Consider the following 144,179-nt stretch of genomic DNA (forward strand, 5'->3'; position numbering starts at 1 on the left):
AAAGTGTAAATGCCTAATATTAAATGACACCACTATCTACCGGAAGTGGGCGTGGAAAGGGGGCTGTGAGATAGGCCTATAGGTCATACACAAACAGCAGGGTCAATAGGTCGTACACAAACAGCAGGCTCAATAGGTCGTACTCAAACAGCAGGGTCAATAGGTCGTACTATCTAAACAGCAGGGTCAATAGGTCGGACTCTCTAAACAGCAGGGTCAATAGGTCGGACTCTCTAAACAGCAGGGTCAATAGGTCGGACTCTCTAAACAGCAGGGTCAATAGGTCCTACTCTAAACACCCATACATAGGGACAGACAGACATAGGGACACACATAGTGGGAGTGTCTAAGTGGGAGATGCCAAGTCTTAGCTATATGTGAATTGCGGTCGGTTTGTTTGGACATATCTAGGCAGGCAGTCATGTAGGTAAATAAATGGTAAATGGTGCATTTTATATAGCGCCTTTATCCAAGGCGCTTTACATAGATTGTGCATTACATTCACCCATTCACACACACATTCATACACCGATTGCAGCGGAAGCCATGCAAGGTACCAACCAGCACATCGGGAGCAATTTGGGGTTCAGTGTCTTGCCCAAGGACACTTCGACATGTAGCCAGGAGGAGCCGGGATTCGAACCGCCGACCCATGGATCATTGGATGACCTGCTCTACCTCTTGAGCCACAGTCGCCAAGGTGCGACACAATTGAGAGGTTGAGCTTTATAAAGAATTAAAATAATTTTAGAGGCGAGACTAAAACCTATATCAAAGCCTCTGTTGCTGCTCTCTTATTAACTAGTCTGCCCTATAATTATAAACTCCTGAGCAGGATGCAAAGTAGAGCCCAGAGGAGCCTTGCCAAAGTATTATGACAAATGGCTGGGCTTTCTAATTGCTCTGCAAGGTCTGGCAGGATAAAGGAATGCTAAGACTAAAACCATGAGTCATTTGACATGATGGCAGGCATAAGTACATCATATGGGTCTAGGCGGCAGTGTCATTTTCTACTTTAAAGATTCATCCACTTTTCAGAGGCATAAATGGGCCAGCGGTTTGGAAACAGTCTGATGTTGTGATTCAGATGGCACAGTGGTGGAAAGCACAGTACACAGTACACAGTACATTTACTATGTACTGTAGGCCTTAAGTACAATTTTGAGGTATTTGTACTTTTACTTCTACTCCACTACATTTATTTGAAAACCTTAGTTACTAGTCACCTATACTTTTATATACTGCCATTTAAAAATAGCCGATCTACAACCTAACAATGCGTAGCATTGTGACACATTGTGAGCTTGTAGATCTGCTATTTTCAAAACATTTTTTATACATTTGAAATGGGACATTCTGCATAATGAGTACTTAATTTTGGTACTTGAAGTATATTTTCATAGCCAATACTTTTGCACGTTTACTAAAGTACATTTTGAAATCCGGAACTTCTACTTGTAACAGTATTTCTATATTGCAGTATCGATACTTTTACTTTAGTAAAACATGCAAGTACTTTTCCCCGCCACTGCAGAGGCAGCGATTGTATGTCATTTCCCCCATTAATTCCTAAAGGGTGTTGAAGGACAAACGTTCTGTCGCTAAGGGCAACGCTGGCATTATGATATAACGCTTTTCACCATCCAGAAAGTCTATAAAGCCAAAACGGAGTGCATTGCTAGTGGTAGATAATATAACGACAGGACTTGATAAGAGGGCTAAGAGGAAGATAACCTTGCTGATGCATGCATTGAGTTTGATGCCCACGAGCCTTTTGTGCCCATGCACAGCAGGAAACAGCCCAATTCACAGGACTTGGTTGAATTAGGCACAGAGAATGTGCTATTGATGGCCTGGGCCATGGCTCAGCGGTCCAGGCACCTTGGCCAGTAGCCCAAGTCTGGCAGTGTGCAGCGGGCTCGACTCCTGATCCCAACAGTCTTTGCTGCATGTCACCCCCCCCCCCCATCTCTCTCCCCATTTCCCGTCAGCCTACTGTCTGTCCCTCTATACAAAAATAAATAAAGGCAAAAGTCACAAAAAAACATTAAAAACTAGAAAAAGTGCCCTTCTGGGCACAGGTCTCCACCAGGAGGATAGGACTGTGTGAGATGTTTGGCAAAATGTTTAGTAGTAATATAAACATGTTTGCCTTGTATGGCAATTGGATGATTTGAGGTATTTTGTTCCAATCAACCTGTTGTGCAAAAATCAACCTGTTGGTGGCGCTATAACAGGCCAATGTGAAAAGGGTGGGATATATTCCTCAGCCTAGTAAGAAAATGTGTGAAAGATTTCACGTAAATTGCATGCTGTGTTCATGATTTGAGGCTTTTGTTCAAAACGGGGCAATCTTGCAAACTGTGAAAGGCAATTATAGCCAATTAGGGTGGAATATGAAATATCGGACAGATCCGACTTGAGCACATGACCATAGAGATACTGTGTAACGATTTGTGAGATTTTTGGACAGAATCTGGAGGAGTAATATCCAAAAATGTGTTTTACAAAAGTCGGCCTCCTGGTGGCGCTATAAAAGGCAGATGCGGAAAATGCAGGTCAAAGGTTTGTCCTTGGCCTCTAGGGAGTGTGCATGCAACGTTTCACGCAGATCGGTGCAGTTTTAGGTAACAAATGTGAAAAGCTGCCTCATGGTGGCGCTATAACAGGCCGTTCTGGAAAATGCGGGGCAGAGGTTCATCGTTGGCATCTAGGGAGTGTGTGTGCAAAGTTTGGCATCGACCGGGTTAACGGTGCCGGAGATTAGCTGGTAACGGACGGACGGAAGGACACACGGACACACGGACGGACACACACACACACGGACGGAGTGCAAAACATACTCTCTCACCATGCCTTCGGCCTGGTGGAGACAAAAAGAGAATGTGATATTCATATTATTAAAATACGAGAAAATTGTTTGAATAAAACAAACGTGTTTATTAAGTGGTCTCGGGGGCATACAGCCATCTAGGGAGGATATACACACGTTTTTTTTATGGATTCATTCACTCCTTCATGAAAAGTAATCTCTGATTTGACTGTCAACAGATTGGCCTTTTAGTCAAAGCTGGCTGAACCCGTCTCCGGGAATGGAAAGCACACCCACCTCCAGAGCGCTGGGAGCCAGGTACTCTGGATCTCCTGGCAATATAAATGACGCTTGGCATATAAAACCACAGGACCATAGACAAGCTTTATTGATCCAGAACCTTTTTTATTTGGAGGGGAACCTTTTTCATTTTGACTGGGGGTTTCATTTTGGCAAGGGGCTGACCCCCTAACTCCCCCCACACACACACACACTCTATGCTCCCAACGGCCCGAGCCTCATCTGAATGCAGCAAGCGTCTCTTCTGAATTCCTGTTGTTGGCAAGCTGCTCTCTTGCGTAGCACTGTCTTTGACCCTTGTCCAATCTTGTGAGTAGCAGACAGCCACTCACGCACAGACACGAATGGCAGAAGGGAAATGAACTGCGCGCCATATTTTATTCTTGATTAATTTATCTTCCCGTCAGGTCAGAGAATGATAAAATAATCAGGAACAAAATCATGTTCTGGGAATTTAAACCTGCAAAAAAAAATGTTTCACAAGATTCTGCAATACAAGATACAGCCTTAATGCAGTATATTAATGGATAGTGACTAGCAGAGCCAGAGGGTAAAGAGGCAAAAACCAAATATCCTTGAATAACCCAAATCAGTCATGTATTAGGCCAACATATGCATCTTAATATGTCCAGGGGCAACAATCAACAGACATGGTTTTAGGGCAGACATTGTTGAAGTGATGTAACTGAGCCCCCAAATATATATGGGATTACTAATCTAGTTCTCTATATTTCACTCTCTCTCTCTCTGAGTTGGCAGCAGCCAGTACACTGCCCAGTGCCTATAGTAGAATGGTGAAAGGCATTAGGCTACTGGCTGGCTGGATGGCAGACTGACTATCACGATAAAGCTGTTTTGGTTGTGCAGGATATTTCTCATCCATCCTGTTGTCAGAGCAGCTGAGACTGTAATTACATTGCAGCAGTTTGGTGTTCCAAAATACCAATGTTGTGGCTTGCAGCTGTTAAATTGCCGCTCCAATTAATGGTTGAAGTAGATAAGCGATATCACGTTTATTACAAGATTCAAACCCCATTGCAAATGGCAATTTAATGTGAATGCTTAATTTATACAAAAAAGGTAAATAAATAAAATCAATATATATTTACTGAGGCTACTTATTTTCTTGTTTATTTATAAAGAAGATAAGGTAAGTTTGTTTAACAATAATGACATGCCCAAAACAGGCACAATAATGCTATGAAATGAAAATTTCTCTCTTTGTCCATTTCCCCTCCTTTCCAATTTCCCCTCCTTGTCCCCCATTTTGAAAACATGTGCCCCAGATGAACTGCAGTTTACAGGATAAAAGTAAAGCTTTGCACTGTGTCGAATGAGAAATGCTTCTGGCACCTTGTGAGAGTGCGTAGAACTGACAAATAAAATACCTTGATGGGCAGAGAGAGGAAATTCAATGATAAGAACAAAAAGTTCCATAAAATATTAATTGTCCAAAAATGATATTTACATTTTATTCACGTTTTGTTAGCTAAATAGAACAGTGTATTACCTGGGAGATGAAGACTGGATTATCAGGCAAAAATTGATTATATGTTCTTTGTATGAAAACAAAACCAACCTAAAAGAGTCAGAGCAACACGATAATTATGACATTGATAATATGACAATATATCAATAAGAATACATTTTCTTTTTTATGTCACCTCTACATATTGGCTGTATTTGTGCTTTGATAAGACGTTTGCAACTAGAACACACAGATACGGAAAAGAAAAATAACAGCCCCCCCAAGATTAGAGCAATCGGTTGAGCTGGGAAATCTCACTTAAAGTAAAGATAAGAGTAAACAAAGTTGGAGGGGAAGCACACGCACGCACACACTCTCCACACATTCTGCCACTCATTAAGAGTACATAGAAATGGAGGGGGTGGGGGGGGGGGGGAGTCTAGCTGACATGAGTTTCAGCTCAACAACTTTAACTGTAAACAAATACGCATATCCATACATATGTTGTGCGCGCGCACACGCACGCACACACGCGCGCGCACACGCACACGCACACACACACACACACACACACACACACACACACACACACACACACACACACACACACACACACACAGACACACAGACACACACACAGAGAGGATATCTTCTTCATCTTCCTGTATATCAGAGGCAAACTTGGCATTATAGTATATCTCTGCTGTCGGGAAGGAACTCCCAAATTGTTAATTTTTCAGGAAATGAAGAAAACCTTGTATTTTGAAAACAAAGCAAAACTGCCTCATCAAAGTTGGTGTTGTGACTTTATATGTTGTCAATTACTTCCATGAGAAGGAGAGAGGTGGTGGAGTTGTTTTAGCAGACAGTTTGAGGGTCCAATGGAGTTAAGAGGTTTTGTCCAAAGCACTTTTTACTATACTTTTCATTGGTTCAATATTGTTTTAAACAACACACAGACGTGAAGGGTGTTCAATAGCCCTGATTTATGCAAAAAAGAAAGAAATCAAAAACCTAAAAATGGAGTTGGGTGGTTTCCTCCCGACAACAACGAATATATATATATATATATATATATATATATATATATATATACTTAGAAATGAAACGACGTACTGAAATGACGTACTGTACATGCAGTGGACAAATACAAGCATGCATTTACAAGATGTGGCCTGAAATGTTCACCGTACATTTTGACTATTAAATGGTATAGATAATGTATCTCTACCACCACCACCATGACCAGTAGGGTACAAGAACCACCACCAGTCATCACCCCCAACACTTCCACACCACCCGCTTCCAATGTTATCAACAGATAATCACCAGTATGTTCTCATCTGGACCATGCAATGCAGGCAATATGGACATTTCCACATAGGGTGGCTGTGGCTCAGGAGGTAGAGCAGGTTGTCCAATGATCCGTGGGTCGGCGGTTAAAATCCCAGCTCCTCATGTCCACATGTCGATGTGTCCTTGGGCAAGACACTGAACCCCACCTTGCCTCCAGTGGTTGCCAACTTGCCACCATTGGTGTGTGAATGTGGGAAGTGAGGACGCTGGCGTTGACTGTTTGTCGCTTCACCTCCCAATGTATGAATGAATGGACCATTGTAAAGCGCTTTGAGTAAGCACGTAGTGCATAGAAAAGCGCTATAAAAATGCAATCCATTATTATTATTATTACCTGCCTACCGTGAGTAGGAGACTAGGAAATGCATGAAAATTACTGCCGCCAAAGCGGAAACATTGTGAAACTGACTTACATGGCCGTTTAAGACTGACATGAGGTTAGGGGACTTACATGGCCTGTTAAGACTGAGGTTAGGGTTAGATTTAGGGTTACGGTTAGTAATAGTCGGGACAATGCGGCCAAAAGGTCGTCGGAAAGTGGCTGACAACAACGTCGGTATGTGGAAATGTCCACGCTGGCTGCATTGCATGGCGTTTTGATAATTAAGGGCTGATGACGGAGATGTAATCCTCTGTTAACATCCGGAGCCGCTATCCACACCCACTGTAGTCTGCTGATTGATCTGTATCCCCAAGACGATTACATACATTCTCAGATAAACTACACAGAGCCCAGCTGTTGTCTTATGGATCGCTGCAGCATTTACAGATGTCGCTACATGTACAATGGAGTAATAAGCACTATGATTCTCTAGATAGACGTCCATGGCTAGAGCAGAGGTCTGCTGAGAGCCACATGTTTTAGCGGCGGGGAAAGGCGTGGGGGGGGACTCTTTTTCAGCTGTTGTCTATTGTCCATTTCTGTCTTTTGAATAGACAGGTCCATGTTGGCAAGGCTTCTCCAAGAGCATCCTTTTGCGGCAGTATTCCAAAGAAATACACAGAAATACATGTTCTACTATGTTCTGTGAAATATTCTTAGAATGTTCTGAATTTCTTTTTCTTTTTTTTCTTCTTCTTTTTACAAGATATTTATATTTGGAATATATTCTCTTCTGGGCCTCGGGGGTTAAAGTTCTTGGTGGCCCCCACCCCACCTCCACCCCCATGTCTTCATCTTCTGTTTCTCCACTATAGCATTTGATTTGATTGCGTTACTCTTTTTTCCTTTAGTCAGATAGTCTTCTCGAATGGTTGGTTGCAAAATGCACGCTTTGACCCTTCGACCCTTGGAGGCCTCTGCTCAGCAGGTGAAATCCTCAAAGTTCCCTTGTTGTCCTGGATGGTGAGGTAGCATGTTGGCAGCGTACGTGGACGGAGTACGCAGGTTCTCGCAAGGAGTCTGCGAGAGAACAAAGACAGAGAGATTGACAAAGTGATACACAGAGAGAATGTAAAGGCTATCGTAAACAAGTGTAATGCTTTATGGTGTCGTCCACAGTTAACAGTTTTGTATTGAGTTGTGCTGTAATTCTCCAATCTGTTCAATCAATCAAAAAAAAGAGAGAACAAAAGAGAGGCATGCAGGTCCACAGGAAAACAAAAAACGGAGCTGTAACAAAAAAAATCACACCCGTGTGAACTGAGTGGTGTAAGGTCTTATATAGCCTGATCAGCTGACGTAATGCCTGACGTAATGAAATCACACCCGGGTGAACTGGGTGACCGTAGCAACCATGCTCATTTTTTGAGCACAGACAGACAGACACGTAAACTAACAAAGCCAGTCGTAGGAGTGGTTTACACCACTAAAAAATAAACGCTTTAGTAATGAGGAAAGGGAACTACAGAAATGGCAAGACAAATGAGCAGTGAGGGGTTTATCGCACCAAAGAACATAACAATATGTGTTTGGAAATGAGAAAACATAAAAAGCTGTAAAAAATGCTGACAGGGGAAAGCATGTTATAAAGAGCCAGGTGGGAGGATGGGTTGTGTTGCTGGACAATAAGCTCCTGTAGGAAATCTCTGTTTCTTCTTCTTCTTCCTTTAAAGGCAGGAATTTAAAAGATTACCACAAGTCACTCAGGATGGCAGAGCGAAGCAGAACCGAGAGGGGATTCTGTCCTGTCCTATGCCCGCATCCTGAAGTACGATTAAAGCGAACTGGCTTCATTTGTACTGGGAAATCGGTGAACTGTCACACCGACCACAGCTCTAATTCTGTGACCGTCCCTCCCTGCCGGCCCTTTCTACCGCCTGTGATTTCATTTGAACTGCTTCACACCGTACCCCCCCCCCCCCCCCCTCTCTCTCTCTCTCAATTTTCACTCCCTCTATCTTCACAATCTTACTTTTCAGTCCCTTCATGCCCTTTCTTCCCTTCCCTCTGAGTCTCCGTCATTGTTTCTCTGACCCCGCCCCCCTACGCACACACACGCGCACGCACGCACGCACGCACGCACGCACGCACGCACGCACGCACGCACGCACGCACGCACGCACGCACGCACGCACGCACGCACGCACGCACACACACACACACACACACACACACACACACAATCTCTTCCATCAGACTGCAGTAAAGCTTGCCCGTTTGCAGTCCTGTCCGTCCCATCGATTACTGATGGGAAAAGTTGTTCTTCTAAAATGGTAAAAAGGTAAAAAACCTATCCAAAATAAATCAGAGATATATCAGAGCATCAGTGTGCATGCCTGGCTCTAGCCTGCAGACCAGACTGGTCGGGAAGAGGGAAGAGGAGAAACTGTGCAGTGGTTGTTAGTAGAGATGTCCCGATACTGTATTGGTATTGGAAAAGTATCGGTATCGAGCTTGTAGGTCTGCTATTTTTGAAAAATCGTGAAAATATTTATTTCACAAAACTGGAGGATTTAGAAGGATTTTTTAAAATTTTGAGGTCAGGCCTAAATGGGTCAAATGATAAGGGACAATATCGGTGGCACCCAACTGTATATACTCACATGGCGCTTCACGTCGTCCAGGCTCAACGCTGGTCCCCGGTCGTTGTTGTTGCTGCGTTTATGTTTCTTCTTCGCACATCGACACAGCTTGTACTTGATCACCTGTAAACAGGCAAAAAGAAAACACACACACTCCTGAGATCTTGGCCATCTGTTAATCGCTGAACGGTGGTGTTCTGCTGTCCTGGAATGCATCCAGCATATACCGTATATACTGTATATTACTCCACTGAGAGGGAATGCGGGGAACTCATTATTAGATACACGGACACGTGGTAGGAGAAGAACACAAGCGCACACAAAGCACTGCAATCACAGAGCACTTAATCTTGAATCTAACATTTTCCCATTTCATGAAAAGTCTCCCCGACCAGAAGCAATTGAGTTTAAAAGAATATGTCCAACAGAGGGGGATGTTATTCTAATTAGAATGGATGGGACATTTCCTGGCTAATCTGAAATATAATACATTCAAAATGTTAATGTATTCAGGGGTGCAATAAGATGACGCTAGTAGTTTCCTACTACAGCAGTGGTTCTGTAACCACTGCACAATAAGTAAGTAAGTAAGTAAGTAAGTAAGTAAGTAAGTAAGTAAGTAAGTAAGTAAGTAAGTAAGTAACTAAGTAAATACAAGTAAATACATCCATTGCAACAGAGCTTGTAGATCGGCTATTTTCACAATGTTTGCCTCTTTCTAATATATATACTTACTTATACACAATTTGGCCAATGTTTCACCAGTTTTTATAGTTTGTTGATTACCTTTGTAGTCTAGGACCTGGCTAAGATATGTATGCCCTTCATTTAGGAGATAATATCTCAACTGTTCTTGGCTAATATCGTAATATGACCCCCGTGAACAACTTAGGAACTGTGAGAAATTCTCTATTCGGGACGATCCGGGAAAATGACCACACCCTTTTAAAAATAACCGTTTGGAAGCACTTGTTTTCAGTAAAGCAATGTCCTGCTGCCTCCTTCATTATGTGCTAATTCAAAACAAGTGGTATGCAGGACCATTGAGTGATTATCCCACAAACGCTTCCAAACACCAATCACCTGCAAGGAATTTCTTGGCATAAAGTAGCTCATAACATGTCTACGTTGGATTTTTATGAAACAAACACTTTGCAGATAGAAATAGGATAATTCAAGCGTTTCATACAGCTGCAATGTTGGTGAATTTGATGTAATTTGATACAATTAGATAGGACTTGATGTATGGGCCGTCAATGGCAAAATTGCGGCTAGTTGCCACGCACTGCCATTACCATAATTGCAATATGACCGCCATGTGCATATGGTCTATTCTATTGAGTATCAAACATGAGTATTCTGAACATTTTGAGCACCTCAGAAGATCTGTAGCTCCAACGGTTTAGAAGATAGAGCCATGTTTTAAAAAGGGTGTGATCATTTTGGGGAATTTTGTCCCGGATAGAGAATTTCTCACAGTTCTCAAGTTGTTCGCGGGGGTCATATTAGCCAAGAACAGTTGAGATATTCTCTCCTAAATAAATAATAATAATAATAATATCTCAAACTTATATAGCGCTTTTCTGAGTACCCAAAGACGCTTTACATGGGGGGGGGGGGGGGGGGGCTTTACAGAGGTAACAACAAAATAAAAACAACTTTATTAGAAAAAGGAAAAACACTAAAAGCTAAAAACATTAAAAAGAAAGACAGTGGGAAGGGTTAGCTAGGGAAGGCAATATTGAAGAGGTGGGTCTTGAGGGCGGTTTTGAATAAATGAAGTGCATATAAAACTTAGCCAGGTCCTATTGATGCAGTAATGGACTTTCTTTCTGACTGATTTGGGTCATGCATTGTGCAGGCATTGTGCAGGCATTGGAGGTAAATAGGCAGGAGAAGGGAGCACGCCAATATTAATGAGGTGACAGAGGCCTAAGGCGATGAATAATGAAAAAAGAAGAAAAAGGCCGCACACTCATAGCCACGATGCTGGAAGTTTATCAACAGAAACCAGGCAGTGGCGGTAGTCATACCGCCAATATGACACCATGGCGTGGACAGGAGTGTCACTACTGTTGTATCCTACTGACTCACCTGCCAGTGAGGGGAGCCTCCACTGTAAATACTAGTTACTAATGAATACAATTTGTGCAAGACTCTGATTCCCCAATGCTGTTATGCCATGTTAAAGATGGGGTGCCGTGATTTTTGTACTTTTTCTGTTTTGTATAGTGTCTATGGAGTTAACAATACTCTACTAGACCCCCAGGTGTTCTTAGAATATCGAAATATGTCTTCCCTGTGTATTTTTGTTTTTTTCCTGAAAGCTGAACACCGTTCAAAATGCACCAGATAGTGACATCACAATATCATCGCCTCCCCTAACCCCTCCCCTGTTATCATACAACAACAGGCTTCAGTTCAAGTGGATCACCACCTACCTAAAAACCAGGCAGACTTAATGAACTGGTGGGTGTGGCCACATAAAAACACAATTTTAATAATTTTTATTTTAGTATAATCATACTACCTGATGAGCATGTTTTTTTTTGGGAGAGGGGGGGGAATCACGGCATTCTCTCTTTATTTAATTTTTTATCCCACAATTTTGTAACCCATTTTTCACCCCTGTGTCAATTATCTAATGTGATCCTGGGCTCTACACACCCTCCGCCAACCTAGTCCCCATATATTGGGGACATGGGGAGAACCTGCAAACTCCACACAGAAAGGCCCTTTCGCCAACCCCGCCTCAGGTATGGGCACTGATGATGCAGAGGAGGAAACACGCCACCAGCGCCCACAGAGTCCCAAGCGGGAATCGAGCCCAGGACCTTCTAGTTGTGAGGCGACAGCACTACCAACTGTGCCACCGTGCCCCCGGCATTCTCTCTTTAAAGCACACGGAGGCGGTGCTGTTATGTTCTCCGTAAAACAGCCAAGCTAGCAATAATGACAGCTCTTCTTTATGCCGTTAGGGGTATCTATCTGTATTAAAGTGTCCAGTGTGTTACACCATGTGCTTGAACAGAATGACCATGCTCTTTGCACACAAGGCGAGGAGAATGTGGGAGATATTTTACCTCATACAGATAATCAAAGAGCTCGAGAATGGTGAGGATACTGGCTCCGATGAACAGGCCCATCTGACCCCCAATGTCACCTGGAAAGACAAGTCAAGACAAGTATGAAGGTCTTGAATAATACTGCGTGTGTGTGTGTGTCTAAAATGGTACAGGCCTATATGTATGTAGTGTGTGTGTGTGTGTGTGTGTGTGTGTGTGTGTGTGCGTGCGTGCGTGCGTGCGTGCGTGCGTGCGTGCGTGCGTGCGTGCGTGCGTGTACATGTGCGTGTGCGTGTACATGTGCGTGTGCGTGTACATGTGCGTGTGTACCGGTATACACCTTGTATCTCCATGTTTATGTTTTTTCTTTTCATAAATTAATGCTCTAATTCATTGAATGACTGTAGTGCATAATTATTTTAAAAAAAAAGCAGATCTACAAGTTCACAATGCAGCATGACGCTTTGTGAGCTTGGCTATTTTCACAATTTTTGAAATTTTGTGAAAGGTTTTGCTTCTGTAGACATGACCCAAAATAGGGATACCAGGTTAAAAGTCTACAAGCTCACAATGCGCCGCGATGTACATTTTGAACTTGTGAAATGGGACATTCTGCACAATGAGTACTTTTACTTTTGCGTTGCAAAAGAAAAAAAACGCTGCGTTGTGAGCTTGAAGATCTGCTGTTTTCGCGTTTGTGTGACACTCTTGTTTGATGAAGTAGGGCATTAATTCACTGAAGAACAAAAAAAAACATTAAAGTTGAAATATGGTTTCTGCCCAACAGCGACGATATACTAAAGAATGTCTGCATAAAATATATTGGTGGCAATATTCTGTTTCATGTGCCCATATTCATTGACCATGAAAGGTATGAAATGAAAGAAACATGCATTGAAAGGCAAAAGACTGATTAATACATCAACTCGACCTCCGTCGAGACGTGGCTGCCTATTACAAAAGCAGCAGCAGCTACAATACTGTCACTCTGGATAAAAAAGCATCTATCAAATTGCATTTTGCACATGAATTATTCTTAAGTACACACTTGCCAACCATTTCCTTACCGAGAAGGCCCGCCAGCTCATACGCTTTCTTCTGCTCAATGGTCTCGTAGTTCAGCGCTTCAAAGAAGATGTCCAACACCAGAATGTTATCACTGCGAACAGATGTCAAAAAAGAGCACAGACATTTCTCTCTCTCTCTGCTTTTTCATATTACTTTCACATCGCATGAGGTGGCCTTAGGCTAAAAAGCCTGTTGGCAGGTTTTCTTACTTGTGTGGGCATGTTTTTGTAATGTACAGTGGTGGAAAGTAACTAAGTACATTTACTTAAGTACTGTACTTGGGTACAATTTTTAGGTATTTGTACTTGACTTGAGTATTCCAATTTCCAATACTTTTACTTCGCCTACACTACATCTCAGAGGCAAATATTGTACTGTTACTCCACAACATTTATTTGACATTTTTAGTTACTAGTTACTTTGTAAATTTGAATTATTACAAAACATACATTAACCTCTTCAGCCCTATTTAAACTTTGGCTATTTGAAAATAGACCATCTACAAGCCTATAACGACACGTTGTGGATTGCAGATCTGCTTTTTTTTCCAGAAGACTTTTACACATTTTAGACTGGACATTATGCATAACTAGAACTTTTAATTTTGGAACTGTAAGTATATTTTGATGGCAATACTTTTGTACCTTTACTCAACTAAATTTTGATTGAGTATTTCCACATTGCAGTATTGAAACTTTTACTGCAACTTTTAATGTAAAACATTTGAGTACTTATGCCACCACTGGTAATGTGCAGATGTCAGAGCAGATGTCTCGCGTCAAACAACTAAACTGCTGCCACCAGGAAAGGCGCGTCAAAGTAGTTTAGAATCAAAAGCGAAAATATGACAGGTGCTTGTTTTGTTATTTCCACAACCTGTGACTTCAGTGAAGAGAACAGAGGATTTTAGAGACCCTTGGGCAAGGGAAAATATGTTTTTTATTTCTGAATATCCAATGTAGTCGGATGATGCAAGGACTGCTTATCATGGGGGAAAGTTTAGCTTTCATCTGTCAACAAAGCAATATCCGCTAGCAAGTAACCAGTATTATAATACACCAATATTACTAGTGAGCTATAGAAATATTTGACCCCAGCGCCTGCTGTTTAAATCTCCAAGATGAATCTGAATCTGAAACCATGTAAAACCATCCTGTTCACCCGGGATACCCAGCCTCTCCTTATGTAAGTGCAAAACGGTAACTACTAGAGTCACAGACTTCGGTACGTAACTGGCAACCAACATGAAACTGCAAAAATTAAACAGTGTGTTTGTAATACTCGTAACTCTTCGTGATTGTTCTTAGCCAGACTTCACAATCTATATGTGTGTCCCAGAGATATATATGATATGCAGTATAAGCCCATTTAATTTATTGTTGCTACCATGCTGCCAAAAACTAAAACAACGAAATGGCCTGCCGAGAAAATTAATTAGCCAATGTATTAACCTCGGGTCACCAGACGTTCCACCTCGGAGGAAAGCCCTGGTCTGTGTTTCTAAATCACCGTGTGATCCGGTCTAGACCGGATGGTAAAATCCGTAAAATCCCCCTGTTTGTTTTTAGTCTCACCAGTCGCTACGAGTTGGAATAAAAGATGGAAGAAATTATTATTATTATATGCTGCATCAAGGCTTTTAGTCCTAAAATTATGATGCCCTTGATCACGGGGAATTCTTGCCTGATTACAAACCAGTGACTACAACATGATGTAAGTAGTGTCCGGTCATGACCGGATCATGAACCCAAAAATGGTATGCCTCCCGAGTCCCGGGCTACCGATCTATTCACTGGCACGCAACTAAGAATAAATCAGGCCTCAGGAATCAGGATGCAACCCAGGATACTACTGTACAATACTTTTTTTAAGACCCAGAAAAATACAGGAGATGAGGACATGACCTCAAAGGCATACATAGGATAGTTCTTTATCTTTGGACTGGACTGGGACTGGGAACTGGTATTTATTGTCAGATGCCCAAAATAAGTTGCACACCTGTTCACCATCTTGCTTTTCCCATTCACATTTAAACAGCCTGAGTAATTATACATTTTTGACACATATGTAACGTTTACTTGAACAGAATTCTGTGTTCATTGATATAACTTTCTGTAGCTATGTCCTTATTTCATTTTCAACACAGTGTCAGAGTTTCATGATAGACCTATAATATATATCAATTATATGGTTGATTTTTAAATTATACAACAAAGTTCACTTTTTGTTTTACTGCTCTAAATATGATGACATAAGGGGTATTTTGGTTAATAAGATGTCTTCTATCTGTGGGGATTTCCTAGATTTAAATGACTATGTAAAAATGGAGATATGTTTTGCCAAAGGGACTTTTGTTGTGGCAGATTTTATTCGTTGAGCTTGGGAAAGAAGACAGAGTACTCTGTATACATCTGAGTTGTAAATTAGTGAATTATGTAATGTAAACATGCTGTAAATGCAATTGTCTTATAAACCCATGAGGGTTGGGCACATTGTGTGCAGGACACAAACATAAATAAACAATCAAACAAAACAATCATCAATATACATTTCTCTAGGTCGTCCTCAGACGAGCCCTCCATACATTTGATCAAATATTACTCCACAACAAGTTCACTTTCTGTCACATTTCCACATGACTTTAAGAGTATTGTTTTTTGAGTGGTGCAACCACTCCCTTACGGAGCTATGTGTGTGGGTGGCTGGGTGGCTGGGTGGGTGGGTGGGTGGGTGGATGGCTGGCTGGGTGCGTCTGAGCACGAAAACAGCATGGTTGTTTTTCACCACCTGTGCGCACACACACAAACACACACCCACATATTAACTGTATATATGGTGATTTCGGGTGTGCCAGTACAGTACAGTGAAAGTACAGTATACAGTACAGTAGAGGGTACAGTAGAGGGACCCCCACGCGGTAACTCTGTCATTTCTCAACCGTTTCGGACGCGGGGCGGCTCGCCGGAATTGGGCCGGCACCATGGGTGCGTTCCTGTGGGTCAGTACAGTGACAGTACAGTACAGTAGAGGGTACAGTAGAGGGACCACCACACACTAACTGTCATTTCTCAACCGTTTCGGACACGGGGCGGCTCGCCGGAATCGGGCCGGCACCCTGGGTGTGTTCCTGTGTGTCTGGAGCTTCCGCCCCCCACCCCCACACAGAGTTGCACCACTCACTTCACACAGGTGTGATCTTTTATACTTAAGTATTCAAAAGTAAAATGTCTTTTTAATATAAACACATTGCTGTATTGTTTGCACAATAATAACTTCTATGAAACCACCTAATGAATGCTCTGACTTGTGGAACCACTGTTCGCTACGTGAAACGCCTATGATAACGTCAGCATAGAAATGCAATCAAATCAGCAAAAACAGAAGATAGTCGGAGAGTGGAATTGCTGTAGATGCAGATTCTTCAGAAATACAAAACAAAACATAAAGCATCAGCCTCCTTTAAAATCCCTATAAGATTGCTTTCTGCGAGGCAAACTTAATAAAGACTGCATTAATTCAGAAGCAAGCAAAGCTTTTTGTAGCCTAATCATTTTTGGTACTACATTTTGAATACCAGACTTTTACTTGCCAGCTAGGGTGCAGTCACAACAAACTTTGATTCTGCCTATCTGCCAAGTTTTTTAGTGAATGGAGCGGTTTGTTGCTATTCGAGGATGGGAATGATCTTTTTAATGGGAACGATCTGTTCCCATTAAAAAGCATTGGCAGAATCCGTCCCGTATAGGCAGAATTGTGTGAACACACCCTAACAGTGTATTTCTACAGTACATTGTTTCTATACGTAAGTTTAAAGAAAAGTACTTCTTCTATCATTGGTTAACGTTCACTGACTCCCAGTTATTAGCGGTGAAGGTAGCAGTCATTGTAGTAAGCCATTTGGTGGGAATGACTTCTACGGTAATGTCCATCTCAAATGAGGTGAAACAGGTCTGTAGTCGTGACAGGTGAGAATTCTCTGCCTGGTCAAACTATTCAATCATGAAGAAGTTCTTATTGAATTCAACAGCTGACTTCCCCCATCCCCCTGCTGTTATTGTGAAAACACTTGGCTAGTCAGATCAATGTTCAGAACACACACGCGCACGCACGCACACACACACACACACACACACACACACACACACACACACACACACACACACACACACACACACACACACACACACACACACACACACACACACACACACACACACACACACACACACACACACACACACACACACACACACACACACACACACACACACACACACACACACACACACACACACAGGCAGCGGTGGCCGAACGGATAGCGGCGCGGTCTAGATACCGGAAGGTTCCCAGTTCGAACCAGCCGTCCGACACGTTAAAATTACCACCGCTGAAATGCCCTTGAACAAGGCATCAACCACTACGATGAAATGTGTTCTATGAGCAGGGCCTGGCTGGAAACAAGTTCTTGAGCTTAGCCCAGATACCCTGGGTAAATATAGATTTCATTTCATTTCACACACACACACACACACATGCGTGCATGCTAAAGTAAAGTGAACTGCAGCCTGACTAGCCAAGTCAAAATACCTCACCAAAACTCAGGGGCTCCAAAAAGACAAGCCAGGGTGAAGAGGTAGACAGAGGATATGAAAGCAATAATGAAAGGACCAGAGAGGCAATGGCCATGGAATGATCAATTATCTAGCCCAAAATAAGGCTGAAAAGGTACCAACCAGGTGAAGCTGAACATGGCAGAGGTAAGGAGCAGAATGGCAAATACAACAGGAAATTGAGAATACCCACCTCTGTATACCTTTTCCCCCTGTGTGCACCATCCCAAATCTCCCTATAAAATGAGGTTCACTATCACTGCCGACCTCTATGTGTACATGTAGTGCTTTGTATCAGTGTTTTGTGTTGATATGTATTATTTTTGATATGTATTATTTTTGCTTTGTTTTGTTTTGTTATGATGATGGATTGAATACATGATAGGACCACAATGGAAACAAGTCCCCAGTACCTTTTTGTGTACCTCGTTCTGTATGCAATCAATCAATCAATCAATCAATCAATCAATCAATCAATCAATCAATCAATCAATCAATCAATCAATTTGGTGAAAACAGCTGATCTACACCCTCACAACGCATTGGTGGTAGATCTGCTATTCTCACGAATGTTGGAGCTTGTGGATTTGCTATTTTCACAAAATGTTCAGCTATCATGACATGTTCAGAATAGGGATAGCATGTTCACTTATTATGCTTGCATTTAGTGAATTGTTAGGGCTAAAGTCAGCGAGAAAATAATTAGATTGATCATTTGCAGTAATTTCTTTAATACATTTTTGATTTAATGGTTCTCTTTGTTGTTCTCTTCTCTTTTGTTTTAAGGTAAAACGAGGAATATAATATAATATCATTGTCAGTTTTCAAAGGAAAGGTTTCTTTGTGTTTTTAAATCTATGACTCGACCTTTTCTTCTTTATAATCATGCGTATTGTGTATGCAAAACAGAGCAGGGCCTGGACTGTGTGGATTGTGGAAAGTGGTGTGCGCACATGTTTAGCATTTTGTGTTAGTAGTACTGTTGTAGGCTACACTATTCCCCCATGTGAATCATAATAAACTTTCCCCGGATAAAAAGAAAACAACACACACAATAAGGAGCCAGCCATAATAAATATACCAGGTATACTAACAAATTCAACTTTTTTGCCAGCCCCAGTGAGAGAAAATGAACAGGAGGCAGCTTTCTTTAATTATTTCTGACACTCATGGGCATTTCTCCTTATTTTCCAGACCAGTCACGCGTACAGTGTCAGCTGGTAATGTGAATCATTCTTTTCTCACTGTCAGATTTTCTCATTAGCTGGTGTTTAGGTTAATCTTCACTACATCGGAACAGCTGCTGTCGTAAAGACATGTGTGGATAAATGTCGCATCCATGAGCGAGTCTGCGCGTGTAAGTGTGTCCTCATTTACATGTACAGTATGCACGTGTGCGTGCGTGCGTGTGTTAATTGGTCTGTGTGAAAGTACCTTTCTTGTTTGTATTGTGCCTGTTGACGATGTGTGCAGGGACGTGCACACATAGACATCAAAGGGGGCTTCAGCCCCTGCCCATTTACCCGTCTGTAAAACAACTGCCCTCCCCAGACCACGAATGCAGCATTTACTAGTGAAAGAAATGTAAATGCCACTCCTTTCCATGCCATGCTGGAAGGCAGCATTCAGGAGAATAGCTTTTTTTTCCCGAAGTCTCCTGAACTTGGAACCCACCATTTTGTGTTGAACACATTTGTTTTGAAATCCATGTCATACACCACATCTCCAGTAGATAAAGAGTGCTGGGGTTGCGCCCCGAAAATAGCTGATCTACAAGCTCTCAACGCGTCGCAGCGCGACGCGTTGTGAGCTTGTAGATCAGCTATTTTCGCTATTTTTGTTAAAAAGTGCCCTCTTACGGGATTTCAGCCCCTGCCTCTCTAACACTCTCTGCACGTCCCTGGATGTGTGAGCAAATATGTGTCACTTCCTGTCCTAGGACGTACCACGCCTGGACCGCCGTCCCTACCTTTGCCCCTCTGTTGCCTCCCTTCCCCTGGCTGATTGTGAGACTGTGTCCACCTGCGCTTCTAAGCTGAAGAGACTTTGGTTAATGAGCATGGAGGTATATTAGTGACTCTGTGTTATTGGTTATGGTTGCTCGATTATAACACTGTGTTTCCCAAGAGTGGGAGTTTATGTTATATATGCCCTGGGAGGGTTTTCTGAGTTTAAATAAAAGTGCTTGAGTGCAAGTCGGGTTATTCTGCATACAGGTCCAAATACTGAGGTGTTCCTGACAATATGTGTGTACTGTATGTGTGCATGTCACTTGTGCATGGACTGTACTGTATGTGTTGGCTTATATAGGTGGGTTAGCTAGAGACAGCTGGCCCATCCATCGCTGTCTCTCTTCGTGGTTCCCGACAGACAACTCTGCACACTGTCACACACTTCAGTTTCACACCGCTAAATATCGCTCAGTCCAGAAACTCAAGTTCTTCCACAGTCTGCCAAAGCTCGGAGGATACATATGTGACCAGTCAGAACCAGACAGCGTATACGTATTCCCATCCATCCGCAGGGAATTTGAGAACATTCTTAGGGTGGGGGTTTGGGGGTTGGGGTTTGGGGGGGGAGGGGGGGGTGGAGGGCAGGTTATTCTCTCTGAGGACATAAATGTGACTAAATTTGACTGAGAGACTGCCATTGGATTTTTTGGAATTTTCGTTTTTTCATGTCCTATGAAAGCAGGGAATCATAGCTTCAAATGGACATATTGATTGTTCAGTTTGACCCGACCAGTTTTGGAGATATGGCTTATAGAGTAATGTCTTGCAGAAAACAACAAGTTGAGAAAACAGGCTTGAAAGGTTCACTTTTGTGGTCTCTAACATTACACCTAGCTACATGTTTGGGCATTTATTTCATATTTACATGCCGATTTCAGCTCTGACACTTATTTCAGACATGCTCTAGTATGTGAAGAGTCTGCCTGTGCTATTAACTCATTTTGAAAAAAAAAAAAAAAAAAAAAAAAAAAGTTTTTCTCCTCTGGTGAAAAGCTGTAATGTGCGCGATGGCAGTCTCTCAATCAAATCTGGTCATTATGGAGAGTTATCTTGTCCTGTGTGGCTCCTTGGGAAATGAGGGATAAAGGGATTCTGTATGCCCTTTACTCATTTTTGCTCTTTCCAGAATAGGCTTTATGCACCACAGGAAAAAAAAATCCTTACTTCCTTCACAGGTCTTATACCAATTACGACTCTGTTCCATTCTGGTCAAACAGAGTCAGGGTGCTGACTGCTGAATATCGTGCATGGTGGCTCACTGGAAGCAAGTGCTTAAACTACTCACTGGGCAGACAGGGCGGGGAGAAGCTATAGGGGCCGCTTCAGTTCTGAGCAGATCCACATGGGCACGCATGCAACTCGAGGACACCCGTATTTGGTGCCCCCTCGGCGTGTTGTCCTACGCACAGTGCGTACCGTGCGTATGCCTAGCGGCGGGACTGTTTGTACACTCTCAAAGTGAGGGGGGTGCTTGACATTAAAGTTTGAGAACCACTGTGCCGGGGCGCCCGCTGGCCAAGTGGTCAGGCTTTGGCCTGACAGCGCCTGACCCCATGTCTCTCCCCTTCTCTCTCCCTCTTTCCTGTACTTCTTCACTTGATACTATCAATAAAGGCAGAAAAGCCAAAAACAAATCTTTAAAGAGAACCACTGGGCTACACTAAGGCCTGGGCTACACGAATATGTGGATATATTATGGATCTTTTGCAAAAGACCTGAAGGGCCTTTCAGCCACACGCAAGCAGCGTTTTCGGCCACTCAAACGGAGGTTTTTGGAAACGGATAAATAAGTGAAGATTTTCCAAAATATCCGGATCAGTGGATCTGTGTAGGCATGTGAAACGGAGCTTTTGAGAAACGCATCTCATTTTTACATTAGGTGAGAAATGCAGCTTGCGCCTGCATGGAAAGTACACGGATATCGATCCGATTGTTCATGTTTTTATATCACTGTTAACAACTTTAAAACTTATGTTGCATCAACTTTACCACGTCACCAGCGAGCAAAGGCTCTGCTCTGCTGCATCGAATAATAAATAATATATCAGCCTACTAGTCCAGTGCGGACTGGTGATTTCATTTGTATTGGTGCCGAGTGCGAAGCTTGAACAATAGGTTAATTGCGGACCGCTACAGAGAAACTGTGGATATTAACCTACCAATAAGGACCCAGGCCAAATGCCATTGCGCAGTACACCAACAACAAGTCTATGCGTGGTGTGTGCATAGCATAGAGTAATAAAAGGATAGAGACTGAACCGGAGCGATAGCCCCGCCTCCCAGCTATTCATGTCAGTGGAAGTTGCTCAGTGTCGTTTTGAAGCACCCAGAAGAACCGTCTACTTCTGCCACGAAATTTTGGTGGTCAAATGCAGAAGTGCAACCAAGCACTCTGTCATGGTCTGTCACTCCACAGCCCATGTCTCCTCCCTGGCCACTCCCACATTCCTTTCCTTCACACTGCAGTCCCCTTCACTCACCTGTCTCCAACTCCCTCGTCAGCCCACCTGTGAATGTTTTGCCAATTTACCTTCCCCCTATAAAACTGGACTCATAGCAAGCATGCATTTGTCAGTTCATAGTTTGATGTTGTCCATGCAAGTTCCTGGATTCCTGTTGTTCCTGTTTTATGGCTATACTATTCATTGCTGTTTCCTGCGTTCCTGAGTTTTTCCCTGCATACTATTCCAGTGTAAGACTTGCCTTTTCTTTATTAAATTCTTTGAAATCCGCCCTTGTTTGCTGTGACTCTGCATATTGGGTTCAAATCACTCTGCATCCTAACACACTCAATGTTAAAGCCCATCTGCACGGGGTTTCCCGGTCATGAATCCACGGGTCCGCCTGCAGTTCACGCTCTAACCACTAGGGTCGAGTGCTTCAATGCTGGAGAGCCTCACTGGGGGCTTGGTGCATAGCCATGTGAAACTATTCTCGTGCGGTATTTTGCTCTCCATTTCATGCTCATGGTCATGGAGGGAGAGAGGGTGCAGAGAGAGAGAGAGAGGTGTGAATGCAATTGCATCAAATAGCGTGGCTGGTGAGAAGAAAGTATACAGTGGGTCGCTGTGCACATATATGGCACATCTCTCTCCTGTTTAGGTAATAAAGGGCGCACCCCGTTGTCACTGTGCCTGCTTGAACCTTTATTCGCCTACATAACGTGACATTTATTATAGCCTACAAACCTCGAACATAGCCTAAGCTCACAACTGGTTGCGGACGCGACACTTCTAAAGGTCTGACTCTGCTATTATTTTCTGTGCAGGACTTACCAGAGCAATGGTAAAGTGTCTATAATTTTTGAGTGGTGTAAACCACTCCTACGACTGGCTTTGTTAGTTTACGTGTCTGTCTGTCTGTCTGTTCGTAAAAAATGAGCATGGTTGCTATGGTCACCCAGTTCACCCGGGTGGGATTTCATTACGTCAGACATTACGTCAGACCACATTTGATCAGGCTATATAAGACCTTACACCACTCAGTTCACACGGGTGTGATTTTTAAATTATATGGAGAGAAAACTCGAGTTTGGAGATTTACGCACATACAGTAGTGTGACATGCTGACAGACAATGAAAGAAACATGTTCCACTTCCACTCACAATTTAGGTGGCTTTTAAAATGCTGTACTAATTCCTTCATTAAAAAATATGATAGATTTGTATTTGGCACCTCATAAGTGTACATATAAAATAAAATATAATATAGCCTACAATAATTGAAACCTGCTACTGACTGCAGTGATTTTTCTCCTGTGTTCAATGCGTTTCTGCGTTTGTGTGTGGACACAGATATCTCTGTCGTATGGGCAGGACCAGAGCCTTAATTAGTATTATTATTAAGGGGACACTTCACCTTTTTTGCAAAAAAAAAAGTATATGTTAATGACGTTTAGAAGATTTAGAACACTTTCCTGTGGTCTTCATGTGTGTAATATGTGGTTTTAGATATTTTAGATTTTAGCAGTGAGCCCAGTGTTTATGATGTCATGGACACTGGGCTCACTTCCTTCCTGAACTATAATTCCCATAATGCTTTGGTGCACTGCTCCTCCTCGTGGATAGGAGGTCTTACTGAGACAACATGCAGTGAGAACAGTGTCTGTGACATCATAGACACTGCTAGAATCTAAAATATCTAAAACCACCATATTACACACATAAAGACCCCAGGAAAGTGTTCTACATTTTCTAAACGTCATTAACATATATTATTTTGCAAAAAAGGGTGAAGTGTCCCTTTAAGACCTGTGAAGGTGAAGGTGAGTACACAGACACACTGAGCATTTCACTAATTCATCTGATATTAACCCATTTAGACTGAAATACCTATGTTTCTATGTCAATATTTTCATGCCAAGGACCCCCAAGATTATATGTAATTGGCCGCCGACCCCCCATCTGAAAATATGTAGTCCCAGGGACCTCCCCCAGAAGCAAAGATTTGAGTTAAAAACGCTCACTCTGAAAGAATATACAGTCAAAGATTTGCGCCACATTCTCAAAAATAGCAGATCTACAAGCTCATAGCGCGGCACCTTTTGCAATAGCTAAAGTATAACATAATGCTTTTAAAACACCAAAAGGGGTTCCCGCCCAGAATGGTTTAAGGTCAGACAAGCAGACTTGTGACCAGGAGGGTATTGATTCTGATCGTTGGGCGGGTGGGGGAAAGTGAAAGAGTAATGCTCTCTCTCGTCTCTCAGTGACAGGAATCATAATCAGGATGACTCCATTGCCATGAGGCTCATACTGGTGCTACAAGAGTGCTAATTATAACTCTGAAGGAGCTTAAATAGCTTTATGGCTTCCAAAGCCCAAATCTACAAGCTCACAATGCATTGCATAAGTATTAATCAGGCAGGCTTAAGTATTCAACCAGTAAGACACCTTAAGGTGACGGGCGACAAAGAAAAAACAAAAAAAACACACAATTAAATGTCAACCACAATTATTTGTGTTACAATTACTGTCACGTATTTCATAATCGTGACAGCCCATATATTACAGGGATATATGCTGCAGCGTACTGTCATAGAAGTTTCATTTGTCTCATATAAGCAGGGGTGCTTAATGTTTTGGGCTAGTTCTCAAAGGAGCACCTGGACATGTAAGTTGGTGCAGCGTGTCTGTGTGTGTGTGTGTGTGTGTGTGTGTGTGTGTGTGTGTGTGTGTGTGTGTGTGTGTGTGTGTGTGTGTGTGTGTGTGTGTGTGTGTGTGTGTGTGTGTGTGGCGTCACGTTTCGTTTCGCATTTCAGCGTCACTGCACGTTTGCATAGTAAGTGTGCGACCATCGGTCGCACTCTGCTGCCCAAGTGCGTGACACTTGGGCAACATTGAGCAACATTCACATGAGCAACATTCAGTTGCTCATGTGGTTCCACTGACCATCAGTTGAAGGCTTGTCTCCAACAGCAGATAAGCATGGGCTCAGAGAAAACATTTCCCTGTACATGATGAACAATGAACAGATTAAGAAAAAATATCTGACTCACGCTATGTACTGTTCTGTCTTGTTGAATTTCTTGGCCAGGTACTTGGCCGAGGCTTTGCTGGGGATTTTGACGAAGGACATCTCTTTGCCGTAACGTGTCAGGTTGCACGGCGTCTCACACACACAATAGTCATTGTCTTGCTCCACCAAAAAGTCTAAAAACGGATGGAGGAGGAGGAGGAGAGAAATAATGAGATTTTTTAAATTTAGATAGGGGGGGAAAGAGAGAGAGAGAGGGACAAAGGCAGAGTGAGAGAGGAGTGGAGAGTGAAAAGACAGATACACAGTCAAACCCAACATTTGAACCTTGAATTTTTTTTTTACATTTAAGCCATTTTCCCATGAATACACTAGCAAATAGGGTGCATTGTGATATCACTGAGAATGCGTGGGAGAGCTTTATGAATAGAAAACCCAGAGGAGTCTCGAGAGGCTTAGAACTACATCTGAGCCTCTCGGAAACGACACAGACTAAGACAGCAAGCACAACAACAGCTAGAGGCCGACACATCAGACGAATGTCTGTCAACAACACAGCAAATGGGGGATCGATCCACCGAACACAACTGTGGGTGAGAGGGACGCAGAGGAGGGCGACCAATGATCGCTGCCTTAAGGACGCTTACAGGTTGGTCGGGGCACCTGATCCGCGCCGGACTCCAGGGAGAGGAACGAAGAGGGACAGTTACACACTAGTCTGCACTCTCAGGTGAAAAGAAGTGAGTGGTGGTGACATAACGTATATTATCAGAGGAGAGTGGAGACACATGGGGCTCCACAGACATCCCCAAGACCAGCCAGTAGGGCTCAGTAGTGGCAGAGACCACTGTATATGGGAAGTGGAATAATTATAGGACTAAATTGTATGAACATTTTAAAATGTACAGTGGTTGAAAGTAAGTGCATTTACTTTTAAGTACTGTACTTAAGTACAATTTTGAAGTACTTATACTTCACTGGAGTATTTCCAATTTGCAGTGCTTTTACTTAGAGGAAAATATTATACGTTTACTCCACTACAATTATATGAAAACTTTAGTTGATTACTGTGTAGATTTAGGTTATTATTACAAAACACACTAACCCACTTCAGCCGTATAAATATATTTCTGCCATTTAAAAATAGCAGATCTACAAGCTAGAATTTTTATACATTTGGAAATGGGACATTCTGCACAATGAGTACTTTTACTTGTGGTACTTTATGCACATTTCGACTCCAATACTTTTGTACTTTAACTCAAGTACATTTTTAATTCCGGACTTATACTTGTAACAGAGTATTTCTACATTGCAGTATTGATGCTTAATTTACTTAAGTAATAAACGTGAGTACTTTTTCCACCACTGGCAGATGTGGGATGATGTTCAAGCTGAATATAGGTCATTGTGACCATGCAAATTATGAATGAAGTTCAGTGCATTTGGACCCACCCTGGGCAGGACCTACGCTGAAAAGACTATCAGCGGAAGTGGCGGAAGTGTTGCGTGTAAGATAACTACGTCACGCGGTGCGGCTGTGTTTACTAGTCCCCACCCAATGATCATTTCAGCGGGAATACATTTTCGGGAACACAACGCGGCGATTGGTCAAAAAACGTTAACTTCCGGGGAGGGGTTACACGGCGGAAGTCCTGCCTTAGATAGCTTATTTGTCCTAGGTTGTGACCAGGCTCTTCTTTTTCGCAGTTAAGTGAGCCTGGGACCGAGGCTAATTTGGACCTGGGTCTCAGAAGAACGGTGGGACAAACACACAGACAAACACACAAACATGCATCGAAATTACGCATGCATGGCTGCATGCGCTCCTCACGCACATAAATCCCCCTTACTTTTCCCACTCATGCAACCACAATGAATACCATCATGATCTTTCATTGCTTTACAGAGGCGTGCACAGATAGAAACCAAGTGGTGCTAAAGAACATGCCCTTTTGGACAGCAAAGTGCCCTTTTGAAAGTTTGTTTTTGGACAGTTTTGTTCATTTTATTTTTGTTTTGTACAGCGTACACTATACAGTATGTGGCCCATGGTGATATCAATCAATAAAATATATTATTTATGCCCCAAAATCTATAAATCTCACACACTGTTATTAAGGCAGCCGCACAAGGTGCCCCTTTTCACTTGAACACCTGCCCAATATGTCTGTGCACGCCACTGTTGCTTTATACGCACACGCAAGATAACACTTGGCATCCACACAGGGTGTTGTGTGGTTATTAGATCTACTTACCCAGAGCAGGGTCGGCGCATTCTTTGTATTGCTCCGGGGTGCAGTATGGAGCGTCTCCTGCAAACAAGAACAACAAACACAATGCTCTCAAACTCAATTTGAGGAGGGGGTTCGAAATGAAGGGGGTCGAGGGGTGGTATGGATCGGAGTGAGTGAGTGAGTGAGTGAGTGAGTGAGTGAGTGAGTGCGTGCGTGCGTGCGTGCGTGCGTGCGTGCGTGCGTGCGCGTGTGTATGCGTGCCTGGGCTTGTAAGTAATTTCTAAGCGTGTAATTAATTAATTTGTGTCAGCCTGTCATTATCCTTCTTATCGCAAATGGATTTTCTTCACACATTTTGATCTCATCTCCTAATTGATTTCATTAAAGTTTGTACTTCATCGGCTCCTCTCTCGGTCTAGTTTGCTCTCATCGTCCCCATCGCCCTCTCCATCTCTCTATGTCCCTCTCCCCTCTCTTTTCCCCCCCGAGCACTCACTCAAACGATTCCTCTCGCTCTATCAGGCAGACACAGGCAGAAGGCATGTCCGAGATGGAGAGCAAATGATCTCCCAGGTGATATTATTCATGGTGTTTTTGAGTCGTGCTCTTTGAAAACCGCCCCTAATGACGCGAAGCTAGGGGAGATGAATAGTAACCAAACACAATCTGGGGGGAGGGGGGGGTCTCTCTGGAGATGCCACATTAACGCGTTAAGACCTGAGGAACAGATTGTGTCTTCCTGACAGTTTTATGAAAAACCGAATGTTTCTATATCAGTGGTTCTCAAACCTTTTCATGTCAAGGACCCCCAGAATTATCTGTATTTGGCCACGGACCCCTATCTCAAAATATGTTGTTCCAGGGACCCTCAAAGCAAACGAAAAGGTATGAGCAGTAGTGGGGAGGTGCTGACCACGGGAGACAAACTTGAAAATAAGAAGGAGAGGTCGCACAGCTCGTAGTCACGATGCAAAAAACCTTTCCCATTGGGTTACCAACGTTTCGGCAACAAAATGCCTTCTTCAGGGTACCTCCAGGGACCCTCCCAGAAGCAAAGATTTGAGTTAAAACCGTTCGCTGTGAAAGAATATATATCCAAACATTTGGACACATTTTCACGATTTTTCTAAAATAGCAGATCTACAAGCTCATAGCTCGGCACTCGGTGCCGCGCTAGGAGCTTGTAGATCTGCTATTTTTCAATAGCTAAAATTTTAAATAATGATTTAAAAGACACAGATGCGTACCATGCAGGTCTTAATGGATTAATCAAGCTGCACAATCGCAATAATAGACTGGCCTAATCCCTGGTATACCATCTCTACCGCAGACAGCTACCGTGCGTCTGTCTGGCTGGCCAGGGCGACGGGCGCAGAATGCAAGGTTGATTGGGGAAACAAGACAGCCCGTGGCATAACAATTATTGTTTAGATGGGAGGGGGTTACGGAGGGCAATCAAACGTTTCCCGTCTGCCAATTGCATGCCAGATTCCCCCTTTGGGAGACGCGCAGTGGTCTGATTAGAGACAGGACAAGGAGATTGAAAGCAAATAAACGCCGGCTGTAATCACAGCGTGAACAACACAAGAGTGAAAATGCTTCCGCTGGAGCATGACTATTATCTCGGGTTTTAATGCACAGCACTCATGTACTTCACAATTGTTTTGTAGTCGTCGTCGAAACTGTAAAATGATTCCAAAAGGGCTTACGGCAGAGATACAGTATACACTAGCTATACTTCAGCGCTCCATGGGGGGATGCCAGAGTAATCTAGTAAGCGAGTGGCGACACGCTTTGATCTGGCCACAAAGCGGTGTGCTATGGGCTATAGTTCCAAAGAATGGAACTATCCCATTGAGATAGAATGAGCACTTCCGCATTCCATTGTTACAATGGGAGTCAACGCTAGTGTCGCCACTCTCTTACTAGGTTACTCTGCATCAAAGGCCAGTGGCTCAGGGGTAGAGTGGCTGGATGGTAACCGCAAGGTTGCCAGTTCGAACCCGGGCTCCCCCAGAGTTGGTGTCGAAGTGTCCTTGAGCAAGACACTGAACCCCTAATTGCTCCTGATGTGCTGGTTGGTGCCTTGCATGGTTTCCGCCGCCATCGGTGTGTGAATGGGTGAATGTAATGCACAATCTCTGTAAAGCGCCTTGGATAAAGGCGCTATATAAATGCACCATTTACCATTTAAAGGCCTGTGGTACGTCCCGACAGGGAGAATGAGGTGGGAGTGGCTTTCCCTGTGGCTTCAAACCAAGAGACAGTGTGTCTGCAATCCAAACAAAAAAATCTATAAATCTCATCAGTGAAATTGCATCGTTAGGAGTACAGCTTGGGTCCAAGTTTTAGGGACCAAGTTCAGTGGTTGGGACCGGCGGTGACTCATACAGGACGTAGAGTTGCCATTACGTCTGTGCACCTCTCGGTTCCCAGCTCCCCTCCATGGCCCTGTGTCGGAGTGTCCTTGAGCAACACACTGAACCCCTATAGGCCAATTCCAATAGCCCCAAATCTCGGCCACTCGCTCACTCAAAGCAAAGCAAAGTTCTTTGTTTACCCAGGGTAAGTGGACTAAGCTCGAGATGCTTGTTTAAAGCCACGCCCTGCTCATAGAACATTTCATGGTTGGGGTTCAATGCCTTGCTCAAGGGCACTTCAGCGGTGGTAATTTTAACGTGCCGGTCCGGGGATTCGAACTGGCGACCTTCCGGTATCAAGACCGCTCCACAAACCGTTCGGCCACCGCTGCCACACTTGGTCACTCCAGCATGGTGGTGTTATGATGAAATTGGTGACCTGCTGAAATATGTGACCATCTTGTGGACTTCACACAATTTATAAGGAGGTCTTTAAATACGTGGCCTAAATACAGCTAAGTTTGAACTCTGCTAATCAACAAACCACCATAATTCACGTCCGGAAACTGACGTTATGTGATGTCTACATGATTGTCACTTCACTCAAGTACATTTTGAATTCCGGACTTTTACTTGTAACTATGGGTGTAACGATACATTTTAACATGGTTAGGATATTGGTTCATTATGGCGATACGATGCAATACGTGAATACGATATTGAAATCGATACAGTAACTATTTAGCCAATACATTAAATATGCGTGAAACTTATGGATAGTGCAGGTGTTTTAAGGGAAAGATTTATTATTATGGATATAAATAAGTTAACAGAGTGATTCACCCGGGAGCAGTATGGGTTGGCACCCCGCACTTCCGTGAGGAAGAAGCCCAACGAACCCTTTTAGGAGGGCCATTCAAGCCGCATGTGGAGCCTGTGGCACCACCATGTGGTGGAGCCTGCAGAACCATTGCGGCTTGAGAATGCACCACTTCTGAATAAAGTGCCTGGTGCTGGGAGTCTGGTGCAACCAGGGTGCAACGCGCAGGGGCTGGACCTGGTGAGACGTAGGAGGGGCCTGGACAGGAGTCAACCCACAGAGCCTAGTCCTTCCACGCGCCAGATTGAGGCGATCCTCCCGCATACCCAGTCCCGGCAGAGTAGCTCCGGAGGAACGGATTGAGTGGCCCTGTTTTTTCCCTAATGGGACTGATCGAGGGTAGCTAGTGCTACTGGGAGGTAAGTCAGGACTTGATCACCCCGGCTGGGTCACCTGAGTGAGGGGTATGATGTTGGAAGACCCGAAACCCCGATGACCTTGGGATACATCACTGAGGACACGTCCCAGGTGCATCCATGCAATCTATTTTTGTTTTATTCACTGGCAAATAGATGGACATTGTATTTGAACATATATGGACAAACCCACACCTTGACATGAACACAGAGAATACACACATTTATCGATAGACCCAAGTGTAGCTATATGGAATGGAAAAGTAATTAAACCCCTCTTTTACTTTTTTCTCCTTAAAATTGCTAAATACAATGCACAAATACTTAGGATTGATAAAATTGATTATTTACATTGCAAAACGATTCGATACCGATTATTTCCGTTGCAAAACGATACGATGCAAAGTCAAGCGATACGATACGATATTTGCAGTTTACATGTCGATATACTTATACTTATACACCCCTACTTGTAACGGAGTATAGTTCTACATAGCAGTATTGATACTTTTACTTAAGCAAAGCAATTGGGTACTTAATTAGCCCTTCACTAAATCCCACCCCAAAAAGCGATTGTCCAATGCCAATCCAAATAGTTTAGCAACGGTTGCTATGCAGGTCAAGCTTTCTTCGCTGCTAACGTGCCTATTGGACAACAAGGATGGATTGGGGAGGGACTTAGTGAAGGGCTAATTATCCCCACCACTGAGAGTCTGGCTGAGAGCCCTTACCAGGCATGTGGACCATTCTGCAGTTGCAGTTCTCCACCAGGTAGCGCGTCTCGCAGTCGATACGGCAGGCCGTCAGGCTGTAGCTGCTGAAGAAGTCAGAGTCCATGGGCGTGGACTTGCAGTCGCCCCATGGCGGAGGAAGGTAGGTCAACTGACAGACAAACAGACACAGACAGACAGACAGACAGACAGACAGACAGACAGACAGACAGACAGACAGACAGACAGACAGACAGACAGACAGACAGACAGACAGACAGACAGACAGACAGAGTGTAAGCAGAACAGAACAGTGCAGCAGCATTCAGTAAAACATTAGCCTAGCTGCAGCCAGTGTGATAATTATATAATAATAAACTTTATTTATAGAGCACTTTTCCCAACAATCCTACAAAGTCAGTCAAAGCCACCCCCCAGCCCAGGCGGTGGCGTAACCGTCTGGGCACCCGACTGGTAATCCAGTCGCAGTGTGCCGCGGGTTCGACTCCCGAGCCCGACACGGCCTTTACTGCATGTCTTCCCCCGTCTCTCTCCCGTTTCCTGTCAGCCTACTGTCTGTCGCTTCAAAAAAAAAAAAAAAAAAGGCGTAAGCCGCAAAAAAAATATCTAAAAAAAAACAAAAAAAAGCCACCCCCCAAATGCAGGACATTTGGGGGGGGGGGGGATTGACGACGTCAATCTAGACATTTTCCAAATAGTCTAGGACCTGGATAAAATATGTATGCACTTCATTTAGGAGAGAATATCTCAATTGTTCTTGGCTAATATGACCCCCGCGAACAACTTGGGAACTGTGAAAAATTCTCTATCTGGGGCGAAATACCCGAAAATGACCACGCCCTTTTTAAAATGACCACTAGTTCAAACATGGCTCTATTTTCTAAACTGTTGGAGCTACAGATTTCTGAGGTGCTCAAAATGTTCAGAAAACTCATGTTTGTTGAATCCGTGCCCGAGCCAGCAACCCTCCAGGTCATCATAGTGGCCAAATCCAATATGGCCGCCAGTCCGCCACCTGAAAAAGGTTTTGTCTACAACTTTTGAACCAGATGAGCTATGAATGCAAACTTGGTGTCTAAATCATGTTTTTTGACAATTAGAAACATTTTGGAATGCTTATCATTATGGGTGTGGCTGAACCTCTATTTTACCAGAGGTGGACAGAGTACTCGACTCGACCCCAGTACTTGAGTACAAATACGACCTGTTCAGATTTACTCCACTACAAGTAAAAGTAGTTCAGTTAAAATTGAGTAAGAGTGAAAAAGTATGTGCTATTAAATGTACTTAAGTATTCAAGAGTAAAAGTAAATTCAGGCCTGGACTGGCCACTTGACGTACAGGGCATATGCCGGTGGGCCACCCAATGAATGGACCGCTCCATCCATTCCTTTTCTCCATTCCATTTTCTTTTTGACCCTTTCCAGCCTGCGCACGCACGCACGCACGCACGCACGCACGCACGCACGCACGCACGCACGCACGCACGCACGCACGCACGCACGCACGCACGCACGCACGCACGCACGCACGCACGCACGCACGCACGCACACACACACACACACACACACACACACACACACACACACACACACACACACACACACACACACACACACACACAGAGGTAGCTCACATCATATGTAGGCTACTTAAGAAAAGTGTTAAGATGTATTTAAGTATCAAAAGTAAAAGTATTAAAGACCTTTTCATGGTACAAAGAAAAAAAAGAGACAGACATCTACTTCTCTTTCCTTTCAGAATAATGCAGCTTTCAAGTACCGGTACTTCAGCTGTTTTTGTAGCTATTTCTGAGTTTTGAGTGGCTGCTGTCCATTACTCCAAAGAAAGAATTGTCCTTCTAGCTAGTTTTGTCTTCCAATTTCTCCATCTCCACTATGGTTTCATCTGTCCTTCAGTGTCCTGGGCTGAATGAAGGTCTAACTCTCCATTATTGATTATAATGAAGCACATCATAAGACCTTGTGCTCTTATAAGCCGGATGCTTAGGGGGAAGAAAGGGAAAAAATACCATTCCTTAATACGAACATGTAAGCACATGTAACACACACGCTCCATCCTTTAGATTCCAAACGGAGAAGACCTTTTTTTGTCCTGACCAACTTATATATATATCGAGGTGCAAAGGATTCCAGCTTTGAATTATTCCAATGTGTTTCTAATGCTCAAAAAGCACAAAATAGGCACCAAGTTTGCAAAAAAGGACAAAGTTAAAGTAAGTAAAACAAATTGTCAGATAGTCGCCATCTTTGATGCAAAATAGAGGTTCAGCCACACCCAGTCATAAAGATGATCATTCCAAAATGTTTCTAATTGTCAAAAAAACATGATTTAGAGTTTAGAGACCAAGTTTGCATTCATAGCTCATGTCCGCCACCTTTTTCAGGTGGCGGACTGGCGGCCATATTGGATTTGGCCACTATGATAACCTGGCTTGGGCATGGATTCAACAAACATTTTGAGCTCCTCAGAAAATCTGTAGCTCCAATGGTTTAGAAGATAGAGTCATGTTTGAAGTAGTGGTCATTTTTAAAAGGGCGTGGTCAGTTTCGGGTATTTCGCCCCGGATAGAGAGTTTTTCACAGTTCCCAAGTTGTTCACGGGGGTCATATTAGCCAAGAACAGTTGAGATATTCTCTCCTAAATGAAGTGCATACATCTCTTAGCCAGGTCCTCTACTAAAAGGAATTAAAAGATTTTCCAGAAATCTTCCAAAAATATCAATAGTGAAAATAGTGCAGCACACTACTCAAGATCTGGCTACTTTCCCTGTATTTGATTGAAAATAGAATAATGTAATAATTCTATTATAATAATAATATTCTATTTCTAGAAATGTAGTCAAAAGTACAATACTACTCGAAATGTAGAGGAGTGAAAGTCATGTATTCCAAGTTGTAACTGTCGCCACTATACAAGTAATCTCTAAGATTCTCTAAGACTAAGTTCATAAGAAGGCTAAAATAAGTTCATGATTGTTTATTATTTTCTAAAAGTACAAGTGCATAATTAAGTTACGTTCATGTTAAAACATTATTTCATGTCCTTTTGTGTCAAGTTGTTGTAATGCTTTTATTTTGAAGAGTCAAAGTCACATTCTGTGTCTCGTTTGGTCTGCTCAGAGCCATATTTCTAAGGCTCTGGGTCTGCTCATGTAAATTGGGTACACAGGAGTTTTGTGTAAGCAATCAAGCCTCAAGCAAAATGTTCAGAAAACTCATGTTTGTTGAATCCGTGCCCGAGCCAGCAACCCTCCAGGTCATCATAGTGGCCAAATCCAATATGGCCGCCAGTCCGCCACCTGAAAAAGGTTTTGTCTACAACTTTTGAACCAGATGAGCTATGAATGCAAACTTGGTGTCTAAATCATGTTTTTTGACAATTAGAAACATTTTGGAATGCTTATCATTATGGGTGTGGCTGAACCTCTATTTTACCAGAGGTGGACAGAGTACTCGACTCGACCCCAGTACTTGAGTACAAATACGACCTGTTCAGATTTACTCCACTACAAGTAAAAGTAGTTCAGTTAAAATTGAGTAAGAGTGAAAAAGTATGTGCTATTAAATGTACTTAAGTATTCAAGAGTAAAAGTAAATTCAGGCCTGGACTGGCCACTTGACGTACAGGGCATATGCCGGTGGGCCACCCAATGAATGGACCGCTCCATCCATTCCTTTTCTCCATTCCATTTTCTTTTTGACCCTTTCCAGCCTGCGCACGCACGCACGCACGCACGCACGCACGCACGCACGCACGCACGCACGCACGCACGCACGCACGCACGCACGCACGCACGCACGCACGCACGCACGCACGCACGCACGCACGCACACACACACACACACACACACACACACACACACACACACACACACACACACACACACACACACACACACACACACACACAGGTAGCTCACATCATATGTAGGCTACTTAAGAAAAGTGTTAAGATGTATTTAAGTATCAAAAGTAAAAGTATTAAAGACCTTTTCATGGTACAAAGAAAAAAAAGAGACAGACATCTACTTCTCTTTCCTTTCAGAATAATGCAGCTTTCAAGTACCGGTACTTCAGCTGTTTTTGTAGCTATTTCTGAGTTTTGAGTGGCTGCTGTCCATTACTCCAAAGAAAGAATTGTCCTTCTAGCTAGTTTTGTCTTCCAATTTCTCCATCTCCACTATGGTTTCATCTGTCCTTCAGTGTCCTGGGCTGAATGAAGGTCTAACTCTCCATTATTGATTATAATGAAGCACATCATAAGACCTTGTGCTCTTATAAGCCGGATGCTTAGGGGGAAGAAAGGGAAAAAAATACCATTCCTTAATACGAACATGTAAGCACATGTAACACACACGCTCCATCCTTTAGATTCCAAACGGAGAAGACCTTTTTTTGTCCTGACCAACTTATATATATATCGAGGTGCAAAGGATTCCAGCTTTGAATTATTCCAATGTGTTTCTAATGCTCAAAAAGCACAAAATAGGCACCAAGTTTGCAAAAAAGGACAAAGTTAAAGTAAGTAAAACAAATTGTCAGATAGTCGCCATCTTTGATGCAAAATAGAGGTTCAGCCACACCCAGTCATAAAGATGATCATTCCAAAATGTTTCTAATTGTCAAAAAAACATGATTTAGAGTTTAGAGACCAAGTTTGCATTCATAGCTCATGTCCGCCACCTTTTTCAGGTGGCGGACTGGCGGCCATATTGGATTTGGCCACTATGATAACCTGGCTTGGGCATGGATTCAACAAACATTTTGAGCTCCTCAGAAAATCTGTAGCTCCAATGGTTTAGAAGATAGAGTCATGTTTGAAGTAGTGGTCATTTTTAAAAGGGCGTGGTCAGTTTCGGGTATTTCGCCCCGGATAGAGAGTTTTTCACAGTTCCCAAGTTGTTCACGGGGGTCATATTAGCCAAGAACAGTTGAGATATTCTCTCCTAAATGAAGTGCATACATCTCTTAGCCAGGTCCTCTACTAAAAGGAATTAAAAGATTTTCCAGAAATCTTCCAAAAATATCAATAGTGAAAATAGTGCAGCACACTACTCAAGATCTGGCTACTTTCCCTGTATTTGATTGAAAATAGAATAATGTAATAATTCTATTATAATAATAATATTCTATTTCTAGAAATGTAGTCAAAAGTACAATACTACTCGAAATGTAGAGGAGTGAAAGTCATGTATTCCAAGTTGTAACTGTCGCCACTACAAGTAATATAATTTGTTTATTTCTCTAAGACTAAGTTCATAAGAAGGCTAAAATAAGTTCATGATTGTTTATTATTAAAAGTACAAGTGCATAATTAAGAAGTTCATAGTTAAGTTACGTTCATGTTAAAACATTATTTCATGTCCTTTTGTGTCAAGTTGTTGTAATGCTTTTATTTTGAAGAGTCAAAGTCACATTCTGTGTCTCGTTTGGTCTGCTCAGAGCCATATTTCTAAGGCTCTGGGTCTGCTCATGTAAATTGGGTACACAGGAGTTTTGTGTAAGCAATCAAGCCACAAGCAGCTAGAAGCAGCAAGGTGCAGCAGCTCCGGTTTACACTGGTCACACAAAGAGACTTTAAAGTTACAAGAAGGTCACAAGAGACTGTCTAAGGTTGATAAAAGTGGTTATAAGGACCTGATAAGAAAAGGTTATAAGGACCTGAAGACTGGAGCGTATTCCCTCTTTGTTTTGCACGCAGCCAACGAGGTATTTGTTGTTTGTTTTATGTCTGTATTTTACTTATGTGAAATGTTTGCATCTACATGCTGTGCATGTCATTTTGTGTTAATTGTAACATCCTTGTTTTATTGTTTGTTTAGTTTTCACGGTGGATTTGGAAGACAAGAAAAGGCACCTTCAAATAAATCAGTTTCAAGGAAACCACTTGTGTCTGTCTGTGCTCGGAGGGAGTTAAGGCTCATACATAGTCTGGATTTTCGGTGGTTAGGTGACCACCGAACTACAACATGACGTCACGAGCCGCGGTGAAGAGCAAACCACCGCCACCGCCCCAGCCCTTCTCTCTGTTTTTACTCACCACCGCTCAACGTTATTTCAGCTCCGGTGGTCACCTCACCACCGAAAATCCAGACTATGTATGAGCCTTTACACAAGTATTCCAAAATATAACTACAGTACTACAAGTAAAGTACATATACTCCACTGTCTCATGGTGTATCATAGTTAGTTCAAACCTTGTAATGTAAAATAGATAGCATGTTATGTAGACATTGCACTCTATAGGCCTACTCTTATATTCTACAGCTATTCTACTGTTACACGGATGTTAGGTTAAGATTCTTGATGACTATTTCTATGTATTTGACGTATTACCATGTGTTGTTCTTGCTTATACTGTAAATCGCTCTGGATTAAGAGCGTCTGCTAAATGCCTAAATTGTAAACTGTGATTGGCTGAGAAGCATTCTAATGAGTGCATATATCAGCCCTGATATAGCACTCTGAACGCCTTGACATGCGATTCTTATTTACCTCACGTGTGTAAGGTAGCAATGGCTGCCAACTGCTGTTAGTAACAAAGTGCTTTTCATTTTCTTTCCCTTCAAGTCGTGGTGTATATAATACCAATAATGCACTCAAGGGTACACCGTGAGATATTGGAACGGATGCTCTGATCTACGGCATACACGACTGTAATTTCTCACAGCAGAGCATCACCTCCGGTGCATTATTGCTTAACCGTATGTCTTGCAGCAACGCTTTCCAAGATCATTTCCTTAACACGGTGGATTAAGTTATTCTTTCTATCGACTGAACTCCCTACAACAGCTGTACTCAGCGTGTGCGAAGGTATCTGTTATACATTCGGGCCACTCCTACTGGCAGCACGTGTCTGCATAAATCCTGGAATAAATCCCGTTTAGTCAGTCCCACTCACTGCCTCACTGTCAAAATAATTCACAGAAAGACATCAAGAGGGATAGGTTGCACTCTCGTCTGTCGGGGCAATATAGCTATATTATGAGAACAGAGCTGCAATCTAAACTTTTCACCGCAGGAACATTTGTTTGCCTCTGCCTATCGACCCTACGGCAGACTGCGTTTTCTCTAATCCTTTAAGCACTGGGTGGAGAAACAAATTAAAACCAAAACAAAAGTACACTGAAGACAGTGTAGTGTGTGTGCAACAGTGCACACATTTTAAAAGAGGCAATAACCTAACATTTTTTAAACGCGTGTATTAAATTGAGCAAGTGAAGCGTTATTTATTGCCCATCGTCGAGCATGTGAGGATGGCGCACTAAATCAAGCAAGCCTCGCAGTGCGGTTACATCAGCTCAAAACCAAGCGTGCCATTGAGTATACTCAAACTAATTGAACACCACCATGGTAATTGAGGGTCCTTGATTACTCAACATTCAAACATGTCTGCTGTGGTGTAGTGCAGGGGTTCTCAACGTTTTTGGCCGGGGACCCCCGGAAATGCTTTGGCAATGTCTCGGGACCCCCGCCCCGCCCCCTCCCGACCCCCAATATAAATTGACTGCTACAATAACCTTAACCCATTTTGGGCGGGAACCCCTTTTGGTGTTTTAAGCATTATGTTATAATTTAGCTATTGAAAAATAGCAGATCTACAAGCTCGTAGCGCGCCACCGAGTGGCGCGCTACGAGCTTGTAGGTCTGCTATTTTTTTTAAATCGTGATTTTTTTTTTTTTTAATAATTTGGGGACCCCCTAAAATAATTTGGCGACCCCCCGAGGGGTCGCGACCCACGGGTTGAGAACCCCTGTGTACCCGTACCGTAGAGAGCAGGCCACGGCCTCGCTGCCCATTAAAGGCTTTGTTTGGTACACTAATAGCTGTGTGACCACTGTGCACGCACAAACTCACAGTGCGTTTGTGTGTCCTCTACAATGTCATCAGAGGAGTGGAATCATTTGTCTCTTTTGTTTCTACTACAGGACATCTCAGAAAGTCATGGCGAATATAAAACACCACGCCATGAGATGAGCTCCATTAAGTGCATTCCTTATTTATCCAAATCATCATCTGCAGCAACATACTCTGAAAGAGCCCATGAGTAATGGCTCTCTTATGCTTGGTTGCCTCCTATTTAAAAGTGCCGGCATCTTCACAGCTTCTATTCAGCCATCCTAAAAAACGTGTAACATCACTAGATTAATATCTATTTTTTTTTTCACCCTTTACAGCAGTGGTTCCCAAAGTGGGGTCCGGGGACCCCCAGGGGTCCTTGAGGGAGTTCCAGGGGGTCCCCAGCTAAATGATAGTTTGGAACCAAATGGAACCTTATCGGTCTGTAACTCTGAGAGTGTACAAATGGACCCTAACGTGTCCATTTGGTTCCATTTTGTACACTCTCAGAGTTAAATTAACATAAATTAAATATATAAATTATGGGTCCCAGAGATAGAAATGCCATTAAATGGGGGTCTGTAGACTAATGCATGTCAAACTGGGGGTCCTTGAAATTAAGTGGGTTGAGAATAACTGCTAGAGCCGTAAAAATCTCCTCTTATGGGGGTCCCTGGCATATATTTTTCAAATGAGGGTCCGTGGGCTAATTAGTGTTAATTTGTGGGTCCTTGGCATGAAATAGTTTGGGAGCCACTGCTTTAACAGAAGCAGGTATATGATGAGGTGGTGTGCAGACCAAAGTATATCAACCCAATGTTTCAGAATGTGTCTGACTCTGCTTTAAAATTACGCTGGCTGAAATTCTGAAGAAGACGACGAAGAAGAAGAAGAAGATAAGAAGAGGAAGTAAAGCATTCCATGTTAGTTTTTTGACCTAAATTCTCTGTTCCTTAATTATACGGGAAAGCGAGTGAGAGGGATGAGGGGTAGGAAAAAAAAGAATAAGCCCTGAAGTCAGCGAGAGAGCGAGATAAAAAGAGACACAGAGTAGAGATAGGGGAAGTGGAAATGGAATGAGAAAGTGGCAACATTTGAATGTTATTTTTGTTTTCCACGATAAGCGAGCGGGGGAAGAAATTGTTCATTCTTTTGTGTGCTTGAGCCTGAGCAATCAAGACTAGAGCCTGAGTGACAAGCAGCATAACTACAAAACCCCCAAGTACTGGTACAGCACGGGGCAGGGCAGGGCAGCTGTAGCAGGAAGCTGAATGGATCCACCAAGAGTAAACTGCATTAGATTAATGAACACTGGGTCGCATGCTGCCAGACACACGCACACACACACACACACACACACACACACACACACACACACACACACACACACACACAGAGAGAGAGAAGGAGGTGGAGACTAAAACTAAGACAAAAAATGTTCGTCAACTACCTTTTTTCCACTGACAAAAACTAAATGAAAACTAAAGCTATGATGACTATATATATGACTATAAATATACCGACAATTTCGTCAACAAATAAAAACTAGACTAAAATGCTAGGAAGGGCCTAGTGGACAAGAGATCCAGTATAAGTAATTTTACAATTAGTTGCATGCTGAAAATAGACGATCTACAAGCCCACAACGTGTCGCAGCGCTACGCGTTGTGAGCTTGTAGATCGTCTATTTTCAGCAAGTGGGAAAAAAAAAAACGGTCGACGGCATCAACATTTTGTTCGACTAAATCAACTGTAGATTTAGTCAAAATGTGCTGCCAAAAACAACACTGGTGTATAGACTAGAGAGAGTGGGAGGAGGGCGCGGGAGGGAGAGTTAGAGAAAGAGAGAAAAGGTTAGAGAGAGGAGTTGAAGGGACATTCAACGACGGGGAGAGGGGGGGGGGGGGGTAGTATTCCTGCAGAAGCGACGTTGGCAGCATGCATAATCTCACTGCAGCCCGGCGCTGACACAGGTGCACACTCACTGACAAGGGGGGCACGCGGTGGTGGTGTGACTGTGATCACGTTTAATTCCGAGCACCGATCCTCTCCCTTATTCCCTTATTCCTCCTGGCCGTTATGCATGTTTCCGTATCGCGCTGGCCCGGGGGGGCAACCCGGAATGAGCGATTGACACTTGCACTGCATCTCTCGATGCCTGCCTAGCCTGTGGAATTATACATGGCTGAACCGCAGAGAGCACGCGCGGGAAGGGAACATCATTCCGGGGAGGGTTGGCCTCCCACATACTGATTCGCAAAGGGCACGTTTCATGCTTCGTGCGGTGCAGGCTTAGTGTGGCGCACGTGTCCAGATCACAGGAAATCCATGGTCTGAGGCATCCGAGGTGAACGCAGACTTAGGTTTAAAACCACTTGTCACAGGACACCAGTTGCAGGGATGCTATTGATTGTTTTGTAACCTTGTTACGCCCTGCGCTGAGGGAGAAAGAAAAGAAATGCAAATAACTTTGCGCTGTGTAGACCAGGGGTTCTCAACCCGTGGGTCGCGACCCCTCGGGGGGGTCGCCAAATTATTTTAGGGGGTCCCCAAATTATTTTCAAAAAAAATAAAATAAAAATAATGTTTTTTTATTTTTTTTCACAATTTTTCAAAAATAGCAGACCTACAAGCTCGTAGCGCGCCACTCGGTGGCGCGCTATGAGCTTGTAGATCTGCTATTTTTAAATAGCTAAATTATAACAATGCTTAAAACACCAAAAGGGGTTCCCGCCCAAAATGGTTTAAGGTTATTGTAGCAGTCAATTTATATTGGGGGTCGGGAGGGGGCGGGGCGGGGGTCCCGAGACGTTGCCAAAGCATTTTCGGGGGTCCCCGGCCAAAAACGTTGAGAACCCCTGGTGTAGAAAAAATGTACTAATATAGACAGAACACTACTGTATATGTTTCTTTTCCCTTTTTACCTCCTTTATGATGAATTCCTGTTCTGTCCTTTGTCTATATAGAAGTGTCTATTTGTACGTCTCTAAATGTTTTTGATGAATTGAACATGGTGGACCCTATTGGAAACAAGTGTAATGCTTAATTGGGTCGTCCACTCACAGTTAACAGCCTTTGTATTGAGTTTGTGCTTGAAATGTACTGTAATTCTGCAAACTGTTAATACATTTTTCAATCAATCAATCAAGCAAATGTATTTTGTGGTTGTGATATGCTCCCCGATGCTTGGCAAAGCCACACCAATGTCTGAAAAAACCTGGTAACAAGGCTCACCAATACAATGTATTTTTTTTTTTTTAAACCGAGAGCAACCAAATCATCTATTAACATTTATGTATTTTACAAACTGCTATTTGAGGAAAATACCATTGTTGAACATGATATTGATGCGCTTGGAAGTTTGAATTCATGGTACGGTAGTTAAGTACATTCTTCTGTGTTTGCCTCCTTTTGACAGAGTGAGAGATTGGTCTACAATATAGATCTATCGATATCGATATAATGTGCTACATCTTATATGAACCACAATAGCAGAGTATACTGTACAATCACCACAATAGCAAACTAGCCAACCACCCTGGCAGAACCTGAAAACCCTGGCAGAAATCAATAGAGCTGACAGATCCCTTCACTCTGACTCTCTGCTGTATAGATTCTACACGCACGCACACACACACACACACACACACACACACACACACACACACACACAGTCTCACAAGTGGCGCGTGATCTGTTTAGGATGTCATTCATCGTGCCAATCCATCTCAAGACGTGCAGGGGGCCTTACCCGTTGCTCCTGACAGGAGACGAAGGTCTGGAACCCCGGGGCCACTCCGAAACCCAGCTGATCGATGAAGGGAGGCTCGTCTTGGCTGTGAATCTGGACCTTTATGCCTGCCTCGAACGACGTCTCATCTGTCAGTGGGGAAGGTGGGGGGGAATGGGGGGGTGTACACATGCATATTTTTATAGCATATTTCAATAACAAGTACATTTGTTAAAGGACCACGTCACCACTTTTCAACCTATCTTCATATAATTGGTCCTCACTAGCACAATTGTTTTCTACTCAGTCTGTGTCTCATAGGAGGGCTGTGGGCAGTTCAGAAACCCGTCCACCAGTGAACACCATCAATGGGGAATCCAAGCAGACTTTCTATTCCTGAAAAGCTGCAATGCGAAAATGGAAGCCGATATCGTTCTCACAATAATAAAAATCTATTTATGTATTTAATCAAGGGTAGTGTAAGGTTTGGTTAAAATAAGTGTTAAAAAGCTCTATAATGCGATAGTAATCATTGCTATATAGTGTTTGTTGCAGTAACAGGAGTCTCCATGTCCATCCAGCCTCCCACCAAACAGAAAATGTATTTTCAGAAACCGAAACTAAGTCTTTTTTTTCCTTTTTTTTCTTTTTTACCCATTTAGGACTGAGGCCAGATTCTACAAAATGTCTTCTAAAATCCTGACAGTTTTCTGAAAAACCTATGTTTCTATGTCAGTGGTTCTGAAACTATTTCCTGTCAAGGACTCCAAAAATGATCTGTATTTGGCCACGGACCCCCATCGGAAAATATGTCATTCCGGGGAACCCCCTAGATGCAAAGATATGAGTTAAAAACGTTTGTTGTGAAAGAATATATATTCAAAGATTTGCGGCACATTTTCATGATTTCCTCATAGCGCGGCACTCAGCTCTGCTATTTTTCAATAGCCAAAGTTTAAAATAATGGTTAATGTGGTTAAAAGCTATAAGGTGACACAGATGTGTTCCATCCATTGGCACATTTGCCAAACAAGGCTAAAATGTAATTTAGATAGGATGTTATTTGTAGATGTATTGATATTGTATTACTTTAGACTGATTATAGGTTATTGGTGTACCTATGATCCTATAGATTACCATTTATAATATGCATTTAATGTACAGTGTTTTTTTTTTCATGAAATTAAGAAAACCTTAGGCCTATATTTTGAAAACAAAGCAATACTGCCTCATTTAAGTTGGTGTTGTGACTTTATTGTCAATTGCTTGCATGAGAGGGGGAGAGGTGGTGGATTTCCTGAGGTAGCGAAGTGTTAACACCCCGAACGCCCAGGGTTATTTAATCCATGATTAAATCATAGCGCCCAGCGATTTATAGCAGCCGAGCACATTTAGCGACGGACCGCGGGACCGCATGTTATCCCGGATGTGGCTGTAGCAGCTAGATGTAGCGAAAACACTCTAGAGGCGATCGGCAACAACGGGAGGTATGATTAAATCTAACACGACGGCACCGCGATGGGCCATCTAACACATCATCTTTTCTAGGAATTGGACGGAATGATTTAGATCAAGAGTTATTCACGTTTTAAGATTTTTGATCTCGTCGGCTGAAATGGGGGGGGAACATTTTCGATGACATCCCACCGGAAAATAACATTGAATGTTGCGCAACAGACGCTCCCAGCCTGTGGTGATCGGTTTTGATATCAATAATTTCTGTCCTTTTGATCAATCTCGAAGCGCTGGGCGTTACTAATTGAAAGGGCGGAGGACTTCGTCCTGTGCGCTCAGGGTGTTAATGAACGCTGGGAAGGACAACGCATATATAAACTCCTTAACAAGCCCGCTTAGCGATATACCTCGCGCAGCACCGTTATTTACTGCCTTGGAGGAAAGGGAGAGTGAATAGAGAAATTAATAAATAAATGATGAGGAGAATAAAGGAGAAATCAATGGAGCTGACAGCTTCCTTCGCTCTGGCACTCTCTCGTATAGATTTTACATGAAACAGATGGGCCCCCGTGATACCGAGATCAGGGCTAAATACTGAGGCACGCAAGCAACCCCTGCTGAGTACATTGTTTACTGTTCTTTTCATATTCATATTTATATCACGTTTGTTGCCGGAGACTATACTTATCACAGAGATGGCACCGCTGCTTTGGAGTGATTTAGTCTCCCTGGAGATGCATCTGTGAGACTAAATAGGATGTCTGTTTCCATACTTCCTCTGCCCCCCTGGATGTCACCCACTATCTGTTCCTCTGATTGCCAGTTCTTCTGGCCTCGGTTCCTTTCTATTTTTCTTTAATTAAAGGCGCAGAGGGAAACACGGGTGGAATTCAGGGAGAAAGCTTTCGATAAAGAAGGGGCGACAGAACATTAACACTTAAACATTGGTCTTCTGAGTCTGGGATACAAAGCTATTTGTGCCACTGCCAAGGAGAGCTTTGCTTTGAAGGGGGCTTTGAAGCACCACATAAAATTACATAAAGTACATAACTAAAGGACTGAGGCTCTGATTGGAAAGGCTAATGCCATCTTTAAGTCAGGGCCATCTGTCATCTCCACGCCGTTTGAATAATGATATTCAGGAGACAAATGGAAAAAGTCAACGCCATAGGGAAATGACTCTATTGGCGTGTTTGCCTCACTAAATCACAACATAATCCCACTGCCTCTGGTTTAATGTGAAAGGAATGCGGGTATACTACACAGCTAATGTTTGTAGTGGGGGAAAAAAAGTTCCCCACCGCTCTAATACAGGTCCTTGAATGATTGATGTTGAGGTCCTAGAGCGGGATTCAAAAGTGTGTCATTACTTCACTTTTGTCCGCCCTGCAGGCAATCATCAAGCTGAAACTGTTTCAGCACACAAAGTAATAGTACTCTGTAATTTTTGTAGATTTTACTAGACCAATTATTTTTGACTGAGGCTCTCTCAGTAAAAGTAAAATAAATCTATATTTTACCATCAACCTTATTGTAGTTGCAAAAAAAATAAAAGCAATATTCTTTTGGCAGCAGTCAAATTCATCAAGGAGGACTATGTTAATGTTAATGAATAACACACCATCACCCCAAGGATATGGGATAGCCTACTTGTCCACGGAGTGGGACTAGCCAATGGGCACAAGCTGTCCATCTGGCATATGGGATCTACACCATGCCAATTTGCTCCTCCCTTCGGGTGAAGCTGCGCAACTGTGGGCTCTGTGCGTAATATAGTCCTGGGTTTCTAGAAGGCTCTGAGGTAACTATAGTCCTGGGTTTCTAGAAGGCTCTGAGGTAACTATAGTCCTGGGTTTCTAGAAGGCTCTGAGCTGAGGTAACTATAGTCCTGGGTTTCTAGAAGGCTCTGAGGTAACTATAGTCCTGGGTTTCTAGAAGGCTCTGAGGTAACTATAGTCCTGGGTTTCTAGAAGGCAGCCTTTTCCAGTGTGTATTGGATGGAGCCCGCACACCACAGGTACAAGAAAGACGTTCTTTATTGAAAGTTCTGACTTCAGAACTTTCAATAAAGAACGTCTTTCTTGTACCTGTGGTGTGCGGGCTCCATCCAATACCTACTGAAGTTTCTTTAGCCCAGCACCCAGCCTGTCGATGTGCGTATTCTACGTCCGCTCTAGCCTTTTCCAGTGTCCCATAACCTTGTTTGGTCCCAAAAACACTGTTTTCCGTTCTAATCTACTGCCGAGCCCAAAAAATTGTGACAGGCAACGGGATCACTTGTTTTTACCGCAACGGGGCGAGCCATAGCAAGCGAATCGCCGGCCTGTGCCGAACGTTACGAAGCCCCTTGAGCCGACTCAGCGCTGTCCAGTTATGTTTCGATAGGGACATAAGCGTAAATCCTCGGACCCCCCTAGTTTCTGTACCTCCGCCATGTCTACACCAAGTCAGCGTCAATATTCCGATGGCGCTTAATTCCCTCGTTGCGTTTGTCCGACACTCCCCGTTACTAACCCTGTAACTTCACGCGCCTACAGTACATTATAATGCGCACGCGTTCTTTGGGAAAGGCGCTGTTAATTTATAGCATATGTCTGAATAACACCAACCGACATACTACATGTGTCAACATATCTGGTGCACCTACTGTATGGCACACGTCTACCGGAGACAGACAGAGACAGAGAGAGACTGGAGAGACCTCACAACTATAGATTCAGCTTTACATTACTGCGTCAGACAGTGTAAGTATATTATTATTGGACCATGCCTCCTGGTGGAGATTAGTGTGTGTGTGAGCGTGCGTGCGTGCGTGCGTGCGTGCGTGCGTGCGTGCGTGCGTGCGTGCGTGCGTGCATGCGTGTGTTTGTGCATGGGTGTGTGTGTGTGTGTGTGTGCGTGCATGCGTGTGTGTGTGCCTGTGTGTTTCTCATAACATTGTTACTAGGACTGCATTAGGTCTAGGGCTCTAGGCTAAATTCCTGTCCTTGTGTTTTACTGTTGCAAACTGTGCCTTTAGCCTTTTAATATTATTACAGTAGTATATCAATATCATAATATCATTAGCCATCTCATTAAAAAAAAACATTTTTAAGAATCCCCAAGTTTCTTTTTAATTAAAATGTGTAAGTAATTATTTATTGGTTTGTGGGTAATTCCTAGTGGTTGGCATTAATATTCTTTGGCCTATACTGAAGGTAGTTTTACATACATTTCCCGATCCTCGTGAAATATTAATACAGACACAGCATTGTTTTAGCAAATTAAAGGAGCATTCAGTGATTTGGGTGATTTGAAAAAACCCCGGTCCGCCCCGGTAACAAGATGTGCACATGCACGCACTACAGTGGGGGGACACGCTCGATCATGATTGGCGGAAGGCCCCTCTCTATCCTGATTGGATGAAGGCTGGGCCACCTAGCCAAAAAAACCCAGGGGTTAACTGGGGACAGGGAGGAACTCCTTATAATGGTCATCACACTCTATAGGGAGGATTATCACAACAAAACAAAAAAAGAAGTGATATTTGAATTAAGTGAAATCACTTAACCTTTAAGGACCGAAACAAAAGTAAACTAAAATAACTTTCAATAAGACTTTTGTATGTGTTTAGAGACTAGAATGTGTCTGGTTTGTGCAGAGACAGGATGTGCCCCGAGTTAAAAAACCTCCATTGATTTTTATAAGGCAAAAGGTTCTGCTCCATCTCTGATTCATGAGAAAAGTAAACCCGGCCGACAAGTGATACAATTACATCACAATAAAGGACCATTTCTCCTCGTCCATATCCATCCATCTTTATACGGCACAGTCGATAACGCAGAGCGGTCAATGCAAGTGCGATTAAACTGGGCAATATGTGTGCCTTTTCTGGGCCATCACTCACACTCGAGAAGTGGGGACGGCCTGCATACCGTATTTCAATCTGTGAAGCACCCGTTGTGTTCGTTATTCTCAACATTATTAATGTATTTCTTTTTTTTTAAATATGTGTTTTGGGCTTTTCTGCCATTATCAGAGGTATACTCCCCTTCTTAACCACTCTGCCATTGGTGTCCCCGCAGCCTTATTCATTTCAAGGACCCCCAGTTTGGTATGCATTAATTAAGCCATGGACCCCCTTTTGATGATTATTTACATCTGGGACACTGATTGAAATCTTTATTTGAATAAGCAATTTAAAACAATATAAACAGAAACGACAGAATAAGTACAAAATAATAAAAAAAGCAAATTCAAAAGGAGTGAGAAGAAGCAAAGCTTATTGCTCCCACCCCCTTTCCATCATCACCAAGCATCATTAATCATATACATAATCATACACAAACACACAAACACCCCCGCCCCCCCCCCCCCCCCCCCCCCACACGCGCACACACACACACCTAGTGAAAACCTACACCTTCTTCATCCCTGTAGCTCATTAAAATCATGTCCTTGAGATTAAGTTTAAACATTTTCATGTTTGCACTTATATTACATCTGGGACACTAATCTACACTATAATATCCTAGGTGTTAATTCGACTCTGAGACATTTGTACACAGGTTTACAGACAAATAAGGGTCCATTTGGTTCACAACTTATCAATTATTTAGCTGGTTTCATTGTACAGATATTCTACTGATAGACAGATGTTCTTTCTTACTGTAAATGGCTCTGGATTAAGAGCGCCTGCTAAATGCCTGAATTAAACATTGTCATAAATACTTCATGCATTCAGTCACTAGTTGAAAGTCTTCTTTCAATTATTATGCGTTTTTGGTTCTACCGAGTAAAGACCTGCCCTTCCAGCCAATACCATTCGTTTCTGGTTACTTTTCAGGACCGCAAGTTCCAAGACGGTAGATTTGAATTCACCGAAAAAGTGGCTTCAAATATATATATATATATATATATATATATATATATATATATATATATATATATATTTGGTTACGACATGCTGCACGGAACTGACGAAATTACAAAGGCTTTTCCTCACATATTTTAAGAAGTGATTCAAAGAGAGACAGTGATTTATCAGGTCTGATGAGCTCCACTGGCAGGTCATTCCGGAGTCAAAGAGCGCTAACATCAAAGGCATGATGATCACCCTTTATTATCTTCAGCCTCGAGTCAGGAACAACCAGCGGGTTCCTCCCTGGGGAGTGGGGTCGACCTCCGGCTATGTACCTAATTACCATGTGATTAGGGACCAGGCTGTGAAGTGCCTTAAAAAACTCGGATTGTGACAATGAATGAATTGTCACGATCATAGTTGGCTTTGACCGAGGCTTACATGTCTTAAAATAAAAACGCTTACATGCTTTAGTTCCAACACCATTATTGGTCCGACAGTCATTAGACCGACAACCTACCTCAAACCCTAACCTAACCATAACCGCAAGCACGGGAGCAGCGCATGTTCGAGCGCTATAGTCCGACCGTTGTTCCCGCATGTCGGACTAATGCTCCGTCGGAATTACCATTCTGATCACTATGAAACGTCTATGGGGAAAATGTATAAGGTTTAAGGTTTTTTATGATCCTTAGGGTCTCGCGACGCATTGTGAGCTTCTAGATCTTCTCTTTTCAAATGGCCGAAATGTACATATAGGGTTGAAGTGGTTAATGTATGTTTTCTAATCAACATTTTAATCTAAAAGTACACATTTTGGTATTGAAAATGTGACATGCTCAAGTAAAGTATACAAATACCTCAAAATTGTACTTGAGTACCTACAGTACTTGAGTAAATGTACTTAGTTACTTTACACCACTGGTAGATTGAACCTATGCCAAACTCCTTTTATGTGATGCACAACACCGAGATCCCTCTAAGCTGCCTTGCCCTATTTGAAGGTGGCCCATGCCTTGCACAGCAGATATGGGAACTTTGATGTCCTCATGGTGAAACTTAAAAGTCACTTTCAGAATACCAAGGGGGCATAGGGTGGAGTGCCGGAGCTCTCCACCTCCAGAATACTTCCTAGTAAAGGTTGGCACTGTAATAATGAGCTCCAGCGTAAGGGGAATATGACAGTAGTGGTGGAATACTGTCCTTGTGTGGGTCCGGGTGACTGCTGGAACCTAATGAAAGAGCTCATGCAAAGCTTCCTTATTGGTTCACTCTGGTATATTAACCATTCCACATAAATATGTTTATTTGACAACTTCGCTGTGTGTCTGCTGCTCTGCCCCAGATTACACTGTAAACAACAATGGAGCTAGCTTGGAAGAGGTGTCACCAAAATGCAGTGTTGTACCCGAACGCGTTCAAAGAACGATAGTTCACGAACGCGTTCTCATTTGGGCTGAACGCGAACTGAACGTACTGTATTTCTGCCTGAAGAACGTCATTGTGAACGCGTTCATTTCTGGCGTGTGTGAACGTCACTTTTTCTCATTCAACTTCGTTCAAGAGTGAGTGGGGGGGTTACAGCTCATCCATCGTAGCTTGTTTACAAGTGAAACGGACTTCCTGTGCAGAAACTGCCTCATCAAAATAAGAGCCACTTGTATTGATTAGTCAACACTAGTTTTATTTCCACATCTACTTACAGGACGTTAACATCTCATTTGAGTGCCTGTCAGCATTCTCTAAATCCGCGCAAATGGCTATAGGCTGTGGCAATAAGAAAAATAAGAAAAATAACTAATTAAAAATGTTGAATTATGAACTATGAACTGAACTAGTTCCTTTTTAAATGTATGAACTGTGAACTGAGTTCATAAAATAAATGAACTTTCCCAACACTGCCAAAATGTATCGGACATGCAGGCTTTGGATATTTACACAGTTGCTCTTAAACTCTTAGCCTGCCGCCATTAATTAATCCCTCGATTGCGTATTGCCATGGTTTAATCACGCGTGACACTTACTTTGAAGAGCCAAATATCCGTAATCGCATTTTACTATGAAACCATTCCGTGTGTGTTGACGAAGCTGGTGCTCGTTCTCTCGGTCGGTGGTGGAAAAAGTGGACCGCGAGTATCACAGCGCCTGCTACAGGCCGTTGAAAACGCTTGTCTGGGACAAAGCGTCCTCTGCAATGTCGCTTCTGTGAGATAAAGCCGTCTGAAAACAGAGCCGACAATGTTAGTGGATGCGCGCGCATTTTCAAAATGGCCGCGCCCATTGTGTCAGAAGCATAACAAAGCTAACTGACGGTAGATTTCGATACGATCGTATTAAAACATGCATTAATGAATACATCGCTGTTAAAACGGCTTTTCCGTTTGTGGCAGGCTACAAGATTCTACGTTTTAAAATTCCTATGTTCCTGGCGGGTAAACGATTAAGTTCTGGAGTTAAAAGCGGAGAATAAAACCTAGCAATCAAGCACAATGATGCATGAGACAAATCAAATAATATAAATAAATATCACTATGTATTTTACTGCATGGAAGTGTAAAAGAAAGAGAAAAAGAAATATGTTTGTTAATTTAGACATGTGGGAACGTCATAACTAATCCAACCGACAGGTTGCTAGCACATTTTCATTGATATCAAACGAGAGAAAAATATTCAGATTTCTTTTTTTTCTTTTTTTTTTAGTTGGCCTCCAAGGCCAGTAGGCCACCATACTCCTTGCTCTTCGCGCATGCGCGTTGTCGTTCACTTCCCTGTATACGGATCAGAAAGAAAGGCTCGGCGCGCGTAATCTAGGGAGCTCTCCGTGGTTTTGACCAGATGGATATACTAAGCTCTTAATTCAACATGCGTCTCGTTCAAAATATGAAGCGAGCGATCATCAGCGACTTATATCGTAATCTTAGCGAGGTAAGCAAGCAAAAATATGTCTCACGGTTTTTGTCCGGAACGGAAGGGGGGCCATATCTTCCCGGCACCCCAAGCTTCTATTTTGAAAGAAATCCCGGCGCTGATTGGGTTAATGTTGCTCTCAAAAACAGGTTGCGATCAAATTAGGACACCAATTCTCCAAGGATCATTTCAAGTCTAATTGAGCCTTTAATATCTGTTCGACATGCAGTTAACTATGGGACAGCTTGTAGGGTTGTTTCACCAGAAAATATAATTGTGTACCGTTTGAAGGGGAAAAGAATGGTCACAAATTGGTCGATTTGTCAAATATGACGTAAACCATTGCAAAGCAGTCACAGATATGCTAGTAGTCTGTATATGTCTGTATGCAGGGACAGCTCCAGGGGCGGCAAGGGGGGCTTTAGTTCTTAGTTCTGTTTGTTAGGTTCAGTTGTAGTCTCGTATTTGTATGTTTGTCAGGGTTTTGAGTTAGTGTTGCGAAGGCTTTCACTTAGAGTTCCATATATGGGATAACCCATAGTCCCATATATGGAGACAACAGCGATATCCAGCGCTGACATCAGATTAATGTAGAAACTCCAAAGATGGATATACACAGTGGTGACATCATCGTTACACTAGACTTGCACAGCATAAAAGGCGGCTCCCATGGCTTCTAAACCGGATTCCAGGCAACGCACGCGGTATCTCCAACAGGTCAACATATACGAATCAAGGTATCTGGCTTTACAACCCATATACCTTGAATGGCTTGTATTACCTTGGGTCTTCTAGATGAGACAGAATAACTAGCTAATGGCTAAGCAACTCGTAGAGCATTGAAGTAGAGGTTTCCACATCCCGGTTAAGTTCGTATCGAACACCACTGTAGCGGGTCCTAACGAAATAATCAGCACTGGTTCGAGCTATTTTACAGTTAGTGTTGTTCGTCTTGCCACCATCACCTTTCTTTTGTTTATTCGTTCATTCATCACCCTGTAATGTAAGTCATTCAGTCATTCAGCCATGCAGTGTTCACAGAGCCAACTTGTAAATCTTTGTTCGTCATGCACTAAAGCCACTTTGTAAATTATTAGCTTTTGAGTATTAAAGAAATACTCTTTTATGAGGTGTTGTTCTTCCATCCATGTTGCGGGCAGTATGCCCATAGACTTCAGAACAGTCCGTAACAATGACATTGAAATTACTTTTACATTTTTATGGAACTGCAGGAAAGACGACAACATGCACACCTCCTTCTGCATAATCTTACCAGTCTCTCCCCATACGACAGCATGCACACCTCCCTCTGCATAACCTTACCAGTCTCTCCCCATACGACAACATGCACACCTCCCTCTGCATAACCTTACCAGTCTCTCCCCATACGACAACATGCACACCTCCCTCTGCATAATCTTACCAGTCTCTCCCCATACGACAACATGCACACCTCCCTCTGCATAATCTTACCAGTCTCTCCCCATACGACAACATGCACACCTCCCTCTGCATAACCTTACCAGTCTCTCCCCATACGACAACATGCACACCTCCCTCTGCATAACCTTACCAGTCTCTCCCCATACGACAACATGCATACCTCCCTCTGCATAACCTTACCAGTCTCTCCCCATACGACAACATGCACACCTCCCTCTGCATAACCTTACCAGTCTCTCCCCATACGACAACATGCACACCTCCCTCTGCATAACCTTACCAGTCTCTCCCCATACGACAACATGCACACCTCCCTCTGCATAATCTTACCAGTCTCTCCCCAGACGGGCAGATACTCATCTTGCTGGATGTCCAGCATCAGTTCCAAGCCGTTGCCCATTCCACCCTTCATTGTGATCATTAGGGGACGCCCGTCTTGGCCCGAGTTAAAGGTGTAGCATTTCCCATAGCGTGTGAAAATCTGAAAGATACAAAGAAACCAAAACCATATGGAGATAATTAACAATGGCAATACAAAAATATATATATATTGGACACATGTTATCAGCAGCACATGTGTTCAGCTGTAATGTATGTAAACATTTTAATCTTAAAGTCATACCCTGAAACTTTTCTATTAAACCATTTTTGTATTATAATCTTTGGTATTTCTTCCACAATTGACAACATCTCTGTGTGTCTGCTCTGCCCCAGAACCACGGAGCTATAGCCTGGGAGAGGTGTCACCAAAAAGACTACCAAAAAAAGAAGAAATGTATGACTTCAAAGTAACAGCATCTCAGATTTACAATATCAAAGGTTAATGCAATGCATTGCAGGGTATGTGTTCCCCCCGTAGCACCGCAACAAAGTAATAAATCCTAATGGAATTGTGCTACTGGCAGACCAAGCCGCAGGACCTGACACTGTTGTGTGGTAACTGTGTGGTACCTTCACAAAAACTAGTTGTGGTGAGGCATAGATATGTGCTCTGCTATAGAAACCTTTTAGATAAATCCTTTGAATGCTAAAAATGACGAGTGCCTTAACCCATTTAGACCTGAGCTCGATTCTACAAATGTCTTCTAAATCATGACAGTCTTCTGAAAACTTTCAATATCAGTGGTTCTCAAACTATTTCATGATGGGGGCCGCCGACCCCCATCTGAAAATATGTTGCTCCATGGGATTTGCGACACATTTTCAAGTTTTTTCAAAAATAGCAGATCTACAAGCTCGTAGCGCGGCACTCGGTGCCGCGCTATGAGCTTGTAGATCTGCTATTTTTCAATAGCTAAAGTATAACATAATCCTTAAAACCCCAAAGGGGGTTCCCGCCCAGAATGGGTTAAGGCTGCAGGCTACGCCTGTATGGTCTCATTAGCTGATCATTGAAGTGCTACAGTACAGATGAGGGCAGAGGTCCACTAGTGGGCCATGCATGGGCATGGAAATATATGATTGGCAGTTCTAATGGAGGTCTAACCAAATCACAAACATCAGGGAATGGAAAGTAATGCAGGAACCAAAATCCAACGTCCTTGCACTTAACGTCAAGCTGCCGTAATGGCTACCCATATGTCAAAACATATCTGGTCACTGTACTCACTATGAGGGAAGAGGGAAAAATAGGACAAGAGAACAAGAGGAGGAAAAGAGAAGAAGAAGAAAAAGAAGCGCAACATATACAACATTTAATATAAAAATCACACCCGTGTGAACTGAGTGGTGTAAGGTCTTATATACAGTAGACTGATCAACTGTGGTCTGACGTAATGTCTGACGTAATGAAATCACACCCGTGTGAACTGGGTGACCATAGCAACCATGCTCATTTTTTGGTACGAACAGACATGTAAACTAACAAAGCCACCCGTGTGAACTGGGTGACCATAGCAACCATGCTCATTTTTTGGTACGAACAGACATGTAAACTAACAAAGCCACCCGTGTGAACTGGGTGACCATAGCAACCATGCTCATTTTTTTGGTAGGAACAGACAGACACGTAAACTAACAAAGCCAGTTGTAGGAGTGGTTTACACCACTCAAAAATGGAGGGAGGTTTTGTTAATACAACAGTTAATATTAAAAGAAGTGCAATTCCATATGAGTCAGGTGAAACCCTGAACATAAGCCATCATTTTGGTATTCTTTCAAGGCATGGGTTCCAAATAACAGTGGGAATAAGAAATCTATTCAGGAATAAAACAAAAATCCACTTGTCTGTGTGTGTGTGTGTGTGTGTGTGTGTGTGTGTGTGTGTGTGTGTGTGTGTGTGTGTGTGTGTGTGTGTGTGTGTGTGTGTGTGTGTGTGTGTGTGTGTGTGTGTGTGTGTGTGTGTGTGTGTGAGTTGGGGGGAGAGCTCAATTTGATACAGACAATTAGGATGAAATGCTTTTTACTGTAGACAGCAGAGACTGTCTGTGAAAATGGGAAAATAATTCAGCTCATTTCTTCTGACTGCATCTTGAAAACCTTGGAACCTGCGAGGAGGCGTTTATTATTATGAGGGTGAGAGTGATGACTCAGACATTAAGCGGGTTCATGACAGATGACTCAGACATTAAGCGGGTTCATGCCAGATGACTCAGATGCCACCGGGTTCATGACAAATGACTCAGATGCCACAGATGCATGGAGGCAGAGAAATTTCATACAGTATGTGGCCCACAGTGGGAAATCCTTGCCATTGATTGAATACAGTGCGGCGTGTGGGATATAATAGAAATGACTCCTTAACTGGTTAACTGCGGACCATTTACGGCCGGCCAGAAAGTCGTTTTTTGCCACTCTGTATAGGCAGGCTTTCCCGCATAACTTCCGGGTATGATGATGATGATGTCACGCGCATACCCTCTATTAGTAGGGAGGTGAGAGTAAGCAGGACCAAAGACGGGTTTTTTCGATGACTCTATCATGACTGAAAATAATTGAAGTTACAATGGGTTTGTATAGGAAGGGGGCGTGTCCGTTACTGAATCAAGCAACTTAAAAACTGCCCGGGGTGCTCGCAAAAGCCTGAGTGGACGATACAATGACCCGAAATAGTGAAATATCCCTTTAATATACAAAACTGTATGAATGTAATGAACATGTATATTTTCAAGTCACAATATGAGATGTGACCTTTGCCATTGTATGTAAGTTGCGAAACATGGACACTGGACTACTGTGTACATGCACAGTGACTCTATACCAGGGGTGGGCAACTGGCGGCCTGGGGGCCACATGCGGCCCCCACCTTCACTTATTGTGGCCCTCAGGTTAATGTCAAAATACTGATATAATATTGGTTTCAGCTGTTACAATTCCACAACATGCAAACATGACCCGCTTAATTACTAGCTCATTGCTCAGCACAAGTATAATTAAAGGCATTTGAAATTACATAAAAATGTTAATTTTCAGGATTCCAATTCAAAAATATGAAAAAATAATTCAAGATTTCATTTCGTAGCAAAAATAGCCGATCTACAAGCTCAAACAAGCTCAAAACGCGTTGCGTTGCGAAGCGTTTTGAGCTTGTAGATCGGCTATTTTTGCTACAACAGTAATATATGGCCCTAGGGAGTGATTGTGGAAATATAGTGGCCCTCTCCATCGTCAAAGTTGCCCACCCCTGCTCTATACTGTGGCATGCAACCCTAATGATTCAATGTCCCTGATGTCGTAACCTATAGATAAATAATTGCATTGAAACTGTTGCAAGAGCTCACAATATGTTACATTGCAAGTTGCATCCCGTTTGTCGATTGGCTGTCTTTGAGTTTCAACTGAAGTATAATAAATCATGTTTTAAGTGCAAGACATGGGTCATATTTCATTCCTACTGTTGCATTCTTTCCTGTACACTTTAATAAAGCAGAAACCCATTAGATATATAGATCTTTACAAAGACCACTGTTTATCACTACTCCTTTGGAAATATGAGGCAGAAAATATCGCAGTGTCCAATTTTTCTTACTTACTGATAGAGTCGAGTTGTGCTGCTGAAACAATGATAATAATGAAGTGCAACATTTGCAGAAAAAAAAGGTCACTGCCTTTTAGCCTTTACACAAAAATGACAGGGAGGTTTTCTTTTCCCCTTTGGAACCCATTTAAACAGCTTAACCACCAGCCATCCATTGTCTAATCAACGGGGCGGCGGTGGCTCAGGGGTAGAGTGGCTGGATGGCAACCACAAGGTTGCCAGTTCGAACCCGGGCTCCCCCAGAGTTAGTGTCGAAGTGACCTTGAGCAAGACACTAAACCCCTAATTGCTCCTGATGTGCAGGTTGGTACCTTGCATGGTTTCCTCCAGCATCTGTGTGTGAATGGGTGAATGTAATGCACAATCTATGTAAAGCGCCTTGGATAAAGGCACTATATAAATGCACCATTTACCATTTTAATCAACCGTATTTCCAATTTCCAGTACTTTTACTTCTACTCCACTACATCTCAGAGCCAACATTTTTCCTTTTACTCCACTACAATTATTTGAAAACTTTAGTTACTAGTTACTTTGGCGATTACATTTTTGATTAGAAAACATACATTAACCACTTCAACCCTATACATTTTGGCCATTTGAAAATAGCCGATAGAACTAGATCTGCTATTTTCAGTAGACTTTGTACACATTTTGAACTTGTGAAGTGGGACATTCTGCAATATGAGTACTTTTACTTTTAGTACTTTAATTACATCATTAATTACATTTTGATGTCGATACTTTTGTACTTTTACTCAAGTACATTTTCAATTCCGTACTTTTACTTTCTAAATTGCAGTATTGGTACTTTTACTTAAGTAAATCAATTGAGTACTTTTTCCACCACTGAATGCTATACATACATTATCTAAATACACAGAGCCACTTTGCTCCGGCTGTCTAAAGATGAGTTTGAACGTTGGCAAGAGCAGGTGAGTTCCATGCAACTCTGCATCTGCGTCGGTGATCAAAGCAGCTGGGACACACATCGCCAAGACAAACGTGATATATGGGAGAACAGAGGAAATTGGATTGCCGGTGTGTGTGTGTGTGTGTGTGTGTGTGTGTGTGTGTGTGTGTGTGTGTGTGTGTGGCTGAGTGCACAAAGTGTGTACAACATTTGTACATTTATATGCGCATGTGTTTGTGTGTATGTGTGCACGCACAAAAGTGTTTGTGTCTGTCAATGCGTGTGTGTGTGTGTGTGTGTGTGTGTGTGTGTGTGTGTGTGCGCGTGCGTGTGTACGCCTGCATGTGCATGCGTATCATTCAAGACAGACAGATACGTCTGTCTTGACAGCGAGCTGATCGACCAAAGGGAGGTGTCAGAGTTGCTGTGGTAACCATGGAGCCTGCGCTGGGCACATTGAGCTGCGGAGCGAACACTCCGTGGGTGCTGGCGACCTTGGAGAGGCAGCAAGCTCCTCCATTGTGCTGTGGCTAAGAAGCTCTGAGCTTTTAAGGGCTAATTCATATACAGCACTTTGTCATTACGGAGTCATCTATCTAACTATGAATGCACCAAACTCTCTGTGCGTGCGTACTGTACGTACGTCTGGAATCCACGTAACTCGAGAACCGTTCGCCCCACCGACTTCAAATTCGACACACGTGTTCCGTTCCACACCCCCACAGGGAGTGCAGTGCCCGGTGGACCCACGGTTGTCCAGAACCGCCACAAAAGGCCTCTCTCTGCCCAGGCTCTGGACCTGATCTCCATTATGGAGCTGTCCTATGTTCTGACATCATTCTGACATCTGCATAGACTCCGTATTTGGGCATGCCTGACGATTTAAAGAACTCCATATATGGACATAAAAGGGACGCAGACATAATAACTGGGTGGGTCGGGGGGACCCACGGTCATGTAGAACCGCCACAAAAGGCCTCTGCCTGGGCTCCATATATGGAGCTGGCCTGTTCTGACATCTGCATAGACTCCATATTTGGGCATGCCTTACAAAGAACTCGGCATAAAAGGGAGACTGGGTGGGGCATTCATTTCCAACTTGCATCGTTCCAAGTAGACCAGTGCACAACGGGCACCAGTGGTGGAAAGTAACTAAATACATTTACTTAGGTACTTAAGTACAATTTTGAGGAATTTGTACTTTACTTGAGTATTTCAAATTTCCAATACGTTCACTTCTACTTCACTACATTTTGGATAAAAAAATATTGTACTTTTACTCCACTACATTTATTTGAAAACTTTAGTTACTATAGTTACTTTGGAAATTGTAATTTTGATTAGAAAACACCCATTAACCACTCCAGCCCTATATACATTTTGGCCATTTGAAAATAGCCGATCTACAAGCTCACAATGCGTCGCATTCACAAGATTTTGTACACATTTTGAACTTGTGATATATATATTCTGTACTTTTACTTTTAGTAATTTAAGTACAATTTGATGCCAATACCTTTGTACTTTTACTGAAGTACATTCCGAATACAGGACAGTGCTTGTAACGGAGTAGTTCTACATTGCAGTATTTATACTTTTACCTAAGTAAAACATTTGAGTACTTTTTCCACCACTGACGGGCACCGCTCTAGTTGTATAACACAGCATGATTCGCAGCTGAAAAGCATGACACAATCGTACAACAACAACATGGCAGCCGGAGAAACACCCACGAGCATAGATGTAAGGGATAATATCTGGCTAGGTGGTCATTGTCGGGAGATAATTCACCGACAGGGAGTTTAACCACCGAGGCGAAGCCGAGGTGGTTACACTCCCTGAAGGTGAATTATATCCCGACAATGACCACCTAGCCAGATATTATCCCGCTTATTACATGGCTAACTAACATAAATTAATCCATTGATCCAAAACACAACAAAAAAAGTATTCCATAACTTCGCGCTGGCTGCGTCTGCCCAGCTGCAGGGCTGAAGCACTGTCGGAAAACAAGGAAGTGAGTTGATCAAATAGAATCCATTTTCGGGTCCAGCTGCTTCGTCTATTTCTCGCTCAAATGTTTTCAAAAACATTTTTAAGAGCAATGTTTAGCTGTAAATTACATTGTGTGTCAGTAGTGTGTGTGTTTACATGGCTGTTATGTTGGAAACGGCAGTAAATCAAGCGGGCGCAGCCGCGCAGCTGGTGGTGCTCAGAGGGTTTGATTAGGCAGCGGTCATTATACAGCGGAGCGGTCATTATCATGAGATAACTCACCGCTGAATTAAGCGATTGACCAATCAGAATCAAGCATTCAACCAAGCCATGTAATAAATATATATAAACTCTAGATAGCTCACCCGCGCTGTTGGCCAATGGAGAGCGACGTCGTTACGTGGCGGCCATCTTACCTCGGGACACATAACATTGTGTCTATGGGGCATGTACTCTTAAATGACCATAACGTGCTCAATTTTCAACCGATTTTCAAACGGTTTGGTTTGTTATAAACGTCAGAGACGTCCGCATACTTATATGCTTTTATACGACGTTCATAGCCACGTTGACAACGTTTGTAATAAACCAACCCGTTTGTAAATCCGTCAAGATTTGAGCGAGTTATGACTGTTTCTGTTTGAGCTGCCATTGAACATACTGTACTGTATCCCCGAAGTAAGATGGCTGCCGGGTGAACGACGTCAGAAACTCCGCCTTGAGCCATCTAGAGTTTATATATATCTATGCCCACGAGCACCACGAGCCCCATCAACAACAACACCACTTGAAAGTAAACAGACCAAGAGAAAGCAAAATGAGCATTGAGTCATTTTTGGAAAGCAAACAACTTCTTTTACCATGAAATGCTCTTGGCTCCATACTTCCACCTCACATCAGCAAATCAGCAAAATGAGCCTCACTGAAACAAACAAGTTCCATTCCACCTCTTGCCCCAAATCCCATTTGTTGTTGTTGACAATGAATACATATTTATGATATTTAAATGGTGATATACTGTAGCCAGACATTTCTCTATGGATTGCTGCTTATTCCTTATTGCTGTGGTGATGAATTAAAGGTATATTCAGTGATTTGACTTAATTCAAATATCACTTATTTTTTCATTTTTTCTGGATAATCCTCCCTACTATAGAGTGTGCTGACCATATAAGGAGTTCATCCCTGTCCCCAGTTAACCCCTGGGGTCAAAAAACCCTAGTTTCAGTTTTGGTGGCGGGTGGCAAAGCCTTCATCCAATCAGGATGAGAGGGGCCTTCCTCCAATCATGATCGAGTGGGGGCGGGCCTTGGTGCACATGCTGTTGGCCTGTTGCACTTCCCCCCACTGTAGAGCGTGCATGTGCACATTTTGTTACTGGGGCGGACTGGGTGGTTTTCCAAATGACCCAAATCACTGAATGCTCCTTTAAGCTGAAGTAACTGTTGTAATCTAAGTACTACTGGACCCTCGTCTGGTTCTGACAGACAGGTAGTGTGTGCAGGCTGGGTGGTGTGTGACAATCCAGTTGAAGTATTCCTTTGGTACGGCGACTGTGGTGGCGGCGGGTACCCGGGAGAACAAATTAACGAGACACGAGACAGTATCACGCTAAGGTTCACAAAGTTTATTTCACAAACAGGAAACATATATAGTGCTGGATCATAATGACGTAACAATAAGATATGAGACAGAAGAACGTGCCTACTGCAGCAAGGCTGACCTTGCTGCCGCCTAGATGTCTCTCGTAGCCTATCTATAAAGTATGCTACAGTACCGGCAGTACACAATACATATCAAGTACACTGTATCTCAAGTTCAAGTACATAGACTAAGATGTACTGTGCATGGGCTAATATCATAACACTGTGGTGATGAATTAAGCTGAAGTAACACATCTATGATTGGGTGGGAGAGGGTCGTCACAGGGGGCTGACTCATGCATTCCAGTATGATTGGCTTTTGCTATAACCCAAAGTAAATATGATTGGCTTTTGCTATAACCCAAAGTAAATATGATTGGCTTTTGCTATAACCCAAAGTAAATATGATTGGCTTTTGCTATAACCCAAAGTAAATATGATTGGCTTTTGCTATAACCCAAAGTAAATATGATTGGCTTTTGCTATAACCCAAAGTAAATATTTTCCACATCTTGAGGAAAGAACAGAGAGGCTAACTTGTGAACATGAAGATGAATTTAAATGTTAATATCAACCCCGCAAATTAAAGAAGTAAAACCCAACCAACCGAGACAGACTGATTTATGCTTCAGTGACTAAGTGCTGTGTGACATGTCACACTAAAGAAAATAACATTTTCAAATTGAAAGAAAGCGTCGTCATCCTCTCTAAGATGAATAATTCACAGGCAGACAGGCCTGCCTGAGCATGTTGAGGTGGCCCACGGCTAGACCCCACATGGCACATGTGACGAGGCCACGGAACCACAATCGGGGGGAATGTCCCACTATACTAGCCTGGCTAATAAGCCAGACCGAATCGGCCGTTGGCAAAAAAGAAAATTGCCTGCCGGCGGATTACGGTCTGGAGAGGCTCAATTGTACGCCCATTTCCTACACCAGAGAACTGGTGTGGCCAATCGGCACACGGTATGCAATATGGGCGGGCTTTGGTACAGTGACGTTCAATGCTTGAGACCTTTGACTGACAGTAGCTCTGACCAATTGCGTCAAAGAGAAAATGTTTGAACCCGCCCCCCCGGGAAACAAGATCCATACACAGCATCTCCAGACTCAAATACCACACGACAGTGTGATTTGAGTCTGGCTTATTAGCCAGGCTATGCCTGACAGACAGGCCTGAGCATGTTGAGGTGGCCCACGGCTAGACCCCACATGGCACATGTGACGAGGCCACGGAACCACAATCGGGGGGAATGTCCCAGTGGCAGTGGCTTAGGGGTAGAGTGCCTGGATGGTAACCACAAGGTTGCCAGTTCGAACCCGGGCTCCCCCAGAGTTAGTGTCCTTGAGCAAGTCACTGAACCCCTAATTGCTCCTGATGTGCTGGTTGGTGCCTTGCATGGTTTCTGCTGCCATCGGTGTATGAATGTGGCGACTGTGGCTCAAGAGGTAGAGCAGGTCGTCCAATAATCCATGGGTTGGCGGTTCGAATCCCGGCTCCTCCTGTCTACATGTCGAAGTGTCCTTGGGCAAGACACTGAACCCCAAATTGCTCCCGATGTGCTGGTTGGTACCTTGCATGGCTTCCGCCGCAATCGGTGTATGAATGTGTGTGTGAATGGGTGAATGTAATGCACAATCTCTGTAAAGCGCCTTGGATAAAGGCGCTATATAAATGCACCATTTATACCAGTGTTGATTTTGTCGACTAATACTATGACAAAAAATACCTTTTTCCACTGACGAAAACTAAATGGAAACTAAATGAAAACTAAGCTATGATGACTAGACTGAATATATTCACAATTTCGTCAACAAATAAAAACTACACTCAAATGTTAGGAAGGGACTAGTGGACAAGAGATCCAGTATATGTAATTTTACACTTGGTTTGAAATAGCAGATCTACAAGCTCATAACGCGTCGCAGCACGACACGTTGTGAGTGTAAAAGTGTAAAATCAGCCATTACGACGGCATCAAGGCTCACCAAAACACATTTTAGTCGACTAAATCACCTGTAGATTTAGTCGACTAAAATCTTATGATATTTAGTCTAGACTAACACTAAGACATTCCTGGTGACTAAAATGTGACTAAAACTAAATGAAAACTATTCAAGAGACTATGGCTAAAACTAAAATCTAAATTTGCTGCCACGCAGCCACATGTTTCAAGATCAACCAGGCACTGGGGGGACATTGCAAATTGTGACACTGTGGCAGTCATGGAAAGAATGCGTGGCCATGTAACATTTCTCGGGGGTGCTTTCGACATTGCATCAATAACTGCTATACTTTGCATTGAAAAAAAATCACACCCGTGTGAACTGAGTGGTGTAAGGTCTTATATAGCCTGATCAGCTGTGGTCTGACGTAATGTCTGACGTAATGAAATCACACCCGGGTGAACTGGGTGACCGTAGCAACCATGCTCATTTTTTCTGCACAGACAGACAGACAGACAGACAGACTAACAAAGCCAGTTGTAGGAGTGGTTTACACACCTCTGTGAACTGAGTGGTGCAACTATAGATTTATTGTTATAGTTACAGTACTGTACTGTGCTCTGATAACTGTGTAACGGAGCGGAGACTATACAGACTACATCTAATTTCGAGTTAACATCTCATCTAGGATGAATGAGTCTGTCTGCCCGTGATAATGAATGACCACCCAGGAAAAGATTATAAGCCATGCATGCACTAGAACTCTCATGATGTGAGACAGTGTTGTTTTTGGCAGCACATTTCTATTTTAGTCTAGTCATATAGTCTTTAGAATGGAACTTCATTTAGTTTTAGTCATATTTTAGTCACCTGGAATGTTTTAGTTTTAGTCAACTAAATGTCATAAGATTTTAGTCGTGTATAAAATGATTTATACTGGATCCCTTGTCCACTAGTCCCTTCCTAACATTATAGTCTTGTTTCTGTTGACGAAATTGTCAATACATTTAACTTCTAGTTTTAGTCATAATAGCTTAGTTTTCATTTAGTTTCCATTGAGTTTTCGTCAGTGGAAAAAGGTAGTCGACGAACATTTTTCGTCGAAAACAACACTGATGTGAGACCTGTATGGGAAACGGGATGAACATATGCATGGCTGTGGATGGGCGCGATGCACAGGAGGGCATGAAGGCCTGCCCCGCAAAGTGTTTGGTAGCTAATGGGGGATTCACACTGAGTCCAATTGATTCGAACCAGGCACGGATTGGCTAAGAAAATCGGCCCTGGCATCTGTGATGGTCACCAGCCCTATGACGTCATTATGTCAAAACCACGCACAAAAATGTTGACATTTCCCATTACTTTTGGACATATAGTTTTACGGTTTAAATAAAAGTGCAAATAGTGTTCAACCAGCCAAAATTCTCACATGTCTCCCCCCTGCTCCGCTCCCTCCACTGGCTCCCGGTCGCTGCCCGCACAGAATACAAAGCCCTGATGCTGGCATTCAAAGCAACCAGAGGTATGGCTCCCCTATATCTTGCAAGTATGATTGAACCCTACAAACCCTCCCGCGCACTCAGATCAGCCAATGCAGGGAAGCTGGAAGTACCCTCACTAAAAACGCCGGGACAACGCTCCACACGTCCCAAACTCTTCTCCCTTCTGGCTCCAAAACTGTGGAATGCACTCCCCGTTGCAGTCAGAACTGCAGCATCACTCCCAATCTTCCGCCGTAGTCTGAAAACCCACCTTTTCAGACTCCATCATGGCCCATAGCACCCTACCCCTTTAGACAGCACTTTTTAGACTTAGATAGCATTTGATACAGACTTATAACATGTTATGTAGACAGCACAATAATTGCATTGTATGTAGTCATAGCACTTCATAGTATATATGTACAGCATAGTATAGTATATATGTACAGTGTCATTATATAGATATGTTCTAGCTACGTTCTTAGCTTACGCATGTTTCTTGATAAATGCTTTTTATATATGTGATGTATTCCCATGCTTTTTGTTCTTGCTTAATGTAAGTCGCTCTGGATTAAGAGCGTCTGCTAAATTGTAAATTGTAAATTGTAAATGTATATAAAATTAAACATATCATTGTGTTAGTTAGTTGTATTTTGAATATTGCTTGTCAAACGTTTAAGGCTTAGTTAGCCTATTTAATCTGATTGGTATAGCTCTGCATGGTTGCTGCTTCTGATTAGTTACTAATTTACTAGACCAATTTAAAATAGTATTTGATGTTTTTCGTTAATAATAACCTATGCTAATTATTACTGAACCATTTTAGATGTATATATTTCACCAACAGGCATGATATGAATTTATAGGCCAGTGGCCGCCGGCCGGCTCCATTTTGCACAGTACGGCACAATCACAGCTCAGTCCATTTTAATATCACAGCGCTCACTTATCTATAATCAAAGCATCTACTTGTACTCATTAATACTACAGCTTCATACTCCACAGAGAAAAAAAACAACGATCAACAACTGCCTGCTGACTTCATCCAGTCAGCCAGGCACCATACTCCCACTGAGCATGGCTTTACGCATCATCATCAAAGCCTATAAATAAGCCTATAAAGTTACTCTTTCGCACGCCGACAAAGAGGCAAGAGCATGGCACAGCAGCAGCCAAAAACAAAAACAAACACTGTAACCCACATACCAACATTGCACTGCGTATGCACACAACAGCTGCTACATAATTATGATCAGCGACAACTTCACTAACATTAGGCCGCCTACCTGCTTCTTTTTCAATCACTTCAACCTCAGCCGTAACATTAATATTCTCGTCCTGACTCCGACTCTCCTCCCCCGGTCCAAGTCCTCGGGCTCGGGGTGGGTCCTCGGGAATAACAATGCACGGTGGTGGTGAAACACCACCACCACCACCACCATGATGATCCTCCGCAGCAGCGGAGGATCATCATGCAGTTTCGTCGCCGACAACAACACTCTTTTCTTGGCCTTTACCGGCTTTTTTTTATCCATAATGTCACTTTTTAATGTCACAACAGAGGCTCCACCACCCCTCCACCAATGTCACAATCACTTCAACCCCCCTATGAGATTATGGACAGAGTGGACTGGGTGAGAATTGGGCCGGCCCAGCAGGCCGGTGTTTTTTTTTGTTTCTTTTTGTTTCTTTTTTCTTTTTTCTGCGCTTGGGCCGGCCCCACCTTGCGCGGGCCCTTCTGGCAAATGCCAGAATTGCCAGACAGTCCAGTCCGGGCCTGATTCGAACTGTTCCCGAATGCGGTTGCTTGGAATCCGCTGCATGGCCCATGATTCACATTGGCCTTGATTCTTTTGAAACATTTGAGTATAGCCTATACTTTTTCCCACCACTGTATGGATGGATAAAAGGATGGAGCGATGGAGTGAGAGACTGAACGGAGTGGTTGATGGAGCAGGTTTATAGAGAGAAAGAAACAGCCAACATGGGCTTTCCGTATACCTCCGGAGACCCACTCCATCGCCCGGACCAGCTCTGTCTTCATGCTTCTGTTCTCACTATGTGAATTATGTTAGTGACCTGAGTCATACCAACGCCTTGCCCTGCCCTGAAGCTGAAGCAAGACAGGGCCCCGTTAGTTATCCATGTGCACAGGCAGACACACGAAGACAGGGGCCCTGTTAGTTATCCATGTGCACAGGTAGACACACGACCTCTCCAAGCAACTAAAAAACTCGTGAATTGGATTTATATCATTGAAATTACGGCCTTTGCCAATGTAATTACTTTGAGCAATAAAAGCGTCCTTATAATGTGTTGGGGCTGATAGTACTCGGATGAGAGTAAAACATCTGTCTGAAATATATGTTCTGCAGGGTTCTTATAAAACACAAGTGCATTTGGAGAGAAAAAGCGGGAGCCATCTGTGGTGTTATGCATGTGTTCTGATGATGCGGACATCTAAAACAGCCATGAAGGCGAGATATATTTTTTTAATCGAGTGCCTCTGAATTATGGGCCTCTCAGGCGCTCATAAAACCGCACAGACGTGCCTATGGCAGCTCCATTACCAGCATAACTGCTTATTTGACTAACATGGGCTTCGATCATGGGGAGAAAAAAAGCCCTCACTATACCATCACTGTCTGAAGGTAAATGTGGGTGATGAGGTATGGGAGAGACAGTGGGAGGGAGACCCACTGAGGTATGGGAGAGACAGTGGGAGGGAGACCCACTTCTGGGTGATGAGGTATGGGAGAGACAGTGGGAGGGAGACCCACTGAGGTATGGGAGAGACAGTGGGAGGGAGACCCACTGAGGTATGGGAGAGACAGTGGGAGGGAGACCCACTTCTGAAGGTAAATGTGGGTGATGAAGTATGGGAGAGACAGTGGGAGGGAGACCCACTTCTCGCTGTGCTTCATGGATTATGAGTGTCGATCAATGAAGCTGCCTTTTCCAATGAGCCTGTCACTATTAAACCGCTCTGCATCAAGAGTGTCGCAGAGTGCTGAAAAAACACCGCTAAATGAATCAAAAGTCTTCATTAGCAGCATATTGGTCTCCCGAGACACTCCTTTAGTGTTCTATATATTGATCGTTCTCTGTGTTAAGAGCGGAGCGAGTGGTGGAGGGGCCATTTCAGACCAGAAGAGCAAACTCTGTTGAAGGATTGTTTTCTGTGCATTCTGCCCCCATATCTGGTTTATTAATAGTTCAGTTTGGTCTTAGTTGACCTTGACCAAGACTTTGATAGTTGGATTAGTAGCCTTTTTTGCCTAATGCTGAACATCTCTTGTAAACTCTATAAATGTATATAACCCTTTAATTTTGCAAGTCTGTCATTTTCAATAGCCATCGTGTGAAATCAACTAATCTAATGTTCAGTTGTCAACCTCACCAACCGGAAAAGTTCAGATGGTCCTATAAAATTTCATCTAATTATAAAGTTCAGATGGTCCTATAAAATTACATCTAATTATAATTATAATTATAAAATGTCTTGTTTACATTCCTACAATGAGTGTGAGAGACAGGAATGTCAGGAAATAGTGATTCAGTGACATGAGGGGAGAGAGAGCATGAGAGAGATGGAGAAAAAGATGGGTGGGGGGGAAGAGAGAGAGAGAGAGAGAGAGAGAGAGAGAGAGAGAGAGACTCCTGAGTCCTGGATTAGCTTCAACACCCAGAGGCATTTAGAAGAAAGAGACCCAGACCAGTGCAAAGGATTGTGCATAATTGATGGACCTTCATTATGAGTATTAGGTCATGCAGAACTCCATGCATCAACATAAGAAATGAGTCCCAAGTCCCAACTCAATCATCAAACTTAATCAGGTCAAAAGACTGCATGAAAGCAACCGACCATAAGGAGACCACTATTTGCAAGCGATCCAAATCAAATTTGCGGGCTGTTGATTTTTAAACAGCATTCGCGGATATCATTATTACCAACGTCTGAAAATGAACTTCAACCATACTGTAGCTTCCCGTGCTGTTGTGATCTACCCCACAGTGTAGCCTATAATATGTTCATATAAAAACCAAAATCCGAAAATCAAACCAAAATCGAAAGCCAACAAAACAAAAATAACTACTACACCAGGGGCTATATCTTGTGCCAGTGCCACCCCTTCCCTTACCCATTATCCCTAAACTTATTTGCCTTTTTATTTATTTATTTATTTTTAATACATTTTTTTACTATTTTGAAAAACATTTTCAAATTGTTCAACTAGCCGATCTACATTGAACCGTTGTGAGCTTGGTTTTTCAAATTAGTAAAAAAAAAAAAAATAGGCAAATAAGTGGCGCCTACTGTACATAATGTAGCCACAGATATTGTAACTTTGGAACTGTCCACACACTCACGGTGCTGAAGTTGCGCGGCCCGCAGAGCTCTCCTTGGTAGCGGCAGTACAGCAGCATCTCTTCCAGCTGGTGTCCCAGCCTGTCCAGCAGTTGTCTCATGGAGGGCTGCGACTCACGCGGCGGCGGGAGAAAGTGGTTGAAGTCTAAAATCCGAGAGAAGGGCGACCAGGGGTCGGGCTCGCTATTAGCCAGGACTGCGCTGCCACCAGTGCCGCCACCGCCACCACCATCACCATCATCCCGGGGACTGGTCGGCGGAGCGAGCGCCTCGCGCGCAGCGGGAGAGACCTGCCAGTTCCTCCCCAGCAGTCCGAGCCACCTCCCCGCGCTGAAGATGTCCGTCTTCTTCATGCGCCGCGGCAGCAGCAGGTTCTGGTTGCAGATGGTCACGGCGGGGAACACGAGCCGCTTGGCGTACACCATGTGCGCCTTGGTGTGCACGGGCGACGAGAGCAGGTAGCGCACGCGGTTGGACGACCACGTGAAGAGGAGCGCCAGCGCGGCGAGGAACGCCAGCAGCCAGGCAACCCTGCGCGGGTAGGAGCCGCCGAGGAAGACGTGCCTCAGGCCGTGCACGGTGGTGTGCTTGAGGAACAGCCTACCGGCGTCCGAGAGCCGGGAGGAGCCCGCCGCTCGACTTGACTTGGTGGTGGTTGTGGAGGTGGATCCGGATGATTCGCACTGCTGGCACATTTTGGGGGGAATTGATGAATGCTCACAACATCCAACATCGGTCCCATGGATTAAAACGCCTCATGCGGTCTCCGAGGCTAATAGTCCCTGGATTGATCGCGATTCGTTTTCTACAGACGCCTGTGTCTTCGTTTGGAGAGCTCGGATCATGAAGCGCATGCAGCGCACATCATAATCATCTGTGGGGTGTATAGCGCGCTCTCTCCTCTGCTGTGTCCCTCTTCTTCTCTCCGGCACTGAGCAGCATTTGGAGTCTGTCTGCTGTCGCGGGTCGGCGGATCGAGGGGGAGACGGGGAGTTTATAGTTTGTCAGTCGCTGAGCGAACCCTATAATAATAATAAGCTTTGATATCAGCGGATCGCCAAGTTATGCTTATTAAAATGATTTCCGTGCCGCGTTGTCCGCACGCATGCAGCAACAGGAGTCCTGCAGAGGATTACTTCACCAAATACCAATATTAGCCAATTTAAGCCACAGAACCACGCAGTTACACTACAGGTTATCTCGCTCTATAACTGACTGTATATATAGCTCCGTCCTCCTCCTCCTCCTCCTCCTCCTCCTCCTCCTCCTCCACGCTCTCTGAGTGTCTCCTTTCTGTCATGTCTTTGCTCATGTTGTCAGACCATATAATAATTCCCTGAACCTCTCTGCGCTGTTTACTGAGTGAAAGCGTTAATTGTTCTCTCAGTGGATATATACGGATCATCATTTGTCTTTCTTTTCTATGCCGTGACACGCGCGCGCGCACACACACACACACACACACACACACACACACACACACACACACACACACACACACACACACACACACACACACACACACACACACACACACACACACACACACACACACACACACACACAGGGTTATGTGATTGCATGCAATTAATCTTTTTCATAAGTATAGCTCACACCATATTCCAGACCATTATGTCACCAGTTGCCAGTTGCATTCTAAATACCATATATGGTCCTGCATTCACCATGGCCGTTTGACAGCACCCAGACCTATAGCCTCCATTGGTGGAAAAAGTATACTCAGTTGTTTTCACCCATTTAGACCTGAGGACGATTCTACAAATTCCTTCTAAATCCTGACAGTTTTCTGAGAAACCTGCATGTTTCTATGTCAGTGGTGCTCAACCTTTTTCATGTCACGGACCCCCAAAAATATATGTATTTGGCCGCCGACCCCCATCTGAAAATATGTTGTTCCAGCCACCCCCCAGAAGCAAAGATTTGAGTTAAAAACGTTTCTCTTTGAAAGAATATTTATTCAAAGATTTGTGCCACATTTTCACGATTTTTCAAAAATAGCAGATTTACAAGCTCGTAGCGTGACACTCGGTGCCGCGCTATATGAGCTTGTAGATCTGCTATTTTTCAATAGCTATATAACATAATGCTTGAAACACCAAAAGGGGTTCCTGCCAAGAATGGGTCAATACTGCAATTTAGAAACGCTAAATGTACTTGACTAAAAGTGCTAATGTATTGGCATCAAAATGTACTTAAAGTATATTAAAAGTAAAAGCACTCATTATGCAGAATGTCTCATTTCAAGTTTTCAAATTCCTTTTGAAAATTGCAGATCTACAAGCTCACAATGTGTCGCAAAACTTTTGTAATTTGTAGATTTAGATTATTATGACAAAACATACATTAACCACTTCAGTCCTATATATTTCGGCCATTGGAAAATAGCCGATCTACAAGCTCACAATGGGAAATATACTCCAGTAAAGTAAAAAATCACACCCGTGTGAACTGAGTGGTGTAAGGTATTATATAGCCTGATCAGCTCAAAATTGTCCATTCATTGACAATGGCATTTAATGTTATATATAGGACAAAATCTGGGTTATACATAAACTAAAAGCTGGACATAGCCCCTCAAAAATATACTTCAAAATTGTACTCGACCCATTTAGACCTGAGGACGATTCTACAAATGCCTTCTAAATCCTCACACTTTTCTGAAAAACCCATGTTTCTATGTCAGTCGATCTCAAACATATTCATGTCAAGGATTGGTAAATAAATGGTAAATGGTGCATTTATATAGCGCCTTTATCCAAGGCGCTTTACATAGATTGTGCATTACATTCACCCATTCACACACACATTCATACACCGATTGCGGCGGAAGCCATGCAAGGTACCAACCAGCACATCGGGAGCAATTTGGGGTTCAGTGTCTTGCCCAAGGACACTTCGACATGTAGACAGGAGGAGCCGGGATTCGAACCGCCGACCCATGGATCATTGGACGACCTGCTCTACCTCCTGAGCCACAGTCGCCTGCAACCCCGATCTGAAACTATGTTGTTCCAGGGCCCCCCCCCCAGAAGCAAAGATTTGAGTTAAAAACATTCACTCTGAAAGAATATTCAAAGATTTGCGCCACGTTTTCACAATTTTTCAAAAATAGCTAAAGTATAACATAATGCTTATGTTTGCTTGAGTAAATGTACTTAGTAACTTTATACACAGCACTGGTGTCCACCATCATTGTATACATACCCCTGACTCAGCATATATATAACTCTTTAATGGCACAGGTAATGAGAGGCAATTAAAACTCCCCTAGCTCAGTCCCCATGCTAAATGAATGCAAATAATGCAGCATTTTAGGAGGCATCGGGGGGAAAAAAGCATACCGTAACTCAGCTCTTAATGGCTCCTTTAGGCCCGAGCTGTCCCAGTGCAAGTGATGATAACAGACACATGCATTGCATGCATTCAAAACCAGGCTATATACCACCATCACCAAAGCATTTCCCGAGGCAGGACGGGAACCCCTTTTGCTGTTTTAAGCACAATACTTTAGCTATTGAAACATAGCAGATCTATACAAGCTCAAGCTATGAGCTTGTATAGATCTGCTATTTTTTTTTAAATCGTTCTAACTCAATGTTTTGCTTCTGGGGGGGTCTCTGGAACATCGTATTTTCAGATGCAGGGTCTGCGGCCAAATACATACCATTCTGGCCTTGCCGGGGCTCCTTGACATGAAAAAGTTTGAGAACTACTGATATAGAAACAGAAAACTGTCATGATTTGGAAGACATTTTGTAGAATCTGTTGGATGGATTAGGCCCGAGCTGTCCCAGTGATATTAACAGACACATGCATTTCATGCATTCAAAACCAGGCGGCTATACAGTATACAGGCCTATAAGTGCACCATCACCACAGCAACATCCCTAGCTAGCTCCCTTGGGGAATGCTGGTTATAACTTAAGTGCAGGTTCATGTTTGGATGGCTGTCATCACACACTGCTCTTATCCAGGGTAATAGCTATATGCATTATATAGGCTGATCCTATAGCCATTGGTGGAAAGTAGCTCAAGTGCTATATATGCTTAGAATTTAGAATAGAATAGATTTTGAGGTAGTTTTACCTTGAGTACCGGTATTTCCTTTTTGAGGGGCGCTAGCCCCTCCTATATTCAGCTATTAGTGTATATTTTCATCATACACAAACATTACATTCCCATCGACAATGATGGAGAATCTACGTCATATGTGGACGAGCAAATCGGTATTTTTGTCCTATGAATGGAGAATGTACGTCATAGGTGTCTGAGCAAATAGGCATGTTACGTCATAATGATGTACTTACGATGATAAGAGCACCCCTCACTTCACACGGGTGCGATTGCTTCCCTGGCTTATGGAAGAGGACCTTCTGTCACACTGTGTATACCGTGCATGCGTGCGTGAGTGCGTGCGTGCGTGCGTGCGTGCGTGCGTGCGTGCGTGCGTGTGTCAGACAGACAGGTTGAGTGACTGTGTGAGTGAGTTTGTGTTGGAGACAGATTGGCTGAGTTAAGAAGTCTGTGTGAATGCATGTAAGAGAAACATTAGGCCAATGTGTGTGCGTGCGTGCGTGCGTGCGTGCGTGCGTGCGTGCGTGCGTGCGTGCGTGCGCGCGTGCGTGCGCACGTGCGTGCGTGCGTGCGTGCGTGCGTGCGTGCGTGCGTGTGTCAGACAGACAGGTTGAGTGACTGTGTGAGTGAGTTTGTGTTGGAGACAGATTGGCTGAGTTAAGAAGTCTGTGTGAATGCATGTAAGAGAAACATTAGGCCAAATAGAAGATCTAGTCTCGTATCACAACATCATAAATACTGTTTTCTAGGCGTGTATGCGGAATTGCAATTCTGTGCAATTTCCCCATGTTAGGGTGAGACCGGGTACAGGTACACTACATTATCTGGATTATGCTGCATACTTTGCAGTACTATTCATTGTCCAGGCGGAACCACTGACAGTTATGGTCTCCAATGAAGTTTCAGTCCACAAAATAAAAGTCCACAGTGCAGATTTAACTGTGAGAATGTAAAACATGGCCCCATTGTCCAGTGATCCAAAAAGGGGTCAATTTGCACATTATTGGAGTAACATCAACACTGTGGATTTTACTGTGTTGTGCAGCGACTGTAGTGAGCCAACCACAGAAAAAAGGTGCCATGCAGGCAGGAAATGGAAGATGTAATCATTTTTTTTCTCCAATCTTTTCCATTCACTGCTTTCACTGGAACGTCCCGGTCTCTTGCTTCCCGGTGCATTTCCATTCATTTCCATGTTGACCACATTGCATCTTGGATTGTTGGTGTATAGTAATTGCCCCCTTATCCCATTCAGGCCTGACGTCGAAATAAAAAAAAAAAAAGTTTTCTAAATCATGACAATTTTCGGAAAGATTTGAGGCACATTTTAACGATTTTTCAAAAATAGCAGATCTACAAGTTCATAGCGCGCCACTCGGTGGCGCGCTATGAGCTTGTAGATCTGCTATTTTTCAATAGCTAAATTATAACAATGTTTAAAACACCAAAACGGGTTCCCGCCCCAAAATGGGTTAATGGTTAATGTGGTTAAACGCTAACGTGACATGGATGCGTTCCAGGTCTCAATGGGTTATCCAGCAAGGCATTCACCTCGTCTGATAATCACTAGACATGCTTTGATGAACGGGAGCGATGTGTGGTGGTGGAACTTCAAGGAGGCGCCATGCATCCATCGTCAACATGCATTCACGTCGCCACTTGTCAGATAGTAATCGCCATCTTCATTTCATACAGGTGTGTGTCCTGCGTGGAACAACATTGACATTATGCACTTTAGGAGAAAGATGGAGTGATGGATATACAAAAGTGAGAGAAAATACAATTCTCTTTGTTCTGTTAAAGAAAGAAATGCAGGCGTGCTTCCTCTGGAAACTGCCCTTGGTTGAGGCAGTGGGTGCTAAATGGAAAATGGTGCATTTTTATAGCGCTTTACATAGTTCATAGTGCATTACATTCACCCATTCACACACACATTCATACACTGATGGTGGCGGAAACCATGCAAGGCACCAACAAGCACATCAGGAGCAATTAGGAGTTCAGTGTCTTGCTCAAGGACACTTCGACACCAACTCTACCCCTGAGCCACCACCGTGCTCAGCTTTAAATATAACTCAACTCATAAACCAACAAAGTGGAAAACGTGGCACTCCAAAAATAAAAGATGCAAGACTGGCTGCATCTTTCACTTTGGAGTGCCGCGTGTGTGTGGCAGGAAAGCCAAAGTTATAGTCACAGAACAAAAAGTTTGCCTATGAAGTTTGGACGTGTTCGGAGATCATTGCTGATATATTTTGACATTTCCGTGTTTCACGGTACTTATTTGACGATTGCCGCCCAATACTCTCTACGCCTCTAGATCTCTCATCAAGTCACAGACACGCCGCTGGAGGAATCGGTCGCTTCGAACAAACTAATCCGTCCCAGGGAAGGGATAATGATGTACTCGCCTGACGGGGAAAACAAATAAACATTGCTGCACCACCACCACCACAACAAGGACGACAACGATGATGGAATAACACGCCGCTCGGAAACGCTGGATAAAGACACTCACTAATGACCATTATGAGAATGACTCAGGGACACTCGTTAAGGGGCCTTGGGCCAGAGCTCTCTGATCATGCAGTATGAATCACTCGGCATGGGTGAAAAACGGAATGCGCGACACTTGGTGTGGAAACAGAGAGGGTTTCTAAAAGACACCCAGAGGTGACTAATGGATCAAGAAAAGGGGAAGGCAAATCGCTCCCTCTCTCTGATTCATTCAATAGTCAACAGAGGGGCATAAAAGAAGATTTCCTATATATATTAAAAAAAAAAGCTGTTTCCAGTGTCGGGTAGAAAAATGGAGAGTTAATTGGATTTGGACTCTCACAGCATAACATTACATGGTTTATATCAGTGCTTCTCAAAGTGGGGTCCGGGGACCCCTATAGAGGTCCTTGAGGGGGTTCCAGGGGGTCCCCAGCTAACGATAGTGAGGAACCAAATGCACCCTTATGGGACTGTAACTCAGAGAGTGTACACATGGAACCAAATGGACCCGTTTGTGCACTCTCAGAGTTAAATTAACATTGATTTTACAATATAAATTGGGGTACCAGAGACATGAATGCCATTAAATGGGGATCCGTAGCCTGCCCTGGCTATAATGCATGTTAAACCGGGGGTCCTTGTAATTGAAATGGTCACTGATAGAGCCGTAAAAATCTTCTTTTATGGGGGTCCTTGGCTAATACGTGTCAATTTGGGGGTCCTTGGCATGAAAACGTTGCTTTGGGAACAACTGGTTTATATATGATGACTGGCTTGTTATTCCTGTAAAGACAAAGAGAGTTGAGCCATTCCAACAAACTTTGTATTGAAAGAGACAGCCGCCCCGAAGCTAAATATGATCCTTGTCAGTTCGGTTCAGTTTTGATTTGGTGATGGAGACATCAACGCCCAAGGAACAAGGATCCAGACTAGAAGAGACATATCCTGAAACCGTTTTGACTGACTGTTAATCAAATATCAACTTTCTTTCTGTCTGCCCACACTGTGATGAAACGAACCTATAAAAGCTGCGGCAAACATGAAGAATCGTTTCTGTTACCATCGTGTGTTGTGACGTTTGCTGCATTAGTGGCAACTATTGTGGATAATATTTCATATACTTGTGTTACTTATTATGCTGGCTTTAAGTGAGATGTTCATATTCACAAAGGCATGTATATACTACAGCACATACATATTTCAATTTCGAAGTAAATGTCAGAAATGAAAACCTATGGGGAATGTGAGTGATGGGTGAAAATAGACAAAAGAAGACATAAAAACAACATAAATTGTGCACTGCATGTTATATCCTTTATGAGCCATTTTGTCAAGGAGACATGGATAAAATAACAGTATTTTATGCGGTACATCTTTTGCCTGGGGCTAAAAACAAACTAATTTGCACACTGCTGCCCTTACAGTGTGCCTGTCAATATTTGAGATGTGATCATCAAAAATACATGAATTAATTTTAGAAAGTCAATACAAATGCTAATATCTCATTAGAGCTTAATTATTTATTTGATTCTTGTTGGGTTACTCTTGTCTTATGTTCCTTGTTTTAACTCATGGTTATTTATTTTGTTACATTGTAGCACCTTAATTGTAACATTGTTTCGAAAGGTACTTTATAAATAAAATGTACTTATTTACTTACTAAAAGGGAGAGAAAAGAGAATCTCCACAATGGAAGGTCTCTCCTCTGGCGGTGAAACTTAAATAAATCGGTCGGGGGGGGGGGGGGGGGGGGGGGGGGGGGGGGGAGAAGGCTGGTTTTATCTGCTTCCACGATAGGCTGATGGTTTGTTTGGCAGAGCTGAGGGGTGTCGAGGCCCAGCACATTTAATCAAACTATCAGTCCAGAGCCCTCGACTGGGGTGGGGCAGGACCTTGTCTTGTGGAGAGTCAAACTTTGGGGCCAGTGGTACCACCCTGTAATCTGTTTGTCTTCATCCATCTACCTGGCCGTAAAATGGCTTTTAATCCATCTTTGTTTCTCTCTCGACTCTCCCTCCCTCCCTCCCTCCTCTCTGCTGCCAGCCAGCTTTTCTCAGTTAATACTAAATGGCTGTATGTTCTTTCTCTCCCGGTTTCTCTCTCCATCATTCTCTCTCTCTCTCATGCTGCTACTCCCTGATTTCTTTCCATCCATCTCTCTCTCTCTCTCTCTCTCTCTCTCTCTCTCTTTCCAGCACTTAACCAAGTTCTCTCTCTCTCAATCTATTTACCTGTCCGTTACTGACTGTACACGCACGCACGCACGCACTGCACGCCTTACTCTGCTTGTCAGCATGTACTGAACAAAGTGTCTCTCCTCTCCAGGACAACACACCATGCACTCTCTCCCCATTCTGAATTGTTTCTCATCTCACATCAGCACACCCTCCGTTATGTTCCCCCGTTCTCAATCGTTCCTCATCATAAATTCTCTAACAGTACTTCTGTACTATAGAGGTATTCTGGGTATCTCTCTATTATGTCCAGGTTTCTATCCTGCAATCCAATTCCACATTATTCTCTCCGTCGCTGCACTCTGTCTCGATCTCTGCACTGTAAAATACCAAAGTCAGAATAACGTTTTCCAACATTTTAACTGAGGGTGTACAAAATGTGCCCATCTGGTTTAAGTTCAATTAACACTGAAGGGTTAGAGCGCACGTGCGTGCGTGCGTGCGTGTGTGCGTGCGTGCGTGCGTGCGTGCGTGCGTGCGTGTGTCAGACAGACAGGTTGAGTGACTGTGTGAGTGAGTTTGTGTTGGAGACAGATTGGCTGAGTTAAGAAGTCTGTGTGAATGCATGTAAGAGAAACATTAGGCCAAATAGAAGATCTAGTCTCGTATCACAACATCATAAATACTGTTTTCTAGGCGTGTATGCGGAATTGCAATTCCGTGCAATTTCCCCATGTTAGGGTGAGACCGGGTACAGTGCGTGTTATTTGGGGGGTCGCTTTGGGGCGAATTAAAAATGGGGAGAGAAGTGAAGTGAAGGAGGGAGCTTGGGGGAAGGAGACAGGAGTCAGGGCTCGGCGTGCCGCTGTGGGAGTTGACAGAGAGGCAGGTGGTGATTTACGGAGACAATTTCAAAGATAATTGTGTACATGATGTGCCGTTAGGGACGTACGTGTCACAAGGCTTATTTTTCCAATAGTTCCTCACTCTCCCATGAGGCTAGAAAGGTGAATTAACCTGACACACGTCAGGCCAGTGCTGCGAGGTTCACCTGAGAAAGTGCCTGTTAAAGAAACATACCAGTGTCAATGTCATTGTCTATTGAAAGATTTGATTAAGTACTTGATTAAGTACTCAAATGCTTTACTTCAGTAAAAGTATCAATACTGCAATTACAAGTAAATGTCCTTGAGTAAAAGTACAAAGGCATTGGCATCAGAATGTACCAAAGGCTATACTCACTTATGTAGAATGTCCCATTTCAAGTTTGTAAGTACAGTACAGCAGTACTTACAAACTTGAGTACATGTACTTGGTTACTTTACACACCACTGGAAAGAAGTGCCTGTTAGAGAAACATGCCATGCTGTCCATGTCGTCGTCTATTGAAAGATGTGATTGTCATTTGTCACTCTGTCCACCTCGTCATGGTCAAGGCACATAATGGCCTCGGACCAGACAGAGGCTAGTTCTGCTCGAGGTCTCTCACTGGCTGTTGAGGAGTTTATCCGTGCCGCTGTGACCAAAACCTTGGGTCTCTGCTCTTGTAAAGTGTCTTGAGACAGCGTGTTATTTTGCACTCTAATAAATACACAGTACATGAACATAGACAGTGTACGTGCGTTTACATCAATGGCTTTCTTTCTTTCTTTTTTTTAAATCTTTTTTTTTTGTAGCTTTTGCCTTTATTTTATATATTTTATGGAGGGACAGACAGTAGGCTGACAGGAAATGGGGAGAGAGATGGGGGGGAAGACATGCAGTAAAGGCCGTCGGGATCGGGAGTCGAACCCGCGGCACACTGCCAGACTGGATTACCAGACAAGGTGCCTGGACCACTGAGCCATGGCCCAGGCCTCGGCTTTATTTCTTGTATTAGATTTTCGGGCCGCTACGTGGCCCTGACCTCTAAACGCTGCTGATCCGACCGATATGTGTCCGAGTCATAATTATATCGGTGGGCTTTGTCAGGGTACCTGTTTTACCTGTCTGTCTGTGTCCCCTTTGTGCTCATATATGTCCCTTTTATGGCCATACATGGAGATCCCTGGTCATAGTGATGAGGCTGTGGTCCTGCCTATATATGGCCGTATCACATTTGTTTTTGGTCATGTCTAAGTCATTGCAATATGGGAACCCATTCGGTTACCCGAATAGTCAATATTGACTAAAGCTCATTGCAATGATGACTGAACTTTGACAAAAAATTTAATTGAATTGAATTTGAAAATCAAACATTTGCTGTGGAAAATGTTCGACATTCATGTTAAATTGGCTATACCATGAGTGACCACTGATACAGTCCTTTAAAGTAGCTATAAGCAATAATATGTCAAAAGTGTAATGTCCTTTTGTCCAACTTTTTTTTTGGGGTATATTTTTGACATATTATTGCTTATAGCAGCTGTAAAGTTTCTTTGCATTTAACAGTGCTAATGACATATATACGATATATGATATATGACACTACATATGCTGACCTACGTACATTTCACTGCATTTTAAAGATACTACTTTTTTAAATATGTATGTGACAAATAAAGATTGATTGATTGATTGATTGATTGATTGATTGATTGATTGATTGATTGATTGATTGCCACACATTTTACCCAGGTTGGGAGAGAGTAAGGCAGCGAGCGAGAGAGAGAGAGAGAGAGAGGGCCAAGGGTGGCGGGGGGGTTGACTGACACCTGACGGCCCGTCAGAGGTCGGAGGCCCCCCTGAGGGTGGAGTCCCATTTTAATTGAAACTGGTGAAACATACATTTATTATTATTTATTATTTATCATAAAAAACGTCACCCTAACTACTTGTCCTTGTATACTTGGCAATGACAAACAAATTTGCAAAGTGGAGTTTTTCCAAGTGCTAAGTAGTTGGTGTTGAGTACTAAAACAAACTGGAAATCTTACATTTGGAATCAGTTCAACAGGCATACTTTTATTAGTATTATAATACTTTGTAATAACCTAATTGCAAGTGTGCTAAGTATTGTAGATGTTGCTAAAAACATAATTTATTCAAAATCCTAATCCTAATATTAAATATATTATAAATGGTGTGAATATACAAAACACTGTAATACCCCTCAAGTACGCTAAACTGTTATGCTAACATTACTGCAGGGGTGGCAGTGGCTCAGGGGTAGAGTGGCCAGTAGAGCAGCTGGATGGGAACCATGATGTTATCAGTTCGATCCTGGGCTCCCCCAGAATTAGTGTCAAAGTGTCCCTTTTTTTCTTAGATTTGTTTTTTGTGCCTTTATTATTGATAGTTACAGTGAAGATGGACAGGAAAGAGGGAGAGAGAGAAGGGGAGAGGCAAGGTCGTCATGAACGGGACTCGAACACGCAATGCCTATATGTGGCATGCGCCTGGACCACTAGGCCAGCGGGCGCGTGTCGAAGTGTCCTTGAGCAAGACGCTGAACCCCAAATTGCTCCTGATGTGCAGGTTGGTGCCTTGCATGGTTTCCTCCACCATCGGTGTATATGAATGTCATGTGATGATCTAAAATGAAATGGTGTGTTCAAAAGATTAAGCCTAAATCAGACTTTGCTGTCAAAATGAAGACTAAAGGGCAGTAAAGGCCATTTCATACTCCAGTTTTAGGTGATAAGGTGACCACCGAAACAATGGTTAGTAAAAACAAGAGAGATGTGTTTGGGTTTGAGTTGCTTTACCACCGCGGTGTGACGTCCTATTTCCAGTTTTATCACCTAAAACTGGGACTAAAACTGAAATGGCGTGTTATGCAAAAAGACTAAGACTAGATTTGAATTTAACTGAATTTGCTGTCAAAATGATCACTGGTCGGTCCTGTGTGTGTGTGTGTGTGCGTGCGTGCGTGCGTGCGTGCGTGCGTGCGTGCGTGCGTGCGTGAATGGGTGAATGTAATGCACAATCTGTGTAAAGCGCCTTGGATAAAGGTGCTATATAAATGCACCATTTTCCATTTACTGCACTAATCTCAAAATGGACTGAAAAGCCATATAGCTTAAGTGTTGTCGATTAACGGGTCAGGTTCATATTTATTTACGATCATCCTTGGCATGATAAGAGGGTAGTCCGTCACAGTTCAGTTCAGTCCCTGAGTTTCACACAGATGGGCGTGGTTTTATCTTTTTAGAAATTGCACATAACGTACAGTATGTGCAATTTCCTGTGTGTGTACTGTAAATAAAAACGACTAGCCAATAACGTCTGCATCTCGAAATGTGAATGTGAACCTTGAAAGAGGACAAAGTTAGGACACACGCACGCCACACACACACGCACACAATTCATATCAAACTGAAATGCCAACAACCTCGGTTTCCTCCATTTCACAGCTTCCCTGAAAGGTTTCTTTTTTCAAATCATCATCATAATTTTTCGACCGCGGTCGAAATCATGGATTTCACAATGCCACGGCAGACTTTCCGGTCCTTCATTGCCATCCCCAGTTCCATGCTTACTGATGCATGTGTCCCTAGCGATGACATCAGGGACAGTTTTCTACCTCTGGTCTGCTTTGAGGCAGGATTCCAGAGAAGAAGGGAGAGATATAACCTCATGATCAGCTCTGTAGCAGTGGCCGGCAAACTGGGTTCTTCTGGATCGGACTAGTGAAGAAACACAGGGAAGGTTGCCGTATATTAGAGAAGTCGATGGGTGCTCTGCAGCTCTTCCAAGAGAGATTTTGCGCTCTCATCAGAAGGCCATGAGAGCCGTTTATCTTTATCAAATTTTCAAGTTTTTCAAATATCAGCACATATCAACAGTGAAATACTGTAAGTCAAAGAAACAGCAACACCGGAACACAGAGTTAGCTTTTACTATGTTTAATTCAGCAAAAAGAACTCGCAAGGAGGAGCATATGGCCAGTGGCGGTGCGCTAACCGGCTGAGCCACCAGGCGCCCCATGCATGACAGCTTCTTAAACTGTTGGCCAGACGAGACTTTCGTCAAGGGATGTCAAACACTCACACATGCGCACATACACACACACGCACAGTAGTCGCGCACACACACACACACACACACACACACACACACACACACACACACACACACACACACACACACACACACACACACACACACACACACACACACACACACACACACACACACACACACACACACACACACACACACACACACACACACACACACACACACACACACACACACACCTCCCTCTTCCTCCCCCGCTCCCCAGGAGCAGAGCTCACTGCCAAAAAAATTCACTGAGTCTGTCTAAAAGCAGCTGCGCACAGTTTGCAGATAAATTATTTCATTTTGGGTTCACAGTGTAGCGTAATGGTTCAATGTGTGCATGTGCGTGTGTGTGTGTGCGTGTGTGTGTGCGTGTGCGTGTGCGTGTGCGTGTGTGTGTGCGAGTGTGTGTGTGTGTGCGTGTGCGTGTGCGTGTGCGTGCGTGTGCGTGTGCGTGTGTGTGTGTGTGTGTGTGTGTGTGTGTGCGTGTGTGTGTGTAAAGCTTAATTTATGTACCATTGTACAATGATGTCACAGATTGTAAATGTACAAGTCTTATCGGTACACTGCCGCGGATGTTATCGACAGTTGCTGCCATTTCCGTTCACAAAAATACATTTTAAAATATCTTTAGAGCTTATTTTTTTATTTACTTTTCTGCATGCTAAGCAACACGCTATATAATATGCTTAGATGATTTTTATATTTGGATAAATGTACGCGACTGTGAAGACGAAACGGAAGTTGGGAGGAGGCTCCACTTCCGCTTTATATTTTACTCATGATAGAGCTTCCGTTGCTCCAGAGTCAGTGTTTCCACACCTAAGCCCGGCCGACAGCCGTGCACGTCTTACGCTGTCCGCATCTTATTTTCCGAGTTTTTAGACAGCTGGTGGATGGAAATTAAGCTCCACCTCCGCGGACGACTTGCGCGGAGGAGAGCGTTTCCGGGAATCTGGCCGACGCGCAAGTCGTCCGCGGAGGTGGAGCTTAATTTCCATCCACCAGCTGTCTAAAAACCCGGAAAAAGAAGCTGCGCACAGCCGAGAACGTGCGCGGCTCTTTAGTAAGTCTGGCAGCACCTAGTGTATGATGGAAGCATTTGGAAATTGCAAGAGGCAACAGTCTGGCAATGCGAGACTAGATCTACCCCAGCAGAGCTGTACCCTTCTGGGTAGATCTGCTATTTTGACCATGTGACACCATCCTACAGCAACGTATGGAATAGGTTTTAAGTGGTTAAATCTGACACAAAGTGTGCCTCCAGGCAGGGGCCGCAGGGCCAAATGTTATTGGTATTGAGAATTGCATTAGCTATGCCAATTAGCTAGTAGTGACTGTGAATAATGTGGACTGTGTCTCGTTGCACCATGCAGCGCCAGCCGGAATGAGATTGATTCATTGTTAGGGGAGAAGGGACCTGCTAAAAGACACCTAAAGCCAATTGAAACCTTGTCATATGACCGTGTCACTATAGCCAAAAAATAAATACAAAAAAAACAAAAAAAACAATCGTCTTGTAGGCCTATTTGGAAACCATGCAGCTAGCCATGAGGAGAGAACTAGACTACAATTACAATTTACAATTAAGGCATTTAGCAGACGCTCTTAATCCAGAGCGACTTACATTAAGCAATAACAAAAGCATGGCATACATCACATATATAAAAAGTAGTTATCATGAATCATGCGTAAACTAAGAACGTAACAGTGGAGTATCTATGTAAAATATACATACTATACTATATAATATATTATACATGTGTACTATAAAGTGCTATGACTACATAAAGTGCAATTCTAGAGCTGTCTACGTAACAACTAGACTACTGTATATCACCACAGCATCACGGACATATTCTAGCACAAACACACACGTGCTAGAACATGTATACTGTAGGCCTACTGTACAAGCCACAGAGTAATGGTCATCCTAAAAGTGCTTGTTGCTACAGTAGGCCTACATCGAGTCTGAATGTATGTGTAATTAGTGCTGCAGTGGCCACTGCAATGTACATTTCCTTCCCTTCATGTTGTTAAACAGCCTATATGTGCATGCTGCTCATAACGGACACCACCATCCCCTTAACAGCCCCTCTGCAAACCATATAGTCAATCGAGGCCAAATGGCAACTGCTCCACTTCAGCAGTGGTAAAAAAAAGCAGAGGTATAAGAAGAAGCCATTACGGGCCAAGTTCTCAGCCTAATTAGCTGCAGATAAGTGGCTACTGGGCCCCACATCAGACACTTGTCATATGTCTTATTCATATATAATTGCTGCAACACGGCTGGATTATCCCTCATTCTCACGTTGTTAGGCTCCATTAATCTCACTCCACGAATGAAACGAATGCTCTATACCCCTTCATTCTCTGCCACTCAAATGACACAAGTCATTAGTACCGTACTAGGGTGACCAGATGTCCCTCTTTGTGTGGGACAGTCCCCTCATTTCCAAGACTTTTCAGGCGTCCCACAAATTGAGACCCTGTCCCACATTGTGACTGACAGGTAATTGTATCAGTGTTCAAATGCCCTAATAGTTAGTCCCCTAATAGTTGGACTTCTGTTGTAAAGCGCTCTCATTGTCTCTTCCTGCAAGATGTACGATGTACGCCTGTTAAAATAGCATAAAAATAAAAATAAAGCATGATTTTAAAACAAAATGTGAGACACCAGAGGAGTTTATAAATGATAGCCAATAGGCCTATGGTCGAATATGACATCAAGGCATTTAATAGCAACTCAAGTAGTAAGTTGCTAACCCGGTACTCCACTTCTGTCCCTCAAATGAACAGTTTGGATCTGGTCACCCTATTAGTACGTGATGATGTATGGATGGATGGGCATTGAAGAAAACTCACGACATACTGTACTGTACACAATGTTTGTAAGACCTGGTTTATCCTTAGTTGCAGGTCATGCACCGGAAAATAGCAGATCTACAAGCCCCACGTGTTGCGATGCGGCATAGTATACAGTTGGAGGCCATCGATATTGTCCTTTTCTTTTTGCTGAGGTTTGCGTGATCTGCGCAAAAGGACAGTTAACCCATTTTGGGCGGGAACCCCTTTTGGTGTTTTAAACATTATGTTATAATTTAGCTATTGAAAAATAGCAGATCTACAAGCTCATAGCGCGCCACCGAGTGGCGCGCTACGAGCTTGTAGGTCTGCTATTTTTGAAAAATCGTGAAAATATTTATTTCAGAAAACTGGAGGATTTAGAAGGATTTTTTAAAATGTTGAGGTCAGGCCTAAATGGGTCAAATGATAAGGGACAATATCGGTGGCACCCAACTGTACCAAGTACTATAAATCCGTCTGGGGTTTCAGGATGCAGTATGCAGCGTATCCAGACAGACACTGACCGCTCTCTCTCTCTCACAGACGAAGAGTGATGAGTGCTTTGATTGTAAAAAGGGTATCGTTAAAACGACGATTCATCATCGTTTTAACGATGTGTTGAGGTGCCGCTGTTGTTCTATGTTAGGTCTGGGTCACCCTGACTCAATAAAACACGTCTGGGTTTCTGAGGCTACCCTGACTCTGACACATAGAGTCCACTCATATACAGAGAGAGACAGTAGGGTTATCTGAAGATTTAGAGAGAAAGTGGGGGAGAGGAAGAAAAGAGAAAGAGATAACAGAAAGAGAAAAGAGAGAGATAAACAGAGAGAGAGAGAGAGAGAGATACCATCTCCCTCCCTCTTGTGCGTGCGTGCGTGCGTGCGTGCGTGCGTGCGTGCGTGCGCGCGCGCGTGCGTGCGTGCTGCGTGCGTGCGTGCGTGTGTGCGTGCGTGCGAGAGAGAGAGAGAGAGAATAGCTATATCTATAGGATCTGCGAGTCCTGTGGGCACAAAGGATTATTGAGCAGCCCAATAGCCAGGTGGTTAGGGCACACATACTGTACAGTACCAATGGATGCAAGTCCCTGATCCCCTGATCGGTCCCTGGTCCCCTGTTCGGTGAGTCCCCTATAGTTCGATTACCAGTCCGCCGGACCATTGGCTGAATATCATCCCCAAACCCCCACCCTCTCTGTGTTTCCTGTCTCTCTCCACGGTCACTGATAATAAGGACAAACAACACCCGATGGAGTAGCGGACTGTGTTTGTGACGATGCAGAATTAAACGTGTCCGAGGTGTCTCAAAGGCAAAGCCCTGCATATGGCCTCAAGGCTCCTTTCTTATTTGATTGTATTTCATTAGGCTGACCTGAACGATCGGACAAAACTAAATGTGTTCCATTTCATTTGTAATAAATATCCCCTTGTAGTTGGTGATCACTATACTGTTATACTAGTGTATACTGTATACTATCTACAGTATACGTGCATACCTGCATATACTGTGTCTGTAATATCATATGCATCTACCGTATATCCAGATACAAATGTCCCCATCTTTCTGCACATTTACCCATTGCTACTAAACATGTCTATAGAGCGTCGCAGTCCCGCCTCCTACCCTGGACCAGGAAATGAAACCCAATGCATTATTCTCATAGACATTTCTTAAAGTATTTATTTAAAGACGGTTACGCCGCGGACAAAGCCAACTCGAGTCGTGACAACTCATGACAACACAAACAATATTTTGGACCAAACAAATAATTAGAAAGAAGAAAAAAACGGAAGGTTACAACACTTTTTTTGTTGTTTTTCTTCTTTGTAATTATTTGTTTGGTCCAAAATATTGTTTGTGTTGTCATGAGTTGTCACGACTCGAGTTGGCTTTGTCCGCAGCGTAACCGTCTTTAAATAAATACTTTAAGAAATGTCTATGAGAATAATGCATTGGGTTTCATTTCCTGGTCCAGGGTAGGAGGCGGGACTGCGACGCTCTATATACCTTTTACAATGTATAGGCCTATATTATTGCCAAATGGTTTATATTTATTCTTCCCCTTTTCTCTTATCATCCAGTATCCAGTAAGGTTATGATCATCGTCTTGTTATATAGTATTGCATTTTGCCAAACTAGTAAAACAAATAAAGCCCTCTTGAATCTTGATTATAATTTCTATAGTATCCACTGTGAAGTCGCCGGGAAAGGGCTAGCAGCTCATACATACACACAGGGACATGCAGAGAGTGTTAGAGGGGCAGGGGCTGAAATCCCGTAAGAGGGCACTTTTGGACAAAAATAGCGGATCTACAAGCTCTCAACGCGTCGCGCTGCGACGCGTTGAGAGCTTGTAGATCGGCTATTTTCGGGGCGCAACCATAGAGTATATAAAGGATAGAGACCGAACTGGAGCACTAGCCCCGCCCCCAAGCTATTCATTTCGATGAAGTTGCTCAGTGGCGTTTTGAAGCACCCGGAAGACTGCCGGAAGTACCTCCTCCGGACCTCAAATTTGAGGTCCGGGGTGACGTATGGGTGACGTAGGGAGTGATGGTCCTACGTGTCCGTGCACGGGTCCGCCTGCAGTCCTTCCTCTTACCACTAGGGCCCAGAGCTTCAACGTTGGAGCGCCTCACTGGCCCCTTGGGCGCAACCCAGCACTCTTTAGCTAGTGGAGATGCGGTGTACGACATGGATTTCTAAACAAATTTGTTCAACGTAAAATGCTGCGTTCCAAGTTCATTCTCCTGAACGCTGCCTTCCGGCATGGCATGGAAAGGAGTGGCATTTGCATTTCGTCCACCATAGTAAAGGTTTGCATTCATCCGTGGTCTGGAGAGGGCAGTTGTTTTACAGACGGGTAAAAGGGCAAGGGCTGAAGCCCCCTTTGATGTCTATGTGTGCACGTCCCTGCTTACACACCCCTAGAAAGTGTGCTGCTTCATCAAGACCCCCCCCCCCCCCCCCCCCCTCTCTAAATGCCACTGGCCTCAGCTGGATAACGTTCAGCTCTATGATCCTGAAACGGAAATCAAAGGGCTCATTAGAGATGGGATTAAAAGGAATTTCCGGGACATTAGAGGCCGACAGTTTTGTACTAGAAACCAATCTTGTACAAAAAGACAAGAGTGGTTTCACAGCTGTGGAAACTCTGACGGAGAGCTTCTCCCCAGTCCACCATGATTCCAAAAGGATTGCAACACTGCCCCCTTGTGTTCACATGGAGAAGTTGGTATACTTTAATCGGTAAGAGGGAGGCGAACATCTGCCAGAGCGGAAATTAACTTGATCATCCCCAGTGATAAGATGGGAATCCAAATCATTTATTTTATCGATAACGTTTTGGCAGCCAGAACAGTTTTTAGAAGAAGATTAAGAGAGGGGAAAACGCTCCTCTGCGAGTCTGGTATAATTACTTTCCACAAGCTCCAAGTTCAGTGGCGTGCACAGACATTTAGAGGGGCAGGTGCTCAAATGAAAAAAGGGCACCTTGTGCAGCGCGTGGAACCTGACGGTTGCCTTAATAGTGAGATTTATAGATTTTGGGGCATATTAGTTGCGTGCAATGTTTTTCATTTTGAGCGAAAGTATTTCAACCTCACTAAAGAGGTTCATCAGTAGATTCGAGCTCAGTGCTTGCAATCATGTGGTGGAAAGTAACTAAGTACATTTACTTAAGTACTGTACTTAAGTACAGGTAGTTTTACTTTACTGGAGTATTTCAAAATTGCAGTACTTTTACTTCTACTCCACTACATTTCAGAGGCAAATATTGTACTTTTACAACAACAACATACATTAACCACTTCAGCCCTATACATTTCGACCATTTGAAAATAGCCGATCTACAAGCGACACATTTCAAAAGATTGCTATACATTTAAAAACGTTAAATGGGACATTCTGCAGTAATTGATACTTTTACATAAGTAAGAAATGCGAGGACCTTTTCCACCACTGCTTGCAATATACGGCTATGTTTTGCATCACAAAGGGCACATTACAATTAAACTGGAAATGGAGAATAAAATGCCAAAGAATTAACAGCAGGGAAGCTTGCAGTCAAGCAGCATTCATATTTAATGATGTGGTGATGTCACCTCCTAGAGCAGTAGTTTTCAAACAGTGGTCCTTGAGGGGGTTCCAGGTGGTCCCCATGCTAAATGATAGAGAGCTGGTAACCAAATGGACCCCCATAGATCCCATACAATGAAACCAAACGGAGCCTTACAGGTCCATTTGGTTTCATTTTATGCTCTCAAGAGTTACATTTTTGTTAAACAACTGCAAAGTCAAAGTCAAAGTAAAAGTCATACGATTTGTCACACACGTTACCGCAGTGAAATTTGTTCTCCGCATTTGACCCATCTCTTGGGAGCGGTGAGCCGCAGCCAAGGAGCGGTGAGCTGCAGCGTGCGCCGCGCTCGGGAATCATTTGATTAGTAGATTTGACCCCCAATCCAACCCTTTGATGCTGAGTGCCAAGCAGGGAGGCATTGGGTCCCATTTTTACAGTCTTTGGTATGACCCGGCCGTTACTTAATTTACAAGAAGTCTACACAATTAGAGAATGTAGAATCATTGATATTTCGATCGACATTTGCCAACAGCATGCAGGAATTGTGGACACAATCTTATCCAACTACAACAAAATATCCTTTAGTTTTGGGTCTGAGAGGCATCAAATCTGTCATCAAATGGTGGTCCGACGTGGCTCAAATGCTGAATAAATAATGGACCTTGATGTGAAAAGGGTTGAAAAGTACTGTCCTAGAGGAAAAGCACTGTCCTAGAAGAAAAGTAAAACTTTGTTTTGCTCGCCATCTTCAAAACGGAGACAATGTAATGACAAGCAGTTTATCACGAGTCAACACTCTGAGAGCAAATGGATCAAACCCTATTTTCATCTTATTGTCATCTGACCCTCTGGATGGGAGATACTGATTGGTCACCCACGCTGACAATGCTGCTGTCTACATGAAACTGGAACTGAAATGAAAGGTCCAAAAGTTCTGTAGCTGGCTTCATACTGCGTTATGGCCTCTTTTTATAGATCCAAATGGTTTCAGATGCAACCTTTCCGGGGTCATAATATGATACAAAGCATTTTGTAAATGAATGAACCATTTGAAGGACAAGCACAGCACTCTGGAACCTTTTTGGTTCCATAATCTTTTTTTTGTAAGACTGATCCATTCTGCGGGGGAAAAAGGGCTGAGTCTCTTTGAAACATACTACATACGATGTAGCTGTTTTCTGACAAACTGGGTAATACACCACTATGGGATAAAATATAGAATATGTTACTAAGAATAAACCAACATTTTGCAACGGCAATTGAAATCAATCATTAAATAACCATATGTGCGTGCGTGCGTGCGTGCGTGCGTGCGTGCGTGCGTGCGTGCGTGCGTGCGTCTTTAATCAATCGGTCTGTCTATCTGTATCCATCCATCCATCCATCCATCTATAATGTATACGTACCACGTCAATACATCCCATAATAGGCTTGGGAATAATAACATTACTCTTTACCCTGATACAATTCCTGAGGATACAACTCCATAAAGGAAGTGCTGAACCGCGAATATTTACTGCCTCGCTGTCGGGCAGTCTGTGCGGCCAGACCTGGCATTTAATTTTCCTCTCCCTTGAAAGCATTCCCTTGCCGACTGACTGTCTGTCTGTCTGTGAGTGCGTGTGCGTGCGTGTGCGTGTGCGTGTGTGTGTGTGCGCGCGTGTGTGTCTGTGAGAGCCTGAGGGCCAGCAGGGTAAACAGACACATGCTCTTGAGGAGACAGGACGAAGGGCGAAACCGGAGCCGCCGGCCGCGCGGCCTGGCTCCGATGGTGGATGCTGAGTTTGATGGAAAGGCAAGCTGTCTAACGGGCCGAGGGAGGGGAGGGGAGGGGAGGGGAGCAGGAAGCCAGGGGGTTTGGATCGCTGCTCTGAGGGGGGCTCACATTCTGCTGCTGCCCCAGGACTGAGAAAAACTCTGTAACCAGAGCCTTAATACCTTGTCCGCAGGGCATTAACCAACCCCCAGCTATATTGAACGAGCACTGGGTAGAAACGAAACATCATTTGCAAATGTACCTGCTCACACACATACACACATGCACCGTGCGCACGCACGCACACACACGTATCCACACACACGTAACCACACGCATCCACACGTATCCGCACGCACGCATGCAGGCAGGCACGCACGCGCGGACCAGTGATAATTTTGACAGCAAATTCAGTTCAATTCTAATCTAGTCTTAGTCTTTTTGAATAACACGCCATTTCAGTTTTAGCCCTATTTCCAGTTTTAGGTGAAGGTGACCACTGAAACCTACAACAATGACGTCACGCCGCGGTGGTAAAGAAACTCAAACCCAAACACATCTCTCTTGTTTTTACTAACCATCGTTTCGGTGGTCACCTTATCACCTAAAACTAAAAGAAAAGTATGAATTGACCTTTACTGCCCTTTAGTCTTCATTTTGACAAATTCTGATTTAGGCTTAATCTTTTGAACACACCATTTAATTTTGGTCCTATGTAGTCATCTGAAACTGTAAATTCTGAAGTCTCGTCTTAGTCGAGGAAATATCAAAATCTTTTAGTCTTTGAGTCTTAATCAACAAAATGAACACTGAGTCACGCACAGACACACAAACACATGATACGAAGAAAGAGAGATGGGGAGAGAGCGAGACCACAAAGAATGAGAGATAAATAAAACAATCAAATAGCTCTTCCCTCCCTCTATGCCCCTGATACCAACAGGCCATTATCAGTCTCATATTATAAACAGCCACCAACAAATATCACATAATAATGTTGTTATCAGTGCCTGCACGGCTGCCAAACCAACCCATTACGCATGAATGCGAAGCTGCCAGTATATCTTTAGGCCTTTAATATCTTAAAACAGGGGTTCTCAACCCGTGGGTCGCGACCCCTCAGGGGGTCGCCAAATTAGTTTGGGGGGTCCCCAAATTATTTAAAAAAAAAAAAGTTTTTTCATTTTTTTTTTCACGATTTTTCAAAAATAGCAGACCTACAAGCTCATAGCGCGCCACTCGGTGGCGCGCTATGAGCTTGTAGATCTGCTATTTTTCAATAGCTAAATTATAACATAATGCTTAAAACACCAAAAGGGGTTCCCGCCCAAAATGGTTGAGAACCCCTGTCTTAAAACATCCTTTGAATGTTCAAGTATGCCGGCAGTGGCGACCGACAACTATGGTACAAGTATGCTAATTAAATACAATTCTGAGTAGACCTGATGTCTGTTCTTTAACCCATTCTGTGCGGGAATCCCTTTTGGTGTTTTTAAGCATTACACTTTAGTGTCGTGCCGCGCTACGAGCTTGTAGATCTGCTATTTTTCGAGTGGTGCAACCACTCCCTTACGGAGCTATATGTGTGGGTGGGTGGCTGGCTGGGTGGCTGGGTGGCTGGGTGGGTGCGTCTGAGCACGAAAATAGCTTTAGTTTTTCACCACCTGTGCGCAACCTAACATACACACAAACACACACGCACATATTAACTGTATATATGGTGCTTTCGGGTGTGCCAGTACAGTACAGTGACAGTACAGTACAGTAGAGGGACCCCCACACGGTAACTCTGTCATTTCTCAACCGTTTCGGACGTGAAAAAAGTTTGAGCACCACTAGCATAGAAACATAGGGTTTTTCAGAAAACTGTCAGGATTTAGAAGGCATTTTTAGAATCGTCCTCAGGTCTAAATTGGATAACTTGAGCTCTGTTCCTTCAGTGTGTTTTTTGTATATATAACTCCGTCTCCAGCTAGTCCAGGAGCTGCCGGTTGTAGCGCTGCAGCTTGAGAAGCAATCAATGATTACATTAGTAGAGGACTGTAATAGAGAGGGGCTCAGGTTAATGGTCAAAGACTGAGTTTCATTCCTTTGGGACTAGACAGGGAAATTAAAGCTTGTCAATTATTGGGAAATGGCTCCTTAGCATGTGTGCGTGTGTGTATATATGTACACACGCACCGTACACGTACACCTGTGTTGACATTAAGCCTACCCTACACAATCAAATCCTCAGTGTTAATTGACCTCTGAGAGCGTGCAAATGGTACCAAGTTACATTTGCACATTAATGCCACTATTGTGAGGATATTTCTGTATAGAAATGCTGTGTATTATGTGTCTAAAAGGGGAAGTGCGATATCTACACGCATTTACACTTCACATTTCTTGAACGTCCTTTAGCAGTCAGTGCAGACCTGTCTATATCTGTGCAAAGGTCATGGAAATCAATAGACAGATGGTAGGATATTAATTGTCGACACAACAAACGCAATTTGTATTCCACTTGCGTCTCTCAGCTGTTGTGAATGCTCAAAGGAATGCAGCAACCAGAAAACAAGCCTACTGTGGATGTCAAGAAACCAGCTCCTATTAAATGCTCTGAGAATAACACGAATTGTTTCCTCAACAGCAGATATCTCTGCCACTTTGGATAATGAAACTTGATCTTCGATTTGGAGCTCATTTAACTGGGCAGAGTGACTAAGACAGCGGACAGCGGTCATCGTAATAAGTGTCTGAATTAGCCCTGAGTAATGAGGGCAAGCATTTTAATTTGCAATTTAGACTTTGGACACGTAAAACGTGATTACTAAGTTCAAGAGTATAAGAAAAATATAGTTTCAAAGTGCTAGCCTGGCATTAAAGCAATTTATCACAACAAACAGTGGCACAGTCTATGTTCTGTCAACTCTGAACAGCTATGCTTTCTGCTATTCCCTGATACACACAAATCAACATTTTGTCCGTCCCATATTTCCCTAGAAATGGATTTCAAATACGTCAAATTTATAAGAGTAGCACAAATTGTTACTGAACAAGTAGTATCTATAGGTTAGAATATGCAAATTAAATTGACACATAATTGAATCTATTCAAATGACAATTTAAAGTTTTTCTTTCAACCATCATTTAGCCATTAAGATTGGAGGCCCTATTCAAAAGTCTTTCTTGGCCAAGACATCAGCATCAAGAAAACATTTCCAACAATAATATTAATATACAAGAAACTATCGCACAACACACTCACAACGAAGACATCGAATAACTTCTCAGACTGATATTAAAATGAGTTTAATTTGCTAAGTGCTGAAATGGCAACGGTCCAACAACAGCACACCGCTGCTTAAGTTGAAGCCGCCCTATTGTTGGAGAATAATTTTCATGACATATGTACTATTTGTTACTGATTTATTAAAAACAGTAACAAAGGGTCTTGTTACACCCATTAAGTTCCCTAATGCCCCCTACCTCTCTGAAGTGCTCGGGGCCACACTCCAAGCCCCTGAATTCACACTGCAGCAGGATATCCTCGATGCGGTGGCGCGTGCGGTTGAAGAACTCGTCGAGGCTGAAGCGAGACCCCGGGGGCCGGTCGGGCTCCGGGGCCAGCGGGATGCCGGGCGCCATGTTGTCCTCGTAGCCCAGCAGCGGGCCCATGAAGATGAGGTCGCTGTAGCTGATCTGGGACTTCCGGAACGTGTTGAAGTTGCACATGGTGACGGCGGGGAAGGTCATGTTGTCCGCCACCCGCTCGTCCAGCATGGTGATGTGGTCGTACTGCAGGTAGTAGATCACGCGGTCCACCACCTGCATGATGAAGGCGGAGATGGCCAGGGTGACGACGATGCCCCATATGGCCTGGCGGATGCTGCACGTCTTGTCCTCCGCGAAGACGTGGTTGGCTCCGTGGAGCGAGCATCCGTCGAAGAATGCATGGAGGCTGTCCACTTCGCCGACCTCCTCCTCCTCCTCCTCCTCTTCCTCTTCGTCGCCGCCGATGCCGTCCGTCTTGTCTCCCGCCTCGCGGTAGTCCCCGTCGCCATAGCCCTTATTCACCCGCCTGTAGTGGTCCTCGAAGCCCGGTCCCCGGCCGTGCTCGTCGTCGGCCGCGAAGGAGATGGTGCACATGATCCGGACAGGCATGGTGGCGGCAGCTGGATGACGAGGCTAATAGTGTGGGTGATGTCGGTTATCAAGTCGAATGCTCAGTCCGCAGCAGTGGCTGATCCTGAACCTTGCACAGCTTTAAAGAAAACAACTGGACCGAATGTCAGGTAATTACTAATGCAATAATTCAACAGCAAAAGTAAGGATATGCTTGTTCAGAAGTGGCACCCCAAAAAATGCTTTTGGAAATCATCCATTGACGCATCGATAACTTCAACCGAGGGATGAAATAGGGATGAAATCCCAAGCTGCACGATCTAAAATAAGTGTCAAAGAAAATAGAGAACCAAAATGAAAAGTTAATTTGAGGTGCAGAGCTTAAGTCAAGACTGCATCAGCCAGTATTAAAAAAAGCTGCACAATCACTCAATCCCATCCGTTCGCATCTGTTGGAGCAGTGGTTCTAATGAGAGAAGGATATCTTCAATCTGTGATCTGTCCTTCTCTCTGTGGGGCAGATTCACCTCAGAAGTAGAAGAGGAGGCAGGGAAGGAAGGAAGGAAGGAGGAGGGAAAAGGAGGACCGCCGGACACAGAATACTCCCTCAGAGCCCAAGCTACAGGTCACCGGGCTAGGGCAGAGTTTCACCATTTACAGGAAACACAGCTTTGACGCAGAGCAAAGAGTCAGAGATCAGCAGCAGCCAATGTGCTGTGTAGAAGGGGGAAAAAAAGCACAACATTTCTGCTGAATTTGGTGTTCGGAATGAGCTCGATCTCCTCCCTTCCTCAAAAGACTTGCCTCATCGTGGTTATGTATCAAATATCAGTGGTAACTGGATGGGCATGCCTGCATGACAAAGCCATTCTTCTGTTGTGGCATGACGGAGCCTTCCCGGTACCTGCCTTTACCCTGTCGTTCATTCAACCTGTTCAGATTTCCCTGGGAGGCTACAGTAGGAATGATTCTCTTTCAATGGTATCTGGATGGATCTCTGACCAAAAGCATTGTTCTGTGCAGCCTACTCTGTTAAGCCAGCTTGCTCAGATCTCTTAACCAAAGCACTGAGGTTAGCAGAAAAGGCGGAATCAAACAGTAGGTCCAGACTCCAGAGACCATCTGATGACGAGGAATGATTGTATTATTATTATTGTGCCTACAAGATTATCCAGGAACGGCTGCAAGGAATGCTTCTGTTCCAAGTAAGCACACAATTATCCGGGATTACGTTTCAACCCTCATCAAACCCTGTACACTCAAGACATTGCCCCCGCTGCCACCCTTACAGTTGGGTGCCACCGATATTGTCCCTTATCATTTGACCCATTTAGGCCTGACCTCAAAATTTTTAAAAATCATTCTAAATCCTCCAGTTTTCTGAAATAAATATTTTCACGATTTTTCAAAAATAGCAGATCTACAAGCTCATAGCGCGCCACCAAGTGGCGCGCTATGAGCTTGTAGATCTGCTATTTTTCAATAGCTAAATTATAACAATGTTTAAAACACCAAAAGGGGTTCCCGCCCAAAATGGGTTAACTGTCCTTTTGCGCAGATCACGCAAACCTCAGCAAAAAGAAAAGGACAATATCGATGGCCTCCAACTGTAAGCACACAATTATCCGGGATTACGTTTCAACCCTCATCAAACCCTGTACACTCAAGACATTGCCCCCGCTGCCACCCTTAGATCTCTCAATATGGAGCTGACCTGTTCTGACATTCCATACTGTATGTTGATCTGACTTCATCAAACCCTGTACATTCAAGACACGCTCCATATATGGCCAGACCTCATCAAACCCTGTACACTCAAGACAGTACCGAATTCATTCCATATGTTGATCTGACCCCCCATGCCAAAGCGCCAGTGCTCACCCAGCAGTCTGCTGTCACCCAGACGGATACGTGGGCGTGACCTCGCCCTTTAGGGGCGACTTACTGGTAATCATACTGTACAGTATGTGGATATTATCAGTTATTTGTATATTTGTTATTTAAATATATATTTCATTGAATTTGTAATACTTGTATGTATTATTTGAATAATGTAAGGCAAATATGGTCCTCAGTCCACCCCCGTGCATTACACAACAAATCGTTCTTTGTACGTTCTTTGACTGTATAGGTGTCGTCAATACTGTGAAAGCAGCAGATGCCCGCTGGCTTGCTGTAGACTTGCTGATGGTCGGTCAGCCGCTGACCAGGGATCAGATTACAGAGTATATGGGGTCCCGTCCGTTAAACTGAGAGCACGCACAAGCGCATCAAATCCCTAAATCAATGGTGTGAACATGGATTAGGACTACTTTACATGAGCCTCACTTTACTGGCAAAACAGTGCCAACTACTGCATATTTAATGAACTTATTTCATATGCGCATTTTATCAGTTTAATGGAAACACCGACAATTCGCTTTTCTTTTTTCGACTTAATGAACATACGCTTCCTTTTTTCGCAAAGGCTTAATGGAACCGCACCTAGTGTCAACAGTCATTTGAAGGAGATTTCCACAAATGCTGAAATAATAGTATGAGCCCTACGTAGTTGTCACTCTAGCAGTCTAAAGGTTGGTGGGGAGCTTCATTCTTTCTCTGTGTTTTGAGAGCGTGTTCCTGTGAGCTTTGTGGTTATAGAATGAGCCGAGCGGAACACCATCATATTGGATTCAGGGCTTAAAGCCAAAAAAAAATCCCAAGACTGAAAATATTTTTTTGCAAATCTGCACTGATCTCATTTAATGATCTCATTAAATGAAAGCCTCAGGACTGAACTCCGTCCTCAGGACTGAGAACATTTAAGCCATGTGGATTTAATAGGAATACGTTTCACTTTTCACGTGCAACACAGACGCCAACTCTAGAATTCAAGAGATAAGACGGAACGAACAGCCATTAAAAGTTGTGGCCTAAACAAGAAATTCATTAAAAAAAGGTCTCCATTTCGTCGTCGTTTTTCAATCTAACGGCTCATTTTGCAGACTATACTCTCCTTTAAATTAGCTCTGAGAGGTTTGGGGGGGAATTAGATTAGTAAAAAACAAATACAACGGGTAGATGAGAAAACACGGGACCCTGACGAAGGCTTAACAGCCGAAACACGTATAGGTCTGTCTTTTTTTTTAATGCTCTTTGCCGAGTTTATATGCCATCTAAACAAAGGCTTTTTAGTTGACTGTAACCTCCTTTTGTAGTACCATTTTTCGAACCTTCGCCAATGAGCACCCATTTAGACCTGACATCGAAATTTAAAAAAATGTCTTCTAAATCCTGACAAAACCCATGTTTCTATGTCAGCGGTGCTTCATGTCAACGAATTATCTGTATTTGGCTGCGGACCCCCCGATCTGAAAATATGTTGTTCCAGTGACCACCCATGAAGCAAAGATTGTAGTTAAAACGCTCGCTCTGGAAGAATATATTCAAAGATTTGCGCCACATTTTCATGGTTTTTCAAAAATAGCAGATCTACAAGCTCGTAGCGCGGAACTTGGTGCCGCACTATGAGCTTGTAGATCTGCTATTTTTGCTTGTAGATCGGACCACGGCAGCACTTCTTCTTCTTTATATTCACAGAAGAAAACGTATCTTAAATGGAGCCTCTCAATGTTGCTGCATTGAGATGAATGCAGTTTCCCAGTGGCGGTGTTGGTTTGCGATATGCAAAAGGAAATGTAGGAAAATGATCCGTCTTGTATTGATCCCGGGCTCCATTAGAGCTTAAGAGATTATTTTAAGAAACATGACGGTAACAGGAGGATGACCAGCGCTCCACCCGGATAATCTTTGCCTGCAAGATGCTGGAAGCATCGATGAGTCCAAACTGATAGGGGAGATTTCCGCACACTTAGAAGATGACGATGGTGCCAGAAGGTGAAACCTTAGACCCATTTAGGACGAATCACAACACTTGCTACAGTAACCCATGACCTAATGAAGGAGTTAGGTATAGGCCTTGCAGCAACATCGAAACTATAAAACCAATCAAAAACACATTAGCTTAACAGGTTTGCTGCGCTTTAAAAACCATAACAATAACATTGTTATGTTTCTTGCGAACATTTCCTAAGCATATTATTATATTAGGGAATGGCCACAAGAGACAGGAGGAGGTTTGGTCAATATGCGGTTGAGGGCTGCAGCTAACTTATAAAGACTCATGATGACTATACGAGTTTGTCTTTAGCTGACACTACAGTCATGCCTGATTCATGGATAGCCTATGGCAGGGGTTCTCAACGTTTTTGGCCGGGGACCCCCGGAAATGCTTTGGCAATGTCTCGGGACCCCCGCCCCGCCCCCTCCCGACCCCCAATATAAATTGACTGCTACAATAACCTTAAACCATTTTGGGCGGGAACCCCTTTTGGTGTTTTAAGCATTGTTATAATTTAGCTATTTAAAAATAGCAGATCTACAAGCTCATAGCGCGCCACCGAGTGGCGCGCTACGAGCTTGTAGGTCTGCTATTTTTGAAAAATCGTGATTAAAAAAAAAAAAAAAAAAAACTTTTGGCGACCCCCCGAGGGGTCGCGACCCACGGGTTGAGAACCCCTGGCCTATGGCAGTGGTTCCCAAAGTGGGGTCCGGGGACCCCCAGGGGTCCTTGAGGGAGTTCCAGGGGGTCCCCCGGCTAAATGATAGTTTGGAACCAAATGGACCCTTATGGGTCTGTAACTCTGAGAGTGTACAAATGGAACCAAACGGAACCGTTAATTTGTACACTCTCAGAGTTAAATTAACAGTGCTTTTACAATATAAATTGGGGGTCCCAGATATAGAAAAGCCAGACAAATGCATGTCATACTGGGGGTCCTTGAAATTAAACGGGTTGAGAATCACTGCTAGAGCCGTAAAAATCTTCTCTTATGGGGCTCCCTGGAATATCCTTTCAAATGGGGGGTCCGCGGGATAATTAGTGTCAAATTGGGGGTCCTTGGCATGGAAAGGTTTGGGAACCACTGGCCTACGGTAGCAAGCTTGACCAAACACAAATAAAGTAAATGGTAAATGGTGCATTTATATAGCGCCTTTATCCAAAGCGATTTACATACAGTGCATTACATTCACCCATTAACACACATTCATACACCGATTGCGGCGGAAGCCATGCAAGGTAGCCTACCAACCAGAACATCGGGAGCAGTTTGGGGTTCAGTGTCTTGCCCAAGGACACTTCGACATGTAGACAGGAGGAGCCGGGATTCGAACCGCCGACCCATGGATCGTTGGACGACCTGCTCTACCTCCTGAGCCACAGTCGCAAAGTCACCCCAGCTCCATGTCTTCCAGCGAAACTATACAGCCAATTAATATGCACATAACATTAACATCCTAGATTTGACCTGAGATGGCAATTTGTGAAATTGCTGCAGGTACAATGTTTAAAAACCCTCCCCAATGAGTCTTGTTGTTTCTCCTTAACCCCATCGGATGTGACGGGGCATCAGATCAATTCTGATCTATTCTTGTCCTGAGTTCACCTTGACATGCACTGATGTTGACAACCACCAGATGGCAGCAGCGGCACATCAAATCCACGTATTATTTGTGTTGCTTCTAATCTGAAATGTTCAGTGGTGGCAAAAGTACTCACATGAAATACTTTACAAAATGTACTCCAGTAAAAGTACAAAAGTATTGGCAAGTACTCATTATGCAAAATGTCCCGTTTCAAGTTTCCAAATGTCTTTTGAAAATAGCTGATCTACAAGCTCACAATGCCTCGCACAGGGAAGCATTTTGAGCTTGTAGATTGGCTATTTTCAAATGGCCAAAATGTGTAAATATAGGGCTTAAATGGTTAATGTATGTTTTGTAATAATAATAATCAAAGTAATTAGTAACTAAAGTTTTCAAATACATGTAGTGGAGTACAATAGGACAATATTTGGATCCCAGATGTAGTGGAGTAGAAGTAAAAGTACTGGAAATTGGAAATACTCAAGTGAAGTAAAAATACATATTTATATATATATTTTGTTTTACTTAAGTACCGTACTTAAGTAAAAGTTACTTTCCACCTTTGAAAATGTTGCTATAGAGATGACATGTTAATAAGTACATTTGCAAATCAGAATTTTGCTGAAAGCCACATACAGGCACAAGCCAGGGATGTATTTCCTTGTTGTTCATGCATGGCTTCTGACAGAAACAAATGTGCTGCTATTTCTTTATTGTATTTATTTGTTTATTAAACTATCAAATGGTCACCACTTCATATTATTTAAACTATCTATCAAATGGCCTCTTTATATAACTATAAGTGTATACATTTTGTGCTTAAAAACATGATCATATACATGGGTTGAAATAATTTATGTCCACCACCATAAACCAAGTCTATAGAACATTTCAGTGCTCAAGTGGAAATATGGGCCTCATAACTGAAGTGGAGCAATTAAGATGATCTCAGGCAATTTAATTAGCATCTGTGAATAGGACAGCTCCCTTCTGAAGCTATCGGACATCAAAGACTGATTTGTAGGCTCTCACAGAATATTTGAATGAGTCTTTGTATTAAACTAATTTCAATAGTGTTTCACCATTGAAAGAACCAGAAATCATTGCTATATTGAGGATGTAGCAAGGATTTCTGGTTCTGTCAATGGTGAAAGACCACTGCAACTGCCATCACCATCTCCAGATGATCACTGCCAACGCCTTTTTGACATAAACCCTAGCGTCCCTATTTTGGGCATGTCCTAATATTGTACATGAACATTCAACAAAAATAGCCGATCTACAAGCATCCACATCGCATAATGTTGCGATGTGTTGTGAGCTTTGAAAATTGTCTAAGTTTTGGTGAAGAGAATTGGTGTATAGGCTACAGGGGAAAAAAGGAGGGGACCAAGCATAGACCCCTGGAGGACCCCGGTCAGTATCGATAAAGTAGTTAACAGCACTATATCTGAGCTCTGTTCTCTTCTCTCGTCCTTTTGGGTACATACATACTATTTGTGTCCTCAGCTCTAAAGTGAACTCTCAGTACAAAAGGACACCTGTTGTTGTAGCCTACAACAATCATGTTTTAGGTTAGGATGAGTGTGTGCGTGTGCGTGCGTGCGTGCGTGCGTGCGTGCGTGCGTGCGTGCGTGCGTGCGTGCGTGCGTGCGTGCGTGCGTGCCTGTAGAATAGCATGTTATTTAGACAGATGCCAGGTTCACTTGTTGTCATCCTACAGTTGGGTGCCACCGATATTGTCCCTTATCATTTGACCCATTTAGGCCTGACCTCAACATTCCTTCCTTCTAAATCCTCCAGTTTTCTGAAATAAATATTTTCACGATTTTTCAAAAATAGCAGACCTACAAGCTCGTAGCGCGCCACTCGGTGGCGCGCTATGAGCTTGTAGATCTGCTATTTTTCAATAGCTAAATTATAACATAATGTTTAAAACACCAAAAGGGGTTCCCGCCCAAAATGGGTTAACTGTCCTTTTGCGCAGATCACGCAAACCTCAGCAAAAAGAAAAGGACAATATCGATGGCCTCCAACTGTATAGTGTGTAGTTTCAATGCACAGATGATGCATTTTGTGATATGAAATATGATACAGTTTAGAGTAGACTTATGCTATAGGTTCTTGGCGTACCTATGATCCTAGATCACTGAGGCACTACACTGTTTTTGCACTGTATGTGTTGTACTGTATGTGTTCGCCTTGCCTATACTGCAAGTCGCTCATGATAAAGTTTGCTTGTAAATGTGTGTGCAGGCTGTATGCATGTTGTTGTTGCTGCTTCAAGTCATAAGGTGGCAGTGTTGTTGCGCTGTTGTCAGGCCACACACACACACACACACACACACACACACACACACACACACACACACACACACACACACACACACACACACACACACACACACACACACACACACACACACACACACACACACACACACACACACACACACACACACACACACACACACACACACAGCTGCTGTGGGAGAGGCAGATGGGAGCAACAGCTCCGGCGTTTCCCTTGCAGGTCCCTCGTTCTCACGACAATCCCCACTGATGGCTAGGACCGACCTGCCGTTGCCATGGCTACACTCTGGCCGTCGCTGTGTGAGACGATGGATACATGAAACCCATTACTCAGAACATGCGTGCACTGTAGGTGACCCAAACACCAATGCACACGCACGCACGCATGCACACACACACAGGCACACACCGAAGCACAGATGCACGTAGACACACAACCAGATGCATACATGGATTCACACACATACGCATGCACGCACGCACGCACGCACGCACACACGCACACACACACACGCACACACACACACGCACACACACACACGCACACACACATGCATGCCGACACATACTGTACATATACAGTACAGTAGTATCACATACAGTACAATCATGTTTTGTTTACACATACTGTACAGTACTGTAGTCTGCACTCTATGCACCCCATCTCTTTAATAGAGAGAACCACATCCCCATGGTTACAATACAAAGTTTACAAAAACTGTCTGGCATACTGTAGATGATATTACTGTTCTGGGTGGATCAATATGCCAACATGCATACTGTAATATACTTCATCCACTGTGGGAATTATTGTGAGCAGAAATAGCAAAACAAAAAGCATTGAGGTAGCCTATAAAAGTACAGTAGAATGCTGTTTTCATAAACAATATTCCATCATCCCTCGTCTGCTAGGGAGGCATCTGATAGCATGCAAGTGTTACAAACAGTGGCGCTCCCCTGCTGGGAGGAAGAGAAAAAAAACAATACGAAGAGAAAACAATGCTCCGCCTTTAAGTGAGTTGTTTTGGCCACGGAACACATTTCTCATTTATGGTCCCATGTGGAGAGGTGACACGCAGCCGCGTGACCTCAGAGGAAACCTCTGACAGTTCTATCATAACACACACACACACACACACACACACACACACACACACACACACACACACACACACACACACAGTTCTATCATAACACACACACAGTTCTATCATAACACACACACAAGTAACACAGCCTGGTGAAAACAGACCATAATGTAGTCATGTCACATTTGTGTGAAATGAAATGATTACTATATTTACCCAGGGTATCTGGGCTAAGCTCAAGAACTTGTTTCCAGCCAGGCCCTGCTCATAGAACATTTCATCGTAGTGGTTCAATGCCTTGTTCAAGGGCACTTCAGCGGTGGTAATTTTAACGTGTCGGACCGCTGATTCGAACTGGCGACCTTCCGGTATCAAGACCGCTCCGCAATCCGTTCGGCCACCGCTGCCACGTAGGGGTGTAGGGGTTCTCAACCAGTGGTCCGGGGACCGCCAGTGGTCCTTGAGGGGGTTCCATGTGGTCCCCTGCAGCTAAATGATGGAGAGTTGATGACCCAAATACAGACCTTTAAAGGTATATTCAGTGATTTGACTTAATTCAAATATCACTTGTTTTTAATTTTTTTCTGGATAATCCTCCCTACTATAGAGTGTGCTGACCATATAAGGAGTTCCTCCCTGTCCCCAGTGAGCCCCTGGGGTCAAAAAACCCTAGTTTCAGTTTTGGTGGCGGGTGGCAAAGCCTTCATCCAATCAGGATGAGAGGGGCCTTCCTCCAATCATGATCGAGTGGGGCGGGCCTTGGTGCACATGCTGTTGGCCTGTTGCACTTCCCCCCACTGTAGAGCGTGCATGTGTACATTTTGTTACCGGGGCGGACTGGGTGGTTTTCCAAATCACCCAAATCACTGAATGCTCCTTTAACTCTCGAGAGTGTAAAATGAAACCAAATGGACCCGCACAGGTCCATTTGGTTTAGTTTCTTTAGAGTTAAATTATTGTTAAACATCTGTATTTCTTAATTTACAAGAAGTCTTCATTAGAGAATTGTTATTTTGATCAGTGTTTGCCTGTTATCTTATGGTACCAACGACAATACAGCATGGAAGAAATTAAGAAATAAGAAACAATACGATAAGAAAATATTCAGTGGTGCTCAACCTTTTTCATGTCAAGGACCCCCAGAATTATCTGTATTTGGCCTCCGACCCCCCCCCCCCCCCCCATCTGAAAATATTTTGTTCCAGGGACCTCCCAGAAGCAAAGATTTTAGTTAAAAATGTTCGCTCTGAAAGAATATATATTCCAAATTTGCGCTACATTTTCACGATTTTTCAAAAATAGCAGATCTACAAGCTCGTAGTGCAGCAATGAGTGCCACACTATGAGCTTGTAGATCTGCTATTTTTCAATAGCTAAAGTCTAACATAATGCTTAACCCATTCTGGGCGGGAATCCCTTTTGGTGTTTTAACTAAGCATTATGTTATACTTTAGCTATTAGAAAATAGCAGATCTACAAGCTCATAGCGCGCCACCGAGTGGCGCGCTATGAACTTGTAGGTCTGCTATTTTTGAAAAATCGTAAAAATGCGGCACAAATCTTTGAATAGGTATATATTCTTTCAGAGCGAACGTTTTTTTTTATTTTCGACGTCATGCCTAAATGGGTTAAAACACCAAACGGGGTTCCCGCCCAGAATGGGTTTCGTGTTGTACAACACCGTTGTGCAGCTGAGCATAAATTGGGCATATATAAAGACTGACATGCATTACACACACACACACACACACACACACACACACACACACACACACACACACACACACACACACACACACACACACACTTGGAACAGAGCGATCACAGAGATAGGTCAACGGGATGAGAGACAAGGAGAGATCTCATTTAGATTCACGGCGAACATGAGCGTAGGGATTTAACGTTTGATGCAGGAAAAGGTCTCTCTACCAGGTGGAGTGCAGGGCAGTGGACTGCCTAAAAGTGTTAACTCATTCTGGGCGGGAACTCCTTTTGGTGTTTTAAGCATTACAGTATGTTATACTTTAGCTATTGAAAAATAGCAGATCTACAAGTTCATAGCGCGGCACTCGCGAGCTTGTAGATCTGCTATTTTTGAAACATCGTGAAAATGTGGCGCAAATCTTTGAATGTATATGCTTTCAGAGCAAACGTTTTAACTCAAATCATTGCTTCTGGGGCGTTCCTGGAAGACCATATTTTCAGATGGGGGTCGGCGGCCAAATACATATAATTCTGGGGGTCCTTGAAATGAAAAAGGTTGAGAACCACTGACATAGAAACATAGGTTTTTCAGAAAACTGTCAGACATTTGTAGAATCGTCCTCAGGTCTAAAAGTGTTAACTCAATGGGTTTCAAAGGAGAATGATGAAGAGGCAGGGTTATGCCTTTTGGGAGGGCAGGGCAAGGGCATCCATACAATTTTTTTTAAAACCTTGCAGACTGAATAAGAGCAGAAATTACAAGAAGATGAAAACAGGATATAGTCACATTTTGGAAACCGTAGAACCAAGAGAGTCTAGAGTCTATCGATCATAATAACGATTTTTTACATTTTCAACTTTTCATAATAGATGTAAATGTTGGCTTTGATATGTTCATTGTGTCTCCACACCCTCTAGAAGTGTCTAAGGCAGGGGTTCTCAACCCGTGGGTCGTGACCCCTCGGGGGGATCGCCAAATTATTTTGGGGGGTCCCCAAATTATTTTCATTTTTTCTTTTTCTTTTTGCAACTGAATGGCTGGAAAATGGAAATGAAGAGTTTACATATAGTACACATAGTATATGCATAAACTTTCCTGAATGACTACATCTGGTTTCATTTTCATAGTATATGCATAAACTTTCCTTAATGATTACATCTGGTTTCATTGTATTTTCAGGTGGTGGGGAGGGGGGACTGCAGGGGCGGGGGTCACGAGACATGGCCAAAGCATTTCCGGGGGGTCCCCAGCCAAAAACGTTGAGATCCCCCGCCTTAAAGCATATATTGTGACATTAAAGCTGCACTATGCAACTTTCCTGTTCTACTCTGAGCAAATAGAGCCTGTCTGTCTGCTTGCATTGGGGAGAAAGTGGATTTTGAACTTCAGGTCAAACCAGAAACAGAAATTAAAAAATAATGACATCATAAAGACACCTTTAACCCATTTAGACCTGACTTCGAAATGTTTAAAATGTCTTCTAAATCCCGACAGTTTTCTTAAAAACCCATGTGTCTATGTCAGTTGTTCTCAAACATTTTCATGTCAAGGACCCCCATAAATATGTGTAATTGGCCGCCGACCCCCATCTGAAAATATGTTGTTCCAGGGAACCCCTCCAGAAGCAAATATTTGAGTTAAAAACGTTCACTCTGAAAGAATATGTATATATTCAATGATTTGCGCCACATTTTCACGATTTTTCAAAAATAGCAGACCTACAAGTTCATAGCGCGGCACTCGGTGCCGCGCTATGAGCTTGTAGATCTGTTATTTTTCAATAGCTAACGTATAACATAATGCTATAAACACCAAGAGGGGTTCCCGCCTAAAATGGGTTAAAGGGACATTTCACTCAATGTTAATATTTGTATGTGTTTGACTAGGGTTTGACGGGACTGCTGAATTCCTACAATGACCATAATGCTTTGGTGCACTGGTCGGCCGGGTGCGGAAGTGTGACTTGTAGTCCAGGAAGGAAGTGAGACCACATTCTCATGACACATTTTGGTCATGTAAAGAGTTAAGTCTTAAAAAGACAAAAGAGTGGCTGCACACACTGATAGTCAAAGAGCCGATTATTTATTAGGATGCAGAGTAAAAACCAACGTTTCGGCAGTACAACTGCCTTCTTCAGGGTATATGGAAAAACAATTAAAATCACATATATATAGAGCCAGGGCTCAACAGTCAACCAATCACATACTGATAGTGTTGCGGGCAATCGGGATCAGCTGTCTCACATTCCTGGGTTATTAGGGAGGAGTTATACCTCATGAATAGCTGATGAGACTCTGGAAGGTTAATTCCTTGTCACTAAGACAAATAAATCTATCCAAGATATTGTCTATACATTACAGTTTAGGAATATCAAATAGAGATGGAACCACACAGTAAAGAACAACTATACAATACAAAACAGTTCAATCGATCACAAATATATAATACAATAAAACCATGTGTCATGACTAAAATAAAATAAAAAACCCCAGGAAGGTTTCTTGTGTCCTAAACGTAATTAAAATGAGCTCTGGTTGCAAAAGGGGTGGTATCTCACATTTTAAGATTAAAATGATGCAGGAGGCATACATTGTTGACATTGACTTGATTATTTTGGTGGCTTCTCAGTGGCTACTGTAAGTAACCAGATCAACTACTGTAGAATATAATGAAATAAGGCTTCTGCATAATATCTACATAATCTTGCACTAATTACATTATGTAGATGCCTCAGCAGGCAAAACAACAATGGGATTATTAGATTATTAGTAATATCTCTGTAATACGTATTCTTTGAATAAATTACCAACTGAAATAAATTAAATGTAAGACTTTTTTTTGGTCTCACATTATTTAGAAAATGTCTTATGTTCTGCTCTGCCTTTTGGAATTTTGGTGATGACATCAACCACCACACTATGGCCCTTATTTATCAATGCGGTGTACACCCAAAATTGGGTGTGACTCTACTGTACCAGACTAACAGACAAGTGAACCTGTTTCCGTGAATGCACATACCATTTTCACACATAATTATGCAAGTATCAATATTGCAATAGCCTACGTACTGTATCACTGCTGACTTAGCAGTTTATCATAGTAGACTACACCAATGGCAGAGAGCGACTGCAGTTTAGTTTGTCTAGAGGGAATGAATGAATTATGAAGGCATAAAGAAATGGCACTTTAATAGGGAGCAGGTGCACAGGGACCAGTTAGTTTGGTATGCATGTCTGCAATGGTGGAGGTATTTGTACTTGAGTATTTCCAATACTTTGACTTCTACTCCACTACATCTCGGATCCAAATGTCGGTGGTATTAAGAGCTTTTCTCAAATTATTATAGAACAGCAACAATAACATTGCTCTTCCTTTCATTGACATGTGGCCGACAAGTCTATGGACTTTTTGGGGGCGTGCTGATTTTGAGGGGAGCATGAATAAGACAAAACATTGAAACTTTCAATGTTTGTCTTATTCATACTCTGACACCACGCTAGACAGGAACGCCCAAAAACGTCACATCCGGGGTAAGAATTTACCCCGGAATTTTCTATGGCTGCCAATGCAACTTGGTCCAATCCTTAATCACATACGGACAAACATCTATGCCGATGCTATCTAACTTGCGGAGGTAGCGTGCCTTGTCCACGGGCAACAGATCTTTCAACGTATGGCATTGCAAATACGTTTGATAATCGCTACTCTGCACAATATTGTTTGGAAAATGCCGCCAATTGCATTGCAGTGAACGAGCGAAAATCACAACTTCCCCCGTTTGTGGGCGGAGTCACAGTTTGAAGCGCTGTTTACGCGCCGTGGTGTCAGTGTATGCTCCCCCCCCAAAATCAGCAAGCCCCCAAAAATCAACATGCCCCCCGTGACGTCATGTGGCAGCCAAGTCATGATAAACACAAGTGTGACTTTTGAGGGGCGCTACCTAACTCCCCTCACTTCACACAAGTGTGACTTTTGAGGGGCGCTACCGTCTCCAATGTCTGGCTTTCAGACATGACGTCATGTGCCAGCCATGTCTATGGACTTTTTAATTTTTTGCTTTAAGCAGTGACCCTCACTTCACACAAGTGTGATTTCTCCAAACATCATGGATCGCACACAATCAAGCAATACTAACACCACCGGCATGAAGAGTGAAATCAACCAAAAATTGGTTTGATTTAGTTAAAAGGTCTGTTTGGGGAAGAGCATAAAATTCAGCCTCCTCATTACTGTCTCCTTGTCGTCAGCAACACCAAAGCAGCTTCCCAGACTCATCAGACATGTCTGCTTCTGTAATCCCTCCAAGCGATTAGTGTTATACTTCTTGTCTACAGCTTGATTGGTGCCTTCCCTCTCAGCAGTTTCTCTGTACCATCCGTCACAGCAAGCAACGTTATATATTTACACTTTACTTCCATGGCTTCCTTCTTCCCTTCTACCACCGCGGTACCCCGGGGGGGGGGGGGGGGGGGGGGGGGGGGGCTGACGGCTATGAATGTATATGTATGAATGTGTTTGATCTTGGTTTACAGTATAGGCATTAGAGGGTTTAACCTGAAAGAAATCACACCCGTGTGAACTGAGTGGTGTAAGGTATTATATAGCCTGATCAGCTGTGGTCTGACGTAATGTCTGACGTAATGAAATCACACTGAACTGAGTGACCATAGCAACCATGCTCATTTTTTTGGAACGAACAAACACGTGGACACGTGGACACGTAAACTAACAAAGCCAGTTGTTGGAGTGGTTTACACCACTCAAAAATTGCAACAAAAACTCTTTCAACTTTTTTTTGTTTCATAACTATGTTAGTAACATGTGAAAAGTCCTAAGAAATCCCAGTGGGGACCACCACACATATATGATGGTTATCACATTAGGTGAGGTGAGATCACTTGGTGTGATGGGTTTTTACATGCATGGGACTCCAGCAGCACGGCAGCCACACCGACGTGCCAATTCTTTGGAGTTTGGCTGGAGTTGGTGGCCATCATCAAGAATGCTGTAGTCTCGGCCTGGGCCGTGGCTCAGCGGTCCAGGCACCTTGGCTGGTAATACAGTCTGGCAGTGTGCCGCGGGTTCGACTCCCGATCCCGACGGCCTTTACTGCATGTCATTTTTTTATTTTTTATTAGATGCAATTGTGAACAATAGCCAAGTAAGTACATATAAATACATATCCATTGGCCAATCAAATGGTTCACTGCAGCTCATCAGTCAGTGTGAGGGGTGGTCAGGAGATATCTGTGAGCTCTGCGTTTAAAGGCTTGAAGGCCATTGTCTGTGATGGAGTCCACCACATGCTCTGGTAGGCTGTTCCACATCTGGACAGCAGTGTGGAGAAAAGTTCTGTCCAATGTCCGTGTTTTGGAGCCTGGGGGGTCGAGAGCATGTACTGGTGTGGCTGTGCATCGGCGGGTGTTTCGCCGTCTGGTGTAAGGTGGAGGGAGCATGTCCTGGAGGTCCTTAGGGCAGTGGGTGGTGTGCATTTTGTACAGGACTGTAGCGGCGGCTACTCTCTCCCCATTTCCTGTCAGCCTACTGTCTATCCCTCCGTAAAAAATATAAAATAAAGGCAAAAGCCACAAAAAAACATTTAAGAATGCTGTAGTCTCCAAAAGAGAAGGAAACTGGAATGACTATTCCAGTTTCCTGGAATAGTCTACTGTCAATGACTATGTCAATCTTTGCAGAATGTGACTGCATAAACTACCTGCGTCATGGCTCCACGAAAAGGTCTCGTTGTCCTGACCCCTTATCCATCATTTATACATTATGGATAATTAGTGTGGACTTAAAACTGTTATTCGTCTATAGTACTAATTATATGAAATAAAAAAAGTTGGAAGAATTTCTGTTCTGCTTCAACCTCAAACAGTTCACAGCCAATGAAGTGTTGACATGATGATGTTATGAATGATGATGTGTGAAAATCACAGCACAGGGTGAGAGAGGAGGCACTTACTGAGGATCAGGTCATATATATTATTATATACTTCACCGGCAGCACTTGCGTCACTGAGTGCTTTTATAGAGAGCAAGGGGCAAGAATATTTATTTATATTTCATTTATAGGCTTTTTTAAATTAATTGCACAGACGGAAATCAGTACAGAGAGAGAGAGAGAGAGAGAGAGAGAGAGAGAGAGAGACAGAGAGAGAGAGAGAGAGAGAGAGAGAGAGAGAGAGAGAGAGAGAGAGAGAGAGAGAGAGAGAGAGACAGAGAGAGTTAACACAGAGAAAGAGAGAGATAAAAGGGGAACAGAGACATTTACCACTCATTAGGGTCAGTGCAATTAGTGCTGTATTGAAGTGACTCCACGGGGAGACACGGGGACCAGCTGGGTCTATATGGAGGCAGCAGCAGACAGCAGCAGCTTCCTCGATCAATGGCACCATCCTATGGGCGCTTCCACAATCAATGGAAGCCTGTCGAAGCATCGGGCCTGTTCACATCACAGACAGCGACATTAGACGCCCCTCCCTTTCGTCTCTCTCTCTCGCTCTCTCTCTCTCTGACTGATGGAGAGAACAGAGAGGGGTCAGGGGGTAAAGATAGCTGGTCTTTGATCGTTGCCTCTGTTCTCCAGCGGATTCGACGGTGCCTCTGGGCTCCCCCTCCGAACGTGATTATCACTCAATGCACTCCATTACCCCCACTGTAAGTCCTGCCTGCTCCTCCTGCTTGGCTCCCTAGCTCTTCCCTTTCAGGCATGCATTCTAAATCTCTTGTTCCCCTCTCTCTCTCTCCCTCTCCCTCTCCCCCTCTCTCCCTCTCTCTCTCTCTCCCTCTCTCCATCTCTCCCTCTCTCTCTCTCTCTCTCTCTCTCTCTCTCACCTTGGTCCCACTTCATCTCCCTCACAGTTTGTCTCCTTCCCCTTCTCTCTTACCCATGTCTCTCCTCTCGCTGTCTGTTTCGCTAATATGAGCAGCAGTCAGTCGGGCGTCGGCATTGGCACGGCGTGGCGTTTTAACGGAGCAGCTGATGGGGAACACAGTTATCAAGCCGAGCGGCTGGAATGTGCAACATTTTCATGAAGCCAATTCATCAGGGCCTGGACGGATCCACACAGCGTGACCATCTTTTCAATGAGATCCCCTATACCGCTGCCAGCATGGGTAACTAGGATGTCTGCAACACGGTATATACACAGAAACTAGAGAAACGGTTGGATGGCACTTACACCCGCCTTCTAATGAGAGTGCAAAATCTGTCTTGGAAGAGCCACCCATCGACTAATCTAATATACGGCAACCATCTTCACTAGTCCGATCCAGAAGAACACAGTTTTCCGGCCACTGCTACAGGGCTGACAATGAGGTTATATCTTCCCTGCCTCAAACCAGACCAGAGGTAGAAAACTGTCGTTCCCTGACGCTAGGGACACAGGCATCAGTAAGCAGGAACTGGGGATGGCAATGAAGAACCGGGAAGTCTGGCATGGCATTGTGAAATCCATGATGATATGATATGATATGATATATTACTTTATTGTCAGTTCGCACTGAAATTCGTTTTGCGACCCAGCGGCCTTGTATGCAATACATATACACATTTGACATAACACAGGACAAAAAAAAAGAAATAAAATACAGTTACATACATAGAGAACATAAGGGCAGAAAGCAATGTCCACAGCTCAGTCTAGTTCTGGCCAAAATCCTGATTAAGCCTCAGAGTTGATTGATGGACAAAAGACCTCTTCAGTCTGACCTTATTGTATGCTGGAACACCATATCTCCTTCCTGAAGGCAGCAACCTATACTCTCCATACAAGACATGGCTAGTATTAGAGGTAATATTCCTTGCTAACCTTAGGATGCTGTTATCATACGTGGATGTATAGAGCCTCTGAAGTGGTTGTCCAACAATCTTTGAACAAATGTTTAGTTGTTGCAGCATCTGTGACTTTAAGGCTACAGACAAGCATCCACACCAGGTGGTACTACAGTACTGAAGAACACTCATAATAACAGAAGTGAAAAACAAAAGAAGAATCCGTCTACTAGCACCAAAGGATCTTAAACGGCGAAGGAAATAGATTCTTTGCTTTGTTTTCTTACACACTGATTCAGTCTGATCTTTCCACGACAGTAGGTGATCTATTTCTACTCCTAGATATTTATATGAACATACCTGGTTGATCTGTTCACTATGAATAGTGATGGGGGATCTGTGGGTCTCTAGAGGTGCACCAAAAATAATCTCTTCTGTCTTTTTTGTGTTAATGATGAGAGCGTTGTTATCACTCCATTCAACCACTTTATTTACTCTGTGTTGGTGCAGTCCAGGATCACTGGAACTATCTAGAAGAGAAATTAAAGTTGTATCATCTGAGTACTTTAGAATGTACTGATCTAGTGTGTCGGTGCGACAATCAGACAGACATTCCTCAATACGACAGCTGTCAGTATAAAGGGTGAAAAGTACAGCTGAGCTTACACACCCCTGGGGGGCCCCAACATTCGTAGTTAATGCTGAAGAGAGGCTTGTGTTCACTTTCACCCTCTGTACTCTGTTAGTAAGAAAGGAAGCATAGCAGTGAATTAAGTATGGATTCAGTTCCAACTGTACCATCTTTGACACTAGTATGTCAGACTGTATTGTATTGAAAGCTGAAGAGAAGTCTAAGAACAGCACCCTTGCATAATTCTTATTTGACTTATCTAGGTGTTTCGTAATTAGGTGGACCAGTGTGACAACCGCATCCTCTGTGCCGCAGATCCTTTTTATAAGCAAACTGACAGGGGTCGAATTTATCTTTGGTTATACTAACAAGATGTTGTAAAAGTATTCTTTCAAGTGATTTCATAATCACTGAAGTGAGGGCTATGGGTCTATAATCCTTATGTTCTTTTGGACATTGGATTTTGGGTAATGGCTTTATGTGTGAGGTTTTCCAAGACAGAGGAATTGTGTGTGTGTCTACAGAGGTTTGAAATATTGGTTGCCACACTGGAGCCAACTCAGATGCAAAATTCTTAAGGAGGAAGGCACTGCACTCATCCGGCCCACTGGCTTTCCCTGTGTTAGTACACTGAAACACTTTCCTGACATCCTCTTCTGTGATGATGATTCTGTCTGAGGGGGCAGGTGTTACAGCCTTAAGTATATCAGTGCACTTATAAGAATTGTCCAGTGATTCGAATCTGGCAAAGAAAGTGTTTAGGTCGTCAGCAAGGCCAGGTTCATTGTCTGTCGTGATAGGTTTGGTTGGGGCTGACATTCCTGTCATAGATTTCATTGTGTCCCATACCTTTTTATGATTATTAGTCCTGAACACATTCTCTAGACGCTGGCCATGTGCCAATTTTGCCTGCCTCATTTTGTTTTTTAGCTTTTTTTCTGTTACTTTCAGTGCACTGATATCTTTGTTTATGAAGGCTGTTTTCCTTTCATTTATTACCTCTTTTATATCCTTGGTCACATATGATTTATTATTTGGGTAGATTTTTATCTCCTTTTTCGGAACAACCAAATCGACACAGAAATTAATGTAATCATTTGTGACCATAGTGATTTCATCCAATGAACCATTTCCAAAAGTGTCCCAGTCGGTCCAGTCCAGGCATGCTTTTAGTTGTTCCCTGCTTTCGTTTGTCCATATCCTAACTATTTTCTTTTCCAGCTTCCCCCTCTTTAGTTTTGACTTGATGATGATGATGATATACACATATATACCAACACTGGCTCAGTATACTCCGTTGGCGTGCACGACGTGTTGCATCAGCCATTTAGTATACTCACAATCCGCCTCTGTGACACGTTCAAAAATGACACATCAAACCTATGGGAAGCTTCATTAGAACATAAAACAAATTCACTACGGCTAACTAATAAACCAATTAACTAAATGGAAAAAGCATAATTAAAAGATGCAAGACTGGCTCAGATGCAATTTCTCAGCAGTTTATTTGCGAGCGCTGGTGCGTCTCGGCAGAGCCTTTCTTCAGAGCAGACTAAAACTTCACCACGGCCTCAGCTGTCAACCGTTGAAAAGATTTGCTTATAGATTATGTCGTCGCTGTCAAGTGGAAACCTTATTATGTCCATAACAGTTACATAACAGTAATTCCAAGTCTAAGCAGCAAAAATATCTAAAAATAGCAAACATACTGTATATCTACAGAGCTCAAAATTGAACTTGTACATCGGCTATTTTTGCTACTTTTGTATGGCCCATGGTGGAAAGTAACTAAGTAGATTTACTTAAGTACTGTACTCAAGTTACTGACCGTAGTACTTTACATTACATGACATTTATTTGAAGACTTTAGTTACTACAGTAGTTACTTTGTAGAGTTTTATTATTATTATTATAACTCTTTACACTTCAGCCCTACAATGCATAGTGAGTACTTTCTACTTTTGATGCCGATACTTTTGTACTTTTACTTGAGTACATTTTGAATACGGGACTTCTACTTGTAACAGAGTACATCTACATTGCAGTATTGATACTTGTACTTAAGTAACTTAAAACGTACCACTGCCCAGTAGTATAACCATGCATTCCATTCATTTACGGCGGCGAAAACAAGTTGAAAGATACAAGGTTTCTGCCCGACAGCGATCATAATATGACAAGGTGCAAATCTAACTTAATGATTGTTCCCTGTGTTTCTGTTTTGAGTCCCTAGCCTCATACTTAGTTTCCTGCGTGCCATCTCAGGTTCTTTCTTTTCAAAATCTTTTTATTTCCGTTTTATAACAGTATGGGTGTCAAGTCACAGGTTCATAGAAAAAAGAAAAATAAAATATCAGATTTTAGTATCAGTGACTGAGGTAAACAAACGTAGCCTACTGTATGAATCAGAGATCGTGGGCAGACATAATGAAAAGACTGTTATTGTGCAAAACATGCCCCTTCAAGACAAAATAAAAACATTTTCTCCCCTTCAAGTCCCAATTTAGTATAGCCAATTCCCAATTCCCCAGCCTCTCTACAAGTACTCCATCTCTGCTAACCCCCACAATCAGTCATTGGGAGGGTGAAGAAAGCCTCTCCTCCGATACCCGGGCCATCAAGCCAACATCTTCTTTACACCCGACAGTGAAAGGTCTCACTAGGGGGGCGTAACGCATGTGGAGGTCGCCATCTCAGGTTCTGTTCTGCCTGCTTTACTGTGTGTGCTTGACCTTGTGACTGTCCCTTAGACTTTTGCCTGCTCTCCTTCTGAAATTGGCCCTACACAAATATAGGGACTTTAGTTTGTAATGGAAATGTCTTCCGTATTAAGGGTGTTATCCAAATATTTCTGCCACATTGCGCAGGCGACTACGTTGCTATGCAAATGAATGGAAGGTCCCGCACGGTGAATAGTGTAAACACGCCGTTTGTAAATGTGAAATCAATATTGAGCAACAGCATGGCCAATTTAGCGGACGCTGTTTTTGTAAATACAATGTCATAACAAATTCTGACCTTATTAGACAATTTGTTTGGCACAGTAACTCTGATACTCTGATACTCTGATAACTCTGATACTCTGATACAACCTCAGGCTGCGTCCCATCTGCCCTGAAGTCAGCCAGTAACTCCACTCCTCAAGAAACCAACCCCTCAGATGTCAAGAACTACAGACCGGTATCACTCCTTTCATTTCTGTCTAAAAGCATTGAACGTGTTGTCTCCAACCAGCTCTCTCTCCATCTCTCACAGAACAACCTGCTGGATCCCAACCAATCAGGATTCAAGAAGGCACACTCCACAGAAACTGCCCTGCTGGCAGTCACAGAAGCACTACATGCTGCCCAGGCTGCTTGTGTGTGTGTGTGTGTGTGTGTGTGTGTGTGTGTGTGTGTGTGTGTGTGTGTGTGTGTGTGTGTGTGTGTGTGTGTGTGTGTGTGTGTGTGTGTGTGTGTGTGTGTGTGTGTGCGTGTGCGTGTGCGTGTCTGTGTGTGTCTGTGTGTGTCTGTGTGTGCGTGGCTACAGAACAGTGACACTTGGTGATGAAAACCAACCGAACACTATTTCCGTGGTGCTCGGACACAGCCAGAGACACACAAAGATCCGTATAGGAGTGGTTGTCACACGGAAATGTATGAATCAGGCTTAAGGATTGCTACTACCCTCTACACTGTGTTTCTTTCTGTCTTGGCTCCCTAGCCTCATTGTTACCGCAGTGTCAGATTGGGTTAGTGAGTGTACCTCCTTAACCCGTGTAAACCTGTGTGTTTGACATTGTGCATCCTGTCCCTGGACTCTCCCTGGTTAGTGAGTGTATCTCCTTAACCTGTGTAAACCTGTGTGTTTGACATTGTGCCTGTCCCTGGACTCTCTGGTTAGTGAGTGTACCTCCTTAACCTGTGTAAACCTGTGTGTTTGACATTGTGCCTGTCCCTGGACTCTCCCTGCTCTCACTTTGTTTGGTTGTTTGTTGGTTGGTTGGTTTCCCTGCGTCACGACCTCTGCTGTTTTACCATGCTGTATAAGCCTTGTCCCTTTATGTCTTTCAATAAATTCTAATTAAAAAACAAATTCTAATTCTAGGCATGATGTGTGTAGCCGAGTACCTAAAGCCCCCTTAGCTGTTCTGTAAACCACGGCTTGTGTGGCTTATTGCTTTTATGAAATAGAAGCATTTTATGAAAATTATAAACTTTTTTAAAGCTTACATTTTTAAATAACAATTTCAATAGAAGAAGAGTTTCTAAAAGTAACACAATCCTTGACACGGAGAAATGACCTATATCCCCCCCTCAAAAAATACATAAAAAAGTAAGTTCCAGTGGTGTAAAGTAACAAAGTACATTTACTTAAGTAAATGTACTTAAGTAATTGTCCACTTAAGTACAATTTTGAGGTATTTGTTGTATGTAGCTAGCATTTACTATGAAAACCTGAATCTCCTGTCTGTCTGTCTGTCTGTCTGTCCGTCCGTCCGTCACCCCACGCCTCCATATATGGTCATGCCTCGTGACATGCCGCCTAGTGACACGTCATGCCACCATACAGTATATGGCAATCTCCATATGAAGATCACGACACTGACTAACCCTCGATAACCTTAGGCCTCACTCAGACCTTTACTGCATTGCTGTATGCTTATTGGATGAATGTTGTGTAGTGTCATGGCCGCCCCAATGCATTTCCAATGGAAGTCACATGGTTTGTAGTCCACATTTTGGACTACAAGCTGTTGTATGGCTTTCGGCTGTGTTTCGACTGCGCCCCTCCCCCTCATACAACACAAATGTTGTGTCAAACTATGTGACTCCCATTGGAAATGCATTGGGGCGGCCATGACACTACACAACATTCATCCAACAAGCATACAGCAATGCAGTAAAGGTCTGAGTGAGGCCATACATGGAGAAGAATGTTGATCTGACCTCATCAAACCCTGTACACTCAAGACATGCTCCATATATGGCCAGTACAGAATTCATTCCATATGTTGATCTGACCCCCCATGCCAAAACGCCAGCGCTCGCCCAGCAGTCTGTCGTCACCCAGGCGGATGCGTACACGCAACCTCGCACTTTACTTGAGTATTACCAATTTCCAATACTTTTACTACAGAGACAGACAAAGCTATATTTACTAATTGGATTAATGAAGAATCAAGTGCATGACAATTTATCTGTTCTTTGAGCACAAAAACGATATACGTTTTTTGTGTTAGTATGGAAAATTGTCTGACAGCAACACAGACCTGAGTCTCTCAGGAATGTCACTTAAATTGTTGAATGTGAGTGTATATTGTGAACCCCCTCAACATGCATCTTAACTACAAAGAACACTATACTGTATACAAAAACATTTAAGAAATATCCAAACGTGACAACCAGGAATAGTCTGGTGACCACCGGAGAGACGGGTGGCAGCCGGAAATTAGTATGGGTTGGCGCCCCTGCCTGTGTCTTCCGTGAGGAGGAAGCCCAACAAACCCACGATGAGGCCTTTAGGAGGGCCATTCAAGCCTGCAGAACCATTGCAGCTCAAGAATCCACCACTCCTGAATGAAGTGCCTGGTGCTGGGAGTCTGGTGCAACGCACAGGGGCTGGACCTGGTGAGAGCAGGAGTGGACCTGGTGAGACGTAGGAGGGGCCCGGACAGGAGTCAACCCACAGAGCCTAGTCCTTCCACACGCCAGAATAGTACCTCCCAGTCCCGGCAGAGTAGTTTGGGAGGAACGGATTGAGTGGCCCTGGTTTTTCCCTAATGGCACTGATCGAGGGTAGCTACTGGGACGTAAGTCGGGAGTTGATCACCCCGGCTGGGTCACCTGAGTGAGGGGTATGATGTTGGGAGACCCGAAACCGCGATGACCTTGGGATACATCACTGAGGATACGTCCCAGGTGCATCCATGCGATGTATTTTTGTTTTTGTTTTGGAAATTACATTCGTGAATGTCAAACTAAAACACAAAGACAGTTTGGAGAGCAGTTTAGCAGCATGAACACAACACAAGCCTTCCGTTAAGTAAAAGTCCTAACTGGTTGTGAAACAAGGCAGAGGAATTGCACAACAGCGGAAACTATCAATTTGACAGCCATAACTACTCTGCAGACTGTGGGGAGCTGCCGAGAGCCTCCCCCCCCCCCCATTACACACACACACACACACACACACACACACACACACACACACACACACACACACACACACACACACACACACACACACACACACACACACACACACACACACACACACACACACACACACACACACACACACACACACACACACACACACACACACGAGGATGGCGAACGGCTGCTGTGCAGGTGTAGACCTGGCAAGGCACCAGGACCAGATGGCTTTCCAGCCAAGGTGTTGAAGTGCTGTGCCTTGAAGCATCTCTCCCATTCATCATCCTATCTTCTGTAAATCATACAGGACAGTACTTAAGTACAATTTGAGGTATTTGTACTTTACTTGAGTATTTCCAATTTCCGATACTTTTACTTCTACTCCACTACATCTCAGAGTGGTCAGTCCGTCCGTCCGTCTGTGTACAGCTAATCTCTGGCGCCGTTAACGCGATCGATGCCAAATTTGGCACACACACTCCCTGAATGCCAACGATGAAGCTCTGCCCCACATTTTCTAGAACGGCCTGTTATAGCGCCACCAGGAGGCCGACTTTTGTAAAACAGATTGTTTTGATATTACTCCTCCAGATTCTATCCAAAAATTCCACAAATTGTTACACACTATCTCTATAGTCATGTGTTCAAGGCGGATCTGTCCGATATTTTATATTCCATCCTAATTGGCTAACATTGACTTTCAGTTTGCATGATAGGCCCGTTTTGAACAAAAATCATGAACGCAGCGTGCAAATTACGTGAAATCTTTCACAGACTTTCCTACTAGGCTGAGGAATATATCCCACCCTTTTCACATTGGCCTGTTATAGCGTCACGTCAGGTGGACTTTTGGAAAACACATTTTTGGAACAAAATGCCTCAAATCCTCCAATTGCCATCCAAGGCGTAAGAAGAAATGGCCCCCTTTTCACATTGGCCTATTATAGCGCCACCAGGAGGCCACAACCTGACCTGCCCTGGTGGAGACCTGTGACCCGAGGGGAACTTTTTCTAGTTTTTCTTTTTCCATGTAACGCTCTTTAAACAAGCGTGACATTATTGTGAATTTACAAGAAGTCTACACATTTAGAGAGAATGTAGAAGATTTTTTATTTTGACCAATGTTATCTCTCCTAATGGTACCAACATCAATAGGCCTACAGCTTGGAATTGTGGACACAATCTTATCCAACAACTACACACTATTCTAAGTTTTGGGTGTGAGAAGCTAAATGTCATCAAATGGTGGTCCGTGGCTCAAATGACGAATATATACTGGGCCTCGATATGAAAATGGTTGAAAACCACTGCTGTACACCATCTTGCCAGCTGTCATCAGTCCGCAGCTGCACGCCAAACGAGGGACAGAGGATGTTGTGGCATGCACGCCTCCTCCTTCCTAAAAATGGCGATTTCAGTTCAGCCTTCAACACTATTCAGCGCCACCGGATGACCAGGAAACTCCACTGCCTCAAAATCAGCCCACTCCTCCTTATCCACTGGACTCACATCCTCCTCAGCAACAGACTGTAGACTCAAAGTCAAAACGATTTGTCACACACGTTACCGCCGAAGTGACATTTGTTCTCCACATTTGACCCATCTCTTGGAGCGGGGTGAGCCGCAGCCGTGCCGTGCTCGGGAATCATTTGATTAGTTTATTTGACCCCCCCAATCCAAACAATTGATGCTGAGTGCCAAGCAAGCAGGGAGGCATTGGGTCCCATTTTACAGTCTTTAACCCATTTTGACCTGAGATCAGATTCTAAAAATGTCTTCTACATCCTGACAGTTTTCTGAAAAAGCTATGTTTCTATGTCAGTCGTTCTTCGATTTTTCAAAAATAGCAGACCTACAAGCTCGTAGCGCGCCACTCGGTGGCGCGCTATGAGCTTGTAGATCTGCTATTTTTCAATAGCTAAAGCATAACATAATGCTAACACCAAAAGGGGTTCCCGCCCAAAATGGGTTCATTGGCATGACCCGGTCGGGTATCGAACCCCAACCTCCCAGTTTCAGGGCGGACACTCGAACCACAAGGCCACTGTCTGACTCTTGAAATAGGTTTAGACAGTACAGCATAATCTAATGTAATAGCTCCTCCTCAGGGGTGTGTCCTCAGTCCATTTCTTTACACTTATACACTCTTGTAATGCTTGTTGTGTTATTGTTCCATGTTGAACAGGCTGTGAAACTAGATATCCCTCTGGGGAAAATGTCTAATCTAATCTAATCTTAATCCCATTAATGCTATAAACAGTAGTAAACATCTACACTGTCACTGCGCTGGCTGATAAGACCACCTGAGAGCCGGTCTTAACGCAGCAGTGCGCCCTGACTGCGACAGACCAATTCAACTGGAAATTATAGCCATTTCTCCTTCACATCGACGGAAAGTCAAGAGATGTGCATGGCACAAAATGTGAAACTCGAGAAGCGCAATATTCCGGGGCTACAGTAGCTCTGTCCAGGGATTATATAAGGTTTGGCAGCCATTTTTAGATTATTCTTATCTAACGTTTCTGGCTGCAGACACTCGGGGCATGTGTGTCCTTTTGGACACACGACACACAAGCACACACACGCACGCACGCACGCACGCACGCACGCACGCACGCGCAGACAAACATCAACACCTCCTCCATCACTATGACAGAGGGCGGTGACTGGTCATACTGGCCCCCATGGCAGTAAACATTTACGCTCCATGCTGCGTCGTCCCTTCACAGGTCAGCGAAGGCTAACGGACGCAGATGGCCCCGCTAAACGCACCGGCTGAATCACGACCAAATAATCACACATTGAGCTGTCCGAGGGGAGTGCACCTGGTATAGCCAGCCTCTCTCTCTCTCTCTCTCTGTCTCTCTCTCTCTCGCTCTCTCTCTCTCTCTGTCTCTCTCTCTCTCTCTCTCTCACTATGCAGCACTTTCGTCCACCTAAAGGCATCCACCGCTGGAGAAAAGATGGAGGTGGTGAGGGGGGGGGGGGGGGGGGGCAGTGGTGGAAAAAGTACTCACATTTTGTAATTTGTACTTAAAGGTGTAGTGAAATGAAAAATACGTTTTTCACACTTTTAGACCTTCTCCGTGGTCATCATATGAGCATACCTAACAATGGATGCCAAAAAAATGGGAAAATTCTCATTTTTGTGTGTTTTTATATCAAAAGTCCATAAAAAAAATGTTTGTATTACTTCCTGAAAACGAAAACGTGCTGCGTGATGACGTGTCGAGGCCAACATCGATAAAAGCCAATACAAATGAAGCTCACCCGTATCCTCTCCATATGTGCGCATCCGTGCAGCACAGCTGCTATTGATTACAGAAATCCTCCGTTTTTATTCCCATTCCAGATAACATCCAGACAGTGTATTACTCGGTTTCAACTTAATCATCACGCTAAAATATGTATCTGAAAACATTATAGGGTAGAAATAAGCCACATAACAGTAAACCGGTACAGTTGGCCGTCTATTTGATTTGTAAACAAACACACACCACGCTGCTGCGTATAGCATAGCAACACCCCCTAGCTACCGTCCCATCGCCTGAAGGGATGCGACGCTCTGATTGGTTCAGAAACTTCATAGCGGTGTTTCAACTTGAGACTTCAAAATAAAATGTCCACCATTTCCGTTTCACTACGCCTTTAAGTAAAAGTGTGAATACTGAAATATGGAATTGCTCCATTGCAAGTAAAAGTCTGGAATTCAAAATGTACCAAAAACTCACTATGCAGAAATGTCCCATTTCAAGTTTTCAAATGTATATACAAAACCTTTGAGAATAGCCGATCTACAAGCTCACAGTGCGTCAAAAGGCCGAAAAGTAACTACAGTAACTAAAGTTTTCAAACTAATACTCAAGTAAAGTATACAAATACATCAAAATTGCATAGTTAAGTATACAGTACTTAAAGGAGCATTCAGTGATTTGGGTGATTTGGAAAACCACCCAGTCCGCCCCGGTAACAAAATGTGCACATGCACGCTCTACAGTGGGGGGAAGTGCAACACGCCAACAGCATGTGCACCAAGGCCCGCCCCACTCGATCATGATTGGAGGAAGGCCCCTCTCATCTTGATTGGATGAAGGCTTTGCCACCCGCCACCAAAACTGAAACTAGGGTTTTTTGACCCCAGGGGCTCACTGGGGACAGGGAGGAACTCCTTATATGGTCAGCACACTCTATAGTAGGGAGGATTATCCAGAAAAAAAGAAAAAATAAGTGATATTTGAATTAAGTCAAATCACTGAATATACCTTTAAGTAAATGTACTTGGTTACTTTCCACCACTGGAATGCAGCGCTGGGGAGAAGATGGAGGTGGTGAGGAGAGAGAGAGAGAGAGAGAGAGAGAGAGAGAGAGAGAGAGAGAGAGAGAGAGAGAGAGGGGGGGGGGGGACATATGGATACAGTAGGAAGGAGGGAGGGAGGGTGGAGAGCTGCGACGCATGAGCTCCCACCATCCATTCGTCATGTCAGATAATACGACAAGCGCTCAGAGGGAAAGCTCATAACTAGATTATTGAGAGCACCTCGATTTATTTGCGGGGCTAAGAGATATGGCACTCACGGGAGCTGCATGCATGCCGGCCTATGTGCTCATCTTTTTTATTTTCTTTTTTTTTCTCTTTAGGTCCAAATTCTGAAACGAGATTAGATTCCGTCGCCTCGGCTAACTGGATTACGCCCGGTGTATAGCGGTTAAGGCGGGTTGGTGATGTGTGCAGTTTGCTTATTTAAGGATGCATCGCTGTATTGATATGAATCTCCCCGGAGGCTCTCTCTCTGTCTCTCATAGCATTACACATACTTTGTTTGGCCAGCCATCCTGGCCTGCAGGAGAACGGGAAGTGTCCTTCTGAAAAGTATAGATCCAGCTGCCTTGTTCATCTCTCCATTCATCCACCCATCTATCTCTCTTGTCCATTACCTATTTACCTACCTATACGTCCATTCCATAGATTACTTCGTCGTCCAACTCATTTACCCATACTGTACATCCAGGCCATTTCCTTCCTTCCTTCCTTCCTTCCTTCCTTCCTTCCTTCCTTCCTTCCTGCATTAAGCACGTGGCCATCGCCGTACAGCAATTTAGATCAGTTAAATAAATGCAGCTGGGTCTAAATTGTTCAGCCAAAGCAAATCAATTCTCATCACATGGTGCAACCCAAGGCTGGAGGCATGCAGGTTTAATTTACACTTCAGCAAACACTCTTACCTGTGATGAATGTGTCTCTGCTTGAGCCCATCTCCTTTTAAACCGTTCAAACCGGGAAAGCATTCATTGGTTTTGATTTTCTCTTCTCTCCCACTGTCCCACAGTGAGCTCTAAGTGTGAGAACTACTGATTTGGGGGTAGGATTTTTAAAAATGAGGCAAGGGGCAAGCCACTGATTTCAGTAGGCAAATCATTTGAATGACGCTCTGTGTGCACTCTCTTTGTATGCCTGTACCTGTGCCTTTCATCCAAAAAATGAAATAAAAATGTATCCAAAAAAAAAAAAGAACTACTGATTTAGAGGGCATTCGTAGAATCGGCCTCGGTTACACACGATGGGTCCAATTCTGAGACTACTGGCACACACAACGAAATAAATCACACCTGTGTGAACTGAGTGGTGCAGTGTGTGTACACTGTACTACTGTACTGTACTACTGTACTGTGCTATTGTTATAGTGGTCAGTGTGAAGCTCAACAGCTGTACTGTAGCCCTTTAGGCTGCTCAACAGGGCCACTTTAGGTCACCCAGCGGTTGTGTATTGCAGCACACGCGCACGCACGCACGCACGCACGCACGCACGCACGCACGCGCGCACGCACGTACACGCACACACACACACTGTACATAGTCACTTAATGAAGGCGGTTTGCACCGCTCAAAAACCTCTCTTTGTGGCCTGGGCCATGGCTCAGTGGTCCAGGCACCTTGGCTGGTAATCCAGTCTGGCAGTGTGCCGCGGGTTCGACTCCCGATCCTGACGTCCTTTACTGCATGTCTTCCCCCCCATCTCTCTCCCCATTTCCTGTCAGCCTACTGTCTGTCCCTCCATAAAAATACAAAATAAAGGCGAAAGCCACAAAAAAAAAACTCTCTTTGTGAGAAATGTAGTTTGGACAGGGATGTGACTTTTTTATATTACAGTCCTTCAAGAAAAAACAACAACATCCCAGTATAAAACAGAAAGGACATATACCGGTACACAAATACAGCAAAACCACACAACAGAGGAAGAAAGAGGAACATAAACACAGAAGCCATACCATAAACCCAGTCCCATCTGTCTGTCAAGCTAGCTCAACATCACATTTCTAGTTTTGGGTGCGAGTGGGCGTCGGGAACGACTGGAGTAGACGGTATATGAATGTTCGCTCATGGCTAACTTCACAAGTGCTTACTCTGCGGGGCAATTGGGGCGACATAATTTCATTAAAACGAAACAAAAACAAACACTAAAAACAACATAAATTACTGCATTCCTCCAATTATGGTATTCATAAGCTCTACATTGCCACAGGAGTTCAATTATACTCACAAATCACAATGACTGGAAGCACAGCAGTAGTCCTGTTATGTCACATTGTGTCACACTGGTGCTACTAACGAGTCTGCTCTCATCGTTATGTTTTCTACACACCTGTGCTAATTCTCAAAGCCCAGCAGTGGTTCTCTTCTCTCTCAACAGCCTGCTGTCCTTGTCTGCCCCGTGTTCTGTTCTTCACACACAAACATTTCAGCTTCTCCAAACTGAAGCCAACGTTGAAGAGGCTCCCTTTCAAATGCTATTAGCATCCAACGCAGTGATAAACTAACTGCCTGCGATAGTGAAGTTACAGTTGGAGGCCATCGATATTGTCCTTTTCTTTTTGCTGAGGACAGTTAACCCATTTTGGGCGGGAACCCCTTTTGGTGTTTTAAACATTATGTTATAATTTAGCTATTGGAAAATAGCAGATCTACAAGCTCATAGCGCGCCACCGAGTGGCGCTCTACGAGCTTGTAGGTCTGCTATTTTTGAAAAATCGTGAAAATATTTATTTCAGAAAACTGGAGGATTTAGAAGGATTTTTTTAAATGTTGAGGTCAGGCCTAAATGGGTCAAATGATAAGGGACAATATCGGTGGCACCCAACTGTAACCCCCCCCCCGTTATTAACCCCGGCCAGTCTCTGATGGTAAAAAAAACAAACATTAGAGAGCACATCAACCAGCGGAGATTATGATCCGGACAGGGGGACAGTGGGGATGTCTTATGCCTGACAAAAGCTCACTCTATGAGATTTAACATTTTCAACGTTGCAAATGAGGGCCTACAGTATACTGTAGCTGCCTGGTGGATGATGATGGGAGGGGGTGTAGCGGGAGGGGTGGTGGGGGGGGATCAATGCACTCGTTCTTGTTCCCATGGCCACGTACGTACTTGAGGGGAGGAGGGGAAAAAAAGAAAGAAAAGTAAAATCAGGGTCAGTGATTTAGCACATCTCCCCATGAAGGGGATTAATAAACATGACAGAGTGCAGTGCAGAGTGAAGCAGTGCAGTTTATGTGCTGTTCACATCAGAAAGACGTAAGAGTGATGGCGAGAGTTAATTCAGCCTCGTGAGAAGGGGCGGGGTGGGGGCGGGGGGGTCACTTCTATCATCACAGCGGGATAGATCAGGCCTCTCTCTCTCTTGAATGAATGAATGATTGCTCTGTGCAATAATCTTTCCCTCGCTCTCGCTTTTCGGCCCAAAGCTCTGAAAACTCCAGAGGCAAAGTTGTAGACCTAATTATCCTATCAAGTATTAGGTTATTATAGAGAACACAGACCATCCGGATGATTTTATTTCATTCATTTATTTTTTATGTCGACAGATCCGAATTGTAATGTATAGCCTCCTTGGGCATGCCAAGACTAGAAATAAGAACGACGATAAAAAGGAATGATATACCCATGTTGTCTCACTTGTCTGGGACTTGTATGACAGTGAATCTCAGTGTTAGCAATAGCACAGCTATATACTGTACACACAGCATGCAGTAGAGCCACGTGGCTTCGTTCTTGCGTCCAACAAGTAAACTTTCTGGAAGAGGCACAAGGACAGCTACATCTACATAAGTACACTACATCTCTACAAAACCGCCATTCCCAATTTACTGGTATAAGCCAGATTTACATCAGAGGCAGAGAAATCCCTCTGCGTAAATAGCAGCTTACAGGGGAAGAAACAACATCCACCCATGACAGAGTGATAAGGGACAGCAGCCCATATCTTCATTATTTTCTGTTGTTCTCCTCTTCGGCCTCTGGAGTATAAGCGCCTTATGTTTTTCCTCTTCCACTGAAAAATGGATCTGAGAGCCAGCCTCAAATTGGTGTTATTCTCTCTTCTACATTTCTCCCATTGATTTGCATTGATTTTTGGGGGCTTATGTACCGTACTGTAGCTTTGCTCCACTGCTATTCAGGGTTCCATTAGAATATTTATTTCCCCATACATTATTTTTAGATTGAGGTTATAAAATAAACTGGTTGCACTGTGAACCTAAAGACTATGTCATCATTTATGGGAACAAAGTGCTGCCTTTAAGGAAGGAATGATGATGGCCCAGTCCTCTGTGCCAAATGCTGCAGGCAGATACATGGCTGCTGTATTCAGATTGAAAGTGAAAAAGGGGCTCAATACTGTACTACAGTACAGAGGGTTTCACTTCATTAACCCATTTAGGCATGACGTCGCCACATTTTCACAATTTTTTGAGTGGTGTAAACCACTCCTACAACTGGCTTTGTGAGTGCAGAAAAAATGAGCATGGTTGCTATGTTCACCCTGTTCACCCGGGTGTGATTTCATACAACTGGCTTTGTGAGTGCAGAAAAAATGAGCATGGTTGCTATATGTTCACCCTGTTCACCCGGGTGTGATTTCATTACGTCAGACATGATTTCATTACGTCAGACAGGCTATATTACACCACTCAGTTCACACGGGTGTGATTTTTCAAAAATAGCAGACCTACAAGCTCGTAGCGCGCCACTCGGTGGCGCGCTATGAGCTTGTAGATCTGCTATTTTTCAATAGCTAAATTATAATATAATAATGTTTAAAACACCAAAAGGGGTTCCCGCCCAAAATGGGTTAAGCTGTGCTGAGGATATGATCAAGAGAAGCTTGCTGGCTGAACTAGTATAAAGTCACCAAAATGAAAAGACACGCAATGTTTTCCGTCAGGTTTGAGGGAAATGGAATTGGCCGCACACCTTCAAATGAAAAGTGCCTTTACTACTTTGATGTTGCTGACACAACTAGGAGCCATGCAGTAATGAGGTCTTTGATTGGAGCGTCACCAAATCCCCCTTTTGAAGCAGACAATTTGAGTTGATATCACACCGTCTGGCTGTGTGTTGATATTACGCATTGGTCTCACTCCACGTTTGAACAGAGTAAACACCAACCCCCAGAAACGGTCCATACAAATAATTCATCACAAACCCCAGCCTCAGCGTTTGATCTAGGCCATGTTATTGGCGCCCTAAAATCACAAATGACCCGCTTTCATTTGAACATTCTATAATCTATACTATTACTATTGAGTTGGGTAAATTTAGTTAATTCACTGAGGGTGCTGGAGCAATTGCTCTGACTGCTTTCTTGTAATTTTTCAGCATTCAAAAATAAAGTGGAAAGTGGATTCAGTGCAGAGGTAGCCTGAGCTAATGTGTTAGGTTTCTGCTCTAGAGGGGGGCGGGTCGCGGCAGAGATTTGTGCACGCCCTGATTGGATCTCACCGATCTGTCAGTCAACCCCGGCCCCTCCTCTCCCCCCCAGTGCAGCGCTACGTCACATCATTTGGAACGACGCCCACCCGGGAGGGTTGACTCCCACTTCTAGACCAGAGCGGCCAATGTGTTGTTCCTCCAGGCTTTCATTTTTTCGCGCCGACGAAAATGGAAGCCGAGGTACCGAGGCTATAGTGCAGAGGCGTCAGGTTAGTGGGTTCAAGATCGCTCAGGCACCAGTTCAGTGCATTCCAGATTGGACATCCTGTCTTATGTGCGTGATAGCCTGGCCCAGCTAGCATGCTTTCTGGTCTAGAAAGGCGGGCGCTCTGGAGAATATTGGTTCACTGATCCTGGGTAAAGCCTGGGTACCAGCGAGGCTCATGTGCGTGAGGGAGTGGCAGAGTGCAGAGGCAGCTCAAGAATGCAAGATCTTTTCAAAAGAAATGCCATTGAAGACGCCTGAGTGGATCCAACACGGTGGGACTTTTCATCATGTTTGGTTTGAAACTGCTGGAGCTCTTTTAAGGAATATTCAGTTCATAGCACAAATGGATACATGACACTGACTGCTTAGAGTTTTGATTTAGGTTCTCCACATTCAACTGAATCAGTGGCTACATCTACATGGACAGTTAAATCCCCTTTTCATTCAGAATAAAAGTTAAATCCTATTAAAAGTTGTCATTTAAACTTAAATCTGATGTAACTGACCGGTTTATTCCATTTTTAAATCCTATTGAAACAATTTTGGACTCATGTAAACACTCATTCAGAATGACCATTTCCCATGTAAACACGCTGCAAAAAAACATTACTTCTGAATTAATTAAAATTTTCATTCTGAATGAAAAAGCCCTCATGTAACCGCAGCCAGTGCCTATTCTGATGTACGGTTTGGGATCTTGCAGAATCGAGTCATGGAGACATGCCAGCTCGGTGAGATCCTGGGAAATGTTCTCACTCAAAAAGCTCCTTGCCCTAAAGACATTTTTTTAACATACAGAGAAAACGTAACTTCTCAGAGACAATGTTTGAAAGTCTCGGGGGAACTGTGATAGCACTTTGCCCTAGGCTCCCTAGGCTCAAGACTGAAGTGACAGCGTCATGCATATTGTAAAACATTACATGTCAGACTTTGAGGGAAAAGGCACCCAGTGGAATGTTTCCTTACACATAAGGATCTGGGGAGATATGATTTTTCTCAGTTGCCGGCCCCCCCAATGTTAATCTTTTTACTTTAATAAAGATATTTGTTTTGTTTTTTAATCTTTGAGTACCTAGAAAAGAGCTACAGTATATAACTCTACTATTATTATTGTCTCTGCCAGACTGATATGAGGCCGTGGCCGAGACATGTTTCCTGCCCCTCCATCCGTCTGTCAGTCTGTCAGTCTGTGAGCAGTTAATCTCTGGCACTGTTGGCCTGATCTGGTCAGTGTTTATATTGGTTATACGTAGCGCTACTAGGAGGCCGATTTTTGCTATTAACACATTTTTGCTATTATTCCTACAGATTTGGTGTAAAAAAAATACAATAGTTAAAATAGCCTATCTACAAGCTCACAATGCATCATATTCATATCTCGACATGTTGGGAGCTTGTAGATCTGCTATTTGTTTGTGTGGACCACCACCGCCGCAAATATAAAAGCAGCTGGTAATAATATGACTATGTCATCATTTCTTGTTTATTATACTACTTGTCCAAACCTCTCTCTGTAGTCATGTGATCAAGACATATCTGTCACAATAGTATTATTCCTACCCTAGTCATTAAACTAACATTGTGCTGCCTCCTTGGACCTTTAAAAACAAACAAAAACAGATGGCTGTTAACAGCGGGTGTATTACAGAACACCGCTGGGCATGGGTGTAATTAAACAACCCCCCAAAATCTCCCAGGCACAATTATTTTTAAATGAAAGACTACAGTAACTTGCAAGCCCTGTGCTTATTACAACAAGTCACTGCTATCTAACATGCACAACCCAGTATGGTAAGTAGGAGTAGGAGAGCATTCTATTTATAAAACATCTCTGAACAGCTGAAAAAGACAAATGCCTGCTACTGTCACCAAATTGCGTTACCTTTTTAAGAGCATAAAGAGACATGCTGTGTAGTAGTAACGCTTTTCAAATGCCTTCAGTCTTTGATATGCTGGTCAATAGGTGGTCTTGAGGGAGACGAAATGGGACATAACACGAAAGACATCTCAGTGACAGCATTCTCTGCTGGCCTGAAGGCGATACCGTGAGAAGACATGGGAAATTGTGATTAAACAGGAGCAAAGTAATTGATATTCCTCTGAGGATGCCAAGGCTCCACCGACGGAGAGAAGGGGGGAAATGGAGGGAGAAGTGGGCAGAGAAAAAAAAGGAAAAGAAAAAGAAAATGTATTACTCAACGTCAGTAATGGCCTAAACATATAAATCATGAGGAATTGAGGCTGTTGCAGGGGGAATGAATCAGGCAGCTGTATGAGGGAAGGTTGGAGGGATGGGGACATATAGATGAATGAATGAATGAATGAATGAATGAATGAATGAATGGTTTATTTCGATCTTTTACCGAGACATTACAAGAATCATATATATGATCGAAAAGATGTATAGGCAGAAGCTACAGTAGTAGCTAATGAATGCCTATCCTTATTACATTTTGTTATATATTAACAAGAAAGAAAAAATCTGAAAAAGATGCATAAACCAACAAACAAACAGGCAAACAATAACAGAAACAAAAACCAATGTGGAATGTACATAATTAGTTCCCTAGACTAAATCCAGCATTTCATCATATTAACAAATTAACAATAAATCAATACATCAATCATTCCATTTAGTATTTGTCCAATAAAGCATGTTTGTGGCTTTTTTTTAAAAATGGTATCAAATTTTTACTTTGCTTTAATAATCTTGGGCAAGCCATTCCATAGCTTCACCCCGCAAACAGAAATACACATTGGCCTATACTTTTCAACACTTTTGAATTGTTTGAAGTTTAGTATATCCGTCTCAGCTCATACTGTACCTACCATCCCTGTCCCCAAACCTTTTTTGGATGTTGCCAGGAAGTATTTTATGTCTGGCTTTATATATGGTTTGTGCAGTTTTAAAATCAACTAAGTTAAAAGTAGTAGTATATTTGTGTGTTCATATGTGTGTTCATATGTGTGTTCATATCCTACATTATTTACTATTCTTATTTATTTTTTCTGCATTATGTTTATTGGTTGGAGGTATTGTTACCCCACACTTCCACACAATAGGTGAGATATGGTGCAATAAGGGTGCAATGCAGAGAGTTAAAATGTAAAACCGTTCCAAACTAGCAAGAAGTATTGGTGTCTTGGGCAAAGCAAGACAGGATATCATTTATATGGGGTTTACAGGAAAACTGGACGACAGATGAGTGAAGGAAGGGAGGAATTGAGCAGACAAGGAGTGGAGGAGACAGGGAGGCAGATAGCTGTATCAATATCCACTGCTGACCAATGACCATCCAAAAGTTTGGACTCCTTTGACAACTATAATACGCAGTACTCAACCCCAGTACTTGAATCAAAGTATAGATACTCCTTTAATAAATATCAGAAAAAAAAGAAGAAGCGCTTCGTGGGTCCCTCTTTGGAGAGGGTTTCAAATAATACAGCACAGTATTAAGTTCTTTAAAAGTTTTATACCTTGAATGAGTCTTTGATTGTAGGTCAGTTGACCCTGATGAAGGCCCATGCAGGCCGAAACGCGTTGGTCGTTTTTTAACCCTTGTTGTTTTTAATCTTCATGAAATAAAGGATTGTTCTACTTCAACTGCACAGAGCTGCCTTGGACAGTTGGACCCTCTTTAAAGTTCGCCACCTTCTTACCTCCTTCCACATTGATTTTGACTCATTCAAGTAACTTTTAAAGAACTTGTGTGCTGTATAGATACTCCTTGACTCAACTAGTAAACTAAACTAAGTAAAAGTTGCTCTGTCAAATTTGTGCTTGAATTAAAGTACTTGCTTTTAAAAATACGTATAGGCCTATTCAAAAGTACATGCCTTTAAATACACTTACATAAGTATTCAAAAGAATCCCAATGTACATTTTCTTTTTAATATCAACACATTGCTGTATTAAAAAAAACAACTGTTCAATAATTTTCTAGAAATGTTCCAGAAATATCAATATGAATGTGGGGTTTTGTGGCCAATTCATAATGCATGTTTTGGTGTCAAAAGTGCAAATCTTTGAAATGTAGTGGCGTGAACGTCATAAGCACCCACAAATACACGTTAAGTAGGCCTACAGATATTCAAAGTACACTACTAATTATAGATTGTTACTGTCCACCAAAGCTAATAGGACATGTATCTGCTAAAACCCAACTACTCTGTGTGTTTTAATGCAGGGGTTCTCAACCCGTGGGTTGCGACCCCTCGGGGGGTCGCCAAATTATTTTAGGGGGTCCCCAAATTATTTTCAAAAAAAATAAAGATATTTTTTTAAATTTTATTTTCACGATTTTTCAAAAATAGCAGACCTACAAGCTCGTAGCGTGCCACTCGGTGGCGTGCTATGAGCTTGTAGATCTGCTATTTTTCAATAGCTAAATTATAACAATGCTTAAAACACCAAAAGGGGTTCCCGCCCAAAATGGTTTAAGGTTATTGTAGCAGTTAATTTATATTGGGGGTCGGGAGGGGGGCGGGGCGGGGGTCCCGAGACATTGCCAAAGCATTTCCGGGGGTCCCCGGCCAAAAACGTTGAGAACCCCTGTTTTAATGCCGCGGTTAAACAGTCGTGATCCAGATCAACCCTGCCGTGATTTCACTAACCTTTGAAGAGCCACTGTGCTGAAAGCCGAGTTGCTTTAAAACTTTTAAAACGGTGTAATCGCTTGTCGTATAGTGTTGAAAAATACTCCAAAGTGGCCATCACAACAACAGAGCGGAGAAGGAAGAAGTGCGCTGCGGGGCATCACCGCCGCCATTGTAATGCATTGGCCTCAATTTCCCTTAAACTTTGTCATGACAAAGCTTCCTCCTCATCTTGGCTGACCTTACAGTACATATTCTAGAATACCAGTAAGCAACTGTACTGTGTACGGCCATTGATCCTTTCAACTAGCTTGTAGATTTAGACTCGTTGCCGTGCAGTGAAGTATATAGTGGTCAAGTAGGCCATCAGTTTACTATAGCAAAGAATTTCAAAACTGTACACCTAGTAATGGACAGTTGAATGTAAACTGTGAATTTGTGACATGCATAGCAGGTTTTATCCATAGTTGCTTTATACTTCTTAGTTCAAGGTTCTTCAAGGTTCTTTATTATTTGTCTCCCGAGGAAGAAATTTGTCTTAGACAAAAGGCCCGCATGCAAGCGTAGCCCTTATGCCCATGTCGCCGCAGTGCAGCGCCAAAAATACATCGTTTTTGCATCAAAGAAAAGGAAAACAGAAGAAAAAAGAAGAGGTGGGGGGATAGGGGGGAATGTCCCGAGACATTGCCAAAGCATTTCCGGGGGTCCCCGGCCAAAAACGTTGAGAATCCCTGGTCTACAGTATAGTCGTTTAGTAGGGTTCATGCCTTTCACGTCGCTCTGGATAAAAGTGTCAGCTAAACGGCTACAGTAAATTGTTGGCAAAGATGACATAATGTCAGTATATTATAGTACATAAAATGTATATTATCCATACATATATATACATGCATACATACATATATAGGGACACACAAAGTAATTCTAAGGAGACGGTGTGCGACCACTCCAAAACAAGCAACAATACTCAGTCATAACTTCATGGATACACGTCAGCTTGCATTTTGTCCAGACTGAGAGTGAAAAGGGTGCAGCAGAGCCCTTGTATTGTACTCGACAACGCTTTCCCCAAATAAGCCTCGGGTACATTAGCTTCCGTTTTATAAATGAAGTACAGTAGGTCTTCCCATTATTCAGCAAAGGACAAGCTACGCTTCTGGCCATCCCAACGCTACGGGTATTTCTTTATTTCTTTAAGGGACCAAGAAGTCACAAAGTGACTTTGGTCACTTATTGTTTTTGTGGGGTTTTTTCTTCTGCTTCTTCTCCTTCCGCCAAAAATAGCAGTTCTGGCTGAACCGTGCAGTCGGTTTTGGCAACATGGTAGAGGGTCATGCCAAACGGTGACTATGCGAAGCCCATGACCATTGGCCAAAGGGTGGCACTATAGCACTCAATTGAAAATGCAAACTTTGAACGTGCATAGCTCATGAACCGTTTGACCGTTGGCAATGACACTTTGATATGTGTCTCCTCATGCCGAACAACTTTCGTGTTCTGACTTTTGACCTCTGACCTTTAGATCACCCGCCATTTTGAATTATATGATCCCAGGATCTTTGATCAAAATGCACAAAAACATTTACACGTGAACTTTGGACCTATACGGACAATAAATTGTAGTACATATTTTTTAAGTGAAAAAATTAAGTTTTTATGAGCCAATGAAAATTGCTGGTTTGTGAAAATTCTTCTTCTGCCTCTAATACATACATGCAGCGTCATATGCTTATGTCACTTTACAGTATAGTAGAGGGTCATGCCAAATAGCACTGAAAGCAGTCTTACTCCAATTGGCTAAAGGGGGGCGCTATAGCAATTTTTTGAAAATGAAACCTTTGAACAGGCTTAACTCATGCCTCATTTGGCCAAACGTCATGGCACTTGTTTCCACATGTTCCTTGATTTTCCGCCATTTTGAGTAGTTTGAAAAATGCTTATACCTGATTTTCTGCCTGGGTTTTTGAGCAATTTGTGTGAAACGTCCTGCACACAATCTATGGACCATTAACTGAAATCCCAGTTGAAGAGAAGTTTGTGCGTGAAAACATTTACAGCAAAACACACTGTAGTAATGGATAGACATCCCCAAAACCAGGACACACATGATTGTTACCAAAAACACTGGATGACTGTTTAGAATGAGTCAACTGACTGTGCATAGCTCAGTTGGTAGAGCTCTTGCCTTCGGACAACAAGGTTGTGTGTTCAAATCCAGGTACTGACAACTCAGCTCGTCAGTTTATTTGTGCATATTGTTCTTATTGCGTATTGTCTTCTTTCTTGGTGCCGCCTTATCGCTGCTTGCAGCTATATTTATTTTTCTTTCTTTCTTTCTTTCTTTCACAACCCTGACGTTGTATTTTACATTTTGACGTGTCGGACATGCCAGCAAATCAAGGCTGAGGCAATAGAATGTGTTGTTTACCAACGCGTCTTTATCTGTCTTCTCTCTTATCGGCTTTCCCTCGTTCATTTCCGCTCTTTCTTTCATTCCCCATTATCTCCATCCACTACACCCCCCCCCCCAACCACCACCACCACCCACTACCACCCCCAGCCCCCTTAACTCTCTCCTCTCTCCCTCTCCATTCTTCCCTCCATTTCCAACCACACCCTTGGGACACAGCTGTCCAGTCTGACGGAGAACCAGCCCATTCTCTGCTGTGTTTCCTTGCATACACAGTCACACACACAGACTGAGTGTGGACCAGAGTCTCCTGCAGCCCACCCGCCCACCCCCGCCCTCCCCCTCCAATCCCATCCTTTGCAGTTGTTGTTTTTTAATAGAACGACCCCTGAAGCTAAACTACCTCATTAGCCGTCCCGTGGAGAACCGCAGCAGAAGTTATACCTGCGTCGCCAATACGTCTCCATTTAGACGTGTACTCGGCTGTACCTTCATTTCTCTCTCGGTCTTATCTCACTGCACACGCAGACTCGAGCGCTATATATGCTGTGCATTTAGTGCGCTTGCATCTTAACTTGCGCATTTTGCACGCACAGTCGCACACCTACATTATGCACACATGCCTGCACACACCTATACCAAAAAGTTACAGCAGGAGTTTGTCATTACTAAGCAGGAACTTTTCCCCTTCAGCACGGCCATTCATTTAATAATGTACTACCAGCGGTCCTTGCTAGTGAAATGAGCGAGAGCAGCAAACAGAGTGTGCGGAGCACAGATAACGGCCTGTGTGTGGTGATGCACTGCAGACAGAATTCAGCCACATTAACTTCATCTCATGGCAAAATGACGCCGGATTTATACTTGATTGCACTTCGTATCATGCAATGGAATTTAGTCAATCTGCACACTAAACGTGTGAATACTGTTAATTCCTGTAATTGCTTGAGTATAGCCTGAATCAGTCCTTAAACTTCAGAATCCTGATATGCGATCGTTGGAAACATGAACAAAAGGTGAATAGAATTATTGACCAAACGTTTGTCAGTAAGTAGCCTATACTGTGAATATCTGTAAGCTGTTCGCCAATACAACACACTCAGAAGCACTTTACTGTCATAATTATGTGCTGTAGACCAGTCACCTTCCAGTCAAGGAGGTGCAACATGAAACATAATTAAGCAATATTACACAAGAGGGGGTGGTTTAAGGTCATTAGTTCCGAAAGCAACCCAGAAATGCATTATGACGTTAAAGCATGCCCCAAGTGTAATATTGCAATTATACAACAGTTACCCTTAAAACTAAGATAATCGCTAAAAAACAAATCATACTACCACTACCAGAGTAATATACAGTAGTAAGAGAGTGGCGACACTAGCGTTGACTCCCAATGTAACAATGGAATGCGGAAGTGCTCATTCTATTCTTCTCAATGGGATAGTTCCTGCCATAGGAGCAATGTTTGGAACTATAGCCCAGAGGCACCCGCTTTGCGGCGAGATCAAAGCATGTCGCTACTCTCCTACTCTACACTCTGGCCACTGCGACCACAAATGTCCCAAGAAACTAGCAAGCCTAGCCACCCAGTCTGCTGCGCTCTGGGAGAACAGATTGAATTCTTTGCGTTCCAGGATTCTGGTATGAAGCACAGCTAGAAGGCTGTTTCAATCAATCAGATTGCCTCCTCGAAACGACCTGTTGTATAATATGTGTTGTCGTCATTGTCTCCTAAACTGTTGTCATATTATGACAACAGTTTACGAGACAATGATGTGCAAGCGACTACGGCGCCAAAGAATGAACATTTGAATGACTCCACCGCACACTGTATGGTCCTGTTCCTCACACCTTTTTTGTTGAACGACGCTGAACATAGACGATCTACAAGCTCTGCTATTTTCGTATGTCCTATTAGTGTGTGGCGGACCATACATTATAGGCATTAGACTAGACATAACCCTTTGGAAAGTTACTCTGTTGTAATTGTAAGCCAACTGGTTTTGTTATATGTTTTGTTACAAAGGTCAATTCAACAATGATCGGTATATCTCTCCACTGCATGGCCTTTAGGCTACCTATACGCAATGCAAGAATGCTGGCCGTGACATTTGAACATTGCACCCAGAATGAACAATTCACAACATTTGTGTGAATCATTTCTCTGTGCGGTATTGTGTGTACTGACAATCTGTAGCTCATTGTCTCCTAAACGCAACTTCTAAATGAGGCTCCTGAGTGGCACGCAGAACAGGCTGTCTGACACGCCGCTTCTCCTCGGCTCCCCTTTGTGCTGTGATGATGACGCCGTTCACCATCGCCCGAGACAGATTATACATACCATTTCAGAGGGATATGGAAATGAGTTGACTTGCTGTTTGGTGTGTGATATCACAAACGGTTCTGCTGGTGTTTTATTTATTGCAGTTGGCACAGAAGTAGCAGGAGAGATGCGAGGCCACGCGCGTGTGTGTGCGCATTGCGTGTGAGAGAGAGAGACATTATAGAGAGATGGCGAGGGAGAGTGAGAGAGAGACATAAAGGAAGGGAGACAGATGAATACCTCTAATGAGGTCATTGGTGAGCATCTGATAGGCATTATGCACTGATACCTTCTTTTCTTTCTTCTTGGGGCCTCTCTGCGCATAATTCATTCACGTGTTAACTATATCAACATGGCGTCATGGCCTGTGGCGGAAATGAATGCAGACAATTAAACCTTCACTCGAACGAGAAGGAAACTTGAAAATTACGAGGTTCACCCCTTTCCTCAACCAAAATATAGGTTGCAACTTTCAATATTGCAGGATCACTGTCCTGTACGAGATAGGTGTAATAACACCCCTGCAAAATAACCAATATTTTCTTATACTAGAAGAAAACACACTTCAGGAGTTCCCCATCCGGACCTACACCCCTTGACAGCCATCATCCACATCACCTTCCAGTGTATTTCTTTCACTCACAGAAAACTGAAACAGTTCCTTATAAACAATGTTATTTCCTCCGGTTAGCTCAACCGTCTGGGCCCACGTCTGGGCGTCACAATTTCTAGGGATGCATGTTTCTCAAAAATCTGTTTCTGAGAGAAACAGATTTTTGAGAAACATGCATCCTAATGTATATCCAAATGCAGCGTAGAATGTCCACTTCCAGCCAAAAAAATAATAATCTTCTACCATGTGCCATTTCAGAGTTCTCAGCAGTCAACGATGGATTGGGGCCACAAAATACACCAGTATGTTGACATGCATGCTGCATTGTAGAGGCTGATATTTTGATAATGCAATTTTTTTTTAATTCTTTTTTTACAATTACACTCGACAACCTCAGGTTTAATTTGATATATGGCATGCATATGTCGTTATAGTAGAACCTAGACCAGAGGTGTTTGAAACATTCAATGGCGTCTCACACTAATAGTAGTTTTCAGACAAGGGTACACATGGAGAACAAGCTTTATTGTCTCCACCAGGCCGAAGGCATGGGGAGAGAGTATGTTTTGCACTGACTCCACCAGGCCGAAGGCATGGGGAGAGAGTATGTTTTGCACTCCGTCCGTGTGTGTGTCCGTGTGTCCTTCCGTCCGTCCGTTACCAGCTAATCTCCGGCACCGTTAACCCGGTCGATGCCAAACTTTGCACACACACTCCCTGGATGCCAACGATGAACCTCTGCCCCACATTTTCCAGAACGGCCTGTTATAGCGCCACCATGAGGCAGCTTTTCACATGTTTTACCTAAAACTGCACCGATCTGCGTGAAACGTTGCATGCACACTCCCTAGAGGCCAAGGACAAACCGTTGACCTGCATTTTCCGCATCTGCCTTTTATAGCGCCACCAGGAGGCCAACTTTTGTACAACACATTTTTTGATATTACTCCTCCAGATTCTGGCCAAAAATCTCACAAATCGTTACACACTATCTCTATGGTCATGTGCTCAAGTCGGATCTGTCCGATATTTCATATTCCATCCTAATTGGCTATAATTACCTTTCACAGTTTGCAAGATTGCCCCGTTTTGAACAAAAGCCTCAAATCATGAACGCAGCATGCAATTTACGTGAAATCTTTCACACATTTTCTTACTAGGCTGAGGAATATATCCCACCCTTTTCACATTGGCCTGTTATAGCGCCACCAACAGGTTGATTTTTGCAAAACACATTTTTGGAACAAAATGCCTAAAAAACATGTTTATATTAATCCTAAACATTTTGCCAAACATCTCACACAGTCCTATCCTCCTGGTGGAGACCTGTGCCCAGAAGGGCACTTTTTCTAGTTTATCTGTTGATATCTACATAACAAAAGATGTTATCAACTCAGTTTAGACAGTCCAGAAATTCTAAAGTTTCTTTTGATATTTTTCGTGTTCATTTAGGTCCAACAGAGAATTAAAAAAAAATGTAATGAAATGAATTGGGGTCAATGGTGGCATAGCTTAGCTCAGTTCTTGGGAAGACTGGCGGCATAGATAAAGTTAATAAAAAGAAAAAGTATTCAAGCAATAAATGGAAGATGGTCACGCCATATGAGGCTGAGGCACAGAGACAAATACCCCTTGTATGAGCAAATATACATGGAAATAAAAGTATTCCAATTAAAACAAGTGTAGGCCGACTAGAGAGCAATAAGGTCCATACCAGATGCCCCCTAGCCACCAACAACACTTGACACAGAATGCTTCAACTCACACGCCCGAGAGAGTATGTGCGTGCGTGCGTGCGTGCGTGCGTGCGTGCGTGCGTGCATGCGTGCGTGCGTGCGTGTGTAAGAGAAAGAGAGACAGACAGACAGATAGTGGAGAGAGTGTGTTACAGCTGATCCAGTATATGCCCTTGGTAACAAAACCTCCAGAGATAGCATCACACACACACACACACACACACACACACAATGTGTGTGTGTGTGTGTGTGTGTGTGTGTGTGTGTGTGTGTGTGTGTGTGTGTGTGTGTGTGTGTGTGTGTGTGTGTGTGTGATTGTGTGTACAGTATGTGAGAGAGAGAGAGAGAGAGAGAGAGAGAGAGAGAGAGAGAGAGAGAGAGAGAGAGAGAGAGAGAGAGAGAGAGAGAGACATTGATGGAGGGGGAAAAAACATGGACATAAGTGGGAGTTGTGAATGAAGATGGAAAGAGCACAATGAGTAGTATCGCAGTGTAAATAGTGGTGCACTTGCACAGCAAACAAAATGCACATGGGTTGGAACATAAATATACACCCTGCCTCAGAGTGTACAGCACACACACAGCACACACACATATTCAGCAC

General features: G+C 43.3%; 1 protein-coding gene across 1 annotated transcript; it reads right to left on the bottom strand.

Annotated features, from left to right (window-relative positions):
• Positions 1–7,239: 7,239 nt before the first annotated feature.
• LOC306930488 (acid-sensing ion channel 1B-like) lies at positions 7,240–96,841 on the bottom strand (the record flags this gene model as incomplete). The annotated part of the gene is made up of 10 exons (XM_079511483.1): positions 7,240–7,338; positions 8,922–9,023; positions 11,984–12,063; positions 13,033–13,124; positions 25,153–25,306; positions 27,389–27,445; positions 31,695–31,845; positions 43,311–43,438; positions 54,265–54,415; positions 96,167–96,841. 10 exons carry the CDS (start codon positions 96,839–96,841, stop codon positions 7,240–7,242), a joined length of 1,689 nt encoding a protein of 562 aa, XP_079367609.1.
• Positions 96,842–144,179: the final 47,338 nt, after the last annotated feature.

This window comes from Electrona antarctica, assembly GCF_951216825.1.
Source record: "Electrona antarctica genome assembly, chromosome: 9".
Lineage (NCBI taxonomy): Eukaryota > Metazoa > Chordata > Actinopteri > Myctophiformes > Myctophidae > Electrona > Electrona antarctica.